At 36.7% G+C, this 144,179-nt stretch overlaps 3 protein-coding genes across 5 annotated transcripts in view; 2 read left to right on the top strand and 1 right to left on the bottom strand.

Moving 5' to 3' along the window:
- Positions 1-16,154: 16,154 nt before the first annotated feature.
- On the bottom strand, positions 16,155-56,526 carry LOC127787254 (uncharacterized). Of its 2 annotated transcripts, XR_008020132.1 has the most exons (14): positions 56,346-56,526; positions 55,928-56,261; positions 48,812-48,989; positions 48,695-48,744; positions 47,916-48,008; positions 47,751-47,839; positions 41,960-42,038; positions 41,671-41,753; positions 40,357-40,435; positions 39,591-40,275; positions 17,668-17,745; positions 16,900-17,533; positions 16,480-16,733; positions 16,155-16,327 (listed from the first exon to the last, which is right to left on the bottom strand). XR_008020132.1 is itself a non-coding variant. In XM_052315215.1 (13 exons), the coding sequence occupies exons 1-13, from the start codon at positions 56,375-56,377 to the stop codon at positions 16,592-16,594; spliced, it is 2,556 nt and encodes an 851-aa protein (XP_052171175.1). In that variant the 5' UTR covers positions 56,378-56,526; the 3' UTR covers positions 16,155-16,591. The 2 variants fall into 2 exon arrangements, 1 of the variants encoding a protein (XP_052171175.1); XM_052315215.1 differs by having other exon boundaries at positions 16,155-16,733.
- Positions 56,527-73,543: 17,017 nt separating this feature from the next.
- On the top strand, positions 73,544-131,423 carry LOC127787165 (protein SEMI-ROLLED LEAF 2-like). The gene is made up of 19 exons (XM_052315068.1): positions 73,544-74,055; positions 84,147-84,221; positions 85,621-85,736; positions 94,269-94,383; positions 94,522-94,650; positions 119,686-119,733; positions 120,081-120,271; positions 120,374-120,570; positions 120,665-120,957; positions 121,064-121,213; positions 121,325-121,729; positions 121,832-121,981; positions 126,218-126,293; positions 128,746-128,873; positions 129,124-129,324; positions 129,404-129,541; positions 129,616-129,744; positions 130,581-130,778; positions 130,909-131,423. Exons 1-19 carry the CDS (start codon positions 73,921-73,923, stop codon positions 131,047-131,049), a joined length of 3,015 nt encoding a protein of 1,004 aa, XP_052171028.1. The 5' UTR covers positions 73,544-73,920; the 3' UTR covers positions 131,050-131,423.
- Positions 131,424-143,575: 12,152 nt separating this feature from the next.
- The window catches only part of LOC127786657 (protein OBERON 4), an 11,264-nt gene continuing 10,660 nt past the window's right edge, over positions 143,576-144,179 (top strand). The window contains exons 1-2 of one of the 2 annotated variants that reach the window (XM_052314195.1): positions 143,588-143,752; positions 143,835-144,179. The exon at positions 143,835-144,179 is cut by the window's right edge and continues 3,210 nt beyond it. The gene's annotated coding sequence lies outside the window, so the exon portion shown is untranslated. The other variant, XM_052314196.1, reaches the window with a different exon arrangement.

Below are 144,179 nucleotides of genomic sequence, written 5' to 3'. Positions count from 1 at the left end.
GCGGCTACGACCATAATGAAGGAAAGGATATCCTACCAAGCCGACATCACTTGCCTACTATGGGAGCTTCAGCTCATAAGGCACGTCTGGTGTAAGACTAGTGCGTGGGTGGACAATGGTCCACAATGCGATGATATAATATTATTATTATTATTGCATTAGCATATGGTATGGGTAATGGTGAGGCATGATGAAATGAAGTGTAAGTGGTGAATATATATGAATTGTTGTGAGAAAGCTCTATTCCATTTTGTCGTACTTGTTATATATTTATATACTTACGAATCTTGTAGCTCACACTTTGCTTCTTCTGTCATCATTCTAGATAATGGCAAGGCCAAGGAAGGGGCCAGATCGAGCGGGGCTTGAGTACAGGCGTGTACAGGGCTCTTCCAACCAAAAGGTCTAAGTGTTTTGAGGGAAAAGATAGAATAGCTTATGATGTATTTTTAATTTTTGCCCTTTTATTTTTTAATATACGGGCGATTCAACCCTAAAGAGATGTTAAAAGAATGATATATTTATGAGAAATATATACATACTTTTGTGTTTATGTTCTTTATAACATTCAGAGTGGATGGTTTTAAATTGAGTTTACATCTATACCTATACTTTTAATGACTTCCTTTCAGACATCCTCTGCTAGCGGGATCTCTGGGAAAGGACCGTTTCAGAGAGAGAAAGAGAGAGATATGAAAACATATTAGGGTTTGGACTTTAAATGAAATGGATTTGAGATGGGAGACAAGGATAATCAACTTCTTCTATTGGGTTTGAGCATTTGAGATGGGTTGTCAATCTCTTCTAATTATTTATGTTTATTATTATTTATATTTTTTATGCTTAGTATAAATAATATATTATATATTTAATTTGAAATAGGTTCGTATCCGAATAGAATTGAAGCTAATAAATACATATTCAAATTATTTATTACATCTATAATTGAACTCGAAATCGAGTTCGAGTAATCAAATTTAAATATAATTGTAATGACCTAGTATTTTGAGAAAGAGAATAAATGTAAAGGAATAGGTTCATTAGATTTTGTGGATTTAATTGAGGTTCGTTAGCTATTTGTTGGCTAGGAGGAGGATTGCATGTGGAATTGAGGATTGAAGTAGTTCAATGTGGTATAGGAAGTTCAAAGGTGAAGGAGAAATGAAATATAGAAAGGCCAAGCAAAAGGAGTCATGAAAGAATGGGATGTTGTGTAATCAAAGTCAAGATTTAGGGTAGTTGGAAGAAAGGTAGCTAAGTATATAGGGTATGTGAGTGTATGCATGTGGAAATATGGTATATGGGATTGAGGGATGGAAAGTTGAGGTGAAAGGTAGCAATTGAGAGGAAGAGGCTATTGGTTGTCGATAGATAGAGGTAAGTTGTCGACAAAATTGGAGCAGATGAGGAAATTGCCGACAGATGGTGTGAATCTGTCGACAGATTGCTGAAAAAAGAAGGAATTTGTTGACATATTAGGAATGCAGCCTTTTGGTAGTCAACAGATGCCTTCAAAACTGTCGACTGATGGTGGTTGGGTTCGATTTTCTAGGCCAATTGGTATATAAGTCGGTGGGGGAGAAGTTTGGGGAAGCTTGTAGAATGAGGGAGAAAGACGAGAGGCAGTGAGTCTTTTTCTTCTTCTCTTTTTCTTTCTTTCTTCTTCTTCCTCTAATCTCGTTCTCTCTTTCTTCCTTGTGTTGTTTATGGTTTTCGAACTTCTAGATAAGGGTGGTGCAAGTCCAACAGGTTATTTTCTCCTCCTTGGTTCGGCTAAGCTCAAACTGAAGGAAGAAATCAAGGCAAACTCCCTTCTCCATTTCTCCTTAAGTGAGCAAGTTATGCATTTGGATGGTCCATGGTATGTTCTTCCTCCTAGAGGTCAAGACTCTTCAATTTATACCTCTTTAATGGCTACAAGTTCTTCTCTTGATATTTTGCAAGCTCTATTTCCCTTTCTTTTTTAAACTGTTGATCTTGGTGTATGGAGGATTTAAGCAAGAAAACCCCTCATATTTTCAAAGGCTTGTTCTTATTGAAGTCTATGTCAAAAGCTTTGTAAATCTTCCTCATCTTTGGGTTGATCTTGCTAGTTCCTTTTAAGTTCCAAAATAGGTTTGTTCTACCCTATACACCTTTGGGAATTATGTGTTTTATGTTAAGATGTGGTTTATGCAAGCAATTTGATGGAGCTTGCATGTTTTGTGTCCCCTACTTTAAGCCAAAGCTTTCAGTCTATCGACAGATTGCTTCCCATATGTCGATAAAATGCCCCCAAAAAGGCATTGTCTGTCATGAGATGGCCTTGCATTTGTTGACTAACTGTCCCTTAAGAGAGAATATGTCAACAGTTTTTTGCCAACTGTCGACAGATTCTACAAATTCTTCTAAGTTGTGTTCTTATCAACCTTTGGGTGGCTTCTTCTTGGTTCCAAAGCAAGTCTATAGTCTCTTAGGGGATCAATTAGGCATTTATGGGCATGTTTGGAGTATGGTTAAGAGTCATTGATGGGCTATGTATTGTCTTTTCTGATATCGAACTCCTTAGGAAGTTAAATGGGTTTAATGAGCATCTTGATGCATCTTGTATTCAACAGCCAAGTAGGGCTTGTTTCTCCCTACATTTCTTTGTGGACTGATGTCGTATCTTATTGGAATAGGTTCTAAATGGTTGCTATTGGGTTGATGTTGTATTTCAACTTATTATTGTGTGGCATTGCACTGTGATGTTGGGCCATAGGTTGCATTCATTGGGGGGTCATGCTTTGTATTTGTTAGGAGTGTGAGCATTGGCATAACACGGTTGGCTTGTTGAGTGCTGACTCGTGTATGATAGGTGAGCATATGCATGTAGAGCATTCGCATGTGTGAATTATTATGTGGGCGTAGCATAGCCTAATACTTGACTTATGGGGGTCTTGTCATCACGTTTATGCTACAAGAGCTATTATATTTCTCATGTGTTGCGTTGCATGGTAAGGATATAAGTAGTTGACTTGAGGGAAAGGAAGCGCAACTTCCATAATCTTGATATACGAGTAAAGACTCGATGTGATGTTATTACAAGTGCTTTGGCACATGTTGATGATGATGGCAGGAGTTTATTGTGATGTGGTGATGTTGTGGAATTGATTTGGCAGCCAGTTCATGGCTACTAGCAGGTTTGTATATAGGGTCTATGGTGCTAGTGTGTGTATTTTATGTGAGCCCCAAGTGCCATTATGTGCATATTTATTTATGTGTTTGTTGCATAGCTAAGATTCATGGATTGGATGTGTATATGATATGCATGAGATGTGCAGGTGGCTTGAGTTATTTTACTCCATGTACTTATGTATATGCAGGGTTGATCTATGATTTCATCCATAGCTTGTCTGCGTAATGTTCCGGGGAGGTTCAGTCTTTAACGATTTCCCGTTCTTTCTTTATGTTTGTTGAGTCTTGTGACTCACCCTTACTTTCCATCATTCCAAGTAAAGGTGAAGTGATCGTCAAGGATGGGTCCAGCTATAGCTAATTCCTTATGGATAGATGCCGTGTCCAAAGATCCCCTAACCGAAAGATGCCTGGGTGGTTTTGTGTATTTTGTGTCCAAGGAGGGCACTATCATGTAATTTTAAATTATATTATTTTGCATCTCACAGGAAGATGAGCCCGAATGTTATGTAAAAGGATTGGCTACATGTGATGTCATGCTTCCGTTGCATATAATGAATTAGGGTGAATTTTTGGGTCTTTACAATAATACTAGACCATAAATAAATGGATTGGAACTAGCTCTGGTCTCAGGTACCTGGTCCATTCACAAGCCTGGGTTGGTTAAGATTAGGGTATTTCCAATCATCTTTCCCAAATAGAGTTGGTGCGTCATTCAAAGTTCCTCTATCTCAAAGAGTTCAAATTAGTTTGTGTTAATTTCGCCTTTCTTGGAGAAATCATCCTCAATGACATCCACATTTGTGAATTACATCTCAATCAATCCAACATTAGTGTGTTCACCAATAAACACACAACCCTTTTAGGCTTTGAAATAACAAATAAAGATACATGTATTCGCTCCAACAATTTGCCATATATATATAAGAAGAATCGTGGATACATGCAATCGATTTTTAAAAAGTACAAATTTTCAAGATTGAGTTTCTTCCAAGTCCACAATTTATACGAAGTGAAGGTGACTGATGCGCACACAATTAAGTATATAAGTTACAATTATTAGCACATCACCCTAATAAAATACTAAGAGATTCATTTGTGCCATCCTTAACCTAAATTAAAGAATGTTTTATTCATTCTCTACTTTAGATCATTTTATTATGAGTTTTTGACATAGTTAATTGGCTTACTATTTCTTTTTTATCACAAATATATTTTGAACCAACATGATAAATATTCACCACAATCCCTTTCGAGAGTCTTACTCCCAAATTCAACTTATTCACAACCAAACTTTAGAAATTGTCTAAAGCAACCAAGTATTTGGGGCTTTTGGAAGGTCAACTAGATTAGTCAACGATATGTATTATTATTGATAAAATGCTGAAATAAAAACTGCCATTTCATGCTATAAGTTCCATTGGTCTAAAATTTAAAAACAAATCAGCTTCAAGGGGTAGGACTCAATGCCCTTTCCAAGGACATCTTAAATGACTTACCCATTAAGCAAAGTTTACATGTCAATGACTTTACTTATGAAGCATGCCTTATAAGGTTTCTTTAACTAATTTTTTCATGCAATCATGTCCAATGCGACCCAATCTAACATGCTATTTGATAATTTCATTCACAATATCAACATTTGAAGTCAAATATGAAACAATTTAATAAAAAAAATTATAAAATGAGCATCCACCATTAATGAAACATTAAAAATAAAAACAACACCCAAGAATAAATATTAAATATATACATATATACAAACATTAATGTTAGACAAAGGCACAAAACAGGGCATGTGCCCCAATATACTTGGCAAAAGCCCTAAACTTTTTGAATTTTTAATATTTTTAAAATAAATATATAATACAAAATATAGAAAATTACTAAAAACTTAACAAAATGTGGAAAAAATAAATATAATTTAATAAGATATTGATTTTGTAGTAAAAATATAAAAAACAATTTAGTAAAAATCCATTATTGAAGTATTTAAAAAAGGTAAATCATTTAATGATTAATAATTGATCAAATATATATTTTAACTCTTGTACTTGCATATTTTTTTATTTAGACACTCAAACTTTTTGTTATTTCAATTACACCACCACTAAACTATGTAATTTTTAGTTAATTACATACCTCAACAGATTTGTTGAAAATAATAAATTTAACAATATAATTGAAATACCAAAAGTTAAAGAATACAATTGACTCGAAATTGCATAGTTTATGTGTGTTTTTAAAACAACAAAAAGTTCAAGTGTCTAAATTAAGAAAAGGAAAAAATCAAAAACCACCCCTGAGGTTTTAAGAAACTACCAAGACACCCTTGCACTATTGAAAACTCATGTTTTCCACCCTATCAAAAAATTACTAACATTAAGTGTAACGACGTGATGGCAGTTTGATGGAAAAATTATCTTTTTGTACCTCTGGCACATCCGAACCACAAGTGTACTTAGCGCCAAATGCTACTCTTCATCTGCATCATCTTCTTCTTCCGTTTTCATCTTCTTCACCTTCCTCGTACCCATCTGGAAATTATCTTCATCTTCCTTGTACTCGTTTGGAAATCATCATCATCATCTTCTTCTTCTTCGCATGCATCATCTTTCTCATACCCGTCTGCAAATCTCTCACTCCCCGTCATTGTTTTGTTCTCAAACACCGCCTGCTGCTCATTACCGTCACCGCCTTCACTTTCGCCTTCGCCTTCACCGCTACTTCTTCGACGATCAACATCTTTTCTGGTGGCCTAGGTTTGTGCAGTTTCTCTTCTTTTTTGTTCCTGTGATTTGTTGTTTTTTTTATGAAAGTTTATGTTTCATTCATTTATTTTGCTTCTTACTGTGTTTTATGTTGTGTTATGTTTTTATGTTGCTTTTCCGGTGGCCTAGGTTTAGAAAGCTTCTTTTTTTTTTTTGTTCTTGTGATTGTTGTTTCTTACTGTGTTTTTATGTTGTACTGTGCTTATGTTCTTACTGTGAGACCAAAAAGAAAAATTGATTTATCAATAATATTCTGTTTTTATTCATTTTTCATATTTGTCTTTTGGTATGGGTCATGATCTTGCTCTTCAGATACAGCCATAGCTGGGTTGTATTTACTGGTAATGAATTCAGATTTTCTCAAGGGAAGGAAAATGAGATTTTTAGGAAATTTTGTTAGGGAAATACAAGGTTTTATCATTCTTTTACGAGATAATGGCACCTAGTTTGGATGTTAGGTATATACTATTCTGAATTTTTATGTATACTTATACAGGACAATATGGGGTCATTACGATTGAAAGTGACTTTCTAAGGTGAATTATATGAAATGCCCCTATTAAATTCTAAATGTATTAGTTTGATTGTGTTAATTAGACATGTTGTAACACCCCAAATTTCTTGAGCGTGTTATAACTTAGGATTTCGGGAATATAAAAAGTTTTCATATCACAATAGCTGTCATACATCACACAATATCCCAAAAATCCAAATTTACACCTTCTCAGCTTAACAAACCCAATAATTGAATAGCTAAAACAGGCGTTAAAATCTCTAATGCGGAAGCTAGATCGAACCTGATATGATTCACAACCATAATACTTTATTTATCATAAAATTGTTCAAGACGTCTATATTACATGGACATCATCAAGTGATAACCGAACATCTTAAACATATCCAAAATTACATAGGTTTGCACATAAACATAGATATGTTAAACATGCTGCAGGCAGTAAAGTAAGCTTATCCTTCAGCTACCTCCTTTCCCTTAGAGCTACTCGTCAAACCTGGAACGTTTGAATATTCCAGGGACATAGTCCAATTAGAAGATGAATCTTCTAGTGAGAAACTCCAAAAACAGTTTATATCGATGCATGATCAGGTATAAAATGTATGAGAAGACAACGAGAACTACTCCGAAGTGCCTCGTGAACACGTTAGCCTCCTCCAACGAGAGCTTTCTCAATGGCGCACGCATAGCGCCTCTCGGGAGGTCCCTAAGGATGTCACTTCAGCCCGACCTCATAGTACTCATGCAAGCACCACATCCGTTGTCCCTTAGGCTCACGGTCTTCCCCACGAGAGCTTTCTTGATAGCGCACGCATAGCGCATCTCGGGGGATATCCGACTTTTGCCCTTGGCCAACAAATATTTTTCAGAAAAGTATAAATGCAATGAGAAATGCAACAGTTAAAAAAAAAAACCAACAGCATATATTTTTCAGAAAAGTACAGTTCATATATGCAACATGATTTCACGTAAGAGAATAACAAGCGTTTATGTGTAAGAACATCACGAAACATGTCTCATGCAATAGAAGTCTCTCATAAGAGAATAAAAAATAGGATTTGGAGTATAGGAGTCTCACCTTGTTGGTTTATCTCTTAAACGGTATGGTTTCACTGCAAACGGCCTAGGTTTCTGCATAAAACATGCATTTCGGTAAATCTAAACTTAAATATTTTTACATAGGGTTGAAGAGTATTAAATAAGGGGCATAACTGGAACATTTCATGGAAAAAGGACACCTCATGCGCTCTCACGCGCCCCAAGAACGCTGGCCACGCTCCCTCACGCGTAGCTATTATCCGGCGCGTGTAATTCACGCGCTGCCCAGCAGTTTCGGACAACAACGCCTCGGTTTGGTATTTCGGCCATATCTCCCTTGTTTTAACTCCAATTCGACCCCCGTTTGAACCTACTCGACCCTCTCTTCCCCCTCTACAGGATTATCAAAAAAAATAGACTTACCTCACTTTTTTGCTAACTGATTTTGGCAAATTCCGGCGAAAACCCACAACTCCGACGAGGCTCGTTCTCCGCCGCTTCTTCACCGCTTTCTTCCCGCCTTCTTGCCGAACTCCCTTCTCTCTCTCTCTAGAGCAAGCTCCTCCTCTTAGAGTGCTTCACTCCTCAAACTTGGCTGCAATGATCTGTGAAGAACCCATGGTGCCTTTTTATAGATTTCTCCAACCAATCACATTATGCCACTTGTCAAAATCTTAGCCATGGACTCCAAAGACTCAAAGCCATAATTGAGTGGCTTTTGAAATCCAAAACTAGAATGAATTGAACTTTTAGAATCCAAGCTAAAACCCCAAAATTCTTTCAAATAACACTTTGGCTCTTATTTCAAGTCCTCAACTTCAATCTTTTACCACATAAGCTCTTAATTTCATCCTTATTTTGTTTGGAAAATTTTTTAATTACAATTACACCATCAAACATCAAATTTATTGAGATACTTAAAATCCCAAAATTAATAACTCAATATATACAATTTTTCGGAAGCCCCTTACCATCATTTGGTCTTTTTAGGCTACAACTTAGCTTAACCGAAAACCATTTCTGATTTGATTTCTTTCAACGTCATAAATCTCGCCTCGAGACGCTCATCAAAAATATACCTTTAACCTTAGGTATCTAAGCTCTAGGATACTCCCTACGACTGATTCGGTCACTCATTGCCAATTCAAACATATTTTCGATATTTTAAACTCACTTAAAATACGTGGCATCTTCACAAAAATATGGGCTATTATACATATGAAGAACCTAGCTCTTGGTGATGGATTAGATGGGGATGATATGTGTAAAGTATTTGTCAAATTGCCTTGGGAAGATGATAAAGTGAAGGTTGTGACAGATATGCAATTTTTGAGGATTTTTAATGAGCACGGAGAATGTGGTTTCAAAATTGTGGAGGCTAACATAGAATGGACACCTATTCAAGTTGAAAAATCCATCCCTCTACTACCATTTACAGAATTCAGTGATCATGTCGAGGAAGAATATACTGATGGGAACAATGACACTGATAACGAAGGTGGTGAAAGTGAAGAATCAGTTGAGGAATGTAGTGATAAAAAAGATGGTGACACTAAAGTCTTTCAGGAAGAAGAATCTCAAAATGTCCATCAACGTGAGGATTGGGACTATGATCCCGATGAAGAATTAGAGTGGAGCGATAATGAGGGTAGTCAGTAGAATAGTGATGATACCGAAGCTAGTAAAGAGGCAGCAACATTCAAAATGAGGAAGCTTCAGTTAATAGTAAAAATGAGGTTTTATCGAACTGCAATGATGACTCTGAGGCTGAATTTGAAACTGATGTGGAAGATTCAATTTACATAAGAGTTGAGAGACATATAAAAGGAAGAAAATGGCAGTTAAGTACAAATGGGAAAGTCAAGTTAAAGGAAGAAGATACATTTAGTGATGTCTACATGTTCAGAAATGTCCTCAAAGATTATGTCATACAGGAAGGATTTAATATCAAAAGGGTAAAAAATGAGAAAGTAAGGTTGACATTTGTGTGTGCTGCACAGGGATGCAAATGGAGGATTCATGCATCCCAACTTAAAGATAGATGCACATTTCAAGTTAAAAAGTATAGAAGCAAACACTCATGTGTCAAGGCAAACCAATGTCCTGAAGCAAGTAATACATGGATTGCTCAAAAGTACCTGTCAGTATTGAAAAACAATCCTAATATGCCAACAGATGTTTTGTAACGCCTCGCTTTCTCGAGCGCGTTATAACTTGGGATAATTCTGGAATAATAATTTTTTTTCTTTCAAACTTAAAGCTAAATCATATCATTCCTCCTATCTATCCCACAATTTTCATTCATTTATCTTGAAAGAGAATCATCATACACATCTAATGCGGAAGGTAGAATCGAACCTAACATCTTAACATTAATCATAAATCAATTCTTACATCCTCATTAACTATAAATAAGGTTATACATCATCATTTCTCAAAATATTCAGAATTCAAAATAGCAAAACTTAAATACAGGGCTACATAACAAACATTCAATTCATCATGCACTTTGCTAAGTGCCATTTCATACCTCATTCATCCTCGTTTCTACTACAATCTCCATCTGGAACGTTTGAATATTCTAGGGATAAAGCCCAAGTTAGATAATGAATCATCTAAGTAAGGGAATAATAAACTTATTTTGTGCATGAATGCAAAATGCAAAATGTCATTTTCATATCATTTTGGTTTTAGTCGACCGCACCCAACTACTGCTTCTCATTTTTACAGCCTCTTTACCAGGCCAAGGTGTATGGGTGCACCCTTGGCAGAGCAACGGTGCCAGTCCATAATCTCAAACCCTTATGCGATACATGATCAATAATATCATCGCGAACATATGCACATTTCATCATCAATATATGTAAATGCAATCTCATGGTATATTCATACCAAGGCATGACAACATAATAAAATCATTTACTTAAAATCAAGTTTTTGGATTTAACCACTTACAAACCAAGCATTTTCCATAAAATTAAATCCAATTGAAAAGTACCACTTAATTTCTCAAGCCTATCGGGCTCCCTCGATATTCGTGCCTTGTCTCGAAATTCATGCATCATCTAGATTTACATGTCAACCTCAAAATTCTCACATATCACTTCGACTTTAAGGCTTAAAGCATCCTAATCACCATATTTATTTAAATAAGCATTCAAACCTATTTTTTCATAATTTCTTGCATTTTCTTTATTTTTCTCTCTATTTCTTCCTATTTTCCTTAATAAATCAAAACTAAATATTTCATTATAACAATTCATAAAATAATATTCCCGAATTTCTAAAATTTTCTTGAGAATTTTACTTACCTTAACTTAGCCTCTCTAGCTTCCTCGGCATGCGTGTCATATCCTTAAAATGCGTTCCCAAATCATTTTTTTCTCACCAAAATATCTGAAATATTACTAAATCTCTAAATCCTATTTTTCAGGATTTTTCTATAAGTTTTCTCTATTTTTTTTCCATTTATTTTCCTTTTCTTTCTTTTCTTTTCTTTTTCTTTTTCTTTTTTTTCTTCTTCTTTTTCTTCTTCTCTTCTTCTTCTTCCTCCCGCCTTTACTCCTACGCACACAGCCATGCGGTCGCCGCCGCTTGGCCCTCCGTCGGCCTCCATCCGGCCCTCCGCCAGACGCCTCAACTTCGTCGAACCACCACCTCCTCTCTAGTAGCTGCACGCAGCCGCCATCAGCCACGGTTGGTTGTTACCTCGCTGCAACCGGTTGCCGCCATGACTGCCATGGCCACGCCTGCTTCCCTAGGCCTTTTCCCGGGCCCCCACCGAGCTACCCGCACCTTGCTGCCATCACCAGTTGCACCTCCCTACTACTACTCCTTCTTCCTTATCTACCATGGTTGCGCCTTCATCGCTCGAGCTTGCGGCCATGGCTGTTTGAAGCTTGCGGCTATGGTCGCTTGCTGCTTTGGCCCGCCACCGATCGGTCTCTCTCTCTCTCTCAATCTCACGGCTTCTCCCTTTCTCGGTCATGCTTAGCCCAAGCTCCCTCTCTCAATCTCTCTTCCATTTCCTCCCCTTCTCTCAACCAAGATCTCTCTATTTCCCTCTTTCCCATTTTGCTTCATCTCTTGGCTTGCTATTTATAGGCAACTCACTGCCCCAAATCAACCTTGTCATCACCTATTGCATGAAAATCACTCTATTAGTAGCTATGATTTGACAAAGGGATGGCTTAAAGATGCAGGGAATGGCTGGGACCACATACGCGTGGACATATTTTATATATATTACATATATATATTACACTATAATAATAAAGAAATACATATTTAAATACCCAATTCCGTCTCTATATCATTTGGGCAACTCCCTAATTGCAAATACATCCTTAATCATCAAATTAATTTACATTATGATATCGAAAATCCAAAATTAATAACTCAGAGTTACTCGATAATGACGATTTTGCCCCAGTGTCCTCACCGAGCTGTTGTTTCATCCCGAAACTACTGAAGGGTTGTTCATTATGAAAAATCAAAGTCCCTCAAGCTTCCGTTGATTTTTCGGAAGTCTCCTACGACAATTCAATTTTGCAGTCTAATTGGCAACTGCATTTTAGCAATACCAAAAATCATTCTCGATCCAATTTCTTTCAATACTATAAATCTTATCTCGAAATGCTCATCAAGATCATATCATTTTCCTTAGACAATTTCACTCCGAGGCATTCCCTGCAGTCGATTCGGTACTAATAACTGTTATCCAACCAATTTTTTGGTATTCTAAACTTGCTTAAATTACGTGGCAACCTCACAAAAATATGGGTTTTTACATGTCTTGAGGGATCTATTGAAGGGAAATTATGGTGTTGTAGTGTCAATGCTAAAGGTACAAAGGGCCAAACAAAAAGCAGCAGTACTAAGTGGTGGTGATCATATCCGGTGATATAAAAAGTTGCATCAATACTATCACATTCTAAAGACTAAGAATCCTGGTTCAATAGTAGTGTGCAAGGGTTACAAGCCACATGTTGAGAAGTTACCTCACTTTCAAAGAATTTTAATATCTTTACAGGCACAACAACAAGGTTATTTAACAGGGTGTAAACCTTTCATAGGCATTAATGGTTGTTTTTTGAAAGGGCCATATGGAGGGGTGCAACTTGTTGCTGTATCCATTGATGCCAACAATGGAGTTTTCCCACTTGCAATTGTTGTATGTAAAGAAGAGAATTCAGAAAGTTGGGGGTGGTTTCTGGAGCTACTAATGGATAATGTGGGTGAGATAAAATCAAGGCTGATCACATTTATGATTGATAGGCAAAGGGGGATACTAAATGCCTTGCCAAGATATGGCCAAACTCGCATGTCAAATATTGTGGTCAATATGTATATGCAAATATGACAAGCAAGTTCCCTGGTTTGTTGTTGAGGTCTTTATTTTAGTCAGCTGCAAGAGCAACCAATATTGTCGATTTTAAGCAAGCAATGGAGCAAATTAAACAGTTGGATTCCAAGGCATGGGAATGGCTGAACAACATTCCTACTAAGCATTGGTCACAACATGCTTTTGACATGGAATGCAAAGTGAACCATGTCACTAACAACTACATTGAGTCCTTTAACTCATGGATTGAGTGTATTAAAGGAAAACCCACTCTTCAAATGTTAGAGAACCTAAGAAGAATGATCATGAACAAGATTAGTAGTAAAAAACATAAAGTTGAGATGTGGGAAAGTGATATTCCACCACGAGTGCAAAAGAGGCTGGATGACAATGCTACCAAAGGTAGACTTATGAGAGTGATATTTGGTGGGGCAAATGAGTATGAGCTACTAGAGGAGACAACGATTGTAGTTGTCAACTTGTACACTAAAGGTTGTGATTGTGGGATGTGGTAGTGCTCTGATGTTCCTTGTAGCTATGCTATGGTTGTGATAATGAACATTAGAGAGAAGCTTGAAAAGTTTATAGATATGTAGTTGAAGAAACACATGTACATCAACACTTATAGTGTGATTATCCATCCTACACCAAGAGAGTCATCATGGACTGCTATAGACTTAGAAAATTTTCAGCCACCAGAGAAGAAAATGAAACCTGGCAAACCAAAGAAAGCTAGGACAAAAGCTACAACTAAGCCACAGAAGTCGAAAAGGTCTTTCACCTTATAATGTGGTATTTGCAATGGATTGGGACACAATAAGAAGAAATGTCCCAATGCTGTTGCGAAGAAGAGAAAGAAGTGAATGTCCTTTGTCATGCAAGTCTTTTTGGTGAGATTCCTAAACTCTTCTTTCGTACATCACATGTGATTTTTTTTTTGTGATACATTTTGTATTGTTTACTGCAAACAACAATGATGCTTTGCCGCATTGTAATTTTTTGGAAGGAAATTCTAATTGTATATGTAATGGTATAATGTATACAATCAGAATTTCCCAATGATGTGAAGTTTCATATTAGCCACAGGAAATAAGTGATAGCACTTGGGTGAAATGGACAGTTTAACCAAATGTAATGACTTATATGACTTATTTTATGCAAAAGCAATGATGAGGAATCCCTTTTAAGTGTGCTGCTATTTTATAGAGTGTAAATTCTATTTTTTTTATGTGTTTTCGTGTTAGTTATACTATATTGACTATTTTTACTGTCAAAACATTACATATGCATATCATTCTTTTGATTTCATTCATACACATGCGTATGATTCACCTCCATCTAGATACATTGCATTTTGGATTATTTTCAGTCTTTAACATTATCACTATAACAAAAACCAACATAAATACTCCAAAAAATAGCACCAGTAGGATAAAAATCATCCTAAATCCTCTCTGCATAATTTATTCCAGCTTCCCCAATGATGCATCAAAAATTAAATTAGGATTTGTATCAATAAATAGTCCCATGATACATGTCAAATGATTGGACTACAATAAATTAGGATTTGTATTAATATGTTGTAGATTTGATTCCTTACTCTGTGTAGTAAAATAAAGTTTTCACTTACGATTTATCTCCTCTGTCAAAATTGAGGGCACAAACAATGAGAGACCAAGCAAGAACAGTAATCTCAAATACTAGTTAAATAACATAATCCTCCTATATTTAGATCGAGTTAAAACTTAAAAATTAAAAGACCATTTCTAAATTAGGTAGCACAAAAATAAAAACATAAAACATTTTTGATAAGAAATAAAAATAAAAAAATATTTTTTTTAAAAAGTAAGAAATAGAAAAATAGAGTAAAGTATAAACTAAAAAAAATATAAGTTTTTTTGTAAATAAATTTTTAATATAAAAAATAATTATTTAAGAGATTTCAAATAAAAATACTTAATGCACAATTTTATTTTAGTAATACATGTATAATTAATATTATGATGAATGTTCTCATGTAATTAATTTTGTATAATATTTTATATATAATTATTATATATATTATTAAAATTAATCAATTATTAAAAAAGAGGTGATGGGTTTAAAAAGAAGAAAAATCAATTGAGGAGATGGGCTACGCAGGTGCACCATTGCGCCGGCAAAGTGAACCCATGCTGTGGATGCATTAGATATATATATATATATATTATTATAAAAAAGGCCAAAGTGGCTGCCCCTCTCTCCTTCGCCTGATTTTGAGTGCCTTCTGTTTTCTTCCTCCTTTATTCTTTCCATCCAAAACACGCAATAGCCTCTCCTTCCCGATTAAACTCCCTCTCGGCCCTCTCACATACAAACAAACAAACAAATATATACATATGTGTGTGAGATACATATATAAATTAAGGGAAATCCTGAAAAGAGATAGAGTGCATCAGGTAACTTGTTCTTTATATGAATTATTCTACATTGCACAACGCGCTTCCATACGGTCTTATCGAATGGGATCAAAAAAATCCAAATGTCCTCGCCCAACCTTCGTTTCTCTCCTCTCTCCCTTCTCCCATGGTCGTGCGCAGAGCTCTCGCTCCCTCCTCTCTCCCTTCTCCCATGGCTACACAATCGCCATGTCTCGCCTCACCTCGTCACCTCGCTAACCATCGCTGCATCCAACGACGGTTGGCGATGTGAGGCGTGGCGGTCGAGCATGGGAGAAAGGAAAAAGGATGAAGGCGAGGGCTTTGAGCGCGGTTATGGGAGAAGGGAGAGAGGAGAGAGGCAAAGGCTGAGTTGTACAATGACATCCTTACAAATTTGTATTTTAGGCGACAGTATTTTCGTCATTTCGATCCTATTCTGTAAACCTCTCGGTGAACCTTTCTAGCCTTGTAGTAGAATCCACTTAAAATTATCGCTCTTGTACGATCTCGTGTCCTCAATTTTGACAAATAAGATAAATCACAAGTAAAAACTTTATCTCACCAAACAAGGTGAAAATTCGAACTCATAACCTATTGATGCAAATCCCAACTTATTATGACCCAACTACTTGATTTGTGCCCTAAAAACATCAAACAACTTATTCTTCCTTCGTTTTGTTGTCGTATACATATATATATACAATATATAATATATTTTGCATCTTCATAGATTTTTTTTTTATCAGTTACTGGAAATACGTTACAGGCCATTTTCTATAATTTGCAAAATACCCCCAAAATGTTGCACAAATTACAAAAGCAACCTAAAAAACGTTTCAGACCATCTTTCCATTTCCGTGCTTCAATGTTTCTAAACTAGCACTGCTTATAGATAACTGCAGAAAAAAAAATAGAAACAAAAGAAAAGAGTACCTCTTAACAGCTTTTATAGGACTTCAATGTCAATATCCGGACATACTTCCAATGTCAATATCCAAATATACTAACGCATAAACAAAGGGTGCCGCTGCATTTACAGAACCCAGATAGCCCCCGGGATTTTGAGCAAAAATCTTTATGCTACCTGCCTGCCCCAGAACATTGCCCTAAATTGATAAACCCAAAGTACAGTTTCCAGAAGATAAAGCTAACTGCAATTTTGCAAGAGAGAGAGAGAGAGAGAGGCTGCAGAACTAGCAGCAATTTGAGCAAAAAGTGGAAAAAAGGCTCTAATACCTTGCAATGAAACACCAAGCCCCTGGCAGGAAATGCTTGTGCTGCTTCTTACGGTATGCCATGTATAAAATGGAAGGTCTCTGAATTTCCCATGAAAGGACTGAGTTCTGGTTTAGGCAAATCGGCGCTTTTGCTTCTGAGAAACGAATCGAATCCCTTGCTTGCCGAGTTCTAAGTTCCTGGTACTCCCGTCATCTAGAGTGACAGATATGATTGAGGCGCCTTCACTGACGTCTTTTACCATTCCCTTGTGCCTGGTAGAAAATAATTTCATCTTTCAATCCACAGATAGTGCCATCAAGCATAAGCATTTTCTACTACATTAGCACAATTTTCTACTAATTACTGGAAAAAAATAAATGCATGGTATAAGCACTTTAATATACTTCTCCATTGAGACTTTTCAAATTGGAAACTCACCAGGAATTATCAGATGGCTGATGAACTTCCACTCTCTTTCCAATTGCATCTTTCCCTAACTTCTGCAGTATCCAATTAGCGTCCATGATTTCATCCATAGTATTGTCTTTGTACCGCTGTGAGGTATCTTGATCCTCTCTGGTATCTTGATCCTCTCTGGCTGCTGCAGCATTTTCCACCGAGGATCCCGGTCTCTTTCTTTTGGACCTTTGGCCCTTAACAGAACTCTTCTCGTCTTCACCCTGAGAAGTCCAAGAACTATGATTCTCATGGTAAGGATTCTTGAACTTGAGCTTAAGCAAAGGTTTAGAATCCCTTTGTAAAGGAGGTGAGCCCAGAGGCATGCAACCCGTATCACCACTGCCATCAGTAAATACTTCTGGCCTAGCTTTCACGTTATTCCTTAGAGACGGCTGACCACCGCTTCTTCCACGGCCTTCAGTTGCAGTCCCCACAGCAACTGTACTGTCTTCAAAGGTTCTTTTACCCAGTGAAACACGTGGCTTCACTGGAGAAACAGATTCATATCCATTGGCCACATTCCCTTCGCCAACTTTAGGGTTCATGTCAGAGTTATCTGAGTTAATTTTTCTGATCTTTACCAACTTTCCTTCTCTTCCTTTGAGCTTTGCATCTTTTAGTTCATCATTGCAAACATTAATGAAATTCCAGTAATATGAGTCATACGAAGGTATTTATTACCATCTAAGTTGACAAAATTACAATATGATTAATGAAATATGCAATTTCCACAAGTGAACTCAATACCTTTACTGTCACCAAATTTAGCATGCTTGTCCATCAACTGCCTGTTGATCATATGCTCTTGAACTGCATCTTCACTGCCTGTTCATGTACATGAACCAGATTAAGCAACAGAGACCCTCTGAGGACATACAGGCATACCAAAGAATAATTGTTTCTATACACAAGTCTTTTAGGTGTTTGATGGTACATCTATGATTTTTTATTACACTTCAAATGGCTAAAGCATTGAGTAGTAAGCATAAAAGTATCAGAGACATATAAAAAGAAAGCGCCCCCCCACCCCATATTGCAGTAAGAAGTTTACTTTTTGTTATCTTTCCTTCATTCTTCTTCTTCTTCTTATTTAGTTTATTTGTTGAAGGAGGTGAGGTGGATAGGCATTTATGACCTTTGATTTTGCTCTAATAGCTACATAAATGACTACCATGCAATAAAAGTGTCTCAGATAGACATAAAAAACAGATAATGCACCCCCAACGTCATTAAAAGCAAATGATAAACTATATTAAAACCAAAAATCCACAAAGACATCAGCCAAGAATGTGGTATAAGGGTGCCATGGGGTCCCTTCTTGTCAGTAATTGCTAAGAAGTGGAAGTTTGGCGGGCCCATCCATATGTGGTTTCTATTCAACTCTGCTTATGCCATCTGAATTTCCCCTTCCCCATTATCATTGGCAAAAATAGAATGACTAGGTCATCCCACATCGGCCAAGAGTCGGGGACTTCTGTATGCATACAAAGGTGTTATGGGCTCCCTTTGGTAAGCAACTGACTGGAAGTGGGCGTTCAGTGTATCCATCCATACGTGCTTATGTAGTGTCTACTTGGCTCGACCTATGCCATGTGCTTTTTCCAATGCCCCATTATCTTCACTACTTCACGACAAAAAGAGATTGGCTAAAGCATCCCACATCAGTCAAGAGCAAGGACTGATACACGCATACAAGGATGCCACGAGCTCTCTTCTAGTTAGCAATTTCCCGGAAGAGGAAGTTTAGTGGACCCACCCTTGTGTGCTTGTGTTGTCTCTACTTAGCTCCACCCATGCCATACAGATTCCCCCAATAAAAGCTAAGTAAACCCTTGCTTTCAAATTGATCACATGAAGAGCAGGGGGGAAAAAAGCAGCAAGACTTATTCAATGCAATTTTCCAGCTATTGAAGGTTTAGAAAGACACTAAGTTGAGGTTCCAGAACAGGAAGGAGAAGTGAGTACACATGAAGACTATGAGTTCATTGGTATAGCATTGAAACATTTTGCCCTCATAATACACAGAAGTAAGCAGAAGAGCAGCACAGTATTATCCTATCTTCTTGGGAAGTTAAAATCATCTGAGCCATTAATGCAATCACAGATAAAATTCCAGTTAATGAACAAATGTTCTTGCAGCTTGGAGGCATAGTTTCTGGCAAATTCAAAAGCTAACATTAAATTTTGCAACATAGATTATTCAAATGAAGATTTAAATTTAAGACATCTACAAGATTCATGTGATGTTTACTTCAACCATTTTGGCTAGTAACGTGTACAGGGAACAGTGTGTGCAAGATAATTCACTACTACTCACAAAGAAAATTGGTATAAAGTTTCAGCAACTCTTTGAATTTTACCTTTTGAGATGAAAAAAGTTAGAAACTATGATATCAATCTCACAATAAATGAATTGAATTTCAGTTAAAAGTTCACCATTTCAATACCATTCTTATGGAACCAAGTCACATTATGCACAGTAAAATGAAGAAAATGAAACAATAAATCACAACCCATGTTTAAACCAGCAATGCAACAGCCCATAAAATCATCACCAAGAAGCATGTCCTAAATATCTGTCAAACCATGTCCCAAAATTTCATATATTACCACTGACCTTTTACTTGTCAAACACAAAGCTGTTACCCATAGGGGACACGACTAGTTCCTGCTTCTCAAAAAAACAGAATAGAATCTAAAACAGATTATCCCTTAGAACTAATCTAGAAATAGGATATATGATTTATAAATGTCAAAAGTGACAAAAACCAAGGAAACAGAAAAGAAAGGATGGCGTCCACAGGAGAGAGAACAAGGAAATGGCTGGTTCAGAGGAAGCAAATTGTGGGCAAACACTTTGATTTCAAGACAGGAAGAGGTCGAGACCCATTATTGTCACGTTGTGCACACCATTACATTTGATTGTGAGTATTTCTAGCAATCTACCAGTCTTCTCCAATTCTTGCAGTAGTTAAAAAAAGGGACCAAAACTAAGAAAATTTACATGTATCTAAAAGTCTGTACAAAGATGAGTTACTCTTTTAATTAAAACTGGAATGTTTTAGTGAAAAGTTGGTGTTGATTTCAGCAGAGGAAAATTGAACAATTTAGACACTTAGATAGAAATGATCTAAGTGAAATGGGGGCGAGTAGAAATGAATTCAATCACACCTTTGCAATTGATCGTCTACTGAATATATATACATGAGCAACACTCAGCTTTCTCCTAGAATCTAGGAATTCAAAAAACAAATTTAAAAATACAGTGCAACATATAAGATAGGATTTAAAGTTGAAAAGTAGTTTTCCCCCTATCTTTATGGAACATCTGTAACTTCTTGTCTCCTTTTAATTTCAACCTCTTCTTATCACATATTCAACCAAGTGCTCTTATCATAATTTAATCCACAATCCCAATCTGCTTTTTTTCAACCATAATTTCTTTCTCAACACTCCCTCTCAAACTGATGAATATATATTTGTCATTCCCAACTTACTTCTTATTAGTTCAACCCCTTGTTTAGTCATGGCCTTAGTAAGAATATCATCTTCTTGTAAACTAGTAGGAATATATGTAAGGTTGACTCCACCATCTTCAATTTCCTATTTAATGAAATGTCAATCAATTCTTGCATATTTCATCCGATCATGTTGGATTGGGTTATTCACTATATTTATGGTTGATTTACTATACTTATGGCTGATTTACTATCACAATATAACTTATAGGAATAGTTATAGGCATCTATAGATCTTCCATTAGCTTCCTGAGCCATATTATCTCACATATACCTTGAGCTATAGATTGGTATTCTACTTCAGCACTACTTCTAGCCACCACACTTTGTTTCTTGCTTCTTTATGTAACAAGATTACCCCATACTTTAGTGCAATATCCGAATGTAGATCTACTATCCTCTATAGATCTAGCCCAATCAGCATCCACAAAGCCCTTTATTCCTCAATCTTCATTCTTTCTAAACATCAACCCTTTTCCAGGAGTTCCCTTAAGGTACCTCAGAATATGACAAAAAGCCTTAAGATGTTTGCTAGTGGGTGAATGCATAAATTAGCTCGCTACACTTACTGCATATGTTATGTCAGGTCGTGTGAGAGATAAATAGATTAATTTTCCCACTAACCTTTGGTATCTTCCTTTTTCTAATGGATTTTTTGTGCCATCATCTTTAGCCTTCCAGTTGGGTTCCAATGGTGTGCTAGTTGGCACACAGCCAAGCTTGCATGTCTCTTTCAGTAGATCCAATGTATATTTGCTCTGGGAGATAAAAATTCCCTCCTTACTTTTTACTACTTCTTCCTAGAGAATACCTTAGTTATCCTAAGTCTTTGACTTCAAATACTGTCATGACCCTAGGGGTTAGCTAGGGTCTAGGAAGGAATTTGGATAAGAATTAACAGGAAGGAAGAGCAGAAAGGGAGGGAAAGGAAGAACATAACAGAATTGAGGGAGAGAGAGAGAGAGAAAAGCTGTGGGAGAGTATTGAGAGAGCGAATTGAGATTCAAATCATTCATTAAGCCCCTTTCTCTAACTACTCAAGCCTATTTATAGGCTTACAAGTGAAGATGCTAACAACAACATAAAATGCAACTATTGTAACTAATAAGGAAAATACATGACATGTATTACTAATATATCCTTGGGGTTTCTTGGGGTCATGACAACCCCCACCCCTTCAAACAATTCTTGTCCCCAAGAATTGATAGTTGTTGACCCCATTCCTCAGCCGATTCCAACCTTAGCAATCTGGTTTCTTCTTCACCTTTTCTTGTGCTTATCTCATATCTTCCTTTTCTTTTGCCTTTTTGTGTCTTTTTCTTACAAAACATCAGTACTATGACTTGCTGCAACAGCAAGTCCAGCCATCCCCCTCATTCTGATTTCCATTGAGAATGGTTCCAATTGATCCGTTATAGCTGCAACCATATCATTTCCAATCATAGAAAGGAATTCCAACTTTGTTAATTTGATTCGACATTGCAATGCTCCAATTGAAAGAGGAATAAACAAAACAGCAAGAGTTATGTTCCCCTCAACAAAATTTTCATTGTAATCTTCAAACTCCGAGGTTGGTGTAGTCATATCCTCTCCCTTCTTCACAACCTCTTCTCCTTCCTTATCTTCAATAGAGACTTCCTAGTCCTCCATGTCAACTTTCCCTTCTCCAATATCCGAACTTCTAAACCGTGTGACAGCAGCCTTCTTTTCCCTCATCTTTTGAACCACATGGTTGTTCTCAACAATTGCAGTATTGTACAAGTCCTCAGCCTCCTGCTTTTTCCTTTGGTCTAAGTCTTCATCGATTGCATTTTTTCCTTCAACAACTTCAGTATCAGCTTCCTTAGAACTGTCATTAAGTAGTTCCAACCCAGATTTTTCCGTCAAAGCTCCTTTAGCTACATATGGTCCTTTACAAACTTGCGAGCTGCTCTTACGATAACTTTCCGGTGGCAGTCCATACTTTCTACAAATGGCTTCTAGTGCCAATTCTTGCAGCCTTGCTTTCTTCGCAGCTTGTTCCACCTTGTTCCACCGTAGTAGGGCAAAACATTTTCACACTGAGCCTTTAAAGCATCATCAAGACCATTAATGAATCTTGATACAAAGTAATGTTCTGATAAGGCTAGCTGAAAGCTCCACATCAATGCCCTTAATTTTTCAAAACTCTCTTGATATTCAGTCACTGATCCTTCCTGCTTAAGCTTGTTGAACTCCTCAATCACACCAATCATGTTCTTCTCCCCAAATTGGTCACACAGATCTTTAGCAAAGTCAGTCCACCTGACCTCCCCTTTCCTTGTTGCAGCACATAGTCCATCAGCCACCTCCTCCATTCAAATTCAGCAACCTTGGATTCCAAAAGGCTAGATCTGAATCCGCCCTTAGTTGTTGCTGATGGCGTCCAAATCAATTACCCTTCAAACAACCTATTAGCTCTGGATAATTTCAGGAGACAACCTCTTCTAATCAGTTTCGGGAATCTGTCCGCAACTTCTGAAACCAACGCTTCCGTTGTACAACTCTACAACCACAACTTCTGTTGCACAATTACTTCCGAAGCTTGATTGAATCTGTTCGGCCTCCAGATTCACCGGAATTCATTCACTGAAAATCCAGTCACTGAAATTGCTTCGATAAATTGCCAAGACCTACTAATAATCGATCACTTCCAAATCCGCAACCTTAGCAGCTTCAAGTTTGGCCAACCTAATTCCACCTCAAACGAAATGCACTGAGATATGGATCTGGATCTGCTTGATTAACTCAAACAAGAATCAGCGGCCAAGGAGCTGCTCGATTAATTCGATCAATTCGATCAAATCAGCTGATAATTTCTTCGAATTGAATCACACTCCGAGGTGCAGCGATTACTCAATATTCACTTCTGACCTAAGCTTCCTTCTCGCCTCAATCTTACTTCAACAATCGAGGATCGAATTTGTGTTTGGCCTTCAATTTCGCCTACTCACAGCTTCCAACTTCACCAGAATTCAGTCATTGGAACCTCACAAATTTGCCTCGATCAGCCTTATCCTGATTCGCTTACTCCCAAGTAGCCACCGAGATGCAGCTGATTGATTGCACCTTCAACAATTCCAAGTCTCACCGCGAAGAGCAGCCGGAATTACAATTGAATCGCAGCTATCCATACAGCTGAGTTCCCATCCACGAGGCTACCACCTACTTCGTCTTCAGCTTCTGGATTACCTGAATTGCCTAGCCTTGTTTCGCTCCTAGCAACTGATCTGCAATCAACAGCCTTCCTTACTCCCACCTTGGTCACATGCAGTGACCTAGACTGGTTCCGAGAGTCGTTCGCCTTGCGTTACCTGCAATTCCGACCCTCACTGATCTACCGAGGACTATCGGATCTATTGCAGCTAAATTGTCACGATCCCGCTTTGCGGTAGTCTTTCTAAGGAATCGATTGGTTTCTGTGGCTGCCAGAAACCAATCAGAATTCGTTGATCACTGTTGGAACTCTCCCGACCTACGTCATCTTCAATTCCGAGCGGAAATTGCTTTGCTCGACTTCGCCTTCCAAATCTGAGTTCAACTCCGGCTTGCAACTGGTCGCTATCTACTTACAACCAACGCCAATCAAGATCCGCAGTGGATTCGCCACCCAATCACTGTCCACTTCAAGCTTGCATCGTCGGAAATCGCTACTTATTCCCAAACTTTGCTTCCGATCGCAACAGCCTTCAAATTCCGAAAATCAACCTTCAAAATTTGCTGCACGGAATCGCCTTGGTCAATGGCTAAACTTCCGGATCACAGCCGAGTATAATCTAGTTTGCTTCTGCTTCAAAAGTCAAACCAAAATGGCCAGAATTCACCGTCGATAGTCGTCGGAATTTCTCACAAAGAAAATCGCCGAGGAACGATAGCTCTGATACCAAATGTCATGACCCTAGGGTTTAGCTAGGGTCTGGGAAGGAATTTGGATAAGAATTAACAGGAAGGAAGAGCAGAAAGGGAGGCAAAGGAAGAACATAACAGAATTGAGGGAGAGAGAGAGAGAAAAGCCGTGGGAGAGTATTGAGAGAGGGAATTGAGATTCAAATCATTCATTAAGCCCTTTTCTCTAACTACTCAAGCCTATTTATAGGCTTACAAGTGAAGATGCTAACAACAACATAAAATGCAACTAATGTAACTAGTAAGGAAAATACATGACATGTATTACTAATATATCCTTGGGGTTCCTTGGGGTCGTGACAAATACTTCTTGTAACTTTCATTTAAGTGCCTTTATTTCTTGCATATTGTCACCGATAATGATAATATCATCCACATACACTAATAGGATAGTTTTCTAGCCATTAACTACATGTTTAGTAAATAAAGTATGATCAGTCTGTCCCGACTTATACCTTAGCTAATTTAAAGTTGTACTAAACCATTTAAACCATGCTCTAGGGGATTGTTCAAGTCCATACAAGGACTTCTTTAACCTGCAAACTTTTCCTTTCCTACCTTCTATCTCAAATCCAGGAAGAACTCTCGTGTAGATTTCTTCTTCTAGATCACCATTGAGGAATGCATTTTTAATGTCTACGTGGTATAATTCTCAATCCAAATTAGTTGCGAGGGATAGCAAGACACGTTTAGAATTAGGTTTTGCAACTAGTGCAAAAGTCTATTCATAATCCAATCCATGTGTTTGGGTGAAGCCTTGGGCCACCAATCTTACCTTACCTTGTATCTATCAATATTTCAATTAAATTTATACTTAACAATAAACACCCATTTGCTGCCTACCACCTTCTTGTCTTTAGGCAATCTCACCAATTCCCAAGTGCCATTCTTCTCCAGTGCATTCATTTCCTCCATTACAATAGTTCTTTAGTGTGGTGTTTGTAATGCCTCATAGATATCTTTAGGAATTTGCATTTCATCAACCTCTGTAGTGAATGCACTGAACTATGAAGACAATCAAGAATATACCAAATATTAGATATCGGATATTTCGTGCATGATCTCCTCCCTTTTCTCCAAGATATTGGAATTTCAAAATCACAGGTTTTTGCATTTTATGTCCCTGCAATCCCTGTCCTTTGTTCCTCCTCAATTGGCACTGTTATCATTTTAGCTCCTTCAGGCTCCAGTCTTCCATCCTCATCAAGTACCGGCCCTTCCTCCGAAGACAATGGATGGCCTTACTTAGGGTCATAAGCCTTCGAGAATAAACCAAAGGTGATGATTTTTGAGGAACTTGGACTAGTTGTTCTCCCCCTTGATCAGTTACATAACTAGGAGTAGGAGTAAGAGTAGGAGTAATCAAGCTAACTGCCTCAGGACAAAAAAAAAAAATCCTTGCCTTGCTCTGCACTAGAAATCCCCCCTGCAGAGGTATGGTAGAATAAAAATAGTGATCCTCGAGAAAGGAGACATCACAAGACACAATAAATTTCCCAGTGTTAGGACAATAACACTTATAGCCTTATTGTGTTGGGGAGTATCCCACAAACACACACTTTAAGGATTTGGCTTCTAATTTGGAGTGATAATTATGCACAAACGTTGTACACCCAAAGACATTTGGAAACAATGAATTAAGCATTCGAGTAAGGAGAGGATAGGTAGCCAGAAGAGTGCTCAAGGGAGTTTTGAAATTGAGAACTCGGGTAGGAAGTCTATTGATGAAATAGGCAACAATAAGTATAGCTTCTCCCCAATAGGAAGTAGGGACTGAGCTGGTAAACATCAAAGTTCGAGCAGTTTCAAGAAAGTGTTTATTCTTTCTCTTAGCCACTCCATTCTGTTGTGGGTTATAGAGACAAGTATTTTGGTGGACAATCCCATTCTCACTAAGATAGTTTTCAAACTCATTTGAGAAATATTCTCTTCCATTATCCGACCGAAGGATATGGATTGATGTTTGAAAAAATTGAGTATCATTTGATGGAATTATCTAAACATTGCATACACTTCAAATTTTTCCTTTAGTAAAAACACCCAACAAACCCTGATATGATCATCTATAAAGGTGACAAACCGACGAGTGTTAGTCAAGTTTGGAGTTCTTGTTGGTCCCCATACATCACCATGTACTAAATATAATGGTTTAGTGGGCTAATAAGAGCGAATAGGATGTGAAACTTTTGTTTGTTTGGCAAGAATACATTGCTCACAACTGAAACACTCATTCTCTTTATTGATAACCAAATGAGGGTACAAGATCTTTAGGTATCTAAAACTTGGATGGCCTAAATGTTTGTGCCATAACTGAATATTAGACTCAGAGACGGTAGAAAATGAGGATGTATTATGTAACTTAGATAAAGTGGGAGTACCAGCAACTCCATTAACATAATACATGCCTTCTTTTCCCTCAGCATTGCCAATCATCTTCTCCGAAATTAGGTCCTGAAACACACAATGAGTTGAAGAAAATATCACTTTACAGTTTATATCCTTTGTGATCTTGTTGATTGACAATAGATTACATTTCAATTTAAGCACATATAAGACAGATTTCAAATGTAAACCAGCTATATATATTGATCCCTCTCCTTTAGCATAAGAGATAGTACCATCTACCATAGTCACAGTTATAGTTTTATCACACCTTTTATAGTCAGATAATCCTTGCAATGAACCAGTCATATGCTTTGAGGCTCCTATATCCACAATTCAAACATTTGTAGATAATATTTTAGAATAGCACTAATGGAAAATACCTTGTTTAGCAAGTGAAACGGTTAGTTTTGGGGATTCAACCAAATCAGGTGATTTAGTAATCCTTGTCTGGTTCAGTACTTTGTAGGAGCTCCAATTGATCCGCTATTAAGGTAAACTTAGTCATTTTACCTTCTTTAACATCTACTGCATAGGCTGTTTGAGTTTTCTTTTGACTCTTTCCTTTCCAATTTGCTAGTTTCCCATGAATTTTCCAACAAGTGTCTCTAGTGTGATAAGGCTTATGACAGTGATCACACCATTGTTTCTCTTTTAGTGGGTCTCCTCGTGTTGGTGATGTCCTTAGTTTTGAAACAACAAGGGTTGAACCTTGAGTGTTATTTTCATGTATGGGCAATGACTTAAGCATTACCTTCTCTCGACTTTCCTCTCTTCTCACTTCTGTAAATGCTTCCCGGATGGATGGGAATGGCTTGGTTCCCAACTACCTCCCTCTGACTTCATCCAAGTCAGAATTAAGGTCATGAAGAAAATCAAATACCCGTTCTTTTTCCACCATCTTAGTGTATTTAACTTCATCTGCAGTACACTTCCAATTAACATATTATAGTAATCGGTTATTGAGTGCTTACCTTGGCGAGTGTAGCTGATCTAACTTCAAAGCATTGAGTCGTGTTCTCCATATCTAAGTAGAGAACATAACATAATAGATAGGTTCCCATGCTTCTTTGGCTATCTTACAGAACAAATAGGTTCTCCCTATTTTTGGCTCCATGAAATTGATGAGCCAAGCCCAAAAAGGCCTAACAATTTGGTATCAAAGCCGAACGTTCCTCGATTTGGAATTCCAACGTACTCGATTTTCTCAGAGAAGCAAGTCGGTGAACTCTGCTTTTGTTGTACTACGATTGACGTTGTTCAAGTCGCCAGCAATTATGAATGTAGACGAACGTTTGGGTCAAACCTAAGTGACAGACTCAAGATGTTCCTTGTGAGATATAGCCATGGCTGATGGTATGCAGATGAAGCAGATGGAGTCGCAATTGTTGCAAGTGAACACCTCTGTGTCAGAATTGCAGAATTTAGTCGAGTCAATGGATGGTGCGATTGGCCAGATGCATGCAGATATCAGCAGCCAAATTCGTGCAGAGGTCGAGTAAATGGAAGAAGCGATGGACAAGAAGTTCAACAATGCAATCAGACATATGCGGGCGGACATCAACGATCAAATTAGCACAGAAGTTGGGGTACTAATACTATGCACTGAGTTCGGCAACCAATTTCGCGCAAACAGGGGGTTTACATGCTAAAATAGGCAGTTTATATGACGAAGTCGGGAACCAAATTCAAAAACAGATACAAAATTTCACGGTAATGTTTACGGGGTAGAATCCAATCAAGATATCTCTAGACTTTCCCCCCATGGAAAGGTCTGACCCAATCCTTCCTACATTTGAACCAGCCCTAGAGCAGCAAAGTCTCTAGATTTTGAAGTAGAGTCTGTTGCCAGTGGAGAGATATTTCAAGAGCGAGCTATGGGAAAAGACCAAGGATACAGGCTACGTCAACTCAGCCTCAATTCCCTATGCTTAAGCTCGATCTCCCGATGTTTGAGGGCCAAAATCCACGACGGTGGATAAGGGGTTGTGAGAGGTTGTTTTCGTTGTATCATGTATAGAAGCAATAGAAAGTGGTGCTAGCTTCGGCATATTTGAATGATGTGGCAGAGTCTTGGTTTCAAGGTTGGAGTAGGTTACGAACAAATAGCAAATGGATGGATTTTGTGCTAGATTTGGTGATCGAAACTTGGTTGATGCAATGGAGGAATTTAATAAGTTAAGAAAATAGGGCACTATCCAACAATATCAAGTAAAATTTGAGGAACTCAAGTCCTTAATGATCAATTTAAATCCTAGATTAAGCAAGGCTTACTTTGTTTCAAGTTCATCAGCGGCTTGAACGAAGAATTGAGTTCAACTGTCAAAATGTTACAGCCAAGATCAGTCGATGAATAGAGAAGTAGGGAAGGACATGGTGACGATGGGCCAAAACTATAGGGTACCTACTATACAATCTATGGTAAACTCGAATCAGCCCATAGGAGGAAAATCTGGAATTATGGAGCAGAGGAGACAAGCAGGCCAATGTTTTACCTTTGGAGAAAAATATGCATCGGGACATCAGTGCCAGAAGCAATTGTTAATGTTGGAAGGGAATGAAGAAACAGAGGAAATAGAAGAAATTCAAGAAGAAGAAGAAGTGGATGGATCGAGTAATGGTGTGATTTCATTGCATGCCTTGCAAGGATTGGTTAATAGGAGGACCATAAAAGTGGAAGGGAAGGTTCAAAGTCATAGACTTACGCTGATAATTGACAATGGAAGCACCCACAGTTTTTAGATGAGAAGCTGGCCAAAAGGGTGCAAGGTGATCAGCACACAACCATTGACAGTGACTGGCAAATGGAGAGAAGATTTTTTATTTTTTTTTGAAAACTTGTTTTAAATGGGGAGAAGATGATTAGTAGGTCTGCTTGTGAAACTTTTCGATGGGAGATGCAAGGAGAAATGTTTGTGACTGATTTGAGATTGCTTAAGTTGGGGATATGATGATGTGTTGGGAGTTGATTGGATGCAGACTATTAGTACAATCAGCTTTGATTTCAACAAGCTAGAGGTTACCATTACTAAGGATGGGAAGTCAATAACACTGGTTGGAAGCCTAGAAGCAGGCTCTTGCAAGATGATGACAGGAAAAAGGCTGCAGAGGTTGCTGAAATATAAACTGGAGCAAATGGCACATCTTTCATTGCTGCAGGCCACTGATGACAGGGAAGATATGCAGCAGCAGCTTTTGGAGAAGATAGTGACTGATGTCAAGCCTCAAATCTGAGAGAGAATTGTAGAACAGGGAAGAAAATGGAGGGAGAATTTGAAATAGGAGGGAGAATTAGAGAGAGAAAAGAGAGGGAAAGAACCAATCTCTTCATTCATGATTCCCGTCCTCCTTACAAGGCCTTTTATAGGCTATTACCCTCGGTTTGTTAGGTGTAATAGAATAGGTACAAGTAGCTAAAGTGGTAACCGCTTAGTACAATGACTAATGCACCTATAGGATTTATTACAGAAATGCCCTCAGGCTCATGACAATCCCCTCCCCTTAAAATCTTCCTTGTCCCCAAGGAAGGTAAGTATTTGGGCAGCTCATGGGAATTGCTTCAGCAGCTGTGGTAGATATTCCCATGTTGTGTTATCTGGGTGCAAGTGGCTCCACTGCACCAGGACTTGAGCGAGGGGAAGGGGCCTCGGATGAATCACCCTTTTATACACAATGGCTTGTGGTTCTACTTCCACTTCGACATCTTCATCCACTAGCAGTAGGTCAGGGCTGATGATAGCAATAGGCTCCACAGACTTCTTTAGGAGAGATACATGGAACACGGTGGCTCTCTACTCCTGCAGGTAATTGTAGTTTGTAGGCCACCTTGCCCACCTTTTCCATTATGGGGAAGGGTCCCAAATATTTTGGACTCAGCTTAGATGGGGGTGTTGCAAAGAAGGAATGTTGCAGGAACCTTTTTACCTTCAAAAACACCTGATCTCCCACATTGAAACTCTGGTCACTTCTCCTATGGTTTGCATTCTGCTTCATTATGTTCCAAGCTGTAGTCAGATCTTTCTTGAGTAGGGTTAGCATCTCCTATCTACTTTTTAGATAGTCCCCTGCAGTTGTCTGAGCTTCAGGGTAGTCCATCACTACTGGCAGTGTGGGAGTTCTATACCCGAACAAGGCTTCAAATAGAGTCTTCTTGATTGAGCTAGGGACAACCATCTATTCCAGCACTTGGGCCTTGCAAAACACATACATCACAAATAGGATTCCAACCACTAGTTTACCCTCTCGGTCTACCCATCTGTCTCCGGGTGATATGCGGTTGACATATGTAACCATACCCCTAGGTTCCTGAATAGTTCCTACAAAAAATGACTGGTGAATTGTCACGGCTTGGCCTAACAATATGCTTTCTCCCAATTCCAATATGAATTAGGAGAGCTTAACACGCGAACAAGAAGCGGTAACAGAGAGAAGAGAAGAATGGGAGCAATCCAGAAAGAAGAACAGAAGGGAGAATATAGAGAAAGAGAGAGAACTGAGAATTTGGAGGGGAGAACAATAAGAAGTCTGATTTTCCATTCATGCCTTTCTCTTGTTGAGGGTAGGCAAATATATTCTCAGCGCCTGGGAGGAAAGATTCCCCTGCCAGGTGAGGCCTGCTCTCATAACAAACTTGAGATTCTCTGCCCCTTTCTACACATGACAGAACCACCTCCTTCTAGAACTTACAACAGAAAATAAAGGTTATTCTACATAAGGAATTACAGCAACAAACAGTAACTAGCAACAACAATAACAAAGCAGAAAACTTAAATTTTAGGCACTGGTTTACCCTCTCGGTCTACCCATCTGTCTCCGGGTGATATGCCATACCCCTAGGTTCCTAAATAGTTCCTACAAAAAATGACTGGTGAATACCTTATCTCGATCTGATACAATGGATTTAGGAATTCCATGTATCTTGGCCACCAAATCTAGGAATACCCAACCTACCTCCTGAGCTGTAAAAAGGTGGGTGAGGCTAATAAAGTGAGCAAACTTTGTCAACGTGTCAACCACTACCAAGATTACATCTCTACCTTCTGACTTTGGAAGTCCCTCAATGAAATCCATGGAGATTTCCTCCCAAGCCTGTTTAGGAATAGCAAGTGGTTGGAACAATCCAGGATATGCCACTTGCTCATGCTTGCAACGTTGGCAAGTCATGCAAGCTAAAACAAAGTCTATCACCTCCCTTTTTAGCCCTGGCCAGTAAAACAGCTGCCTTGCCCTGTAATTAGTTGCTCTGATGCCTGAATGGCCTCCCGAGAGGGAGCTATGAAGTGCCTGTAGGATCTTAGATTTCAATTCTTTATCATTCCCCACAACCAATCTTCCTTTAAATCTAATCAAGCCATTGGAAATAAGGTATCCCTATGCACTATTTGATCTGGCTGCCAATTGAGCCTACAAGGACTTGATCCATTCTGATTTCTCATAACTATCAGTTAGGTTTTTTACCCAATCAAGCACCACGGCTGTGATAGCTTGGCAAGCCCCCACTTCTTCCCTTCTTGAGAGGGCATCTGCTACTACATTTTTTTTTTGCCCTTCCTATATTGTATTATGTAATCAAGGCCCAACAATTTGGACACCCATTTCCTCCACTTATCGATAGCCACTATCATGGCTAGAAGCTCCTTCTCATATGCACTCATTCCCAAATGCCTAGTAGCCAATGCTTGACTGATATAGGCTATAGGCCTTCCCTCCTACAACAATACCGCTCATACCTCATTGTCACAGGCATCTATTTCAATCATAAAGGGTTTAGAAAAATCAAGTAAGGCCAAAACCGAGGCTTGTGTCATAGCCTGCTTAAGTGTAAGGAAGGTTGCATCTGCTTGGGGGTTCCACCTAAAGTTATCCTTCTTAAGTAACTCAATCAAAGGCTTATTGATTATCCCATAGTGTTGTATGAACCTTCTATAGTGTCCGGACAGTCTTACGAATCCCCTTAATTTCTTGATAGATGAGGGCCTAGGCCATTCCAACATGGCTAATATTTTCTTCGGGCCTATGCTAACTCCTTTACCCAAAATTATATGCCCTAAATATTCCACCTCTTCCGTTGGAAAGGTAACTTGGAGAGCTTCACATATAACTGATTGGTTTTAAGGATCTCAAAGGTAAGGTGGGATAGGTGTTGTTACAAATCAGGGCTATAAACCAAAATGTCATCAAAGAAAACAAATAGGAATTTCCTTAGATAAGGGGCAAACAAGTGGTTCATAAGGGCCTAGAAAGTGGCTGGAGTATTGGTGAGCTCAAAGGGCATCACCTTAAACTCATATAAGCCCTTATGGGTTATAAAGGCTATCTTTGGAATATCTACAGGGTTCATTCTAATTTGGTGGTACCATGCACGTAGGTTTAGCTTGGAGAACATGGAAGCCCCTTTAAGTTCATCTAATAGGTCCTCAATCAAAGGTATAGGGAATTTGTTTTCACGGTAAGGGCATTAAGTTTTCGGTAGTCAATGCAAAAACATCAGGAGCCATCTTTCTTTTTAACAAGAAGGATAGGGGACGCAAAGGGGCTTTGGCTAGGTGTCACATTCCAATGGTAGTATTTGTAATTTTGGTTTTCTGTTTTTTTGAATTTCTATTTATGTTAGGGTTATTTTTCCCCTTTTGTCCTATAGTTAAGGCAATTACAATGCCTTGTCTTGTAGCTAAGGAGGTTGCAAATGTGAGCTTATATATTGAAGCCACAGCCTGCGTTAAGGGCATGAATGGAGTTAATGAATATTCTGTAATTCCCTCTTATCTTCTTCTCCTCTTTGTGATCTCCTTTCTCTCAAATACTCTCATTTTCTTGCTATTGTTCTCTCTCTCTCTCTCTCTCTCTCTCTCTCTCTCTCTCTCACAGTTATCTTCTCTTCCGTATCTGTTGTTTCTCTCCCTCCCATCTAATTTCTTCCCCAAATTCTTCTCTTAATCTTCCAAATCCCCTTTCACACCCTAGCTCAACCCTAAGGGTGTGACACTTGGCTAAACTATTGAAGCATTAAGCATGCTTTTCACTTGTTTTTCGATTTCAACCTTTTGGATAGGTGGGTATTGATAGGCACGGATATTAACTGGTTCTAAGTTCAGTTTCAGTGGAATGGAATGGTTAAAGGGTCTATTTGGGGGTAGGGATAGTGGTTCAACAAACAAATCTTTAAATTCCAATAGTAAGGACTGTAAAGCAGTAGGGTGTGTTACCTTTGCAAAGAGGTCATTGGCAGTAGGGCACCCCTATTCTTCTGCATCCACCTCAACAACTCGGGTGGAAAACATTTGGGATATTTGTCCCTTCCCTTTAGATAGAAGCTTTTGTAGCCTTTTACCAGTGATCACTTTACATTCCCCTGCTTCTAAGCTGCCACTCAATGTCAGCTTCTTCCCTTTAATATCTAAAGTAACTTCCAATTTGTTAAAGTCAACGGTCAAAGGTCTCATTGTCCTTATCCAATCCACCCAAGGACCACATCACAACCTCCTAATTCCAATATTCTTAGATCAGCAGAGAACTCTTGCTCCTACATCATCCATTTGAAGCTCACACACTTATAGTGGCTATACATCTTACTACCATTAGCCACTGTTACTAATAGAGGAGTGGTGGATGTAAGTTTGCACCCTAATTCAGCGGCAGTTGCTTCATTCAAGAAGTTGTGGGTGCTGCCACTATTGATCGACACCATAATCTTCCTATTTCTTGCCTATCCCTTCACTTTGATGATTTTCCCAATAGGTCTCCCCTTGAGTGTGTGAAATGAGATTTCTCCCCCTTCATCCCCCCATGGTCCTCCTCAGGGGTTTCCTCCACAACTGCAAAAGTCGGAGTGGGAAAGACAGAAGTTCAAACTGAGAACTCAAGTTGCAATGGGCAGTGGTGTTCCTACTACAAGAAACCACGACACACAAGGGATACTTGCTTTAAACTGCATGAGAAGGATGGAGTTTTAAATAAGATAAGAGGGTTTAGGGGCATGAAGCACCAAGCCTACATCTCCAACAAGGAGCAGGAGGAAGTCACTGATAAAGGAGAGGCATCTGGAACTGATCTAAATCAATTAAATGCAGAGGAGATTAACAAGTTGAAGTTGTTTCTAAGGACTATCCACGATGGAGCAGCATCCTGTCTCTTGCACAGCAAGGTAAATCCCTAGGCATTAGTTCTTTTTCAGCCTCCAAAACTGATAGGAATAACATGTGGATCCTGGATTCGGGAACCAGTGATCACATGACCTCTAATCTTCATGTTTTTGAGACATATGAGCCTATTGAAAACACTAAACATATCAATATTGCCAATGGCACTTCTATTCCTATTATCGAACAGGGCAAGATCAACCTTAGCCCTTATTTATCTATTAATCAAGTACTTCATGTACCTAATTTGGCTACCAATTTCATTTTCATTCATCAACTTACTTTCATCAACTTACTAAAGAGTAAAGACCTACCTTGCAATGCTATTTTTTCTCCACATATGCGTAAATTTCAGGCCAGAGACACGGGGAAGATGATTGGTGTGGATAAGGAACAACACGGGTTGTATGTTTTACAAGGGAAGAGTACTTGTCCACAAAGTAGACAGCTAAGGATTGCTTGTTCATCTCAATCAGCCTCAAACCTTTCCGCCATTTAGCTCTATCACTTTAGACTATGACATCCTCCCTTTATTCTATTAAAAAGCATGTTTCCAATCTTGCTCAAGACCTTAGACCCTAGTAATTTTCAATGTGATGTGTGTGTAATGGCTAAACACCATAGAGTGTCCTATCCTATTAGCAATAAACTTTCATCAAAACCATTTTATTTAATCCATTCTAATGTTTGGGGTCCATCCAAGATACCAAACTATTATGGGGCAAAATGGTTTATTTCTTTTATGGATGATTGTACCTGCATGTGTTGGATTTTCCTTTTAAAAGATAAGGCTACAATTGGGATTGTCTTGCCCTATTTTTACAAAATGATATCCACTTAATTTGGCACCTCTATCCAAAAATTTAGGACTGATAATACAAGAGATTATTTCAACAATCACTTACATCAGTTTTTCCAACAAGAAGGGATAATCCATGAATCTTCCTGCATAGATACTCCACAACAAAATGGAGCAGCTAAACGGAAGATGAGATATCTCGTCAATGTGGAAAGATCTCTTCTCCACCATCACCATGTCTCTAAACATTTTTTGGGGGAAGCAGTTTTGACAGCAACATATGTGATTAATAGGGTTCCCACCAGGGTCCTCAACACCCAAAGTCATTTCCAATGCCTAGCTTCCTTTTTTCCATATTTGAGTTTGCATTCTCCTCTACCTCTTAAGGTGTTCGGTTGTGTGTGTTTTGTTCACATTCCTAAAGTCAATCAAGACAAACTTGATACTAAAGCTCATAGATGTGTCTTCCTTGGGTACTCTCCTACCCAAAACCCTATATTGCGGAAGTTTTGTCTCCAAAGATGTCACCTTTGTTGAGTCTCAACCATATTTCAATTCTCCCCATGTTAGACCTCAAGGGGAGATTGTAGGAGGTGATGATCATGACCCTCGGCATTTCTTTCCATCCCTAGAATCAGCAACCTCAAGCTCCACTGATACAAGTCCTAACCTCATTTTTGTTCCCTCTCCTCATCATATCTCTTTACATAATTCCTCTCCTCAAAGTGAAGGCTGCAATGAATAAGCAGATCTGAGGTTGTCATCCTCGATGAGATTTAAAGGCTCTCCCTACGTATTTAAAACAAGACAAGACAGCCTGGTGATGTACCTCAACCAGCCTCACCATCAGCTCCTGACTCGGGAATAGAATTACCACAATACCACCTCAAATGGATGTCATTCCAACAATGCCTACCCTGAGCCTAGTGATCTGGACCTACCCACTGCAATACGGAAAGGGGTCAGAACCTACACCAAACACCCTCTAGCCAATTACATATCTTACCATTGCCTTTCCCGCAGCCATAAAAGTTTCCTCTCATCCTTGGATACTATTGTTATTCCCAAATCCGTGGAGGATGCTCTAAATGATCCAAAATAGAAGAAGGCTATGTTGGAGGAGATGAAAGCCTTAAATAAAAATCAAACATGGGAAGTAGTGCCTAGACCAAAAAGAGTCAAACCAATGGGTTGCAGGTGGATCTTCAATCTCAAATACAAAGCTGACGGCACCTTAGAGAGGTACAAGGCACGACTGGTCGCCAAGGGTTATATTCAGTCTTATGGCATACACTATTTGGAAACCTTAGCCCTTGTGGCAAAGATGACAATAGTTCGCATCCTTATATCCCTAACAGCTACGTTCAGATGGTAGCTGCAGCAACTAGAAGTAAAAAGCGCCTTCTTACATGGAGATTTGGAGGAGGAGGTCTTCATAGAATTACCTCCAGGATTGCAACAAGGAGCAAGGAAAATCTGCAGACTCAAGAAGGCTTTGTATGGACTCAAGCAGTACCCTCAAGCCTGGTTTGGCTGATTCTCTAAGGCTATGAGATCTATGGGGTACCATCAGAGTAAAGGGGATAATACCCTTTTTATCAAACACTTGGGAGAAAAGGTAATAGCCCTACTAGTTTATGTTGATGATATTGTGGTGATAGGAAATAATGAAGAAGAACAACACCTACTTAAGGAGAATTTAGCCAAGGAATTTGAAATTAAGGATCTTGGTATGCTGAAATATTTTTTAGGCATCGAAGTAGCATACTCTAAGACAGGGATTTTCTTGTCTCAACGAAAGTATGTACTTGATTTACTAGCTAAAACAGGTATGATAGGGGGCAAGGGTGTTGGCACACCAGTGGATCCAAACACTAAGTTGATGGAGAACCATACCGAAGAGGCAGTGAATAAGGGCAGATTTCAAAGGTTAGTAAGGAGGTTGATATACCTCTCTCACACTAGGCTTGACATAGCCTTTGTTGTCAGCCTAGTGAGTCAATTCATGCATAATCCCACAGAGGTACACGTGCATGTTGTGCGAAAGATCCTACATTATCTAAAGGCTACACCGAGCAAAGGTATTCTCTTCATGGGTATACAAATGCTGATTATGGAGGGTCCCTAGTTGATAGGAGATCCACAACAAGTTATTGTGTATTCTTAGGAGGTAACTTGGTGTCTTGGAGAAACAAGAAGCATGGAGTAGTGGCTCGATCAAGTGCTGAGGCAAAATTCAGGGCTATGGCCCTTGGGTTGTGTGAGCTCTTATGGCTAAAAATCATCCTAGAAGACTTAAAGGTACAAGTGTAGAGACATATTTGAATTGTTGTGTGATAATCAATCAGCTCTTAGTATTGCCCAAAATCCTGTTTAACATGACAAGACCAAGCATGTAGAGATTAATCGTCATTTTATCAAGAAAAAGTTGGATTCATGACTCATTCAGCTATCCTATGTAACATCCAAACAGCAAGTGGTCAATATTCTTACCAAAGGCTTGGCACTCAATCAGTTTGACGATCTAATTGGCATGCTGGGAATAATCAACATTCATTCGAGGGAGAATATTAATATTGTTAGAAAGATCCCACAATCTATGGGTGATTATCAATCTCAATGATCCCACTATCTATGGGATTGATTATAATCAATCTTATCCCACAATCCATGGGATTGATTATAATCAACCTTAATTGTTGAGATTGATTGATTGATGTAAATTAGTAATTGATATAATTAAGATTGATTGATTGATGTAAATTAATAGTTGATGTAATTAGGATTCCTTCCTTTTTTCCTTAGTTATAGGGATTTGAATTTTTTTTTTCTCCTATATATATTGTAATCAGTCCTAGTCAAGAGTAAATGAGAAATATACCAAGTTTTCAGTCTTGTTCTACATTTTTTAGTTTTGTTCTACACTACCAAAACCCCAAGTAAACCCTAGGTACATGACAAGTTCTAGTAGCCAAGCAATTTGAGGATGGATTGATACAATTCTGTCTTGGTATGATGCCTACGGATGTTGAGACATTGTTAGAATCTTTATGCTTGTTTCTTTATCTTCCACACCATACAAGAGTCAAAATCACACAATTATACTTAAAACAAGTCTACTATTGAGACCCTACCCCTACTACTATTCATCACTAGCAAGCGCTCATAGAGCTGTAGTGATACAATCAGAAATAGTTACTAATGGGGAACAGTCCAGACATTTGCTTCTCCATAATTAAGACCAAAAAGCTATTACCTCCCTTGCACTACTATTGAGACCCTACCCCTACTTCAACTCCTCATCACAGCAAGTGCTTATAGAGTTGTAGTGATGCAATCAGAAATAGTTACTAATGGGAAACAGTCCAGACATTTGCTCCTCCTTAATTAAGACCAAACACCTGTTACCTCCCTCGCACATTTTGAAAAAAAAAAAAAAATCTCAGTATCATTTGCCACAATTATCTGCACTACCATGAATCATGGCCGAAATCACTTTTTTTTTTCTTCATATTTAGGGTGGAGACAGATGCTCTACGAGGTACAGAGAAGAAAATAATTCTTCAAGATGGCAGATGAAATATCAAAAATGTCCATGGTGTGTGGAAGACTGCAAACAATGAACCTGTAATGTTACAGTGAATATGCATAAGGACCCAGATTCATACCAAAACTAAGAACTTACACAGTTTTTAACTCTCAATAAACGCCAAAGCTCTGACAAATGTAACCAAGCAAAAAAAGGTATAAAAAAAGAAGAAAAAAGAAAACTTAATGGAAAAGTTCTACTACACTTCCTTAAAGTTTAACTCAACAGTAACAAGTCTAAACAAATTTTCCATCAACAAGGCAGGCAGTTCAAAACTTTTCCAGTTTGTAGTAAACAACAAATAACATCCAGGCTCATACCATTGGAAGCTGTCAATTCTTGCTCTCTTTGATAGCTAGAAGCATCTGACTTAGGAGAGGTAGTTGCATTTCTATTGCGTCCACCTAAATGTATAACAAGCTTTGGTCCTTTTGAGGTTGTGTTCTTAGATTTGGTGGTATCCATTCCAGTGTCATCTCCAATGCCCATACCATGAGTTTTAGTACCCTTAATTTGGATTCTTTTTGATTTCATACTTTCACTACCAGCTCTGACCTCATCAATTAACTTATGTTTCAGGACCCCGGTATGATTGATGGAGCATACCCCTTCACTCAAACTTCCAGCAACAGGAGAAGAAAAAGGTTCTCCACTTTTATGGGACTGCGTATCGCCGTTCTTGTCATCATCCCCACTGTACCCAACTGATGAGGGATCAATGTATCCCTTCTTCTTAATATATTTCTTGTTTGAAGATTTCTTTCCATATTCTTTGGTCTTCTTTGGTGATTTATCTACCAGCGCTTTGAGAGAAAACTTCAAGGATCGACTGTACTCATTCTTTAATATAGGACCACTGTCTTCATCATCTGAATAAGGTGAAATAGAAAATATTTCTTCTTGAGTAGGCAATCCAGCGTCTGCCCTCAAGCTTGCAATCAAATCACTTTCAGCTTTGTCTCTTCTCCTCCAAAGCTCCTGAACAGCATCCTCAAGATCCCTCACCTGGAAATTCAGTAAGCAGAAGGAAAGGTTATATTCATAAACCAACAAATAATGTTCATCAAACTGTAACATTATACATGCCTGGTAGCACTCTCCACGGCACGTTGCACATACATACTGAAGATTTCCATCAACTTGAAACTGTAAATATTTTTCATCACTGCAAGATATTTAACAGCTGTAAGCAATATTAAGTCTCAATATGATGCACAAAATGATTCTGAACAAGTTTTGTCTATCATCAAAAAGTGGGTCACACAAATCAGAAAAAGGAAAAACAAGGAAACATTTATGAAAATGCAATGTGAAAGGCTTAATAAAATACAAACAGAAAGCAAGTGCCTTAGGCTAGGTAATGAGGAAACAAATACAGACGCAGAATACAGCAAATTGGGATAAATAAAAATATGGGCATGGAAAAAAGGGTTTTTTTTTTTTTTTTTTTTTTGGGGGGGGGGGTCTCATTCATGACCGTAAAAACCAAAACACGATGCAAAAATTGTAACAAAATACCACTAATCCAATATGAAGATACTATTCGACATGTGACAATGACGACATACAAAAATATTAAAAGAACATCTTCAATCTGTGATATTGAGAGTACACAAAATATTAAAAGAATACCAATAATCTAACATAATACCACTAATCCACAATAATTGTAGCATATACATCATTCGGCCAAAAAACAAATTCGTGGAGTTGTAACTACGCTCAAAGGGAAGGGATCTGTATACACATGGTGTAAGCATTGTTGTCCTAACATACTTGCATAACTTCTATGAGTATCACCTCATCTAATGCCACCATCATTTATATGCTCCTGTTAAGCAGGTTGCCAAATTTCAAGCTGACTGGAGATTGAGTATTATGTTATCACTAGAGTTGGTTGTTGTTAAAGCATTTGCCTTAGATTAGCATTAAGGCCCAGGAGAGAAGAGAATCAGAGAAGCATTCGGATATAAAAGGAATTCACATCATGCGTGTACTGTTTATGCATAAGACACAGACATGCATATAGATAAGAAAACTGAAGTTCAACAAAGAACATTAAATTGAACTGTATAATACACATTACAAAATTTGTCCATGTTATCCTCCCCAAAAACACCCATTTAAATCTAACAATCTAATTGTAATCTCATTACATACCTGATGTACACAGTATTTGATTATTATAAAAATATTTGGTGCCTCCCAAACTCATTTGGCATTGGGTATTTTCATGCTGAAGTTATACCAAATTTTCCAAGGGAATGTTGCATTAAGCATGCAATTTATAAGATATCATAATTACTAACAATAAATCAGACTTAACGAATATATGATGGAACAAAATATAAAATATCAGTACTATTTATAGATGTAGTTCAGGAGAAAAACAATAGAAACCTGATCCCATCACATTGACAATGAACCCAACGCTGGCAAACATCACAGCAAACCATAGGAGTTGATTCAGAATCTCTGTAAACCTACAAAGAAAAAGTAAAATGGTAATCAACTTTTGTGCAACCATCAAGCACAAATGATGTCAACGTTCATAGTGCAGATAGATAAATAGAGATCCTGCAAGTACATCTTAGAATCCTTGACTTCTCAAAATTTGCAACTGTTAATAGTTCAACAAAATGATTGATCAGATATGCAAGTATGAAGAACATAAAAAACCAAAGGCTACCTTCAAACAAACAGGGCAGTAGTTTCCTTTCACAAACAACCTTCCACAAGCATCACAGCAAGTATAACCTAGAAACCACCTGCATTTATAATGGCAACAACTAATCAATCTACTTTTACAAGAAGATGCATCCTTTCCAGATAAGAACAAACCCAACAAATTATCTCAGGTAATCGAAACATCAGTGAATTGATCAGTTTGCTATACCAAGTTCAACAGCGAAAACAACATACACTGCCCCAAGCATTGGGAAATTGCACCATTAAAGGGGAGGGGGGTGGAGACACATCAAACCCCTTATCCAGTCAATGCAATAACAGTTCTTTAGATGGACACCATCAAATTCTCTAAGTTCTAAAGAATATGTATTAAATCAACAGAGGTCAATTATAAAGGGATCGCTTTCTCACATATGAAAATTTCATCAACAATTTCTCTGCTTAATTAGCCTTCTTAAAGATCCTTTAGATGCATGCTTCAATAAAAATAAATGAAGTTCGTGTTAGTGGGTTATATTCAAGTAGGCTATTTGATCCAGTTTAGGATGTAGAACCTAAAGACAAATAGAAGCATGTGGAAGCACTTGCTGTGGAAATGTGCAATATTTAAAAACAATTACATCTTCGCAGCCGTAATCTTAGTAGGTGTTGTCAGCTACATGAATTATAGCTCTCCAGTCATCTTTGGCCATGAAAACAAAAAAAAAGAATCTTAAGTGATTGAAGTGTTTGAAGACCAGTTAGAGTGCTGATCCTGGCAAAAAAAGATTATGACAACGTTGTCTGCAGAGTCCTGTTAGAAGGCATGACAGCACTTAACAAAAGAAGAACATTTTAAGAAAAATAGTTCTTTACATCCCTGCTGAAAGATTCATTTATTTAAGGAAATAAATAAATGTATCAGATCCCTGTAGATATAGCCCAGCACTGCAGGCGCACCACATCCTCAGAAGCACAGGGTACAACTTACAATATGTTGTTATATATTATAGATATAAGGTCGCATTCAATATAATGGAAGAAAAAGAAGTTGAAGAATGGCCCTACAAAGCCGGCACAAAATAAAGCTCTTCCAAGATGCCTGAGTGTCAGCCACTTGTCAGGGATCAGGACCTGACTTAGGGTTTTTTAGTAAATTTGGAAGAAACTGAGGAAGGGAGAATCGAAAGGGAGAGAGAAATCAGGAAGAACAGAGAGAAAGATGAGGGAAGAAACAGAGAGAAATCAGGGAAAGAATTGAAGAGAGAGAAGCATTCAATCAGTCATTACTCAATATCCTCCAAAAGATCATCTCGAGTAGCTTATATAGCCATTCTTACAGAATTCTTTCAGTTACAATTTGTAACTGAAAGAATTACAGCTATCCATTCTAAAACAGAACAGAAATGCAACTGAAAAAATACAAGCTGTAACAGAAAAATATAATGCAGTAATTGCAGCAAGCTTTAGTGACCATTATACCCTAGGATTGTGACACCACTCAGCATTTATTCTCCACTACTTCTCAATCTTAGCTATGAAATTTCTTTCCATTCAGCTCCAACAACATCCCATACGTATTTGGTATGCTTAAGTATCTCCTGCCATCTATCCAATAAACTTTAATTAAATACCTAACCATATTACCAAACCAGTTATTGCGAAAGTGTCGTGACCCCAAGGAACCCCAAGGATATATTAGTAATACATGTCATGTGTTTTCCTTATTAATTGCATTAGTTGCATTTTATGTTGTTGTTGTTAGCATCTTCAATTGTAAGCCTATAAATAGGCTTGAGTAGTTAGAGAAAGGACTTAATGAATGAATGATTTGAATCTCAATTCCCTCTCTCAATACTCTCCCATGGCTTTTCTCTCTCTCTCCCTCAATTCTATTCTATTCTTCCTTCCCTCCCTTTCGGCTCTCCCTTCCTCTTAATTCTTATCCAAATTCCTTCCTAAACCCTAGGGTCATGACATTTGGTATCAGAGCCGTCGTTCCTCGGTTGTGATTTCAATCAATCAAGACACTAGGCTGCAGAATCTGCTCTAGGCTGCTTCATGAGTCCCAGTGACGAAACTAGGGTGAAGTGGAAGAGGAAATAACGATTGCTGAACATCAGAGTGCGGTTCAGTCTAGGGGAAATTTTCGGCTTACTTGATTGAGTTAATCAAGTCCAAAATTGGAGGCGAAGCAGATCCAAATCTCGATGGATCTAAGTGAAGTAGATTTCAGCGATTGTGAGCCAAGACAGAGATAAGTGAAATTTCGGTGATTACGAATCCCGGTGATTGGCGAGTGGTTAAGGCACGGCGTGGAAGTAAGTCCAGCGGTCTTGAATTTGTAGTGATGACAAGAAGACGCAAGCGAGTTTGACAATCAGAAAAACCGTAGCGTTAGGTTCGGAAATTAAAGGCTGTCTTGGCTACGAACACAAAGCAGGAGGGTGACTGTGAGAAACAAGTTCTTGCGAACTATAGGCTCTGATCGGCAATTCAATTGCGGATTAGAGGTACTGAATTCGGAAGAATAGGAAGCCGAGCCGCAACGAATTTGATACAGAACAGGAGGATCGGATCTACATGCGCGGCCATATGCAATTGATTTCAGTGACAAACTCAGACTGGATAGGAAGAGGAGTTACGCAGCGGAAGTGCTTCAGAAGCGAGATAGTGGACGGTGATTGGGTGGCGATCAAGAATTACTTAGATCCGGTGAGTAGTGAAGGCGCCACAATCCTTGGCAGTAGGTTTGGGAGTTGAGCAGTGAATTCCGACAATATACAGTAAGTTTTTACAGAGATTGGCATCATTCTGGGACTCGTTCCTACTAGTCTTGTTCGACATTTTGTATTTCCATGCACGGTGGCCAAGCGATTCCGACTCCGCTGGGGCTAGCCTTAAATCAGTTTGATTTCAGCAAACTCATTGCATGTGATTGAGGTGAAAGGCAGGAGCGGTCGGGTTCAAAAATAGTAGATGAAGCAAATTATTAGAAGGCAAAATTGCAGCAGCTGATTCTCAGCTACTGCATCGTTACTCAAGCTTTGCGGCTTGGAATTGGGATGGTCAAACCGCAGCAGGTGACGAAATGGATTGGGCAGTGATTCTTGAAATTCCGGCAAATTCAAGAAGTTCAACGAAGAAGAATCGGACCTGAAGATTGTTCTTGGTGGCAACTAAGATCAAGTGATTATCGAAGGCAGCAACAACAGCTGAATTTTGGAGCTAGGGAATATAAGGTCACGCAGAAGGCAATGACCCACAACTAGGAGGATAATGCAGCCAGCAAAGCAAACATGCGTTGGGGACTAGCTACCTCTCAAGAAAGAGTGTAGAGAGACTTGGAGAGGCATCAGAAGATGATGAAGCAACATGTCCAGCGGATCAACATGTTCAACATGTTGTCACCCGATTTTCGTCCCCGGGCTGCTGATCCAAGTTTGCCCAAACATGGCACCCTTCCTATGACCCATGGCTTGCAAGAGGCAAGGGAACTACAGGCCTTGAAATCGGAAATTCAAGTAAGATGTTCATCTTCCCACACTTCCAATCATACTCCAATGTCTAGGGAAGGGGAGATCAAGTGGACTGATCTCGCTGGAAATTTACATGACCAATTTGGGATGAAGAAGAACATGATTAAGGTGACTAAGGAGTTTAACAAATTAATTCAGGAGGGATCGATGACAGATTATTGGGATAGATTTGAGGAGTTAAGGTCCCTATTGTGGAGTGCTCAGCCAACTCTAACGGAGCACTATTTTGTATCAAGATTTATTAGTGGTTTGAAGGACAAACTAAGGTCAATGGTCAAAATGATGATGCCGACAACTGTGAAAGAGGCAGCCAAGAGAGCAAGGTTGCAGGAACTCGCTTTGGAAGCCATTTTTAGAAAGCAAGAGTTGCAGCCTAACAGTTATATTAAGGGCAGCCAACTGATTGAGGGAGCTTCTAAGACTGCAAATTATGACCAGCAGGAATCTGAGGAAAATTTGGAGCTGGACTGGCCAATTAAAACTGAAAACTCCAGCAATAAAGAGAGATCGGACATGGATATTAGCGAAAATTACAGCTTATATTTGCAGGAAACGGATGGAGTAACTTCGGAATATGAGGATGACATTGCTGATAGGTTCCATGCCAATGATGAAAGACAGCCACGTAACGAGGACTTGGACCAAAGGAAGAAGCAGGAGGTTGAGGACTTGCACAATCCTGCAGTTGCTGTGAGTGATAGTCTTGCTGTTACTTCAAAGGGTGCTTTAATTAAAGTTAATGGCCATTGGAGTACAATTCAAGGTTGGTTAGAGATTAACGAAGGCTGCTTGTGCTTGGAAGAAATTTCTGTTGGGGGGAACAAAATTCTTGCTGTTTTGTTTATTCCTCTTTCAGTTGGAGAGCTGCAACGCCGATTCAAATTTTGGCTTGCAACGAAGTTGGAGTTCCTTTCTATGATTGGAAATGATATGGTTGCAGCTATAACGGATCAATTGGAAGCATTCTCCATGGAAATCAGGATGAGGGGGATGGCTGGACTTGCTGTTGCAGCAAGTCATAGTACTAATGTTTTTAAAGGAAAAGACACAAAAAGGCAAAAGAAAAAGAAGATACGAGATAAGCACAAGAAAAGGCGAAGAAGAAACCAGTTTGCTAGGGCTGGAATCGGTTGAGGAATGGGGTCAACAACTATCAATTCTTGGGGACAAGAATTGTTTGAAGGGGTGGGGATTGTCGTGACCCCAAGGAACCCCAAGGATATATTAGTAATACATGTCATGTGTTTTCCTTATTAGTTGCATTTTATGTTGTTGTTGTTAGCATCTTCAATTGTAAGCCTATAAATAAGCTTGAGTAGTTAGAGAAAGGACTTAATGAATGAATGATTTGAATCTCAATTCCCTCTCTCAATACTCTCCCATGGCTTTTCTCTCTCCCTCAATTCTGTTCTATTCTTCCTTCCCTCCCTTTCTGCTCTCCCTTCCTCTTAATTCTTATCCAAATTCCTTCCTAAACCCTAGCTAAACCCTAGGGTCATGACAGAAAGGTACCTCACATTTACTTCATTTCCCTTTTTTCATTTCTTTTTCTTTAGGGGGCAGAAGGTGCCTCCTGTACAATACTACCTAGCCTTACATCCATGAGGTCATTGACAATAGGTAAGAAGAACAAAATAGAATATGAATGCAGCAGCTAAACCTTCTGCTGTTCTCCCCAATCCCACCCCCTCCCCACCAATCAAAACATATATATTTATATATATATAATTTTGAATATTTATTTTTAGTTCCTGTTTTCTAATTCAAGTTTTGCACAATCTGCATGGCTATCATTGATGGGAGGTGCTTGACAAGCCAAATAGAACTTCAAGAAAAGCCTAACAATTACTCAGAATCACTGAGCTGAAGTTCAGGCAACAAATTCGTTTCCCTAGTAAAAACAGAGAGAAGAAATCCTTCCAAAGATAAATACTACACTGTTGACTAAATATCTTTGGATAAATATCAAGAGATGGCAGCCCAAAAATGAACAGTCAAACAGCACAGGTAGATACAAATAGAAGTGGTGTATTCACTATAATTATTCATGATAACAACACATACAATAAGTATATTCAGTTATTAAAGTGACTACTAAAACCATTAATAAGCCAGAGAAAACGACTCGAACAAGTGACCCTTAAAGGACCTTCATCACATCCAGAAAGGGAAGCAATCATTCAACTATCAACCAGCTAGTTAGATTGCAAACATAAAGACTCTATACAATCCTAATATAAAATACCTTCTGCTTAACTTAGCCAAAGATAATACCTTGTGCTTAGACCATTTCCAGGGACAGTAGATCCACAGCTGTGACACCTTGTGTGTTTAGGGCACAAATAAGGTCCACTGCTTACATTCTGCATGACCCCATAACAAGATAAAGCTGACTATCTAAATCACAAGATAAAACACAAGAAGGAATGGAAGCCCCACCTTGTGAGGAGGATGCTGGCAGTAACAATGATATGCTCCATCACACCTCTTACAGAACATGAATTTTGTCTGATCCCCAGTTCTACGGCAGACCTGGAGTAAACAGAAAGCAATAAAGTTGAAAAAGGAATACAGAACTAACTATAAACCAGCTGTAAGCCGGTAAAAATAAATTGATTGGTTGCATGGCATAAAAAAAGGACAACTTCAGCTAGACCATCCAGAATGTCAATTGATTAGGTAGCATCACTCAGAAAATCTTAAAAGACAAAATCTGGACAGTTGAATAAATAGGCTGACAGCCAGATATTATTACATATTCTGATATCATTGACTTCATGACCAAAAAAACAGCATGAACGTGACAACTATTTAGAAGCATATGCCCTACTTAGCATAAATTGTAGTGCTTGATAATTATCATAATGCGCATAAACCATCTCAATCATGCTAATTTTTACAAAATTAAGAATTTAAAAGTTTTTCACTAGCATACAGAATTCCTAGCTACACCAAAATCAAAGGTATTATATTGAAATCTTAATTTAAGCCAGAAATGGAAAAATAATAGAACACTAGGAGCTGATAACAATTACTAACTGCTAATGCTTAAAACAATCAAATAGCCATTCCTGTAGTGCTTAGTAGAAAGGAGATGTATAAGACCATTTCTGACAAACAAGGCAGTTAACATCATGTTGAAACAGTATAATATATGATTCGTTTTCCTTAACTATTAACTTCCACTTATATGTTAAAAAGGGCACATCAATATTTACCTCACAAATACGGCATGAGGGACAGGTCCATGAGCTCCAATGGAATAAATCTGTCATCAACATGTCAGAAAAGGTAGAATTTGGAATAATATCAAAGCTCCATATGAAAAAAAATACCTCTATGCTGGGACCAAGCTTTCAGACAACTCCTATGATACTTCTTGCCACAACTTTTACAAGAAAGCATCTTCCTTGCTCTCTCACTTCCTTCATTTTCACCAAAATAGCAAAGTCGGCACATTACTTTGACATTAGACTGACCTTGATCTTCTCCAGGAAGATCTCCAGAGGCATCCTGCACACATAGAAGGATAGTCTAATATTGACAAAGCAACAATTGGGCATATAAGATAGATGCCTACAAAAGAGGATTAAGGTTCCAATCAAGAAAAAATATATCAAAAAACTCCAGAGGCCATAGTTGGTAATACAATTTTGAACCACCCAGTACTGGATGCCATAGTTGTCAAAGGCGTGCCTCATCACCACTGAGGCGAAGTGCCAAGCTTGAGGCACTGCCAAGGTACACGAGGTGCCCACCTCGTGCAAGGTACAATGCACATGCCTTGTATGTATAAGTGTATTAAAACCCTATTTCTTGTCCATTTTCCATCTTAGATCTTATTTGTTGTTGATTTAGTTGCATATTATTGTACATCAATGAGAGGCGAACCTTGTGGTGTAAGTTGATGGTCTGCCAAATCTCCCACACACCATTAGGGTCCTTTTGGCAGTGATGTTCGCATGCTGGAGAACTATTCAGGTCTGTGTTCTGTTTCATTTTTCTTTCTTTCTTCTAATTTCTTTTGCAATTTAGAAGAAACTAATTCTTTGTTGTAATTGTTTTTTGCTGTGTTCCACTCTATTTTTTTCCTTCCAATTTCTTCCTAAGAAACAACTGTTTTCTTTGTGTGCTCTACTATCTGTTTCTCTCTCTTTTCTAATTTCTTTTGTAATTTAAAAGAAACTATTTGTTTGTCTGTAACTGTTTTAGCTGTGTTCTGCTACAATTTTTTTTCTTTCTTCTAACTGCAAGAAACTAATAGTTTTATTGTAATTGTTTTTTGCAGGGTGTTCTAATATAATTTTTCCTTCCCTCTAATCTCTTTTGCAGTTAGAAGAAACTAATTTCAAAACTAACTAATTGTTTTTCTACAATAATATTAGTTGTTACTAGAGAGTTGGTCATTTGTCATTTATGATTTTATGAGTTTGCATCTACCTCCTTATAGGTACATATTGAAACCAATAGTGTATATGTATTTTGTAAGCATTTTGAATAAATGTGTGCCTCATGAGCTTAAGGCCCGCGCTTCCTCTTGCACGTTGTTCCTAGGCCCCAAGCACTAATTTGCACCTCAATGCGCCTTGCACCTTAGACAACTATGCTGGATATCAACCGGAACTCAGTGATACTGGTGCTTTATCCAGTACACTTCTGCCCTTGTTACATATATCCTTCTTCTCACATCTATTTCATAGTTGTTCCCTTAATACAGTATCAATGTTCTCACTCTCTCGCTCCAGAAGCCCAGATTTCTCACTCCCTCACTTTCACCCCCTCACTCTCTTGGCAGCTGTCAACCAGATTCATATCTGGTAAGTTCTATTTTTGTATACTTTTTATTTTCTTAAAACCTCATTGACCGAAATCTCTGATAACCAGAGACCAGATCTGATATTTGTTGTGAACAGGAGACCACGATCTCTGGTCGAACCGAAGATTTCTTCTTGCACCAGATATCGTCATTCTGTTTTTTTTTTTTTTTTTTTTTTTGGTGGGGGGTGGGGGGGGGGGGGGGGGTTCTTTCATTCTTTATTCTAAGTACAAAGAAAAACTACACTAGTTTTGTGTAAAATATGGATATTCTTGATAGATTGGATAAAATATGAATTATTAGTTTAAAAATGGAGAGAGATAAGGATCAGAGGATGTTCACTTCTCTAGGTTACAGAGAAGGGTAACTTCTCTAAACTACAGGGGTTTATTTTTTAAATTATTTTATTCAATAGCTTTAAGATGGTTTCATTTAAAAAGAAAACCAATATAGCAGTCGGTAGAAGACAAATAAAAACTTGGTAGAAGACACGTAAGTATGATGTTAATTATAATAAAGAAGATAATACCTTAGATAGAAATGACTGGAGAGCTAGAAATCGTGTAGCTGCTGCCAAATAGTTGGTATAAAGGCTTGGTATGTTGTTGGATGATTTTATTCAAGAGTTTAAATTTTTTTTACATGTAATTTAACGAGATTTATTGTGTTATTTCAGATGTTATGTATGCTTATATGGATTTTGATCTTCTTTTTTTTTTTTTTTTTTTGATAATTGACAGAGGATATTTTGAATATTAGACAAGTTGTTAAGTTGGAAATATTGTTCTATGGTTATCTTCTCTGTTTTTCTTTTTCCCTAAATAACAAATTGGAAAAGGTAGGACTTGATCCCACAAAGTAGTTGCGAGGGTGCTTAAAGGCGTGTCTAGGTGCAAGGTGCATCTAGGCACACCTGTTGCACTTGGAATGGTCCCAAGCAGGCGCAAGCAAGCAAGGCACACCCAAGTGCACCTAGGCCCTCAAGTAGGGGTGTCAAAAAATATCTAAAAAACGGTGAACCGGACCAAACCGTGCCTTTTGGATTAGTTATATGATTCAATGGTTAGGTTCTGGTTCTAAAAAATAAAGAACCGATATATTTGATTTGGTTACTGATTTTTTTTTCAAACCGTGATTTGAACCGAATTGGAACCGATATTATACTTATATATATATTATAATTTTTTTTGTATATATATATACGCATACGCATAAATAGTATCACTTCCTAGGAAACTAGAGGGATTCATAAACTCTTTTATTTCCAGACTTTTATGCGTTATTACTATACTAAATGGTCGATATAATCTCATTTGATGAGGTAGTCTATGAATTATTTTGTTCTACTTTTACTTCAAGACTTGAAGCATTAATGAAGTTATGGGATTATTTTAATTAACAAATTTGTTTGTAATTTCATATTTTGCGAAAATGTTTAGAAGCTAAATGTTAATTGGATAGAACCGAAACCGGTCCGGTGTGATGGATTGGTCATGATTTGGTTTTATACATGTAATGGTTCGATTACGGTTCTTATTTTTTCAAAACCGTTAAAAATAGTTCGGTTACTAGATTCTTATAGAACCGGACCAATCTGAACCGTTCACACCCCTACCCTCAAGTGCAACCTTGGGCTTAGGTGCGCCTAGCTGTTTTGTTAAAAGTATTTTTACTATTTTAACTTTTAAGTGTTTATTGCTGTAATTTTTAATGGAATCCTATTAGAAAAAGTAAATTTTTTAGATTCCAATTCCAATTATAACTAAATACTAATTAGAACTGGTATTTACTTAGGTATTGTTTATTAACCAAGATATAGACCAAAAAAAGTGGGATACAAAAAGCATCTCGAACAAGAGTATTTTCCATTGTGTTTGTTAAATTTATCTGAAAAGAAGTCATGTGACTTCTTATCTTGAACTTTCCAAAAAGAATTATCTCTTCCCTCTCTTCGAATAAGTTATCTTAGACCTTACAGATAAGTTATCCTGATGTAACCTTATCTTACTCATATTAACAAATACTACCTTATTGGAATTGGTATTTTATTTATTGTTGTGATTTTTAATAGAATCCAATCTTAATAGGAAAAGAAAATTTCAAATTCCAATTCCAACTATAACTAAATACTAATTGGAATTAGTATTTTGTTTATTGCTATGATTTTTAATAATATCCAATCCTAATAGGAAAATGAGACTTTTCATATTCCAATTCCAATTATAACTAAATACTAATTGGAATAGGTATTTATTTATTAGAATTGGTATTTTGTTTATTACTGTGATTTTTAACATAATCCAATCCTAATAGGAAAAAAAATAAAAACTTTTCAGATTCCAATTCCAATTAGTATTTACTTATTAGAATTGGTATTTTATTTATTACTGTAATTTTTAATAGAATCCAATCCTAATAGGAAAATGAAACTTTTTAAATTCTAATTCTAATTCCAATTATAACTAAATACTAATTGAAATTAGTATTTTGTATATTACTGTGATTTTTAATATAATCAAATCCTAATAGGAAAAGAAAATTTTTCGTATCCTAATTCCAATTATAACTAAATACTAAATAAACAATAAATCAAAAAAGAGACTCAAACCTAAGAGATTAATGCTTCTAATGATGAAAATATGGAAATGTTTGATCTTGATGATGAGGATGATTTTTAGATTATTTAAAATTCATAATTAGTTAATCTTAATTAGGAGTTAAGACCTACAAATTGTTTTAAGATTTAATTTAAGTTGACTTAAAGACTTTTTTTATAAGTTTTTTTAACTTTTGTGATGTTTATATGCCGATTGTTGAGATATAATGGGATGTATGTAACTTGTTTTAATATTTTTTTTAGTTAGTATATGTCGAATCTTTTAATTTTCTTGAAAACATGCTTGTGAATATATTATTAGGAGTTAGGACCTATTTTATACCTTATTCTTCAACTAGGACATATATTTTTCTTTTTTTGTTTAGTTAGCATGCGCCTAGTTCCACCAGGTGCACGCATCACCTTGCACATCAGGCTCCAACACCCTTGTGCGCCTTGGAACTTTAATAACACTGTAGAGAGAGGCTATATGGACACAGAGGGCTGGCCCACTAACTATAGAGACATGGAGCCCTATATGCCACTGCCACATAAACCACACTCCAACACCAAGGTGGGACTCGCAAGCACGAAGGCCAACAAGTTGTCAAACCCAAGTTTGTTGTTTTTATTTTTTATTTTTTTTTACATGTTATGTTATTTAGGGCACATTCTAGGTAATAATGGTAGTATTTATGCTTCTATAAGTCTCTTTTCTATTAAAAAATGCATTATATTTGTATGTATTCTTTATCCTATATAGTTATATATTATTAAATTGTATAGAGCTATATATCAAAAACGATAGCCCTACTACATCCGAGACCAATACCATACTATACCAATAACAAATCCAATACTTTGTCTAGTATAGTATTTACAACTATGCTAGATGTCAATTGGAACCAAAATAAAGGCTCAATCACTACTCAATCCCTCCACCCCCCCCCCCCCCCCCAAAAAAAGAAGGGGTATAACTGTATAAGCAAGAAGGACAAAGAATTCTATCATAACAGTGTTTAAAGGAAATGACTAGGGTATCGAATCGAAAGAGAAGAGGTTCAAGGGTCAATGGTTAGGCTAGGGTTGAACTAGGATGTATTTTAGAAAATAAATACATATAATAGTTGAAACTATGACATACAAATTTTTAAAAATAAAATCCATCCTATAATACTGATTAGTTTTTAAAATATATTAAATAACAATGTGCAAAAATTAGAAAAATTGTATAAAACAATATTAACACAAATATTTGATGAAAATAAAATAAAATACAACAACAACATATCCAGCCATTATCCCACTATGTGGGGTTGGCTAGATAAATTCTAGATTTCCATGTATTTCAATAAAATAAAATACTTAAATTAAAAATAAAAAAATTATAAAAATTTACAAAATGGTGGATGGTACCTAAATAGTAGGCATCAACTCATTTCATATATCTAACAAATTTTATATTTAAAATAGGGTAAAATACACTGACCATCTGTGGGCTTTAGCCTAGAAGCATCCCCCACATCTTCGAAATAAAATCAACTTTCTCAAGTTTAAAAACATTTAGCAATTTGCCCCCATCATTAGTTAACTTCAATTATTTTTTTTTAAATGCCCAAAATACTTTCACATTCTCTCTCCCCTTCTCTAAGAAAGATGAGTTCCCATTCCTCTTTCTCCCCCCTCTCTCTTCCTTTAGCTCTCCCTCCCCCCTCTCCTTTTCCCCCAAGGACACCACACCTCATCGTGGGATTTGACAATGGCATTCAATATCACTACACCCCTATGGGGTTCATCCCCTTCCTCTCTCTTACTCCCCCCCCCCCCCCCCCAAGGAGCCAACCTAGGTTCCAATAAACCCAAAATGAAAGACCCATTATATGGTGGTCACCTAGCACCACCAATAATTTTTCTTTTTTTATTATTTTATAAATAGTCATTTCATATTACCCAATTTTCTAACAACATGAGAGGTCTCCATCATTTCCAAAATGTGAGGGGTAGTTTCTACAATGAGGGCAACCCCTCACAGGATTGTTATCATAACCTAATCTTAAATATAAAAAAAAGCAAAAAAAAAAAAAAGTAATAAAACACCCCGCCCATTTCAGCTGGTTGAATTTGGCTAGTTAAACCAACTGGTTTAGTGGCTAGTTTTCGCTACCAGCATAACCAATTTGTTGATTGGTTATTGATTTAGCCGACTGGATCGGTTGATCCAGTCCGAATTTCAAAACAATGATTATTATCAATATAATCAGTCGAAGCAAGAACAAAGGAAGCTCTACTCTATATCTCCAAGGGAGAACAACACAACTGCTTCAATTCCCAACATCTGAATTTACAGAGCCAGTTATATTCAAAATCAAAACAATTACACAATTAAAACTCATAGGTTGCTGGCAAGTTGGTGTCTAATAATCGCATGGGATGCGTGAGATAGTTATTTCCACTCTTATGGAGCACCCATACAATCCCAGCCACTACCTATGAGGCCAACAGACTGCAAGCCCAATGCCAACCAATCATGTCGACTATTTTGAACATCACCTCAGAAAGGAGTGCACCCAATAGGGGGTATTTGAACAGTTGAACCACCAGAAGGGCTTAGAAGCCAATTATTCTTAATATTTTTTTCTCAAATGCCATGAGCATACTGAATGCCTCTACATCGCTGTCCTGTGGATTCCTCACACACCTACTTAACAGATGAAGAAAAGTTGAGCGTCAAATTCCCCAGCTAAAAGTTCAGAAAACAAATATTCGTCATTCTACAGAATTCGTCATTCCGCAAATTCAGGCCTCGGAAACTCCACGGATGACACGTAGAAAATATGACAGCAGTGATATGACTCAAATCCAAGGGCGTGAAACAGAAATTTGATCAGCAGCAAAAGAGGAGAACAACTCATCAGCACATGATAAAGCACTCAAGAAACCGACAATGACGTACTCCCGCATTCAATGCTCCCAACCCTAAACCCCCAAATTCAAAGAAACAACACAAAAACCAATGAACCGATAGCGTAAGAACCTCACCGGCATAGCACCGGACTCGAACCGCCGGGCGTAATCCTCGGCGACCATGGAAGCGACGGCTGCCTTCCTCTGCATGGCGGCGCGCTTGGTCCGCGCCGACAGCAACACCTCGTCTCCATCGCCGAGGGCGGCCTCGGCCGGCAGGGGGGGCGGCGGCGGGGGCGGGACGACCTTGGGAACGAGGACCTGGACGGTGCCGGAGTCGCGAGGCCTATGGAGGCTGGGATCGGCGCGCAAGGCCTCGATTGTGGCCACCGTCTCCAGGAACTCATTCCGGCTCTTCTCGTTCCGCAAGCCGGGGGGAAACCCTAGGGAGCAGAAGCAGATTCGCTGGCTGAAAAAGAAAGAGAGGGTTTCACAGAGAGAGCAAGAGGAGGAGCAGCGAACTTATAGAGAGAAAGAGAGAGAGAGAGAATACCATGTAATTGGGCAAGCGACATGAAAGGCCATGCCCCTCTACTACTACTACTGCCGCTGCTGCTACCAGATTTGAATTTTCGGTTGATCCGAGTTTAAGCCAAGCCAGCCACCGGCAGATTGATAACTGATTTGAATTGGTTTCCCCTAAAAATTAAAATCAGAACAATAGTGAAATTGAATTGGGGGGGGGGGTTTCTCCAAATATAACATTCCTAATAAAATAAATAAATAAATAAAATGTCACTTATGATGGAGACTCTATGTGAAGTGTTTGAACCTTTCTTTGGGTGCAAAAAAGGTTAAATTTCCCGGCTTAAGAGCCCTCACACGAGTTAATATATCTTAATTAATAAATTAAATTAAAACTAAATTATATGACAATAGAAATAAATAAATAATGACCTATTTAGATAATTGACATAATTTTTTTTTGTGGTTATTTTTTTTTCTTTTAAAATAAATTGTCTCTAAAGACCGTTCCAATTTAGAAATGGTTTTACAAATTCTTCTAACATTTCTTCACAAATCCTAATTAATAAATTAAATTAAAACTAAATTCTATGACAATAGATGTCAGGGGTGAATAAATAATTAGTTATTTGGTTAAATCATGTTATTTTATTTCTCTGTGGCTATTTATTTTCTTTTTTTGCTTATTTATTTTTTTAGGGTAAATTGCCTTCAAATACTGTTCCAATTTATAAATGATTCTACAAATTTTTGTAACACTTTTTCACAAACCCTAATTAATAAGTTAAATTATAGGCTAATAGATAATAGTAGTGAATAAAATAATGAGATATTTGATTAAATAACGTCATTTTCTTTTTTCATGGCTATTTATTTTATTTTTTGTTTCTATTTTTATTTTAAGATAAATTGTTTCCAAACACCGTCCTAACTTAAAAATAGTTCTACAAAACTTTATGACACTCATTCGCAAACCTTAATTAATAAGTTAAATTTTAGGGTAATTGATGACAAGAATGAATAAATAATGAGTTATTTGTTCAAATGACATCGTTTTCTTCTTCCATTGCTATTTCTTTCCTTTTTTGTTTATACTTTTTTAGGGTAAATTGTCTAAAAACATTGTACGAGTTTACAAATGATTTTGCAAATATTTATAACATTTCTTCGCAAACCCCAATTAATAAGTTAAGTTAAAGCTAAATTCTAGGGTCATATATAACAAAGGTAAATAAATAATGAGTTATTTGGTTAAATGATATCGTTTTCTTTCTCTATGACTATTTTTTTTTTTTCTTTTTAGGGTAAATTGGCTCTAAACATCGTCCTAGTTTTAAAATAGTTCTACAAATCTTTGTGACACTCATTTGTAAACCTTGAATAATAACTTAAATTAAAACTAAATTGTAGGGCAATAGATGACTAGGGTGAATAAATAATGAGTTATTTGCTTAAATGATATTGCTTCTTTTACTATGGTTATTTATTTTCTATTTTTCTTTTAGGGTAAATTGTCATCAAACACTATGTTAGTTTATAAATTGTTATGCAAATCTTTGTGGTGTGGATGCACCGGGTTCGTCCCACCTCAATCACCCAAATGGCGACTGCCTAGAGGGTAACTGAGAGGCTCACAAGTGTGGTGAGACTCTTGGTCGTCGAAGGGCGATAGTTATGAGCTAACTCGTGATTGTGGGCCCATGATGACACGATGTGTGTAAAACCCCAAGAGCCCAAAAGATGGTAGTATATATCGAGAAAAAGTAAGGAATGAAATAACACCAACTAGATACCTTTTAAGCTAAATGTAGGTAAAAAAACTCTCAAATTAAGCATGCTTGACCTGGGGTAATCCAATTATGAGTGACCCCCCTGGGAAGTTTGTGTAAGTCCATCACGGTAAATTGTTTCAATCATTCCTATTGCTCGATGCGAGATGTTACAAAAAATGTATGTCAACAATTTGCAACACTTATTTGAAAACCATAATTAATAAGTTAAATTTAATTTAATTTATAGGGCAATAGATAACATGGTTGAATAAAGAATGAGTTATTTGGTTAAATGATATTGTTTTATTTTTTCATGGCTATTTCTAGACATGGCCAAAATTGAACCGGACTGGCGGTTCGAACCGGAACCGGACCGGCCGGAACCGGACCCGGAACCGGCCGAACCGGAACCGGACCGAACCGGCGAAATTCGGTCCGGTTCCGGTTCAAGGTTCCGGAGAACCGGAACCGCCGGTTCCGGTTCCGCGGAACCGGCCCCCCCTCCCCCCCCCAACCCCCCCCCCCCCCGTGCGCGTGCACGGCGGTTCCCCGGAACCGGCCCCCCCCCGTGCGCGTGCGGCCGTGCACCCCCCCTCCCCCAACGGTCCAATTTGGACCGTTGGACACCCCCCCTCCCCCCCAACGGTCCAAATTGGACCGTTGGACACCCCCCAACTTTTTTTTTTTTTTTTCAATTTTATAATTCCTATCTATATATACCCCTCCCTCCCCCACTCATTTTTCACACTTTCTCTCTCTCTCTCTCTCTCTCTCTCTCTCAAGTCTCAAGCTATTATTCTCTCAATTTTGTCTCTCATTTAATATTTTAATTTCAATTTCTTCAATCTTCTCATTTTGTTATTTATCAATTTATTCAATTATATTGTTAATTATTTATTACTTGTTACTATATTATTTTATCATTATTATATTTTTTTATTATCATACTTTTTTCAAAAAAATGGCAAGTGAAGGTAGAAATGTTGAAAATGTTGAGTTTGAAGCTCAAAATTTTCAAACACAAGAGAGTGAAACTCAACAAAAGGGAGGTGGAAAAATTTATACTTCTGATATTTTTAATATTCATTTCAAGAAAACACCAAAAGGAGATGGTAAATTTGATGTATCTTGTAATTATTGTAATCAGGTATACAAATTCAAGCAAGGAGGTGGATATGGTACTTTCGCCCGACATTTGCAAACAAAGCACCCGCTCAAGGTTGGATTGAGCCGCGATCAAACACAAATATCCGGGTTTGCTACCTCTTCAAACTCTCCTCAATTATTTCATTATAATGAAGCTAATTGTAGGTCTGGTTTAGCTGAAATGGTAGCAATTGATCATTTATCTTTTAGTTTTGGTGAAAAATTAGGTTTTACTCGATTTTGTCAAAACTTTGTTAATCCTAGTTTTAAATCAATTCCTAGAAATACTTTGAAAAGGAATTTGTTAAAATTGTTTAAAAACTCAAAAATTGAATTGATAACATATTTTCAAAACAATAATATTAATGTTTCTATTTGTAGTGATATTTGGAGTGATCATTGGCAAACTCATTCATATATGGGTATTACTTGTCATTAGGTTGATGAAAATTATGTTTTACAAAAAAGAATTCTTGCGTATCGATGTTTTGATGAAAGTCATAATGCTGAAAATATTTATAGATTAATTCAACAAATTTTACAAGAATATAGATTAGTTAATAGAATTTTTTCAATTTCTTTTGATAATGCATCGGCTAATACTGCTTCTATTAATGAATTGAAAATAATTTGCCAACCAAATTTTGGTGGAAGATTTTTTCATGTTAGATGTGCATGTCATGTTTTAAATTTATGTGTTCAAGATGGTATTAAGTCACTTAATTCTTATTTAGATCCAATTAGAAATGTTATTTCTTATATTTGGGTACACCCTCGAACTGCAAAAGCATGGGCACATTTTTGCACCTCCAATGGTCAAACCCCAAAACGTTTTTCAAAAGATGTCCCTACTCGTTGGAACTCAACTTTTAAATTACTTAATCAATCTTTTGAATATAAAGATTTATTGTGTTCTTTTGCAGCAAATTATATTCCACAATATCCTATTTTTCCAACTATGTGGAATGTTTGTAGTTCAATTTTGAATATTTTACGAATTTTTAATGATGCTACTCATACACTTAGTAGTGTTTATAAACCAACTTCACATCAATTTTTAATAGAAGCAATGAATGTGGCCGGTGTATTAATGGAAAGAATTAATGTTGAAGAAATTTGTCATGCTGTTTTAGAAATGAGAGAAAAATAGTTACGTTATTATCAATTTATTCCTGAAATTTTTCTTGTTACTATGGTATTTGATCCTAGGTGTAAATTTGATGGTTTAATTGAGTGTTTGTCTAACTATTATTCGTTGTTAGGATTAGAAAATAATGAAGAAATTGATGTGAATATTATAATTTCTAAGGTTAGAACTTTATGCAATCAATTATATGAAGCATATGTTATTGCTCCTAGTAGTGAAGAATCATTTCCATCCATGGCTCCGCATTCCTCTTCCTCCCAACCAATGAAATGGGGTCATAAATTTTTAGATCAAAGGAGGAAAAAACCTAGATCGAGCTCACATTCGGAGCTCGAAACTTATCTAACCACAGTTTTTGAGTTTGGTGATGATACAGGTTTAAATTTTGAAATTTTGGAGTGGTGGAAAAGGCACAAGGAGACATTTCCAACTCTTGCAATTATTGCAAGTCAACTTCTTGCAGTTCTAGCTTCAACTGTAGCCGTTGAACAAACATTCAGTAGTGGAGGCAACATTTTGGACGAAAGAAGATCAAGATTGGCTCCAGAATCATTGGAAGCTCAAGTTTGCCTCGATGATTGGGAAAGAGCTAACATGCGACGTCAAGAAGAACTTATCCATTCATCATCATCTGATGAATGGGTTAATGATGGTTCAACAACGGCGACTTCCGACTCCAATGAAGATGCGTAGGATCCAAGTCCATATTTTATTTTTTTTCACATTTGTAAAAATTAATTACTTGTATTACATTTTTGTTGTAATTATTTTTTAATGAAATTAAGTCTAATTCTATTTTTTATTTTTTATTTTTCACATTTGTAAAAATTAATTACTTGTATTACATACTTGTTTAGTTGTTTTAATTATTTTTAATGAAATTATTACTTATATTTCTTCAATTTTTAGTAGTGTTTTTTTATTAAAAATATGGTTGAGAATATTTATATTTACAATTACATTTAACAATTAAAAATCGAAACCAAACCGAACCGAACAACGGAACAAGGACCAAAATTGAATACAACAATATTTAAAAAAAATTAAAAAAATTCGGTTTGAACCGGAACCGGAACCGTTGACCGAACCGGCTCAAACCGTTGACCGAACCGGTCCAAACCGTTGACCGAACCGGCACGAACCGGAACCGAACCGTCCCAAACCGCCCTTGGGCGGTTCGGTTCAGGTTCAAAGATTTCTTGAACCGGAACCGGCGGTTCATGAACCGGAACCGGCGGTTCATGAACCGTGGCCATGTCTAGCTATTTCTTTCCTTTTTTTGTTTCTATTTTTTCTTTTAGGTTAAATTGCCTCCAAATGCAGTCCTATTTTAGAAATGGTTCTATAAATCTTTGTGACATTCATTTGCAAACCCTAATTAATAAGTTAAATTAGATTATAGGGCAATAAATGACAGTTATAAATAAATAACAAGTTATTTGGTTAAATGGCGTCATTTTATTTTTCCATGGTTATTTATTTTCTTTTTGTTTCTATTTTTCTTTTAGGGTAAATTGCCTCCAAATAGCGTCTTAGTTTAGAAATAGTTCTACAAATCTTTGTGACACTCATTTGCAAACCCTAATTAATAAGTTATCTTAAAAATAAATTGTAGGGAAATAGATAATAGGGGTAAATAAATAATGAACTATTTGGTTAAATGACACCATATTCTTTCTCCATGACTATTTCTTTTTTTCTTTCCCTATTTTTCTTTGTAGGTAAATTGTCTCCAAATATGGTCCCAATTTAGAAATAGTTCTACAAATCTTTGTGATACTCTTTCGCAAACCCTAATTAATAAGTTAAATTAAACCTAAATTCTATGTCAATAAATGACATAGGTGAATAAATAATGAGCTATTTGGTTAAATGACATCATTTTCTTTCTCCATGGCTATTTATTTCCTATTTTGTGTCAATTTTTCTTTTAGGGTAAATTGTCTCCAAACATTGTCCTAGTTTAGAAATTGTTTTACAAATATTTGTGACACTCATTTGCAAACCCTAATTAATAAGTTAAATTAAAGCTAAATTCAAAACCAATAGATGACATAAGTGAATAAATAATGAGATATTTGATTAAATGACGTTGTTTTCTTTTTTCATGGCTATTTTTTTTCTTTTTTGTTTCTATTTTTCTTTTAAATTAAATTGCCTACAAACACATTCCCATTCTATAAATAGTTCTACAAATCTTTATAAAAATCATTTGCAAACCCTAATTAATAACTTAAATTAAAGCTAAATTCAACTAAAATAAAATAGAAAAAAAAAATCATCTCTAGCTAAAACTTAGTGCAAACATTAAAGACCCTAATGTTTCTCATGTTTTATTTTTCTTTCTCACCCTTCATATCTAATCACAACTCAAGCCTATCTTTCTTGACTTTCTTAACTTGGTAGGTCAAACATCCATTAATCTTCAGCTTATGGGGTTTAATTAATTTGGTAGAGTTGGGTTTAATCAGAGTGGGTGATGTAAGATTGAAGGATTGTGCTTTAGTGTTATTTGGGATTCGTGTTTCGGTTGTGTTGATTTCTTTGATCTATTATATTTTGATCGTGTTTTTGGGTGTTATGGGATATTTTCAATTGACTCGGTCACATTTTTTGAGATGATTTGGTAAAATATATGAATTGATAAAGCTTATCATTGTTTGAGCTTTTTTTCTTCCCATTTCCTCTCATCCCTCAATTTCTATCTATCTATATCTCTATCTCAATTAGTCATTTCACAAAAATAAAAGGCTATTTCTCCTATGACTCACATCGCTATAATGAGTTGGTGTCGTCTTGATTTTTTTAATGTTGCAACTTCATCGTTGTTTAGGTTACAACAACAATAATGGCATCGAAAAATGATCAATCTCAATCGAGGACAATAACTAACGTCTATTGAGCACCTCTGATCTTTTATTCCCATTGCTAACTAATTGAGTCCAATCTCATTTTCCTATTGTTTTGCATAGTCAACAATGACAATAGGTAATAGTCCCTATACAATATGTCAAGCTCAAACGTCGCATGAATTACAACTTTTTTAGCTTGCCTCTGTAATGCCTAGATTTTTAAGATAATTTGGGAAATAAAAATTATTGTTTAACAAAAAAAATGGGCTTAAATGGCAATTCCTTATGATTTAAGGGAATTTGGATAATATTGCAAGGGTTGAGACCGTTGAGTCAATAATATTTTTGTAATTTGCCAAGAGATTTTATTTGATGTAATTTTTCAAAGTGTTGGGCCTCAGTGTTATTTTTTAAAGATTGTTACTGGGTTGTAGCATAATTCTCAAAAAAATTCAAAGTTTTGGTGAAAGCTTAAGTTGTTGTGGTTCTTGGTATAATTTACAATGTAATAACATATAAAAAAACAAAAGGTTCAAACTAAATGGGTAAATTGGAATCAAACAAACTTTAGGGGTAAAAGTGTAATTTTATTAAAATTTACAACTTGTAGTGCAACTTGCTAATGACTTACCACTGACACAAAATCTCTAGGTTTCGACCACTAGATGAAGAAGGAAGGGAAGAATGACCAAGATTGAGGCATTTGGGCAATCAACTATGTACATTTGATTGGCAAACTAGATTTAAAGAGAAAATTAATGCTTTGATATTGGAACCCTTTAGTTAGAATTGATCGACCCGTTCAACTACATTTGGTTAACTAGACAGAGAAACATCTTACTAATAATTCGAATACATGTTTACTACTTGGAATTGGTCTACCATTCAAAGTGATTAGTTGACTATGCAGAGATTATTTTTGACAAAATCCATCTTTTATGAATTTCTCGTTTCATATAAACATCTTACAATGTTGTTAAAAATTGTTTTTAATTGAAGTAATGATGGGATTTGTTATCATCAAAAGTTTATTTGCTTATATCCTTGAGGCTAATAATCTCTCCCATTTTGATGTTAAGAAAACAATCGTACACAAAAATGGTTTGTCAGTTTCTTCATCTAAGAAAAATCTTAAGGCATAATGTTCATCATGGAGCATTAATATTATAGGCATTTATAAGTCATCAATCAATAACATACTGAAAGGCAAGTTAATAGTAAAAATTCATAACGTTGGTCATATAAACTAAAGGGATAAAACATGTACAAAGCATTTTACACCTAGTTAACAAGGGCATCTTCTATATAAGTAAGTAAAAACACAAAACAATAAAGATAACTTGCTTACACACCTCAAAAGCTTTTATCTATCTATCATATTTTGTTATTCATCAAAGAAGTCAGGGATTCGTAAAAGGAAAACAATGCTCAAGATGTGAGATCTAATAACCTAAGTCCTGAATATGAATCAAGGGATTACCAATTTGAGTCAAGAGATCGTGAATTGTTCCCAAAATGTCATGGATAGAAAGCTCCCATTGAATTTGAGTAGGAAGAGCTAAAGGTGATTGTCACGCTAGCTTAATAGAATTTTTGGAATGTTGGAATCAACAGAGCAGATGCTTAACACAATGAGATACCTTTTATCTTTGAACTTACTACTCATACACTCTAGAATGACCAATACGTACGATGATGGTTTTGTTGATGTTATTAATGGATTTCAGCATGATAAATGACTCATTTTGAAGATTAGGTTGTAGCGACCCTCTCCCGAATAATCTCACTTGCATAGGACATCCGAAATGAGGCCGTCACAAAAATTGATATAGAACAATAGCTTAATTAGATTCGAATAAAAACTTCTTTTAATTGTCACCTGAACGACAAGAGTAAAAAATATGACAACTTCTACAATTTGACTCATATGCTCTATTGACTCACAACAATACAAAATATAATTACAAGGTCATTATTGGAATTCACAAAATACAAATATGTTCCTTAAGATCTTCCCCAAAACACCCCCAAATACCTTATGGTTGGGATGTTTCTATACACAACTAAACAGGAGCTCTCGCCTCGTTGGACTCACATCTTTTAATAGACTTTCCCTTATCTAGAATGATAAAAAAAATAAGGTGAGTCATAAGGCTCAGCAAATATATAGGTGCAATAACGTAAGCAAGTATGGAGACATAAAAGACCAAAGTAAAGTACCCTAACTCCATAGATACATACGCGAATCAATACATAAAATTAGATACTCTTACTTTTCCAAATCATAACCATCATGCCTTTAAGACACCAATCCATGCTCATACATTATTTATATAATGATAGAAATACATGCGCCACACTAACCCTCTAGGCCTCCACATCTAAGTGACTATATGTATATATATATATCAAAATTCATTAGCCACCAACGGTAGCGAGAGCATCACCTACCGGGTTTATGGCGACCTCACCTGCGTTAGGCGCTCAATGAGATATACCGTGTCATACTTGCGGAACTTAACTGCTCCGCTAAAATAATAATAAGAGGCGCAAAAATAATGGTAGTAATGTATCACATATGAGATTCCATGGACATGCCAACCAAAAATATTTTTACCTCATGAATCCCATTTATATACATATATATATATTCAATCACATCCTATAATTTTAGAGGATTGAGTGATGTCAGATGAAGCATTTAATAACAACTTATTTTAACAATCGTGCTTAATTTAGATTGAGGAAAGCCTCAACTAACTCAAATCATTATTAAAGTATATGATATTATGTATCAAATCAAATCCATCAAAGTCTAGTTTATGATGTTTCAAACAGATCTCAATTTAGACTTTTGTATCAAAAGTTGTGATCAAAAAAATATAAAGTACGCATTCTAAAAAAAAGGGCTTAGTTGACTAAGGAAATGCTTAGTCGACTAAGGAAATGCTTAATCGACTAAGTCGAGGGCTGGCACAAAAATCTAAGAAAATTGGCTTATGCTGAGTTGACTAAATCCAAAGATTAGTTGACTCGATGTTCACAGAAAGTACGAAATTGACCCGAAACACTCCAAAATGACCACCACTAGCTTTCTAACCCACAAATGTCATTCCTTAAAGTAAAAATAGGATAAATAAACCCAACGAAACACCGACAAAACCTAACATCATGCCTACGAGAAGACCTACCAAGATACAAAAATGGAAACAACCAAGCATTTTCATGAAGAATATTATAATATTTACAATGGAAGCTTTTTTTTAATGAAATGAAGGAAATACTTACACAACCTATGAAAAGAAATTGAAAGAGAACTTGCCTTAAATAGTGCAATTCCAAAGAGATGAAGAAAACCCTCAAAATATGCAAATCTCCAAGGAAAGAGGGAAGAAGATTGCTAAAGAAACAATAAGAGATGGGGGGTGATGGGATGTCGTCCCACTCCAACCACCCCATTCTCTGACAAATTCTAATTGTGCCCTCCATCACAATTCATACATACAACACTTATCAAGCCCATTTTAGATTTTGCCCTTTTTTTTCTTTTTCCATTTATTTAATCCAACCCACTTAAATACATGGGCTCAAGCCCAACTAAACAGTCTCTATCAATTAGGCCCCATCTAAATTAAGGCCCAATGGACTTTTCTTTTAACTTACATTTATATTTAACTTTACCCTATTTGCCCAACTCACTTCATTACAAAAACACAATTATATATGCCATCCCACACATGGGCTTAGGCCAAATTTAATAGCCCAATTCAATTGGACTTTTCCCACACAAAATAATATTTTCGACCTCTAATTAATAAAAGTAAAAATTTAATGCCCACATTAAAATACAAATAAAAGTTTGGACCCACTAACGGGTCGTTACATAGATAATGAGAGAATAGTAGATATGGTTTTCTCATAAGACAAATGAGTACGTGTGTTCGAGTTGTAGTGAGCTATATGTGTAAGTTAAAATCATAATATTGTATGATAAACATGACATATAATTAATCATTATGCCCATAATCGTAAAACTCTTGTAAATCACATAATGCTGTAATTAAATGCGTACCTGAATCCATAATAGGAAATACCGTAATGAGAAATACCAACTGATGACGAAATACCAGAATCTGGTTTCTCCCCATTGACCTCAACCGTAATGATAGAATAATATAACTGTAATGCTTTTGATTGTGTTGGGTAGGGAAATGACCAAACCCCTATTTATAATAGTAGAAGTAGTCTCCCATCAAGACTCTTAGGAGTTATCATCATTATCTTCTAAACCAATTAGAATTAAGATTAACCATTATCTTATTAAATCCTTATATTTATCTCATCAAATTAACACAATTATATCTGATATTTGATTCGATTATTTTATCAGATAAATACCATAATATCTTATAAATATCAATTATTGTAATATACCAGATAATGTTACTGATTTATCTGATGAGATAAATTTTTAATTATCATGTAAGTCATAGGAAGATAATTCTTACAATATACGATATGAAACTATCAATTGGAATGTGATTTACTAAGCACGACATGATTTCAAGGTCATGGTTTGAACCATGATCGAACGGCCTGCTCATAGTGATAATACAATAAGCAATAACTACATGGAGTATGCAAGTGAGAATGTAAAATTCCTTTACTTTAGGAAGCTTATTTGGGTGAGAGTTTGAATGACTTATATGGGCTGGAAATTTGGAATTTTATTTGACTAGCTAGGATATTGATCCAAAAATGACTCAAAAAGAATATAACATGGTAATATTGCTAAGTTTTGATCTAAACACTTTAAATGTGCTAAAACTTTAATTATCACTCTTAATCATAATTTTATAATAAATGATTACATTTTTAAATTGATTAAGAGTAAGAATCTAATGATCAATAATACAAACTTGCTTAACTAAATGAAAATAGGCTAAGGAATTTACTAGACAAGTAGAGAGAGAAGGAATTAATTTAACAATGCAAATTAATTTAATTATTTATTTAAACAAATATTCTCCAATTTTCAATTCAATAACACACCCAAAAGCAAGATGTTCATCCAATTTACATTAGATAGAAATGAAACAAGTTTTCAAAATTCCAAACCAGATACTTTGAAGGAGGATTGAACCAAACTGAATAAATTCAATTTAATGTTTGATTTATTTGCTATCAAATTATTGTTAAATTATTTAAACTAACAAATATAAATCTGGTAGTATAAAATATATCGAGTATACAAGTACAAAATATACTGAGTGTCATCTCAAGGAAAATAATATCGGTGGTGGTCAGCAATATTTGTTTTTTTTTTTTTTTGTTCGACAAGTTAATCTAGATTCCAATAGCTTAAAAAGAAGTATAAAAAGTTAATGATTAATATATTTTCTCGATCTCCGGCTAGCATTTCATATAATTTTTGTCGTTGTTTCTTTCTTTTTTTTTTCATTTAAAATGTTTATATTTTGTGTTGCATTATGGAATTTTTATCTTGAGCACTATAGTAAAGTATAACATGTGATTGCTTAATTGATGTGCTTTACCCCCTATGACCTATTATATGGATGGCCTTGAAATTTTTACTTTATAACTTGATTCTTAATCTTTCTCTATTTAAAAAATTGAGATAAATGGTCATGTCTATATGAAGATTTAATGCAATTAACACAACTTTTAAACCAAATAATTTTGAAACTAGAAAGATTATTTAATGAACTCCACATACTTTATGCAAATTTGATAGACTTTACAGGTTAGACAGAGTGGTTGTGTGTTTGTGAACTTGTAGGGTGCATGGATGTTATTCTTTTGACTTGCCACAAGTTACCAAAAGATGCAAATAAATATAAAATTTATGCCAAAGTAATTGAAGTTACAACAATTTTATAGGAGGTAAAATGTAAAATTTGTGAGGATTCCTCCAGAAATAAATCAATTTAATTTAGTTGGTAATATTGGTAATATTTTGATATTTTATCATTTTTTTTAATTTTTTTTACTTACCCAAAATATAATTTTTATAAGTCATTAATTAAGTCTAGATTTGTGAAAAATATGTAATTCTTGGAACATGTAAATGGTTTTTTTCATGGTGGAATAGTGTTTGGAGAGTGTGTAAGCATGCTGATATATAAATAGTCAATATCTAATTCATATTATTAATTTTTAAATATTAACATAAAATTTTAATTAAAATAAATTACAGAAAAATAAAACTTTTTTAAATAGGGAGAAATTTTGAGATATCAAGTAATACCGTCGAATATAGACTGCAAAGTAAATTTTTTATTTTATTTTTATTTTATATATAGTTTAATTAATTTAAATTTATTTTTTTATAATTTTAAATGTTATCATTTTATATATAACTTAACTGTTATAATTTTATTTTTTAAATTTATTTTTTTTGTTGCTTTCTTAAAAATGTGACTTATCTTAAATGTGATAATTGATTGCTATAAAGAATATGTAAAGTCACGTATGGATAATCAATTTTAAAATTTTGATTATTATTATTTATATAATTAATTGATTATTTAAATTATCTTTATTTTATATATAGTTTAATTATTTTAAATATTATAATTTTATATATAACTTAAATGTTATAATTTTATATATAATCAATGTAAAAATGTGACATGTCTTAAATGTGGTAATTTTGAAATTTTGATTATTATCATTTATATAATTAATTAATTATTTAAATTATCTCTATTTTATATAGTTTAATTAATTCAAATTTATTTTCTTATAATTTTAAATGTTATAATTTTATATATAACTTAAATGTTATAATTTTATTTCTTAACTTTATTTTTTTTGTTGCTTTCTTAAAAACTTGATATGTGTTAAATATGGTAATTGATTATCAAGAGAAATATGTAAAGTCATGTATGGATAATTAATTTTGAAATTTTGATTATTATCATTTATATAATTAATTGATTATTTAAATTATCTTTATTTTATATTTAGTTTAATTAATTTAAATTTATTTTCTTATAATTTTATATATAACTTAAATGTTATAATTTTATTTTTTAACTTTTTTTTTTTTGCTTTTTTAAAAATTTGACGTATTTTAAATGTGGTAATTAATTGTTAGAAGAAATATGTAAAATCATATATGAATAATCAATTTTGAAAATTTAATTATTATTATTTATATAATTAATTGATTATTTAAATTATCTTTATTTTACATACAATTTAATTAATTTAAATTTATTTTTTATAATTTTAAATGTCATAATTTTATTTTTCAACTTAATTGATTATTGTCATTTATTTAATTCTCCTTTTTCCCATTAATCTACTCCAAAGATGTGCTATATGTTGGACTTGGAGAAATTAAATGTAAATTAAATTTGTGTTTTGAAAATTATGTTAAGTGAGTAAGATTCGAATTGTGTGGCAAAGCAGGGAGAAGAAAGAGAAACTTAATGGTGATATGTGATTTGATAAATTGAGATAAATAGGAAAATTTGAAAAAAGAAAAATTAATAAAAGAAAGCAAATATCTCTCTCTTTTCTTCCTCTCTATTCCCGTTTGACCCTTCCATTTTCTCTCTTTTCATTTCTCGATTCTTCTTCTCAAATTTTCACTTCTTCTTTACTTTTATTTAGTAAATTTAACCGTATTTTTTTACCCAGTTTGATCTTCTGGTGTAACATAGCACCGCTATTCTGTCAAGTGAGTGATATGAATGCAACTAAGAAAAATGAGGCCTTTAGGGTTCTTGTGATACGCACATATGAGACAAATACACGTGAAAATTTAAAAAAAAACTGTCTACCCTTGAATGCATATTTCAGAATAAAGATGTTAGTTATCGTTTATTCTTTTTTTTTTCTCCTATTATTGTGTAATTTTTGTATTTTTTTACGCATTACTTATTGTATTACATGTTAATTTAGGTTTATTTTTTACATAATTTCGGGATAGAGTTGTGTGCTTTTAATTGTTCGTCTACCCTTAAATGCATATAAAGAAATATTTCAAAATCTGTAATTCTTTTGTTGTATTTTCATGATTATAATACGATTATTTTTTTTTTACTTCTTTATTATGATTTTCATTTATTGTAACTATTAAATTATATAACTTTCACTTTAATATATATATATTTTTACGATATCCATGCATTGCACGGGTGATCCACTAGTCATCTTCATAGCAAAAAAAAAAATCTCTATTTAATGTTTCTTCCAATATATTAAAGAAAACAAAAACAACCTATATGTTACCAAAATGGTAATGAAACTCATGTTCATTCTGGTCGTACACTTGGTCTTGAATGTTTTTCAATATTCCTTTACATTGGTTATGGAATTCATCAAGGGTATGTTGCTTGATTGGCTATTCTTTTATTTTATTTGAGTTTTTAAAATATTAAAAAAAAACACGACATACCTTATACAATATTAGGAACTTTCACAATAACGATTTCTGTTAAATCTACTTCATTTTGTATGTGACTTTAATTAGAACTTGTTTTGTTTTTGAAATTATTAATAAATAATAGTGATGGCTTAATAAAAAATATAACTTCTTATTTTATATTTTGAATTCGTAACTTTTATATCCAACATATCAATTGTACACATTGTCAAGATATAACTTCTTGTTAACATTTCTCAAAACCATAATTTATGTGGTTACTATATATCCTCCGAGTCGTTTTACAAAGCCCGATAGGCTTATCGAGTTGCTTATAGAAAGAGGGCAAAAATATAATTTTGCCCCCACCCATTGTTGCTCTTTCCTTACTCGTTCGTCTCCCTTCCATGGTCGTCGACGGTCAATAAGGTGGCGGATGAGGCGCGAGGGTAGCAAGGCTAGGGGTGACAATTCGTGTTGGTGAGTCATAATCGTGTCGTATCGAGACACACGTATAACACGTATCAGGCTAATCTGAACACGACCCGTTTAATAATCGTGTCAAATTCCTTAAACCCGAACACGACACGACTCGTTTAACTAAACGTGTCGTGTCGTGTCAACTGTTAACCTGTTTAACCCGTTTAATTTAAACGGGTTGTATTGTGTCACATGTTAAATGTGTTATTTCGTGTATAATCGTGTTAACATGTTCAGATCAACCCACTAACTCTGTAATGCCCCAATCGAGCGATAGGAAGGACCAGAACAACTCACCCTGATGGGCCTACGCGAACTTCCCAGGGGGGTCACCCATCCCTGGATTACCCCAAGTTAAGCACGCTTAACTTGGGAGTTCTTTGCCAACATTCAACCCAAAAGGTATCCAGTTGGTGTTGTTTCCTTCCTTACACTATCCTCGATATATACTAACTTCTCTGGGCTCTCGGGGTATTACATTCTCCCCCCTTGAGCACATGACGTCCTCGTCATGCGACCTTACAACCGGTCCCAGATCTCCTCCCCTTGGGGGCTGCCATCCTAGAAGCCTGCCAGAAGCCGCTCCTTGTACAGGCCCTCAAGCCCCGGCGCCACTCCCCGCCCTCATCGGACCGCTTTCGCCAAGGGTCGGCTCTGATACCACCTGTAACATCCCGATCGAGCGATAGGAAGGATCGGAACAACTTACCCTGATGGGCCTACACGAACTTCCCAGGGGGGTCACCCATCCTTGGATTGCCCCAGGTCAAGCACGCTTAACTTGGGAGTTCTTTGCCAACATTCAGCCCAAAAGGTATCCAGCTGGTATTGTTTCCTTTCTTACACTATCCTCGATATATTCTAACTTCTCTGGGCCCTCGGGGTATTACAAACTCTTTTAATTAAACGTGTCATTTCGTATGTAATCGTGGTAACGTGTTTGGGTCAACCCGTTAACACGTTTAATTAAACGTGTCATTTTATGTCTAAACGGGTTAGACAGGTTGACTTGTATAAGATACGAAAATAATCGCGTCATATCCGAACTCGATTAATTTCAACCCTAACCCGCTTGTCGTGTCCAAAATTGCCAGCCCTAAGCAAGGTGATAAGGCGAGACGACGAGACGAGGGCGACAACTATGTAGCAACGGCCCATTTTGCAAATTTGCAAAGTAGATAAGGACATAATCGTCATTTTACCCTCTTTCAATAGAGCGGTCAGTGAGCCTGTCAAGCTCTCTAGAGTTTTCCATATCCTCTGCGTTGCCATCCTAACAATGCAAAGGCATAATTTAGTATGTACATGTAGTAAAAGCGGGGGTGGAAAGTGCGATAATGTTATAGTTTGGGGACATTCAGTACAAGGAAAGAGTATAAATAAGCGGGACATGCTATTAATAGAGAACAAACTCAAAACAGGGGGATTTGCCAATAATCATTCTCGTTCCTCTCCTTCTCTCCCTCCTTCCCTCTCTCTTTCTCTGCCACTGGACGATATGTCTAAGATCCGGTGGTCTCGCTCTTAAAGTTTTTGTATTCCTCTCCCTCCCCTCAAACGTCAATTCCCCAACCTAGAAATCTCTCTTCCATTTCAAAAATCCAATCAAACCCTCAATTTCTTCCTCTATCTTCAACAACCCAACCCATTGTAAATCTCTCTTTTTTTATTTTTCATTTTGTTTGGTTCTAACAATGTTGTTTGAATTTTAGGGTGTTTTCCTTTGTGGGTTTGGTAATAGAATCAGGGAAGACATAGTGGAGGAGGGAGAAATTGAACGGGGCAAATTTTTTGTGTTATTAGTTTGAAAAATGGGTGTCATCTCAAGGAGAGTAATGCCAGTGGTCGGCAACCTCTGTTTCTTTTGTCCGGCGATTCGACCTAGGTCTCGACAGCCTATAAAGCGGTACAAGAAGTTGATGACCGATATATTTCCCCGGTCTCCGGTTAGCTTTTCGTTTAATTGTTGTCATTGTTTCTTTCCTTTTTTCCATTTAAAATGTTTATACTCGTGTTGCATTTTGGAATTTTTATGTTGAGCATTACAGTGAAGTACAATGCGTGATTGCTTAATTTATGATTTTTTACCCCCATGACCTATTGTATGGCTTGGCCTTGAAACCTATATCTATATGATTTGGTTCTCAATCTTCCCCCATTTCAAAAAATGAGACAAATGGTTATGTCTCTGCATACAAGGCTTCAATGCAATTAACACAACCTTTTAACCAAATAATTTTAAAACATAAAACTAGAAAGGCTATTTAATGAACTCCGCATATTTTATGTAATTGTGATAAGACTTTTTAGATTGGACATAGTGGTTGTGTTTTATGAACTTGTAGGGTGCATGGTTGTTATTCTTTCGACTTGCTACAAACTACCAGAAGATGCAGATAAATGCAAACAAGTTAGTGAAGATATTTTAATTTTTTTTTTAATAGGTCACTTGTTTATACAAAAGTAATTGAAGTTATTATGGATCTTATAGGAGATAAAATGTAAAACTCCTTCAAAAAAAGATCAATTTGATTTAGTTGGTAATATTGATATCCCACAAGACATCGATTTTGGAGCATTAGTTTTAGAATTCTTTGTGGTTAAATGATTGAAAGGGTACTTGGTTATGAAAATAGCAGCAAGTGAGCTAGGGTCGCTGCATCGGCGCCCGGATGTAGTGACAAATGAGCAAGGGTTCCCGCATTTGGTTGGACGGATGTGGGTAAAGAAGTTAGTCCAACATCAAAATCAAACCAAAAACAAAATCAAAATCAAAACCAAAATCAAATTCAAAGTCAAAGCCAAAAACAAAATCATAGATTAAGGATTGGGTCATGGAACATAGGAACATTAACAGGCAAAGCTATAGAAGTGGTAGATGTGATGATTAGGAGAAATATTAATATTATGTGCCTTCAAGAGACGAGATGGGTAGGAAAAAAAGCAAAAACTTTGTCAGAAAATGGATATAAAATATGGTACACAGGAAATGATCGAGCAAAAAATGGAGTGAGGATCATTATGGATAAAAGCTTAGTAGATGAGGTAGTGGATGTAAAGAGAATAGGGGATAGGATTATTATGGTGAAGGTTATTCTAGGAAGAATGACTATGAATATCTTTAGTACATATGCACCACAGGCGGGGTTAGGTGAGGAGATAAAAGCAAAATTCTGGGAGGACCTAGAGGGACTCATACAAATGATACCAAGAGGAGAGAAAGTGATTATAGGAGGTGACTTAAATGGTCACGTGGGTAGAGACGAAAACGGCTATAGAGAGGTACATGGAGGGTATGGATTCGGGGAAATTAATAATGAGGGTAAGTCTATTCTAGATTTTGCAATGGCATATGGGCTCATCATAACCAATACTAGGTTCAAAAAACGGGACGAACACTTAATCACGTATAAAAATGTCACATCAAGCACCCAAATAGATTATTTCCTCATGAGACAAGAGGACCGGGTATATTGTAGGGATTGTAAGGTGATACCAGGAGAGTGTTTGACTATTCAACATAGACTTCTAGTACTTGACGTCCAAGTAAGAAATTAGAAGAGAAAAAATCACATAAAACAAAATCCAAGAATCAGGTGGTGGGATTTAAAAGGGGAGAAACAACTAATCTTCAAAGAAAAATTAAGGGGTAGAAGAGAATGGAATGGAGAAGGACAGACAAATCAAATGTGGAGAGAAATGGCTAATGCCCTGAGAAACACAACAAAGGTAGTGCTTGGAGAGACAAATGGTAGAGCCCCTAACCTTAAGGAGTCTTGGTGGTGGAATGAAGAAGTGCAATTGAAAATTAAAAATAAGAAAAATTGCTATAAGGCTGTATATCAGTGCAACAATGAAGAAAATCAAAAAAATTATAAAGAATCAAAAAAGGCAGTAAAAAAAGCTGTTAGTGAAGCAAGGTTAAAAGCATACGAGAATCTATATAAACGACTTGATACAAAAGATGGAGAAAGGGATATATATAAATTAGCTAAAGCAAGAGAAAGAAAAACAAGGGATTTAAATAAAGTGAAATGCATAAAAGATGAAAATCAAAATGTATTAGTGAATGAGGGAGCGATTAAGGAGAGATGGAAGGAGTATTTCACAAAATTATTCAATGATGATAGCGACACAAGAGTTAGGTTGGGACATCTTAGTAACTCCGAAGGGAACGTAAGCTATACATTTTATCGACGCATAAGTCCAAATGAAATAAGGCAAGCATTAAAAAAGATGAAGAATCATAAGGCGGTGGGACCGGATAATATACCAATAGAAGCATGGAAATGCATGGGAGAAGAGGGTATCTCTTGGCTAACGAAATTATTTAAAGCGATTCTTAAATCAAAAAAGATGCCAGATGAGTGGAGGAAGAGTACTTTGGTACCTATATATAAGAACAAATGAGATGTTCAAAATTGTGAAAATTACAGAGGAATTAAGTTAATGAGCCATACCATGAAACTTTGGGAGAGAGTAATAGAGCAGAGGCTCAGAAAAGAAATAGAGGTCTCAGAAAATCAGTTTGGTTTCATGCCCGATAGGTCAACAATGGAAGCTATATATCTACTAAGACGCCTAATGGAAAGGTATCGGGATCATCAGAAGGACCTACATATGGTGTTTATAGATCTAGAAAAGGCCTATGATAGGGTCCCTAGAGAAGTATTATGGAGGGTTTTAGAGAAGAAAGGAGTCCGAATAGCCTATATACAAGCCCTTAAGGACATGTATCATGGTGTAGAGACAAGGGTCAGAACATGCGGAGGGGATACTGAACCGTTTAAAATTACAATAGGATTGCATCAAGGTTCTGCACTAAGTCCATACTTATTTGCTTTAGTAATGGATGAACTCACTAAAGATATTCAGACAGATGTGCCATGGTGTATGCTATTTGCAGACGACATAGTGTTGGTGGATGAAACAAAAGAAGGAGTGAACACTAAGCTTGAGTTATGGAGAAACAATTTAGAATCTAAGGGATTTAAATTAAGCAGAAAGAAAACAAAATATATGGAATGTAAATTTAGTAAGAATGCAAGAGTGGAGGATGTTATAATAAAATTGGAAGACCAAATCTTACAAAGAAAAGACAATTTTCGATATTTGGGATCAGTGATTCAAAAAGATGGAGAAATTCACAAGGATGTCACACATAGAATTAAGGCAGGTTGGCTAAAATGGAGAAATGCATCGGGGGTGTTATGTGATGATAAAATCCCATTAAAATTGAAAGGAAAATTCTATAGGGCAACTATAAGACCAGTTTTGTTGTACAGCTCAGAATGTTAGGCAGTCAAATACCAACATGAGCAAAAGACGAGTGTAGCGGAGATGAGGATATTAAGATGGATATGCGGCCATACAAGAAAAGATAAAATTAAAAATGAAGTTATTCGTAATAAGATAGGAGTAGTGCCAATAGAGGAGAAGATGAGAGAGACTAGACTAAGATGGTTTGGTCATGTGAGAAGGAGACCAAGAGATGCTCCTGTGAGGAGAGTTGATGAAATGGAACAATTAATCAAAAAAAGAGGTAGAGGCAGACCTAAGAAGACTTTGAGGGAGACATTAAAGTTTGATATGAAGTGTATGGATCTCAATGAAGATATGACAAAAGATAGAAATACATGGAAGTCTAGAATTCATGTAGCTGACCCCACATAGTGGGATAAAGGCTAGATATGTTGTTGTTGTTTAATGTTCTTGCTAGTACACTGGAAAAAACAAAGCAACCTAAATGCCACTGAAATGGCGATGAAACTTGTGTTTCTTCAAGTGGTACCCTTGGTTTTGAATGATTTTCAATATTTTCCTACATTAGCCATGGAATTTGTTAACTCTTGTTGATATCCCATTAACCAAGAGGTTATGTTGGCTATTCTAGGAACTCTTTTGCAGAGTTCCGTTTTAATTTGAGCCTTTAAAATACTAAAAGGCACATGACATACCATATGGGATGCTGGGAACATTTGTAATAATTGTAAAATATCAGAAACCCTAGAAGAGGAGATCGATTAAAGAGAAAAGAGATAATCAAACAAGAGAAAAGAAAATAGAACTAACTTCGTAATTCAGATTTCAAAATGAATCAATCTTACAAACAAATAGATAGCTTTGCTGTTTATATAGAGAACAACTAAAGCTTTATAGCAACACACTAATAAACACGTTAAGGCAGCTTAAAGACAAACAGTAAACAACAGCTACCAAGCTACAATATAAACCACTGCCACTGAATACAAAATGCTTTAACATTCCCCCTCAATTAGGACTCTTCTAAACTGCCACCCTTGTGTACTGGAGAAAATGTTAAGCCAAGTTTATTACACAAAAACTGAAAACGAGCTTGAGAGAGCCCTTTTTGTAAAAACATCAGCAATCTGATGTTCGGTAGGAACATAAATGATCTTTATTTCATTCTTTTCAACCTTTTCTTGGATGAAATGAATATCAAGCTCTATGTGCTTAGTTCTCCCATGAAAAACTGGATTTTCAACCATACTCTTAGCAACCAAATTATCAGTCCACACAATGGGTTTAGAAGAAATAGAATCTAAAAATCCCAGCTCAGAAAATAATGACTTCAGCCATAATAATTTTGTGACACCTTGAGCAATGGCACGGTATTCAGCCTCACCAACTGATCGAGCAACCACTGTTTGTTTTCTAGAACCCCAAACAATTAGATTATAGCCAAGAAAAGCACAAAAACCACTAGTGGAGCGCCTTGTGACCTTGCACTCTGCATGATCTGCATTGGTGTATACTGAAAGAGCGAAATTACTAGGTGAGGGAGAGAAGAAAAGACCATAACCCACCATGCCTTTCAAATATCTAAGCAGCTGTTTGCAAGCAACCCAGTGCTGCACTTTAGGAGATGCCAAAAACTGGCTTAATCCATTTACCACAAAGGCAATATCCGGCCGAGTGTATGTCAAGTATTGAAGGGAGCCAATAAGAGTTCGATACAAAGATGGATTAGAAAAGACTTCACCTTCATTTGTAAGAGAAAATGCAGAAGTGGTAGGAGTGGCACAAGGCTTACAGTCATACATATCAGCTTTCTTCAACAAATCCATAATGTACTTGGCTTGAGTTAAGTAAATTACAGCAGAATTTCTAAAAGCTTCAAACCCTAAGAAGTAATTGACTGAGCCTAGTGTTTTTAAAGCAAAAGTGCTGTCCAAATCTTTAATACAAAGCTGTAGAGCAGCGGAATCTGATCTAATGATCAGAATATCATCAACATAAACCAAAGCAAATAAAACATAAGAGGCAGTCTGTTTAATGAAGAGAGAAGCATCAGAGGTTGCTCGTGTGAAGCCCCAATTCTGAAACGTAGATTTCATCTTTACATACCAAGCACGTGGTGCTTGTTTTAAACCGTAGAGGGACTTCTTTAATTTGCAAACATGAGAGGGATATCTAGAATTCACAAAACTCTCAGGTTGAGTCATGTAAACAGTTTCTTCCAAGTCACCATTGAGAAAAGCATTATTAATATCAACTTGTTGTATATCCCAACCAAAATTGGCTGCTAAGGAAAACAATACTCTGATTGTTGGAGCCTTTACAACAGGGCTAAAGGTCTCAGCATAATCCACACCAGGTGTTTGTAGAAAACCCTTAGCAACCAGCCTTGCTTTATACTTAAGAACAAAACCATCTGACTTATATTTGACCCTAAAAACCCATTTACTGCCAATGATATTCATATCTGCTGAAAAGGGAACAAGATCCCAAGTTTTATTTCTCTGCAATGCTGCAAATTCTTCTTGCATGGCCTGCAACCAGCGAGAATCTAGCAAAGCCTCATGAACTGAATAAGGTTCTAGACAACTTACTAAGGCATGAGGGGAGGCAGTAACAAGTCTTTGAGTTTTAGAGCGGGTCATCATAGGATGGATAGAAGGAGCAACAGGTGGTTTGGATTTGGGAATTGAAACGGGCTGAATAGAGGGAGAAGAAAAAGATTGAACAGATGATGGAGCACAAGGAGAAGGGAGAGCAGGAGAAGTTACTGAAACGCGCGGACAAACCACTGAATTTGATAAGGAAGGAGATAATACAGGTGCTACTTTCGATAATTTGGAATAGGAAGGAAGAGACTGAAAATGAGAAGTAGATAACCCAACATTTTTAGTAGATGATGAAAAAGAAGGAGAAACAAACAGTGAGGGATAGGGAAAATCATTAGGATTAAATTGAACATGCCTAGATACATAAATCCTTCCAGATGGATGCAAACATTTATACCCTGCTTGAGAATGACTATATCCTAGAAATACACATTTGGATGTATGAAAAGCAAATTTGTGCTTGTTATAGGGTCTAAGAAAAGGAAAGCAAGCACAACCAAATGGCTGAAGAAGCAAATAGTTGGGAGGTTTCTCAAGCAACAACTGAAATGGACTAGAAAATTTAATAGGTGATGCTGGCAGCAAATTTATGACATGAACTGTAGTTTGAAAAGCTTCTACCCAATACTTAAGAGGCATATGAGAATGAGCTAATAGAGTTAACCTCATTTCAGCTATATGTCGATGTTTTCTCTCGGCCACCCCATTTTGTTGAGGAAAATGCTATTGGTACACCCATTTTGTACATCTTGGGCTACATAAGGGGGTATTATGACAAAAAAATCCCTCATGAGGCGCATAGAGACGCGTGAGGCGCAAGGTATTTTGGTCATAATACCCCCTTATGTAGCCTAAGATGTACAAAATGGATGTACATCTAGCATGATTCTTTTGTTGATGTGTGTAGGGACATGAAAACCGAGCTTGAATACCAAAGCTTCTAAGATAAGGCAAAAATGCCTTAAACTCTCCCCCATTGTCAGTTTGTAAAGCTTTGAATTTGTGGTGATATTGCAGTTCAACAAATTTATGAAAGGCTATAAAGGTAGGTAGAGCATCAGATTTGAGTTTCAAAGGATACAGCCAGGTATATCGGGTATATGCATCCACAAAGATGATATAGTATCTGTAACCCTCAATGGAAAGAACAGGGGAAGGTCCCCATAAATTGGAGTAGACAAGTTCTAAAGGTTTAGTTGCTTTAATCTCAGAATGATTAAATGGCAGCTGACTTAATTTCCCAAGCTTGCAAGAATCACAAAAAGGAATAGGAGAAAAAGGAACTTGAATTTTATTGAATATAAGCTGCAATACATGAGTTGATGGATGCCCTAAACGAGCATGCCATTGTTTACAAACATCAGAACTAGTGTGAACTACACTGAAACAATGATGCGGCAACTCATGACATAATGAGTGCTTATTATTACAGACATTAATGTACTGCTTTCTACATGTAGAAGAAGAATTAGATGAAACAACATTAACAGGCTCAATAGAATGAACAGAGGGACTGATTGCAGCTGGAACAAAAGCTGAATTCAGCTGGTAGAGTCCATTCCTAAGTTGGCCTTGAAGTAGCACCTGTTTGGAATCCTTGTCCTTGACAATACATGAATGAGAATCAAATTCAGTAACAACATTATTATCTCGAGTTAATTGAGAAACACTAATCAGATTTTTCTTCATGTGAGGAACATGAAGAACATGAGATAAAGAGATAAAGGATTGAGGAGATAAGACAGAGGAAAGTTGTGTAGCACCAATAGCTGAGATAGGTAAAGACTTACCATTACCAATTGTGACTTTATCATTGCCATGATAGGGTGAATGATTGGAAAGATTGTGAACATTAGAGGTAATGTGATTTGTGGCACTAGAATCCACAAACCATGCAGGATCAGACTGATCATAAGGTAAGAATGAAGGTTTAGAAGGTTGAGGGATAGTGCCATGAGCATTGCCATGATAGGAACCTAAATCATTCATGTAGCCTTCGCTAGAGTCCCGAACTAAAGCTAGGTATGCCTGAGAATCACGAAAATTAGGTGGACCACCGGAATTTCCTTTTCCAAAATTAGGACCAGAATTTCAATAAAAATTCTTATCAAATCTGTGGTAGCACTTATCCACAAAATGTCCTGGTTTTCCACAAAGCTAACAGTAAATTCTTTTGCCATTCGATCTACCTCTCCCTCGACCTCCTCTAGTACTAAATTGACCTCCTCGATTATTATAACCCCCTCTTGTATTCAAAACGGATCCATTTCCATTTCCATTTTGTGCTGAATAAGAAGTAACATTAACAGACATTGAAGAGGACATATGTGAATCAAAAGCAGTTGTCAAAGGTGACACATTCTGTGTGACTAACTGTTGTTCATGCATTATTATTAATAGAAGATATTGCACCTTTTCTAAATCTATTTCATCCATATGATATGTTATAAGACTTACAACAGTCTCATAGTCATGATCTAATCCATTTAGAATAGCTAATAATAGCTCCTTATCAGGAAGAGGTTCTCCTATGGCTGCCAGTGCATGACCGATTGTTTTGATCTTTAAAATGTAGTCATTGACAGATAGAGACTCCTTCTTGATTGAACGCAATTGATGCTTTAATTGAAAAGATTTTGCAACAGTTTGTCTAGAATAAAGTTGGAGTTTCTCCAAGGTAGACCATACCTCAGCAGATGATTCACAATGAATCACCTGCGCTAGGACATCTTTATCAATGGTCGAGAAGAGCCAGCCAAGAAGAAGCTAGTTTGATCGCAGCCAATCCATATAGTCATCATTCACCTTCGTAGCTTCAGCATCACCATTATTTGGATCTGTAATAAACTTTGGAGGAGGTGTCGAATTGTTCAGAAATTGAATCAGATCAAATGCTCGAATAGTAGCTAGAACTTGAGCTTTCCAGAAAATATAGTTCCCGTTATCGAGCTTTTGATTGGAACGTAGTTCAAAGCTTTCGCAACTGCACCAAAGCCAGTATGTGAAGTCGAGGAAAGAGAAAAGGACGAACAAGGAGGAATCGAAGAGGAGGTATAGTGATTCGAATCGGACGCCATGACTTACGTAGATGGCTCTAATACCATGTAAAATATCAGAAACCCTAGAAGAGGAGATCAATTAAAGAGAAAAGAGATAATCGAACAAGAGAAAAGAAAATAGAACTAACTTCGTAATTCAGATTTCAAAATGAATCAATCTTACAAACAAATAGATAGCTTTGCTGTTTATATAGAGAACAGCTAAAGCTTTACAGCAACACACTAATAAACACGCTAAGGCAGCTTAAAGACAAACAACAAACAACAAGCTACCAAGCTACAATATAAACCACTGCCATTGAATACAAAATGCTTTAACAATAATGATTCCTATGGAACCTACTTCATTTTTTACATGCCTTCAATTTGAACCTTCATCTTTGAAGTTGTTAGTGAAGGAATAATGGTGGCTCAATAAGGGATATAGTTTCTTGTTTTATGCCCCAAAACAATAAGTTATGTGTCTACATATCAATTGAAAACATTGTCAGGATATAGCTTCTTGTTGATATGTCCCAAAGCCATAATTTATGCAGCCACTATATCAACCGTACACATCTTATTAGAACGAAGCAAGCTTTGATCTTTTCTTTTTTCAATCCTGCACACTTACCAAAATTAGCATAGTCTTACTTAGAGTTCTTTAGGTGAAAAAATTAAACACGTATAATCTAACATTCATTTGTTTGTAACAACACCTCTTTTAGCTTGTTCATTTATTTTTGATTTTTATGCTTTTTTTATCAACTAATAATTTATCCTCTTTATGAAGAGGCTATTACATCATCAACATCACCTAATTGTTTACTTTTGAAATGTGAGATCCATGTTTGGCTTCATAGTTTCAAGGAGTCTTATTTAATTCCTTTTCTTCTTTAAAGAGAACTTTTAGTCTGAGTCTAGAAACCGATTTTGTGACTTATTGGTGGGTTTGCCCTGTCTTATGAAAATTTATTGCACTTGGAGCATCATGTCCAATAAGTGATATGTTGAAATGAATATTTACTTATTGTTTTTACTAGTTTAGAAATGTAATTTTTCATTTTTTGCAACACATATGGAACATTATCCTTGTTTTATTATTGACATTTTCCTCTAATATCTTGGCAGGATGAAGAACCCAATGATCGAAGAATTGGCAAACTTTGTGAATATGCTTCAAAGAATCCTCACCGCATACCAAAGGCATGGGCTTTTTTGGCTTAGTCAGAAGATTTAAACTGCAGATCTCTTCTTGCACATAATGTGAATCTAACCTTTTCACACAAGTCCAAGAAGGTTCATTGTTGTTCATTGAAGTTGAAATATATGTGTCAAAAAACTTAGGATATGTGGATGCCTAGGTTAAAATTCCATTCAAATCGATCAACCTATTGCTTCGAGAAACTTGTGAGTGTTGTATGTCATTTGCTTTCTTCCCAGTCCCTTTTGAAAAAGGTCACTCAACCTCGGTCCACTTGCTTTCATCCTTCTCCCCCCTTGATTAAGTGAATGACTAGGCTTACTTAGTCAATTAGGCCTCTTGCTTGATCTACTTGTTTTTATCCTTAATTTGTCCCCCATATTGGGCAAATGAAATCATGGTTAATTGGGCACTTGGAATCCTTGAGGAGTGGCTCCAAATTATTGTCCCTCCTTTGGGCTAAATGGGGTCTTGTGATTTGGTGGCCACAAATTAAAGGTTTGTCACAATTGCTGTACCTGCACTTGGAGGACTTTGGTTTTAACCAATTTGAGAGAGAGATCAGGGGCACCTAACTAACTACCTTGTGTGGGGACCAATCAACTAGATTGCCACCTGGTATCCCGCATCCTTCTCCATCCCCTTCCCTAATTTTATGGGGTATTTTACTAAAATAATTTTATTTTTAAATAATATTACCTAAATAGTATTGGGGCAAACTTATTTACCAAAAGAGCAGGGAGGCTTCCACCTAGTATGCCATGGGAGCAAAGTGGGCCGCGTGGAATGGGGAGAAAAATGCCCTTAGGAAGAGCATTTTTCATTGTCTAAAATTCTAATTATGTGAAGAAACACCCAACCCAACCTACACTTTTACAAGAAGGTTGTTAAGACACCTCTCTATCATTTATAAACGAGTAAATAGATCAATAGAGAGGTCAACAAACAATTAACCTATTATCTCTCTGCATAATTCTCTTTCAACCTTCTCTAGATTCTTCGGTCTTTATCCATCCCTTTACCCTCAGCCCTTAGTCTCCCCCGTCCCCCCTGGCTAATAAGAACTACTGCTCCTGAATTTTCTCGTTCAAAAAATATCTTGTTTCTTTTCTTTCCCTTTTCTTAGGAATTTACGTTCTCATATGGCTTATAACTTTTTATTTGAGACATATGCTAGATAGAGAAGAATTTGATAGAGTTGTAAGCTGAGTGCTGACAAAGTTCATAGTTTGTTAGGAATTGTTTTCCTTCTGGTTGGTGGTTGTTTCAAGCGTCATCATTTTGTTTTGTAAACTATCTATTGTCATTTATTTGAGCATTTAGATTACTTCAATGAAGTGTATACATCTTTAATTTTTTTTTATTGCTATATTGATGCAAGTTTGATATTCTTTTCATCAGATCACAAGTTCTCTTGAGCAAAGGTGTTACAGGGACTTGAGAAATGAGAACTTTCATTCTGTAAAAGTTGTCCTCTGTATCTACAGGAAGTTGTTAGTAGCTTGTAAGGAGCAAGTGTGAGTTCTTTCTTTTGGTAATCAAACAAACGTGCTTGCTTAAGCTTTATTTTGGGGTTGTTCTCTTTATAGTTTTCCTAGAATGTTGCAATTATTGTGTGCTTCATGCTTCCTTCATATATTTGTTGTCTTAAAAATTGAAAACTAGCTTTTTAGGAGATAGATAAATATATTTTTTATGCTATTGAATACTTTCTCCTTCAAAAATGTCTTTAACTGTGTAAGAGGTCTTGAAGCAAAGACTCAAAATACAATTTACACTATCTAAAACATTCCCATGAAAATCATTTCCAGATAATTTAAATGATTCAATTTAGTTTGTGATTTTACAATTGACCTGCTATGCCAGAATCCAAGTTCATAGACCCCATCTGGTAGCTAAAAGTTGGATTTTAGCCACAACCAAATGTAAGACATTCTTTGCTTAAGCTGAATTTCCACTTCTTCTAACCAACCCCATCCAATCTGAATTCCTTATATCTGCTTGGGCTGCTACAATTGAGTCATGCTTAATTGGATTGACATGGCTGGGGTGGAGTTGAGGCCATCTAGGTCCATTTATCTTCTCCATTGGATTTTACATAATTTTGAACTATAGATTCAATTGGAATTTGACTCCAATCACGTAGACCATGATTACCTACGTGCACAAAAAAGTGCAAGTTGAGTTTTCTTTGGTTACTTGGGAGTGTTAATTTGTTATAGACAAGAGATGTCTACTAGGATTTAGTGGAAGCATGCACCTAGATGAAGAACAACAACACCAATCACAAGTCTTAATCCCATTAGGTGGCTACATGAATTCTAGACTTCCATCCATCTTTATCCTTGGTCATATTTTTTTGTAAAATTGTTATATGTTATGTCATGTTAAGGGTTTTCCACTAAATTTTCTTTGGTTTTCCACTACCTCTTTTGCTAGAAACTTCTTCCATTCATCCACTTGCCTAATGTGTGCATCTCTCAGTCTTCTTCTCACATGTCGAAATCATTTTAATTGCATTTCCTACATCTTATCTTTATTAGGTGACACTCTTTAACTTTGTTCGAAACAATTTTATTTTTATTTTTCGTTTCCTTGTGTGGTGGTTGCACATTCATCTCATTGTCATGTCCCTAGGAGGATTAGAAGGATAATATTGTGATAGGGATATAATAAAGGGGTAATATTGTAATAGGTTTATATTAGTTTGTTAGGAGATATTTGGTTGTTTGTTAGGAGCACATGGGTGCTGTTAGAAATTAGTTAAGGAGCTATCTATGCCTATAAAAAGGCCCATTGTAAGAGGAGATGATTATGTTTAAATTGATTAATGAAACTCTCATTTTCCTCTCTAAATTTCTCTCCATTCTCCCTCTCATTTCTCTTAACTTTCTCCCTAATTCTGATCAATCTCCCCTTCATTTCTTCTTTGTTCTTCCCCAAATTCCTTCCAATTCCTTCTAAGACCCTAGCTAAATCCTAGGGTCATGACAAATGGTATAAGAGCCAATCTTTCCTTGGCTGTGATTCCAGCGAACTCATAGCAATTTGGTTGAATGATTGCATCCCGATGATGGTCAAAACTGGGGGTTCTTAGCTCTTGATAGGTGAGTGCAAGCAACAATTCCGATCAGATTCCGAGGAATCAAAGGACGAGTCATAACCGAGAGAACAAAACAACTCTCGGTACGAAATTGAGAAGCTAAGCGCAAGACGGTTTTAGAGGTCGGACATCATTCCAGCAAATTCAAGTAGCACCGGAGGCGACGTGAACAGTGGAGCATTTGCGATTGGAGTGGGTTAATAGGTGAGCTAACCTGAGTCGATGCAAACAAACAACGTTCGCGATTGGTGTGGGAGTTCGTTGAAGGTGGTGACACAGATAGCCAGGAGGGTCGCGACTGGGGCAAACAATTGGAGCAGTGAATTCCGCGGGTGGATTTGATTAGCAATTCAGTTGTAGATCAGAGACACTCATGTCCGAATTTTGAAGACAAAGATGACCATTGAATCTCGGAATTGATTTCGAGGCATGAGGAGGTAAGATGCGGCCACGATTCTCGGCAACCCAAGCAAATTCAAGGAGCTGCCATCTGCTAGTGATCCTCGGCCCAGAAGGTCGTGACTGGAGTGGGTGACGCGGGTTGGTCGGACGATTGGAATGGGTGACCAGAGGTTAATGCGAATGGCCAGGAGGTCGCGACTGGCGCATGAGTTCCAAGCGATCGCGGTTGTGCAGCAGGTTTTGGGCGATTGTGGTTTGGTCGGTGATTGTGCAGAACCTGAGGAAGGAAGTGTTGATGCATCATTGATTGGGTGCAAAGCTTTCCATTAGAGAGCACAAGTCTGTCCGAACCTAAGGAACAATTGCTGAACATCGACGAGTGCGATTCAGTCCAGAGAAATTTCCAATTGTGTTAATCGAGTAGAGTCTTGGCCGCCAACTCTTTCTGCTTGATTTAATTGAGTCCAGAATTGAAGGCGAAGTAGACCTAGCCCTTGGGGGGTTCCGTTTGAGGCGGATTAAGTCTGGGCGACTTCTTGAAGCAGTGGGTGAGGTGGCGCTCATTAGCAGTAAGCCGCAGCTTCCGTGTGAGAAGTGGATGCTTCTAGCTCATCCAGCTCGTTGATTGTTGGTGCTTGAGGTTGTGAGCAAAGGGAAACAAAGGTTAATTTCAGCTTTGAATTTTGGTCGAAGAAGAACGGTATGTATAGAACCCCTATGTCATGACCTTAGGAATTACCCAAGGATATATTAGTAAATATAATAATAGGAGTTGGCATACAATATACAATAATTGTAATTTCTTTTCTTTCTTTCTGTTATAGTGTTTTGTCCTATTCTATAAGCAGTTAGACTAGTTGTTATATTGCACATAGGAGTATGTGGGAGGATGTTAGGCTATATATAAGCCTCAGCTGTGGTTAGATGGATATGCTTGAATTGATTAAATGAATATCTGATTCTCTCTACAATTTCTCTCCATTCTCCCTCTCATTTCCCTAATTCTGTTCAATCCCCCTCTTCATTTATTCTCTATTCTTCCCGAAATTCCTTCCAATTCCTTCTAAGACCCCAGCTAAATCCTAGGGTCATGACACCCTATCCCTTGGTCTTCCAAGTGTCATGTTCGTGAGATGTCGACCATGGGAAGCAGGGCACACATGAAACAAAAGGGGTCTCAATTGCAAGCGAATGATGTTGCATTCTCAGTGGTTAATTTTCAAGCAAGTGAGCAGCCTCAATTGCAGCGGAACAGTGCTGCATTTTTAGTGGGATGTCCTACTCGGGAGGTTTTGGGAAGCAGGGCCCACATCAGACAATTAGATCCTCAATGGCAGCAGAAAAATGCTGCATTTTTAGTTGACTAGAAGCATCAAACATGGGGAAAGAATTTTGAGAAGGAGATCAGCCAAGGGGACAAGGAAAAAAGAAGTGGGATTGATGAAGAGTGCGAGGAATTTGGCCGTATGTTTCGCGAGAAGCTGTGGGAGTTTGCGATGATACTAATCAAGAAGTATCATTACAACTTCCCCGCTGAATACTTCGATGATTATCGTGAGAGTTTTAATAAAGACGAATTCCTTAAAATAGAGCCGCTGAAGGAGAAATTGAGGAGGCGGGAAGCAGATTCATTGCTCACCTCCAATGTTGAGCAGAAGAAGTATATCGGTTTAGGCGAAATTGACAAGGAAGATGCCAACTCATTGCCCTCGTTGGCTAGTGCATGGGCTGAAGGATTTGAGGGTGTTTCGGATAAGAAGCTTGTGGGAAATGGAATAGCATTGGATCAAGAAAATCTGACTGAAGGACCCTCAATCTACACAGATATTGGGGCTGGAATCCTTCCTCCTATTTTGGACCTACCAAAAGCTAAGGATTCTTTGGCTTGGGGTAAAATGGGCAGCGAGAAGGTGGAGAGGGCTGAGGAGTACATGGAAGAAGAGGGTGAGGATGAGGAATCGGAGAATGGCAGTCTCTCAAGCACTCTTACTAGTGCTGAGACACTTGATGCTATTGATTTCTGGAAGCAGTAGAAGAAGGAGCCAGAAAAGCCTAGTCACCAAGTACTTGAGGAGAAGGAACAAGGGATTGCATTGGGCACCTTGCTTGGAACATCTTACATATATGTCATTGGCATGGGCACACAAGACAAAGCAAAGGTAACATTGCAGCAAGAAGAGTTGGAGGTAATGTACAGATTTTTACCTGCAGAGAGGATTGGAATTCTGTCAATAATTGAAAAGGATGGGGTTGTAGGGTTGACGGCACATTTGGAACCATTTTTAATGGCCCTAAGAAGAGGTGGATGGCTGAAATTGTTGTGGCAGCAAGACATAATGTTGTTGCTGCTGAGGAGAAAGAAAAGAGAAGGTAAAAGAAAAGGGAAAAACAAGATAAGAAGAAGGAAAAGCGAAGAAGAACCACTGGGTGAAGATGGGCATTGGATAAAGAAGCAACGGCTAGGTGGTAATAAGTTTCTTGGGGACAAGAAACATTTCAATGGGGGGAAAATTGTCATGTCCCTAGGAGGATTAGAAGGGTAATATTATGATAGGGATATAATAAAAGGGTAATGTGGTAATAGGCTTATATTAGTTTGTTAGGAGATATTTGGTTGTTTGTTAGGAGCACATGAGTGCTGTTAGAAATTAGTTAAGGAGCTACCTATGCCTATAAAAAGGCCCATTGTAAGAGGAGATGATTATGCTTAAATTGATTAATGAAACTCTCATTTTCCTCTCTAAATTTCTCTCCATTCTCCCTCTCATTTCTCTTAACTTTTTCCCTAATTCTATTCAATCCCCCCCTTCATTTCTTCTTTGTTCTTCCCCAAATTCCTTCCAATTCCTTCTAAGACCCTAGCTAAATCCTAGGGTTATGACACTCAGTTATGCTCACATTCTCCACATGTTGGCATTTAATTGTCAAACATTTTGAGCCATACAACGAAGATGGTATTGTAGATTTTCGATAAAATTTCTTTTTAGCTTTGAAGTGATTTTACAATCTCATACAAAGCTAGCACATTTCTCCACTTTAACCATCTTGCTTGATTCTATGCATAACATCTTTAATGATCTTCTTTTTTTAATAACAATTGATCCAATATATCTAAATTGGTCCTTTTCTTTTTCTTGAATAAATTAATTTCCATGTTTAGCCATGACATCGCTTACTCTTCTATTTTACTGAACATATAATCCATATATGCAATTTTTTACCTACTCAACTAAGAATATTTTGATTTTAAGGTGGTTTCCATAATTCAAGTTTATTATTGACTCCTTTTTTTGTCTAATCTATCAAGGCAATATCGTCTTTAAATAGCACACACCAAGGCACTTCTTGTTGGATGTGCTTTGTGGATTCATCCATCACACGAGCAAAGAGGTAAGGGCTTTATGTATATCCTTGATGTAATTCAATTATAATTGGAGAAGTCTTAGTATCTCCTCCATAAGTCCTAAAGCACATTTCTGCGTGATGATATATGTCCTTAATATGTACATAAGCAATTGGGACTCGTTTCTTCTCTAACAACTTTCACAAGACTTCTAGTGACTCTATAGGCCTTTTTCAAGTCTATAAATCCCATTTGCAAAATCTTTTTGTTTATCAGTGGATATTTCCATTAGACACCTTAGCAAGTATATACTTTCCAATGTTGACCTATTAGGCATAAATCCAAATTGGTTTTTTGAGGCTTTGCTTCTTTCCTTAGCCGTTGCTCATTTACCCTTTCCTAGAGTTGAATAATGTGACTATCGCTATATAATTTTCAGAAAAGTGGAGAAGGAGCAGTTTTTCTAGCATCTTTTTCTAATCAAGGATCACATTAATAATTTTGTTAACCAAAAAATACTCTCTTTTCCTAATCATTTCCATGCTTTTATTGGGATATTACTTGGTCCAACTGCTTTTACCATTCTTTGTCTTTTTTAACGCTTACTTTTTTCCACTAAGACAAATATATCTATAAAACATGTAATTCTTATCTTCTTTGGAGTTACTAAGATGACCTCAATTGAATAATTTCTAAATTACTCCTTCAATCTCTTCTTAGTCACCTCCTTACTTACACATTTTCATTTTCATATTTTATGCACTTCACATGGCTCAAATAACTTGTTTTTCTTCACCAAAGTTATAAACTCAGGCTGTATTTCCTTTCCATGAATATTTGTTGAGTACTTCATCCCATATCTGCTTTGCAATATAATATGTAGGAAGAGAAACCTTGACTAGTCATTGGTTGCATAGAATTCAATAACCATGATACAATATTGGAATTAGAGAGGCCACCACTTGACTCTCTGCCCTTCTATTCGTTCCCTTTCCTGACATGATTCCAAGAACACAACAATTGGGCACAAGATTATGAGGCTAAGCAAAACATAAATCAATCATCAACATATATAATCCATTCCAGAGAATCAAAACAACCCCCACCCTAGGCATTAGCTCACTTGTTTTTTGAGAAGGAAGCAGTTTATTTAAGGTGGGGGACTAAAATGAGATGTAGATTGCAAGGTAGGAATTGAAGAGAGCTCTGCCGAAGTCATTTCCTACACAGATTGCTACCTACTCTAACAATGGCACTCTCACAGCCCCCAAGAATGAAGTGAGTGCTGACTATTGAGCTTTTAGATTGCTCTTCCAAGATGTACCTCCTCAAGTCCTACATGAGGAGTTCCATCACAAAAGTAGTGCCTCTTCCATACCACTCAGGTTGTCCTTCAGTGAGTGTTTCATCCCCTTCGTGTGCATGGAGAGGATCTTCTTCTCCCAATGGCCTTAACATCAAGCACCTTATTTCCGTCTTCTCCTATCTCTCCCCCCCCCTGCTCTCTCTCTCTCTCTCAATACATTGCTCTCGGGATAAAAAAAAAATCAAATACCATCTTCTATAATAAGAAGAGAATCGAATGTTTTATTAGATTGGCTCGATGGCCTTTCACATATTCATAGGTGGATTTAAAATGGAAAGGATGAATCACATTAAATCATGGAAATTGATCACAATTAAGGACCTACACTTGTGATATATATATGCCAATAAGAATGTTATGGGCTATGGTGAAGTATAGAGCTTTGTACTTCCAATCATTATTTCTTTATTTGTTCATGGTATAGGTTAAGTTGTACACGTATTTAGCCCATGTTACAAAGATGATTCTAAATATACAAGCACCCATGCTTGACATCAATACATGGGTAAGGTTATTGGATATGCGTCCAATATGCCAAATGGTCATGGGATGAATAAGCTTGTGTTGTATTTACTTGTGGTATATATCTGCCAACAAGAATGCTATGAGCTATGGTGCTGTATAGAGTTTTGTACTTGCAATCATTGTTTCTTTATTTGTTCATGGTATTAGGTTGTACATGTATTTAGCCTGTGGACATGGCTACTTGATAATTAGTAAAACACCTAGGCTTAATGCTCTCAAGTTAAATAAACACAAGATTTTATCCTTAAAAATATGAGAAGTGCATTTAGAAATATGAAAACGTCTTTATGCCCTAGTTTTTTTGGTTTAGGACTAGAAGTTTGGCATGAGGCATGTACCAGCATCCAATATCAATAGGGATACTAAATATATATTATATGAACAAATAAATTCAATTGTTTTTCAATCTTGTGGTCCACATAATGTGGGTTTTCATTGTTTGAATTTTGGTCTCTAATCTACACTAAAATGTAAGTGACTTACTTGCATAACACAATAGAGAAGCCACATTAAAACACGGCTATATGAGGCAAAAATAGGGAACCCTTTGATCATTACTTGATTTCATATGAGGCTGTTGTTGGAGTTACTTTGCCTGTACTAGTGGAATGGGGAAAACAATGACTGCCATTGGATTGTATGGCTCCAATTCATCCATCTAGTAGCAACTTGGTTGCCAATTGTTTCTATTTTTCCACTATTGGAGAATCAATCAAGACAGGAAAATATCACATGTGAATCATTTATAGCAACATTGACCACTTGACGTTTGCTGCAATGTTAGAGCTTTATGGAATTCACTGGCAACTATGCTTTGGGAATGCAGCTGGGAATTTATTAATTGAAAATATTATCATGTGGTCACTTATTTGATCATGAAGGTTTGAGAATTCCATTCCATCATATGAGCTAATTGGGGATATTTATTTACTGTTCATATTGTTCATTGCGTAAGAAATTGATCTTTGCAAAAAAGCTGTATGATTACACTCCAATTTCCTTGTTAATTTTTTTTTTTTCCTTTTCTCAGTCATGCTATCAGTATTTTGTTCTTTTCATCAATGAAATTTCCTAGTAAAAACTCTGAGATGGACACTGCTGCAGGATTTATTCTTTTTCTATAGTCTGATGAGCCATGGATACGTGTGCTCTCACCAATAAAATAGAATCTGACAATGGATTATTTTTGGATCTTAGGAACTTGGAAACTCAGGAATCCTTTTACTTAATGAAGTAGTTTTGGTGCATTTTCTACACAACTAAATTATTCATTTCATTTTATAGTCCTGAACAGTGAGAATATGTGCCAGGCCATTGTTTTCAACCAGCTTGCTCAGCATCATACAGATTGTGTTAGATCAAATGAGACACGATAAGTTGTGCATTATTGGATGCGAGATTCTTTTCGATTTCATCATTAATCAGGTTTTGAAACTATTTGTCTATTTTCTCATTTTTGACTCATCACGTTTACGTAATGCCTTAGACTAGGGAATGTCAAGATTGCATGATTCTTCATGAATGAACCCGCAATGTTATTTAGTGCTCACACATATTTTGCAGTGGGATGGTACTTACATGTTCAACTTAGAAGGGTTAATTCCAAAACTTTGTCTTCTTGCTCAAGAAATTGGGGATGATGATAGGGCGAAGCATTTGCGCGCTGCCGGACTTCAAGCACTTTCCTCAATGGTGATGTGCCTTCATAGCTCTTGTCTCTTGCTGCAATTCTCAAGTATTTTTTTGACTCTAGGGGCAGTTGACATGCTTGTGGATATTGATGTGGTCCTTTAATTGCATTTTATTATTTTCTACCTCCTTTGTTTAGAAGCAACATGATCTGTACCTAATTAATGTTCTTAATAAATTTGATCAATGTAGAGTTCCTTCTATTGGATATGTGTAGTTAAACTACTACTACTACTACAATTTAAAAATCACTATGAAATTCATATGTTCTTCTTCTCTTAATGACATTAAAAATCACTATGAAGTTCAGATGGAGGGAACTTGCAGAGATTTGTGTTTGGGCAAAATTGGAATAGGAAGGTTGTGGTAGATGGAGCATCAAGTCTAGCCATCAGACACCTGAGAGTGCAATTAGTAGTCTTGCAAATGAAACAAGTATAGGGATCGATATTCATTCAAGTCTCTAGTGTATGGGCCTAGAAACACATTATTACAATCCTCATCCTCAGATAGGGTGAATATGCCATTTCTAACAATGCTTAATTCTTGGTAGAGTGATATTTTCTATGATACTACTGACTTATCTGATCACTCTGGTTGAGTTAGCTTCCATACTATGGAATAGCCATGGCAACCAAAATGAAGTGATCCTCTGGAAAATTAGGGTAGAACTTTTTTGTATTTTATTCATTGAATCAAAAGGGATATATAGACAATAAGATATTTACACAAATATGGAAACAAATCTCCTAATTAGGGTAAACTTCTTTATACAGAAAAATAGACATAATTAAAGCCAAGGTTGTTAAACTCAAGATTTTACAGTGGGATCAAAGGATAGTCCATAAAAACGAATATTAAAATCGTAAGATTTTAGAAATAATTAAAAATATCCTTTAATGCATGTAAATATATATTTAGAAGAATCATGCTACATGTACACCATCTTTGTACATCTTGGGCTACACAAGGGGTATTATGACCAAAATACCTTGCGCCTCTCCATGAGCCTCACGCGTCTCTATGCGCCTCATGAGGGATATTTTTGTCATTGATACACCTTTGTGTAGCCCAAGGTGTACACAAAGGTGTACCAATAGCATTATTCTATTTAGAATGACATAATTTTATAAAAAATGAATTAATATTACTTAATAGCATGATTATTACAATTTACAACCTTATTCCTTATGAATGAAATACATGTATGTACCTATTTTTAAAATAACTTCATCTATTAATTTCAAAAAAATTCTAAAAATTAAGTCCATTTGTCATCATTCATCCATGATCCATCCGTAATCAAAATTCTAAATATTAGTTTATATATAATGTAAATTCTCATAAGATAGTCATAACCTAATATAAATAAAAATAACACACATTGTTAAAAATCTACATTACAAGAACAAAATACAAACTAAAACAAATTATTAGCAGAAATATTTAAATTTTCATGACCACCTCCACCATCACCATCATCATCAGCTGCATCTTCTAAATCAGTATCATCTTCTAGTAACCTCAAAGGAACACAATTTGGATGTTCCTTTTTTCTATCCTACTGCTGTATTTGCATATGTGAATGTTGTTTCAGTTATACTGCTAATTTTCATTCAAATGTCTGGTGAGAACCTTGCAAGTTTAGACATGGTGTGAGCAAAATCATCTTTAGTTCTTCTTGAAGGGATTTTATTCAAGGCACCATAAAGATGGTTGAACCATTAGACCTTATATACATTTATAACTTAATTAGAAGCTTACAATCTATGAATAGGTCTCAAGTGCTTCTCCCTTATTAAAAATGTAATTGAAGTTGTTAAACGATATGTCCCTTTGGAATTCTCTTGCTATCTTGCATGCTGTTTTTAAATTAAGATATTTATAGTTTTATGAAGGAGTTGAAACTTGGAAGCATGCAATCAAAGTCAAAAAGTGCAAGTCAAATAGAAGTTAACCCATAATCTTGGACAACTGTGTAAGCACCAAATTTAACTAGTCCTATCCTATTTGTGTTGTGTTCTCACTTCTCATAAAAAAGTTGCATATGCACGCAACTTACCATCTGCTTATTTCGCCCTTGAGGGCAAACTTCCCCATGTAATCCTCATTGCCTTCACACAAAGAAGATAATTAAATAGAAAAAGTTTCGATTATACCTGAATCTAATAATTAAATAGAAAAAGTTTCAATTATACCTGAATCTAATAATTAAATAGAAAAAGTTTCGATTATACCTGAATCTGATACTGAACGAAGAAGGAAATAGAGAAATCAAAGGTGAACGAAGAAGGAAACAAAACAATCGAAGGTGAATGAAGAAGGAATCATTGATTCGTCAACACTTGACAACACCGATTCGTCGACGGCGACACCGAGCACAGAGCACCAATCAACCATGCAGTGGCAAGGGGGAACATCGAATCACCAATAATTGAAGGGTTTAGGGTTTGCAGAGGCACTAAAATGACAATCAATCAATTTATATATATATATATATATGCTGGTTAGAGACGGAAGAATTCCATCTCTAACCTGAAAATTGGCTCAAAGTTAAACTTGGTCCAAGTTTATAATATTGAATCGCGAGTCAACTCTAATTCTATGAAAATCTGAGTTTATAAGCAAGTTGACTCGTTTAAAGCTCCGTGACTGATAAACTCGTATGAGTTGACTCGCAAGTTTACAACAATGATTAAAGCCTTAATTCCTGACACTTTAGTTCTAGCCTTAATTCTTGACACCTTAGTTCCAGCCTTAATTCCCAACACTCCTCAAGCTAGTGAGTAGACATTGTCTATTCCCAACTTGGCTACAATCTTATGAAAGAATGGACTATTGAGTCCCTTGGTTAAGTCATCTGCCATTTGTGATTCACTTGGTACATAAGGTGTACAAATGATACCACTGTCAAGATTCTCCTTAATAAATTGTTTGTTAACTTCAATGTGTTTTGTTCGATTATGTTGCACAGGATTGTGTGCAATGCTAATTGCAGACTTGTTGTCAAAATAGAGCTTCATAGGACCATCCCACTTGAGTCTCAGATATTTTTAAATAATCTTCAAAGATAGTAGCTCACATATGCCTTCTTCCATTGCTCGAAATTCTGATTCTACATTTGATCTTGCCACGACATTTTGCTTTTTGCTCCTCCAAGTAACTAAGTTTCCTCCTAAGAAAGTGGAGTATCCCGTGGTGAATCTTTAATGCTTGCATAGTCTGCATCGATGTAGGCCTCCAGAGTGAGTTTGTCACTTTTCTTGAATTAATTCCCCTTTCTTAGAGTTCCCTTGAGGTGGTGCAGTATTATGTAAACTGCTTGCAAATGGAGTTCCTTGGGGTTGTGCATGAATTGGCTCATCGCGCTAACTATATATAGGTGATGTCAGGTCGTGTGTGGGATAAATAGATTAGTTTGCCAACCAGTCTTTGATATGCTTCTTTATCTGTGGCCCTATCTCCTTCTGCTTCACCAAGTTTATGATTGGGATCAATTGGGATGTTGGATGGTTTGCAAGCCAATTTTACTATGTCTTTCAAGAGATCAAGGACATACTTATGTTGGGATATAAAGATCCTTTGTCTTGACTATGCCACTTCAATACCCATGAAATATTTCAAGTTCCCTAGTTCCTTAATCTCAAATTCCTTGGCTAAACACCTTCCCAAGTTTTGCCTTTCCTCTTCATCATTTTTCGTCACTATGATGTCATCAACATAAACAATGAGAGCAGTAACTCCCTATCATAACCCTAGGAGTAATAAATGGGCATTATTGTAATAGGTTATAATAGTTAGTTAGAGATATTTTACAAGTTGTTAGAAGCACATGGGTGCTGTTAGAAATTAGTTAAGCATCTAGCTATGCCTATAAAAAGGCCAATTGTAAGTGGAGAGATTTTATGCTTGAATTGATTAATGAAACTCTCATTCTCTCTCTAAGAATTCTCTCAAATCTCCATCTCATTTCTCTTTATTGCTCTCCCTCAATTCTCTCTAATTTCTTCCCCATTTCCCTCTTGAATAATTTTGTTTCAGTCCTATTCAATCGGATTATTCCGATTGCCAATCCAACCCTGTTATGAACCCTAGGTTCATGACAAATGGTATTAAAGCAGTCGTTCCTGGCTGTGGTTTCGGAACATCAATAGTCTCCGATCAGATTTGAAGTAAGCAAGCCAGATTCGAAGCGGAGCAAGTCGATCATTGAAAGCGAATTCAAGCGACTCTTAACGGAAGCAGATGAGTTGCAGAATTCGGCGATTTCGGCAGATACGAGTGAGCAAGTAATTCTTGCTCGAGTCTTGAAGGCTAAGCCGACAGTAACTTCAGTTGTGACTTTAGTGAGCATTGGTTAAAAATTGCAAACGAGCAGGCCGAGCGATTCCGAATTGGAAGGCGACTTAGCCAGACGGATTAGATTGTGATTCTGACAAATTCTTAACGGTTGGGCTCTAATTTTGGAGGCGCAATTGGGTAGCTGGAATAGGCGAGTATTGGAGACAAGCGTGATAACAGCGACTCCTAGGGGAGTTCCAGTTGATTGAAATTCCTAGGTGAGCAAGGCCTTCCCATCCTCAGAGCTGTTTGCAAGATAATTTTGAAGAAACTGCAGCCATTGATTCTCAATTTTGGAGAATTTCGCTGGTTGCATCACAATCGCTCAAGGAGGGCGAGCAACCCAGACAATTCCAGTGGAGAATTCCAGGATATCCGCTGAAGTTGGCTACGCGGACAACACCAGAGGCGACGCGAACTGAGGAGCATTTGCGATTGGTGTGGGAGTCTGTCGAAGGTGGTGACGCAGACAGCCAGGAGGGTCGCGACTGGAGCGATCGACTGGTACGGGAGAACCGCTGAAGTTAGCGACGCGGGCAGACAAGGAATCTTCAGACTGGTGCATTGCTGGCGATTTTGACCCAGACAGTGAGGAGCAAATCTGGGCGACTTATTGAATCCATCGCAGTTGCTATCAAATTTTGGATATACCAAGTGAGAGCAAATCCGAGGCCGTCGACTCCTTCTGCTTGAGTTAATCGAGTGGCCCTTCTTCGGTTGCTTCGCCCTTCTTCCTCCATTCCCAAAGCAAAAGCAAAGCACTCAAAAACGAGCTTCCCTACTAGAGCTACTTCAGCAAGGAGTGTTGTTGTGATGCTTTAGCATTGAAGGCTGCAATAGAGCTGATCAAACTCATAGGAAGTACCCTGGGCTTCTGGTTCTACTTGTGGAGGAGAAGCGAAAGGTTCGACTGCGAAGGTGGAGCATCAGTTTGATTTATTGTTGTGTCCAAGCTACTGCAGTCGCGGTTTGGGAAGATCGCTAAACCATTTCAATTTCGGTGAGCAGTGAAGGTGAGAAGTTGATTCTTCCAGCTTATCCAGCTTGTTGATTGGTGGTGCTTGAGGCTGTGAGCAAAGGAAACAAGAGGTAGATTTTGGCTGTAAATTTTTGGCTTACTTGGGTCAAATTGGAAAGGCAAAGAAGAGCGGGTGCCCCAACTCTTGAGTTGCAATTGAGGCGAGTATAGGAACTGCTATAATAGGCAAAACATAAGCATGTATAGAACTCCCACTCCTTGGCCGTCGAAGTACGCTGTTGGTGAAAATGCGGCCATGGGTAGCAATGCATTTATGAGATCATTGGAGTCTCAATTGCAGCAGAAGAATTCTTCATTTTTAGTTGGAATGGAGCCTCAATGGCAGCCAAAGAAGGCTGCATTTTCAGTGGGGTGTCTTACTCGTGAAGTTAGGGGCGACAATGCATACATGAAGTGACGCAGCGTGCAGCGCGAGTGTGAAGAAAACACACCAAAATAAACCCTTGAAAGAGCAAACTTCAATGGCCGAAGCTTGGCTTTCAAAAAGACGCAAAAACAATACTATTTTGCTAAGAAAATCCAAATAGGTTGCTGAAATTTGATTGATTAAAACTTGATTACAAACTCTAGATTCTAGGCATATTTATAGTATTTGGCTAATCCAAATCCATCTAATATTTGGAAAACAAAATCCAACTAGAATTCTAATAGAAATAAATCCTAAATAAAAGTCAACTAGAATCCTAATAGAAATAAAACTCTAATCAAACATGAATTAGAATCCTAAATCAAGTAGAACATGAGATAGAATCCTAAATCAAGTAGAAATATAAAGTAGAATCCTAAATCAAGTAGAATTCTAAAACTTAAGAAGTATTAAAATAACATTATGGCACTACTATTTTGGTGATACTGTTCTGATTTGGTTGGGTCGGCCTTGGGTTGAGTCTTGATTGGTGACCGCATCATTCACCTTCACTTGAGAAAAAATTCGGCCTCGAATTTTGATCCTGTTTGGATAAATCCACATCCGATAAGTACGAAGAGAGATTAGCCACTTTGAATGTTTAGAAATACCCATATGATTAGGCAAATCCACAACGTAAGTATTGTCATTGGTCTTCTTTGGAATCTTGTAAGGACCATACTTCTTTGGCTTGAACTTGTTTTGCTTTTCTGCTGGAATCCGTTCCTTCTTCAAGAATATCATGACTTCATCTCCAACCTCAAATACCTTGTGCTTCATATGCTTGTCAGTTGTCGCCTTGTACTTCTTATTTGTGCAACTTTTGTTTGACATCTTCTTGAATTGCTTGAACTTTTCTGCTAAGGGAACATAAGCAAAGACATTCCTTCCCCTTTTAGCCCTATCTTCGTTGGCATGGGTCCAACCATCACCATGTTTGTTACCCTCCGCCTCCATTGTATTATTACTATTAGATTGAAGACGTTGAACCTTCCATCTTGAGCGCTTCTCTAATCTGGTAGATCTTATTGCCTTCGATTCAACCATGCCAGAGCTTGAATAAACTGTAGAAGGATTTGCTACCATGACCTCCATCTCCTTTACAGTCGCAAGTTGATCAAAAGAAACACCACCATCCTTGGGTTGCGAAGCAATGCTTGAGCCATCGGGATTGGAAAATATCCCAGTATGAGTCAATAACCTTGAAGTTTCTGTCATGTTAGCCGCATAAATCAGACCTGAGTTTGCAAATGTTGAGGTTGCTGGGACAACATAATCTTCGAAATCAAGCTCCACTTTAGAAGTTTTGGTTTGATTCTTTTCCACTATGGGTAACAAAGTATAACGCACACCTTCTTTCTCAAGCTGATATGTGTTCTTCCTACTCGAGTGCGTAGCATCCACATCAAATTGCCAAGGCCTCCCAAATAAAATATGGCAAGCATCCATATCAACAATATCACAATAGACTTCGTCGGAGTACTTACCAATAGAGAAAAGCACCCTGCAACGTTCATCCACATGTATGCCACCAATTTCTTTGATCCATCCAATCATGTAAGGGCTTGGATGTTTTTCAGGAGTTAATTGCATCTTTGCCATCACGTCTCTTCGTATGATGTTCTCCTGACTTCCACTATCAATAATCAACTCAAAGATTTTTCCTTTCACCGTACACCTCGTGTGAAAAAGTTTATGCCGTTGAGTAGTATCTTCATTCTTTTGAGATAGCATTAACTTCCTCACTACACAGGTATATTGCCCATGTCCATAATCTTCTTCGTCATCCTCCCCATCAGGCCCGCAATATACTTCCTCTTCAACAACATCTTCCTCTTCCTTTTCTACAATGTTAACTGTTTTCCTCCTTGGACAATCACTAGATCGATGCCCAACCTCATTGCACTTGAAACATTTTAAAAGAATAGGCTTTGCAAAAGGATTAGGGGATTTTGGAAGATTAGAAGTAGTACCTCGAATGTTTCCCCCCATTGTAGCCTTATTAGGGTTGACTGTATGGGGTGGATTGGAGGGTTGCGCTCCTTGAACCGACTTGCCTTTATCAAAAACTGGTTGTTTATTTTCATTCCCACTATACCGACGATAGTTGTCATTACGAGATCTCTCGCTCAACATTAACTCAGCCTTTAAAGCTAAATTCCTTGCTTCTTGCATACTCAGAACCATTTGAACCCCAATTTTATCACGAATAGCAAGCTTCAATCCATTCAAGTAACGAGCTGCTTGTTGATTGTCACTTTCTGATAATTGGTTTCTCTCCGCCAATCGCAGAAACTCAGAGGTATATTCATTCACACTCTTCATTCCCTGTGCACATCTTTGATAAGCTTCAAACATATATTGTTCATAGTCAGGGGGCAAAAACCTACCTCTTAACAGCTGCTTCATTCGTCTCCATGTCTGAACTGGCTGTCGGCTTTCTCTCAATCTCGTCTCTCTTAATCGCTCCCACCAAACAGATGCACTGCCCTTCAATCTGTAAGCCACTAATTTTACTTGTCGTTCATCTGGGATCTCCATGTATTCGAAAAAACGGTCAACCTCAGTTATCCAATCTAGGAACCCCTCAATATCAAGATCTCCACTAAAAGTAGGAATATCAACTTTTAGTTTATACTCATCGTTGCCCCAGTGGTTGTGCTGAAGTGCATTCCTCCTAACCCCTCTACCACCAGGGTTAGCTATTGCTCGACCAAAATCATCCTCTTCATCGCTATCTTCAATCACTAGTCTTCTAGGATTAACAAGGACATGATTAATGGGTGGTCTTCCCGCTCCGGCTTGATTCACCCCATTATTCAGGTTCCTGTCATTATCAACTCGTAGTAAGGTGCCCAATTGGTTGCTATGTTGCTCCAATCGCTGCTAGATAGTACGAGTTACTTCTCGCTGTTCTTTGATTGCTCTCCAAACTGCGGACAACTCCTGATCACCGTCACGAGGCTGGTTGCTACCGTTACCTTCAAGATTGGCCATCTGATTGATTGATTAACCGCTCTGATACCACCTGACGCAGTGTGTAGCACGAGTGTGAAGAAAACACACCAAAATAAACTCTTGAAAGAGCAAACTTCAATGGCCGAATGTTGGCTTTAAAAAAGATGCAAAAACAAGACTGTTTTGCTAAGAAAATCCAAATAGGTTGCTGAAATTTGATTGATTAAAACTTGATTACAAACTCTAGATCCTAGGCATATTTATAGTATTTGGCTAATCCAAATCCATCTAATATTTGGAAAACAAAATCCAACTAGAATTCTAATAGAAATAAATCCTAAATAAAAGTCAACTAGAATCCTAATAAAAATAAAACTTTAATCAAACATGAAGTAGAATCCTAAATCAAGTAAAAACATGAAATAGAATCCTAAATCAAGTAGAAATATAAAGTAGAATCCTAAATCAAGTAGAATTCTAAAACTTAAGAAGTATTAAAATAACATTATGGCACTACTATTTTGGTGATACTGTTCTGATTTGGTTGGGTCGGCCTTGGGCTGAGTCTTGATTGGTGACCGCATCATGAAGCAGAATGCTTCATTTTCAGTTGGAATGGAGCCTCTATGGCAGCCAAAGAAGGCTGCATTTTCAGTTGGCTAGAAGCAACAAATAGGAGAAAAGAAGTTTGAGAATGAGATCAACCAATGGGACAAGAGAGCAAGCAGTGGGGTACATGATACGAGCAAAGAATGTGGCCTTATGATATGCGAGAAGCTGCAAGAGTTTGTGATGATACTTATTAAGAAGTATCATTACAACTTTTCAGTGGAATATTTCGATGACTATTGAGGAAGTTTTAACAAGAAGGAATTCCTTAAAGTGGAGCAATCGAAGGAGGACAACCTTGCTGAAAGTAAATCCTTGGTGTACTCCAGCTACCAGCAAGTAAAAGTATTTCCACTTGAGGAAGCCCCTACTGAAGATATGGAAAGGTCTAAACATACTGCTCCCTTGGTTTGGGCTGTGGAGAGGGTTGAGGAGTACATGGAAGAAGGGATTGAAGAATTGGGGGATGGCAGTCTAACGGTTGGCAGCACCTCACGCACCCCCACTGGTACTGAGAATGTAGTTGCTAAAACCCTCAATATGACACCGTTGGAGGAGGTAACTGTTGAGGATGAAGTTGAGATGTTCGCTAGCAATCTGGGAGCCAAAGATCTTGGAATGGAAACGACCACAACAACCTTAGATTGTGGAGATCTTAAATCTATTTCTCTTGAAAGAATAGGAATGGAAGGAGTTGCTGAATTTCCTACTATGGATCATTATGTTTCTGATCTGGAGCAATGGAGGACGCAAAAAGATAAAGCGAAACAAGATGAAAGGAAGAAAGGGAAGAGATTCTTTGTTGAAGGGACCGTGATCCTTGTTGTTTTGCTTATTCATGTTTCCATTGGTGTGGCAGCAAGACGTAATGTTGTTGCTGCTGAGGAGAAAGAAAAGAGAGAGCAAAAGAATAGGAAAAAACAAGATAAGAAGAAGGAAAAGCGAAGAAGAAACTAATGGGTGAAGTTGGGCATTGGATGAAGAAATAGTGGCTTGGTTGTAATAGGTTTCTTGGGGACAAGAAACCTTTCAAGGTGGGGAAATTGTCATAACCTTAGGAGTAATAAATAGGCATTATTGTAATAGGGTATAATAGTTAGTTAGAGATATTTTACAAGTTGTTAGAAACACATGGGTGCTGTTAGGATGCTGTTAGAAATTAGTTAAGCATCTAGCTATACCTATAAAAATGCCAATTGTAAGTGAAGAGATTTTATGCTTGAATTGATTAATGAAACTCCTTTTTCTCTCTAAGAATTCTCTCAAATCTCCATCTTATTTCTCTTTACTGCTCTCCCTCAATTCTCTCTAATTTCTTCCCCATTTCCCTCTTGAATCATTCTGTTTCAGTCCTATTCAACCGGATTATTTCGATTGCCAATCCAACCCTGTTATGAACCCTAGGTTCATGACACTCCCTCTAAACCCGAGTGTTTTATGAATAGGGTGTGATCCCCTTAGCTTTGCTTGTATCCCATGGAATGCATTACCTTGGAAAATCCCCCAAACTAGGCTCTTGGTGACTGTTTTAGACCATATAGTGCCATCTTGAGCTTGCAAACCTTATTCGCAGCTATGTTTCTGTTGAACCCTAGGGGTATTACCATGTAGATTTCCTCCTTATGATCTCCATGCAAGAATGCATGTTTTACATCAAATTGTTGCGAAGGCTAGCCAAAGTTAACTGCTAGAGATAGAAGGATTCTCACCATGTTTATCTTGGCAACTGGGGTAAAGGTTTCTTGGTAATCTATCCCATATGTCTAAGTGTACCCTTTAGCCACCAGTTTAGCTTTATACCTCTCAAGTGTCCCATATACTCTATACTTGACTGTGAAGATCCACTTACATCCCAATGATTTCTTTCCTTTTAGCAAATCCACAATCTCCCAAGTATTGTTCTTTTCTAGGGCCTACATTTCAACATTCATGGCATTCTTCCAATTTTCACAGTTTAAAGCCTTTGATAATGTTATGGGAATGGATGTTGTGTTTATGTTTGTAAGGAAACTTCTATGAGATCAAGAGCATCTTTTAAAGGACACAAAGTGAGATATTGGGTATAATGGATGTTTTGTGCATTCTCTGGTTCATTTCCTAAGTGCTATGGACAAATCAATGTCAAATAAGAGATCATTTCTAGGAGGAGAGCTAAAAGATATTACCTTATTTCCAGAAGTTGGGTCTAATGATTGGTTTGACTTTCGTTCGGGCTTTGGATTTGTCCTTCTTGAGTAAACCTGTGAGAATCAATTGTCAGTAGTGATCTTTCCCCCCTTTGTTTGTGAATTAGGTTGTAAGGAGGGCTCACTTTAGATTTGTGAAGGAGGCTTAGGTTCAGGTGGAGGAGTCTATGAGAAATGATAAATACCCAAGGGGGGGGGGGGGGTGAATGTTTTTTAATTTTTTTTAGATTTAAAGGCTTTTGAGCAGAGAAAATTGTTTGGCCTTTTGGAATCTTTGAAAGATGAATATAAGAGATTTTATTGAAAGTTTAAATTCTTGGTGTTTTAAGAAAGAAAGATGCAAATATGACTTGAATAACAATGAGCTTTGCAAAATCAAATATATTGTTGTAATTGCAACCTTTGAATACTGGAAACAAAAAATTAACTTGCTGAAATGAAAGGAATAAATAAAAAATGTAGCACACACAAATTTTATAGTGGTTCGGCTCAACTAGTCTACTCCTCTCCCTTGGCTCCTCACCAAGGATTTAACAATCCACTATAGCTTTTGCAAGCTCAGCTATAACCTTAGTTTTTGACAGGTGCAGTTCTAACCTTTGCTTTTCAATGGCTCAGCAATAATCGAAAACAAACACTGCTTTTACAAGGAGCAGCTGGAACATCTTACACTATGCTTTTTAAGGGATATCTCTAAAACCTAGGAGAATTTTTGGGAGAATTTTTAGGAAACTCTTGTATAAATACTTTTCATTCATATCAATAAAATACACGAGAATACCGCTTCCCTTCATCCTTTTCTACATGGTATCAGAGCCTCGTTAATAGGCTGATACAGTAAACCCTAGTGCCTTCATTGCATAGCTTCAAGTGCCTTCATTGCACCGTCACTGTTCAGTCACTGTTCACGTAGAAACGCCTTTGTCCGACCACCGCCTTCCAGCACCGCCACCACTATTGGGTTTGCCATCATCAGATCGGTCGACCATCGGAGAACCACTGCCATCGGAGTCCACACGCACCCCCATGCGCCTCCCCGCACGCCGCTGTCAGTTCGCTTCCAACTCCACGCGCCGGCGCGTGAAGGAGCCTCTGCAGCCCTTTCGTCTCTGGCTACTCCAAATCTGATCTCCAGCGTCTCTCTAGCCCATCCCTGGTGTCAAAATCTTCCGTTGCTGAGTGCTTCTTCCTTCCATTGCTATCTCAAACCGCTGATACTGTTGCTGTCTTATTTTTTCTTTCTGCCGATACTGTTCCTGAGTCTTCACCATGACAGACACTTTTGAGACAAAGAACCGGTGCTTCATCTGACATGCCAATGGGGAGTTTCTCTAACAGCGACCTTCCAGGGTTACATCAGTCTTATAGGCTTGATGGAAGGAACTACTCACAATGGGCGCAGCTTGTGCAGACTTTCTTGAAAGGAAGAGGAAAGATGGCCCATCTGACCGAGCCCAGTCCAGATGCTAAAGACCCTAATTTTGCTGCATTGGAAGTAGAGGATTCCTTGATAATGTCTTGGCTGTGAGGCTCAATACACCCTGAGGTAAGTAAAAATTGCATGTTCTTGTCTACAACTAAGGAAATTTGGGATATTGCAAAGCGTACTTATTCTAAAGTGCAAGATGCCTTGGTTATTTTTGATATCAAGATGAAAATAAGTGGTGCTAAACAGGGTTCTCTAACTGTCACCGAATACTATAATAAAATGAATGGATATTGGTTGGAGTTGGATCATTATCAAGATATCAAGATGAAATGTAGTGAAGATGCAGCCACCATAATTGCAATATTTGAAAGAGATAGGGTAGTTGAATTTTTAGTAGGCCTTAATGCTGATTTTGATCAAGTTAGGGTGCAGGTCCTAGGGAAAGACAAAATTCCTTCTTTAAATGAAGTCTTTGCTATTGTTCGTAGTGAGGAGTATAGGAGAATAGCTATGCTAAATGAGACTTCTCTTGAGGGATCTGCAATGGCAACTAACAAGAAAGATGCTTCTCGGTTTAGGTCACAACAAGGTGGGAATGTTTTTAATCCTAAAGCTCAAAATAAAGATGGTTTATGGTGTTCTTTTTGTAAGAAACCCAGGCATACCAAGGAGACCTGTTTTAGACTCCATGGGAAAGAAGCGGTACTGAATAAGGTAGGAGGAATGAAGGATCTTCAGAATTTTCAACCCCGACAGCAAGTTCAAGCCTATCAAGCTGCCAAAGAGGAAGAGACTACATTGGAGAAGACATATTCAATTACAACTGATTCATCTATCATGACCGAACAGCTTAATGCTAAAGAAATCAGCAAGCTTAAAAGCTTCCTAAAGACTATTCAAGGTGGTTCTTGTTCCATGGCCCAAACAGGTATTTGCTTGAATTCTGAATCTAGTATTGCCTCACATACTATTAGGAAGAATCTATGGATTCTGGATTTGGGGGCTACAAATCATATGGCCTTTGATATAAATGTCTTCGATTCCTATACCCACTAAGTAGCTCCAAAAAGATAACGGTGACCAATGGTAATACAATTTCTATAGCTGGACATGGTAATGTAAATCTTAATTTCTCATTGCCTATGCAACAAGTTCTTCATGTCCCAAATCTTTCTAGCAACTTGATTTCTGTTCATAAGCTAACCAAGGATCTAAATTGTTGTGTTGTCTTTTTCCCAAACAAATGTGAATTTCAAGCACTGGACACGGGGAAGAAGATTGGAGTTGGTGAGGAATGGAATGGGTTGTATTTTCTGAAGACATGCAATGCTGATCTTAAGGGGGAGAAACCTTCAACTTACTCTTCTCAGTCAGCTTCAGCTTCTTGATTCCTATTCAACCAGCTGTTTCGATTCATGATTTTTGGCTTCAACATTGTCGTATAGGGCACCCTACCATTAGTACTATGCAGTCTATGTTTCCAACTATGCTTAGAAATTTGGACATTTCTAATCTTCATTGTGATGTGTGTGAACTTTCTAAATATCATAGAGTTTGAACTTTCTAAATATCATAGAGTTTCATATCCCGTGAGTAACAATTTATCTTCTCTTCCATTTACTTTGATTCATTCGGATGTGTGGGGACCATCTAAAATTCCTAATTGTTCTGGGGCTAGGTGGTTTGTTACCTTTATTGATGATTGTACAAGAACAACTTGGGTTTATCTCTTAAAGAATAAGGCTGCTATTAGTTCTATCTTGCCTATTTTCTATAAGATGATAACTACTCAATTTGGGTCTCAAATTAAAAAATTCCGAACTGATAATGCAAGAGACTACTTCAATCATCACTTGCATAACTTCTTCCAGCAAGAAGGTATAATTCATGAGTCTTCATGTGTTGATACTCCTCAACAGAATGGTGTAGCAGAAAGAAAAATGAGACATTTGCTCAATGTTACTAGAGCTCTCTTACTACATCATTTTGTCCCTAAGTCTTTCCGGGGGGAGGCAGTTTTGACTGCTGTCTACCTAATTAACCGAGTTCCTTCTACTCTTCTAAAATACCAAAGCCCAATTCAATGCTTGTCCTCCTATTTTCCAACGGTGTTTTTCTCATACTCCTCTTCCTTTGAGAGTCTTTGGTTGTGTTGTTTTTGTCCATGTATCCAAACATCATAGGGATAAACTGGATCCTCAAGCCCTCAAATGTGTGTTTCTAGGTTATTCGCCCACTCAAAAAGGGTACAGGTGTTATCACCCTGCTATTAGAAAATTTTATGTGACCAAAGATGTTACATTTGTTGAAAATCAGTCATTCTTTGGTCCTCCTAGTGCTGATATTCAAGATACACATATTCTTGGGCTGATATAAATAATGATCTTCCCATTTTGGAAGCCTCTCATGATTTGTAGATTCATGCTCCATCTAAATCTTCCTTAGATGAACAGAACCAACCGGAACCTCCAGAAGAACAGCTGCCATCCACTCCAATTCGATTCAAAGGATCTCTCCATGTATTTAAGAGGAGAACACAGCTACATCAGCCCATTCCAGAACCTCTTCCAACACCAGTTTCCTCTCCTAATCCAGGTAATGAAACCTCACGTTGTTGTCCCTCTGATTCTCAACCCAATTCTGCCACATCTAATTCATTGCCTACATCAATTACTAATGATCTTGATCTACTAATTGCCCTTCACAAAGGGAGCGAAAGCTACACCCAACACCCTTTGGCCAATTATATGTCCTATCACCGCTTATCTCCAAATCACAAGGCTTTTCTAACTTCCTTAGACACAATTCCTATTCCTAAGACAGTTAATGAGGCTTTCCAAGATCAGAATTGGGTTCAAGCAATGTAGGAGGAGATGAGGGCCTTAGAAAAAAATCAGACATGGGACATTGTCCCTAAGCCAAAGGGAGTCAAGCCCATAGGCTGTCGGTGGGTTTTTAACCTCAAATATAATGCAGATGGGTCCCTAGAAAGGTATAAGGCAAGATTAGTTGCTAAAGGATACACACAAACTTATGGCATTGATTACCTAGAAACTTTTACTCCGGTAGCCAAAATGTCAACTATACGTATCCTATTAGCCCTGGCAGCGCACTATGGTTGGAAGTTGCACCAATTTGATGTAAAGAATGCTTTCTTGCATGGAGATTTAGAGGAAGATGTGTTCATGGAACCCCCTCCCGGCTTTGATAAAGGGTTGTCCAGACAGGTATGCAAATTAAGAAAAGCTCTTTATGGCCTTAAACAATCTCCTCGGGCTTGATTTGATCGTTTTTCTAAAGCCATGAGGCATATGGGTTATTCTTAAAGTAGGGGTGATCATACTCTTTTCTTTAAGCATTCATGTGGGGGAAGGGTAACAACTCTTTTGGTTTATGTGGATGATATTATTGTCATTGGAAATGACTGTGAGGAGCAGGTACAACTTAAGGATAATCTGTCCAAGACTTTTGAAATTAAAGATCTTGGCATTTTGAAGTATTTTTTGGGTATAGAGGTAGCTTATTCTAAAGCAGGTATCTTCTTATCCCAAAGAAAATATATTCTTGATCTATTGCATGAGACAGGTTTGCTAGGTGGCAAAGGTGCAAGTACTCCGGTGGAATTTAATGTTAAACTATGTGATCAAGGTCAATCGGTAGATAAAGGGAGGTATCAACGATTGGTCGGCAGACTAATCTACTTATCTTACACCAAACCATATATTGCCTTCGTAGTAAGTTTGGTTAGTCAATTCATACATTGTCTTACAGAAGATCATATGTAAGTTGTACGACGAATTCTGTGCTATTTAAAGACAACTCCAGGTAAAGGAATCTTATTTAAAGCTGGGACAGATTTGGATATCATAGGATACACTGATGCAGACTATGGAGGGTCTTTGGTTGATAGACGTTCTACCACAGGTTATTGTGTCTTCTTAGGTGGAAATTTGGTTTCTTGGAGGAGTAAAAAGCAAGGGATAGTAGCGCGATCAAGTGTTGAAGCTGAATTTCGGGCACTAGCAATAGGCCTATGTGAGTTGCTGTGGTTGCGAATTATTTTGGAAGATTTGAGGATTTTCAGCCATGGGCCAATCAAATTGTGTTGCGATAATAAGTCAGCTATAAGTATAGCACATAATCCTGTGCAACATGATCGGACCAAACATGTGGAGATAGATAAACATTTTATTAAGGAAAAATTAGAAGCCAGATTGATTTGCATTCCGTATGTGTCTTCGGAAGAACAGCTGGCTGATTGTTTGACCAAAGGGTTGCCTCCTAAACGGTTTGAAGACTTGGTGTGCAAGCTAGGGATGGTTGATATCCATTCCCCAGCTTGAGAGGGAGTGATAAAATATATTCTCTATTCTCCTTATTTATCTTGTATTTTATTTATCTTGTACTTTATCTTTATCTTATTTCTTTCTTGATTAGGTTTATTTATATTTTTCTTTATTGTAATCTAGTCCTATAAAATAGGAATGTAATCTTTAAAATCTAGGAGAATTCTTAGGAAACTCTTGTATAAATATTTTTCATTCGTATCAATAAAATACATGGGAATACCGCTTGCCTTCCTCATTTTCTACACTTAATGATTCTAAGGGGTTCACCTGACTCTGGGAGGAAGAAAGGTAATAAAATAATAATAATGATTCTAATTTCCTTTATATAAAAATATACGTGTACTGACCTGACCCACTCGTCCGATCGACCAGACGGATGGTGGCAGCGCACGAGGGCTAAGGGGTTCGCCTGCTCACAAAATCTGGGTGCCCCTTAGGGCCCAAGCCCAAGTGAGAGGGAGGAGTATAAATACCTACTCCCATCTCTTTACACAACCAATGTGGGACAAACACCCACACCCATACTTACACTCACACGCTATTATACACAACAATCCCCCACATGAGTGTAAGTGTGTTAAACCAAATACACCAACACAACGCCACAGAGAGCAAATAGATAAGTTATGCAATTCTCAATGTGTCTTTTGGACTTGAACCTTCCTTAGTGAATATCTATTGAACTTATCGAATAAATAGTGAGGCCAGTTCTTGAACTATCCTCCTGATGGTAAATCGAGACAACAGATATCACACACAACTTGCCTTATACTTTTGAGTTCTATACGATTGTGTCCATTTTGGTCCTGGACAGCATCCTGAATTCATGAGAGCTATAGAGAACCCAAGCCCTTGGGAATAGTTCTCATAGAAGCAACCCACTTCTACTCTCATATAGCTAATCATTAATTAAGAGTATTTTGTCACTACTCCTCTTATAATAAGATATTAATATTACCTGTATCACTGACATAACCCATATTCTCTTTCCGACCTACCAGGAATTGGGGAAGAAATTGTAAGTTCCTTAGTGTGTAGACTATGAATTGATCCAGCCAGTTTGCCTATTTAACCCAGATCTTGGGATCTCCAGTCAACTAGGTTAGGTTGCCACCGGAAAATTCATTTTGCAGGCTTTAGCCCCATTCCCTTCGATGTATAAGTGACTTACTTCCTTGTCACTCCTTTTGTCAAAGGATTTGCCAAATTTTTCTTAGACTTGACATAGTCGATGGAAATTATTCCATTGGTAAGCAATTGCCTTATAGTGTTATGCCTGCGCCTAATATGTTTTGACTTCCCATTGTAAACACTATTTTTAGCTCACATTGAAGCAACTAAATTGTCACAATAGATACATATGGCGCTTACAGGCTTCGGCCACAACGGAATGTCTTCAAGGAAATTTCGAAACCACTCAGCTTCTTCTCCTACTTTATCTAGAGCAATAAACTCTGACTCCATAGTAGATCGTGTTATGCACGTTTGTTTTGAAGACTTCCACGACACAGCAACCCCACCTAGAGTAAACACATACCCACTGGTTGATTTAGTCTCCATGCTATCAGTGATCCAATTAGCATAACTAAATCCTTCCAATACAGGTGGATACCTCATATAATGCAATCCATACTCAGACGTGTACTTCAAGTACCTGAGAACCCTAACAAGGGCATCCCAATGGTCACGTCCAGGATTGCTCGTGTACCTTGCTAATTTGCTTACCGCGTAGGTAATATCGGGCCTTGTACAATTCATAATGTACATTAGACTCTTGATCACCCTAGAATATTCCAGGGGAGATACACCTTCACCATTATTTTTCTTTAATCTGGAATTTGGGTCAAACGAAGTAACCGCCGGGCTTACTCTCAAAATGACCAAACCTGCACAACACTTTCTTGATATAGTGTGATTGAGAAAGTATATACCCTTCGGCATTCTTTGGTATCCGAATTCCAAGAATGACATTAGCAAGACCGAGGTCTTTCATGTCAAAGTTGGAATTCAACATCTTCTTTGTGGATTCTATGACACTTCTATTAGTGCTCATAATCATCATATCATCCACATACAAGCACACAATGACACACTCATGATCTATGGTTTTAACATAAACACATTTATCACACTCATTTATTTTGAACCCATTTGCTAGCATAGTGTGATCAAATTTCTCGTGTCATTGCTTTGGTGCTTGTTTCAGTCCATAAAGAGACTTTACAAGCTTGCACACTTTCTTTTCATGTCCCTTTACGACAAACCCTTCAGGCTATTCTATATACACTTCTTCCTCCAAATTTCCATTCAGGAATGCAGTCTTTACATCCATTTGGTGGATTTCCAATTTGTGTAATGCTGCAACCGCAATCAACATCTTTGTAGGTGTGATTCTCGTCACAGGAGAATAGGTATCAAAGAAGTCTTACCCTTCCTTTTGACGATGTCCTTTAGCCACTAGACGGGCCTTGAATTTATCAATAGTGCCATCAGCTTTTAGTTTCTTCTTAAATATCCATTTGCAACCAATGGGCTTACTTCCAAGAGGTAAGTTAACTAATACCCATGTCTGGTTTTGCATAATGGATTCCATTTCACTATTGATAGCTTCCTTCCAATATAGAGAATTAGGAGATGCCATAGCCTCATTAAAAGTTTGAGGCTCATCTTCTACCATGTATGTTAAGAAATCTAGTCCAAAGGAAGTAGTTTTCTTAGCTCTTTTGCTTCTTCTAATTTCAACCTCAGTCTCCTGGCCAACTTAACCCTTAGAAGAGCTCGCCTCATACTTCCTCTTGGAGCCACCGTCATTTTGTCTCTCTCCCTTAAAAGGGAATATGTTCTCAAAGAACTCAACTTGAATAGACTCCATAATGATGTTGTTGTTAATATTAGGTATTTCTAATTTTACCGCTAGGAACCTATAGGCCGTACTATGCAGCGCATAGCCGATAAAGACACAATCTATCGTCTTTGGTCCAAGTTTGGTCCTTTTTGGTAAAGGGACTTGCACCTTAGCCAAACACCCCCACACTTTCAAGATTTTGTACGAGGGTTGCTTCCCATTCCACACTTCATAAGGAGACTTGTTAATCTGCTTATGTGGAATTCTATTCAATATTAAGTTTGTTGTAAGCAACGCTTCCCCCCACAAGTTGTGGGGTAGACCAGAACTATTGAGCATGTAGTTAACCATGTCCTTCAAAGTTTGGTTTTTCCTTTCAGCCACACCATTTTGTTGTGGTGTGTAAGGTGCTGTGGTTTGATGGATTATACCATTAACCTCACAGAATTCAGTGAGAGATGATGATTCATATGCACCACCTCTATCTGATCTCAACACCTTTACCTTTTTTTCGAGTTGATTTTCAACTTCTGCCTTATAGGCCTTGAAGACATCTAAGGTCTCGTCTTTATTGTTCAGTAGATATACATAGGAATACTTGCTACAATCATTTATGATTGTGACAAAATATTTTTTCCCACCTCTAGTAGGTGTACTCTTCATGTCACACACGTCACTGTGAATAAGATCAAGTAGTTCACTGTTTCTTTCCATTGACGAAAATGGCTTCCTTGTGAACTTTGACTCGACACAAACTTCACATTTGTGCCCTTTGTCAATGCTAAAGTTAGGAAACAATCCTAAGTTTACCATTCTTTGAAGAGAACAATAATTGACGTGCCCTAACCTAGAGTGTCACACATCACACAAATCAACAGTATAAGCGTAAGTCTTGTTCTTATTATCATTATTTTTTGGAACCTGGGCTAGTACATTAAGCTTAAACATGCCATCAAGTAAATAGCCTCGTCCCACATACATACCCCCCTTAGTCAGAGTAAATTTGTCTTACTCAAATACAAGTTTGAACCCATTCTTATTCAGTAGGGTTCCAGACATCAAGTTTTTCCGAATTTCCAGCACATGGCACACATCGTTGAGGGTAAGTATCTTCCCGAAGGTCCATCTCAGCAGGACCTTGCCTTTTCCTACTGGAGAAGAAGAAGCATTCCCCATGTATAGCTTCTCAGAGCCGTCATTCTTCTCATAAGTGGTGAACAGAGCCCTGTCTCCGTAGATGTGTCTCGTAGCCCCAATGTCTACCCGCCAACCCTTGGTGTTTGACACCATGCAAACATCTATGACAACTGCAATCAAGTCGACATCCTCCTCCATCATGTTGGCCTGACTGTTCTTGCACTAGTTGTTGCTAGAGCTCTGTCCCTTCTTGTGACCGCAGTTAATAGCTCTGTGACCCGTCTTGCCACACACCCAATAGCTCCCCTGGATGCGCTTGGTGAGGGTCTTATTCTTGGGGCCCATGTTCCCATTCTTCTTCTTGCCTTGATGTTTCTTGGGTTAAGGCTTTGACCCTTCAACCACGTTAGCCTTAGTTTCCAGCCTAAGAGGGACTTTATCTCCCTTCCTGTTGTCCTCTTTGATACGAAGTCTGACAGCCAGATCCTCCATGGATAACTTTTTCCGCTTGTGCTTGAAGTAGTTCTTAAAGTCTTTCCACGAAGGTGGTAACTTCTCGATTATAGTGGCAACTTGGAACGGACCATTTATGACCAATCCCTCACTCAACAAGTCACTGAAAAGGACCTATAGTTCTTCCAACTGGTTGACCACCAGCTTGGTGTCAACCATCTTATAGTTGAGGAACTTCTCGACTAGGAACTTTTTGGTGCCCACTTCTTCTAGCTTGTACTTCTTGTCCAATGTCTCCCAGAGCTGCTTAAACGTTAGATAAGCCATGCAATAGACATTGTAGAGAGAGTTTGTCAGCCCGCTCAGTATGTAGTTCCGGCAAAGGAAATCAGAATGTTGCCATGCCTCCTTGGCAGCTGGTGTTTCCACCGTTACATCTCCTTCAGGAGTGATTGGACAATTCTCCTTGAGGATGTGGGCCAGATTCAGGGTGGTCAAGTAGAAGATCATCTTCTGTTGCCATCTCTTAAAATCCTCGTCGTTAAATTGTTGTGGGTTCTCGACATGTGGTGTTGCTTTGGTGATAGTCAGTCCAACGGTAGCAGTCAGAATGGCGACAGCAGCAGAGGCCGACACGGCGGCAGTAGGGACATTGTTGTTGGGGGCAGCCATTTCCAATTAGAGAATATTATTTTCAATTTTTTTTTTCCTTACTGTCTTTAGACTGTTGGAACAACAATATAGTTTTGTAACAAGAATTACACAATTATACCAAAACCCCAAAACATCCAATAGCAATAGTGTGAACAGAATTTGCAACCGCAGCAAAGAAATTCCACCGGTTGCAATAAGCTTCACACAACAAATAACCACAACAATATAATATAAAAGTAGTAGAGTAGTGTAAGGGAGAATAGTAAACCCAGATTCCGGTGAGACAACAACAATCGGAAAAATGGAAACACCACCGGAATTGCACATAGGAAGAGTCAAGAGGAAACAACGGACCGAGGCACGTTGACAGCGCTGTCTTGAAGACAGTAACACCCTGCTCCGGTCACTGCAGGCACCGGCATCTATCTAAGTAGGATACAACGGTCTTGCTCCGGCAAATGGCAACCTTGATCGGCCGGATTTGGCAGAATTGGGAAGGCACTTGCTCTCTGTATGACAGACTGAACACGCGAAAAACCAAGGCTCTGAACTCAATGGTTAGAAATCGAGGCTCGACCAGTCTTTTATAGGTTGTGTCGAGGGCACCGAGGCGACTCACCATTCAAGTCAGCATTGAATGCCAACTTTAATTCCGTCACTTGATGCAAATGAAGCGCCAAAAAGTTAACGGGTCGCTTGCTCAATAACCCACTCAGAAAGCAGATCGACTCTGGGCGGAAGAAAGGAAATAAAAATAATAATAATAATGATGATTTTAATTTCTTTTATATAAAATATATATACATACATATACCGACTCGACGGACGGCGACGACAGCACGCGGGATGGCTAATGGGTTTGCCCGCTCACAAAATCTGGGTGCCCCTTAGGGTCCAAATCCAAGTGAGTGGGAGGAGTATAAATACCCACCCCTATCTCTTTACACAACCAATGTGGGACAAACACCCACACTTACACTCACACTATTATACACAACAGGGGGAGGAGAGATGGGAGCGGGTGGTGAGAAGGCAGAATGAAGAATGGGGATGACGATGGCTTGACAAGGAGATTAAATCTCTCTTGTTGAGTGCAGCCTTAATGGGCCATTAGTGGTGGGCCCCCCTTAGGTCTTATTATAAGGCCCAAGGTCGATGGGCCTTACAGACAGGATTCATGGAAAGGATTGCAAACATTTTGATTTTTGCCCCCAGACAACTTCTTTAGGAAATTTCTAGGAAATAACTGTTTTTTTTAAAAAAAATAACAAAGTTAAAAATAATAATTATTACTTAATGTTGTTTATTACCCCTTCATAAATTGGATTTCTACCCAAGGATAAGTGAATTTCAATTCTCATGTATAATAGTTATCCAAACTATTAAATTTCAAATACTGTTATTTCAAATGTTAGATATTGAAATACAAGCATTTCACATTCTAAATCTAAAATTTTTGAAAAAGAAAGTACAAACTGATCTATCCTAGTTGACCATACTAGGTAGGTACTTTCTTTTCTTTTTAATCTTTGATTGAAGTCTGGTCAAACTTTGATGCTAAAAGTTGAACTTGAGATAAAAAATAAATAAATAAATAAAATAAGAAAGATTGCAGGAAGAAAAGAGAGAAAAGAACAAAATGTATGGCCAATGAAAGAAAATTAAGATTAGGGTTAGGTCAATTGAACAATATAGGTGGCTAATGAGAGAATGACCTAAGATAAGGGTTATTCCCTTAATGTAATGTACTTATGCTAATATGGCACAAAGCACAAAAATGCTCTAGTACCAAAATACAAACAGCATATGCCTTTGTAGTTGTTGTATTGGGAGCATTGGAATGCACACAATCTTGGTCAAATGGAATCACACACACACACGGATTGAATCGATACAACAACATAATACAATAAAGAATTTAAATGAATAAGAAACTGAAACACAAACCACAAGAAGAACACCAGATATATCCTGGTTCAGATCATATGTTAGGATGATCCTACATCCAGCCTTCAATCCCTCCAGGGCAATCTTTATATCAATCTTGAAACAATCAGTACAAACACAGTCTCTCACGAGTACATGGAATTTCCGAGATTACAAAGAACTGCCACACTAGTCTTTCCTCTCAACACATGCACTCGTTCATCATACCCCTTAAGAGACTACCCAGCCCCCTATTTATAAACAATAGGGGCAGACAATACAATGGCAATAACCGGGTATGACAATACCGGTTATACCCTCAACTAATTAGTTATCATTAAATTAAACCTAACCAACTACCGGTCGCTTGAGGCTGACTGGACTTCACTGATTCCTTTATCAGGGTAACTTGATGCAAACTAATAACAGTAGTGAAACAAACTTTCAGTCTTTAGATTAATGAAAGAAATACAATACTTACCATCCTTTTGCTTTTACTTTTTTCTCCCTCTCTACTGGTCCTAAGACATTACATATCTTTTGTCATACATGCTTATCCTAGTATGCAAGCTTACACTCTTCATACTTTGCTTCAGTTTTAGATGGTTAGACATGCATGGTGTGTAGTTTAAGTTATGTTATTCTCAATGCATCACTTTTATTTCATCAAATTCTAATTCTTATATAGTTTAGTTTTGATGCGCAGATCTGGTTCATGGGCGAATTCTCTCATTTGTCAGCTGAATTCGATAAAGTAAGCTAATTTTTGATAGTTTTTTTCTTCGTCTTTCGGATGAGTTAACAGCATTTGCTTAATTTTACCATTTTTAAGAGATTTATTATCTTTCATTTCTTAAAGCAGTGATATGCAGAGATGTAATAAGGGTCATAGTTTCCAACCTAGTCAGATACTAGAGGGGGAGTCTGGGGTCTGGGTCAGACTTAGCTCCCATATGGGCCATGCCATGCCAAATGGGGTCAAGCTTAGAAAGTAATTGACAATTAATTATCTTGCCCTGTAGACAACCATACCTACTTGGCAATAGGTGCACTATTACATTCTATTTCTATTTGATATTTTTATCTTTTCTAATAAACCAGGTTATTTCAGTGGTAATGGAAAATTGTGGAGATCATAAAGAGAAGGGGGACGGTATTCATCAATCTAGCAAGGATGGTTGCATTGAAGAAGAGTCAAAAGTTGAAGATGTGAATTCAACACCTCATCGTGTCATTACAAGGGTTGTGTCTTGGAAGACAATTGTGAATGAGGCAGGCAAAAATATGTCCTTGTAATTTCTCTTGCCATAGTACTAGCTAGCTACAGTATTTGACAAGTAGTGTAGTCAGTCATACTCTTCTCAAGTCTAATATATACTTCATTGCATAAACAGGGATGAAGCCAGGAACCCTGAATTTTGGTCTAGGGTTTGCCTACATAACATGGCCAAGTTAGCTAAGGAGGCTACAACTGTACGGCGTGTATTGGAGTCCTTATTCCGCTACTTTGACAATGCTGACCTCTGGTCCACTGAACATGGGCTTGCACTTTCTGTATTGCTGGACATGCAATCAGTAATGGAGAGTTCTGGTACTCAATTATCTTTTTTCTGGTTTACTTACCTAGTTAAGCAGTTTATTTTGTTGATTATCCATTGATTTACATGTTTTTATTCAATTTGCAGGGCAGAATACACATTTCTTGCTGTCCACATTAATCAAGCATCTGGATCACAAGAATGTCTTAAAGAGCCCTGACATGCAAGTACATATTGTTGACATTTCCACCTGCCTTGCTCAAGCAACAAAGGCTCAAAATTCTGTGACAATACTTGGTGCATTTAGTGATATGATGAGACATTTGCGTAAAAGCATACACTGCTCTCTGGATGACTCAAACCTAGGGACAGAGATAATCGAATGGAACAGGAAATTTGGAGAAGTTGTGGATCGGTGCCTTGTGCAATTATCACGTAAGGTGACCTTGTTCTCCTTCAATCTTTTCTCAACTAAATTCAAATCATCCATAGTTTCTATCTTCTAAAAATAAATAATAAGCCAACTACCAATCCTTTGAAAGACAGGTTGGAGATGCTGGCCCTATTCTTGATGTTATGGCTGTGATGTTAGAGAGCATACCAAATGTTACAGTGATGGCCAGAACCACAATTGTTGCTGTTTACCGAACTGCTCAAATTATAGCATCTATACCAAATTTTTCATGCAAAAATAAGGCAAGGGCACATTTTAACTCTTTTAGTACTTGGTCTAAACTTTCTTCATACCAGTTCTAAATATTCTCAATCCCCTGCCCCATCCAACTGAACAGGCTTCTGTTGATGCAGGCTTTTCCTGAAGCATTGTTTTATCAATTACTTCTAGCAATGGCCTGTGCAGATGTTACAACAAGGGTGGGTGCACATCGTGTCTTTTCTGTTGTTCTTGTCCCATCTTCTGTTTCCCCTCGTCGTAACTCAATGACTCCCAGCTCAGCTAAGTCTGCTGATTTTCAAAGGACACTTTCAAGAAATGCATCCGTCTTTTCTTCTTCAGCTGCACTCTTTGAGAAAATAGTAAAGGAGCAATGTTCTCCTCCGCAAGGAAATATATCTCAAGAAAGAATAGACGAAATTCCAGATGAGAAGAAAGAACAAAACAATCCACCCATACTGAGCCGATTGAAGTCAACTTACAGTCGAGTTTATAGTGTGAAAAGGCAGCCATTACCTCCTGCAAACACAGATGAAGAGGTGGGATAAGTTTTCCTTCATTACAATTAATTTTCTCTTTAACTTCAATCATTATTTCATAACCATCATTCATCTTTTATAAAATATTTGATGGAACCACAGGAGGGAATTTCTCTGAAATTGAGCACTAGACAGATCAACTTGTTGTTATCATCACTTTGGGCACAGGCCATATCTCCTCTCAACACACCTGAAAACTTTGAAGCAATTGCTCATACATATAGCCTGGCAATATTATTTTCACGAAGCAAGGTAATTCTGTTGTTTTTGTAAGACTACTCATACATTTGCTTCTTAATTAAGGACAAAGTTCAATTTTTTTTCTATATATATTTGTTTCTTTCTTATTCTTTATTTGGGGCATTGGATGATCGTAAAGGATTAGTCCTGTCCTTTAGATAGAAACTTGTTTTAGCAAAGGATGGCCATCTACCTGCTTGGGCTGCAAGTGATAACTAAGTCTATGGGTGATTTTGTCTAATCAATTCATGAGCATGAAGAGTTTTCTTGGATTTTACATGAAAACTCTTGCAAGTGAAAGACCATGGGACCAAAGTCTAACCAAGTAATCACTATCCTGTGAACAAAATACGCGATTGCAACTTATAGTTTGTGTTAAGGGTAATCCTAGTTCTTGTTGTATATGAATAAGAGAAGGACAAAAGAGAAGATGGTGTAGGTTTGTTATTGGTAGTAAACAGCTTTATTCTTAGTTGCTTATGCGGCTAGTTAGTTTTGTTCTTGTTGTGTCCAAGAAAGTGGGCTCAAGCCCAAGGTAGGCCCAAGAGGAAGAAGCCTGAGAAGCCTTCCCGACAAAATTGTCCCTAGGAGACTCTTTGGAGACCTCTCCCAAGTACACCCAGGGGCCTCTCCAGGGTACCTTTGGGAGACCCTCCCGAAGGCCTCTCTTGGGTCCAAAAATGTATCAAACCTGTCTCTACTTGGGAATCTGGAACAAAGGATTCGAAAGACATGGATCCTCCTCCACTTGTCAACTTTAACCTCTATAAATAAGAGGTGATTCCTCCAATTGAGGTAGGACAGAAACTCTGCTCAGACTACAATCTTCTTGTTCATCTACACTTTTTTGCAAAGACTAACTTAGGCATTGAAGGGCTGGCATGGGAGACACCCCATTTCCCTAACTGCTTCTTCTTTTGCTGGTCTCCTGGAGATTGGAGGCTTGAGAAGGACAATCACCCACAGCTACAAATTTATTGTTGCATCTAGGCAACAATAGTTCTGTTTTGACAAAAAGTAGTTATCTGCTCAGTTTGATGTTGCCAGTTGTTAGTAACAGTTTGTAAGAGATTCCATTGAGTAGTATATAAACTCAACTAGTCTCATTGTATCATTTGAGATCCTAATTAAGAATTTGAGTTCAATTCTTTCTTGTCAGTTTTCTCTTAATTTTTCTTTCTTTTCTTCTTTCACATGGTATCAAAGCCAACGATTCACGTCAATGGCGAGAAACCATGAACAATCCTTGAGTTCAATGTCTCAAGATCTTCATTCAAATTCTATTATTTCTCAGTCACAATATGATTTCTGCTCAATCGTGAAAGCTTTGAACTATAATCTGTTAAAATTGGAGATAGATAACTATCTCTTTTGGAAGGCTCAAATTCTTGTCACAAATAGAGGCCCTTTACCTAGTTCAATTTATCATAAAATCAAAGACATCTCCTACAAAGTTTGTTTATGTTCAAGATCCTGATTCTAGTGATGATCCAGATGAATGAAGAATTTATTGCATAGCTCAGATCAGATCAATTACTTTTAGGCTAGTTATTCTCAACAATCAGCAAAGAAAAGTTAGCTCTGGTTGTTCATTATGAGTCTTCATCAGAACTAGAGTATGTTCTTGAAAATCTATACTCAACAAACTATAGTCATGTCTTTTCAACTAAAGCAACAACTTAGGTCAACTAAGGAAGGTTTTATGTCAGTAAATAAATATATCCTGAATACTAAGACAATTGGGCATGCTCTTACTGTAATTGATGAACCTGTGTCTGATAAAGATTTACTTTTGGTTGTAATCAGTGGTTTAGATTCAAATTATGAGACTGCTATCTCTCTCATCACATATCAAATGGATTAGATAAATCTTGAAAAGGTTTAATACCTGCTACTCATGCATGAACAGAGATTTAAGTATGCAGAATTTGGTCAATTCCTTTTATGGAAATATTTTAGTCAATGTTGCTTCCAATTGGTCACAAAATGTGAATAATAATATAAGAGGTGGATTTAACAATAGAGGAGGTTAGAGGAAGAGGTAGATCTGGCTCAAAAAAGTTTTATTATTGGTTGTGTGGTAAACCAGGTCATTTTGCTAGTAGATGTTTTTATCATTTTAATAGAAACTTTCAACGTCCAAATTTTACTAGCTTTGGTTAATTGGTTGTTCAGATAGATCAGAAAGCATATTTAGCAGCTACTAGTGGTTCTACTAAAGTGTCTTTACCTAAGATAAATTCATTCTAACATTAACACTTTTTTGACACACCTGAAGCCTACTTGAGACTACTCAACATAGACTTTTTTGAGCCAGATCTACCTCTTCCTCTACCTCCTCAAATTGCAGCAATTTTACTCTTCATTCTCAGTATCAAGGCCCTAAGGAAGTTGCAGTTGGAAATGATAAGAAGCTACCTATTAAACATGTTAGTTTCAGTCACTTATCTACTCAGACTAAACCAGTTTCTACTCTTCCTCTACCTAATGTCTTGCTTGTTCTAGCAATGACTAAGAATCTAATTAGTGTTTTTAAACTTGCAAAAGAAAATAATGTTATTATTGAGTTTCATGCTGATTCTTGTTTGATTAGATATGGACTTTATCAATTTGCACCTGCTTTTTCCAGAATCCATCCTTACCTACAAGTTCTGTTCCAGTTTCTCATTCCAGTTTAGCCTCAGTTTCTACCACTAAAAATTCCCTTTTGTTTTCATAATTATGTTCAGACTTACAGCCTTTTTCTACACAGTTGAATTCTAGCTTAAAGCCTTGTAATGTCAGTTCTTTCACTGCAAGTACAGTTCAAAACAAAACTGTTTGTGATCTTTTGCATACAAAGCTAGGTCATCCAAATTTTTCTGTACTTCAAATGATATTGAATAAAATGAATGTTTCTTGTTCACATTCATCTCTTTCTTTTTGTGATTCATGTAAGTTTGGAAAATTGCATCAGTTACCATTTAATGATTGTGAAATTCAAGTCAAACAGCCTCTTGAACTTGTCTATTCTGATCTTTGGGGACCAGATCCTCATCTTTCTACTAAAGGATATAGATACTGTATTATCTTTATTGATGCCTATGCTAGGTGTACCTGGCTATATTATTTGAAATTAGAGTTTGAAGCCCTTGCTACTTTTATTAGACTTCATAAACTTGTTGAACTGTATAACACCAAACTCAAATCCTTTCAGTCTGGTAATGGTGGTGAATTTAAGTTACTTCTTCCTTATTTTCAGCAACATGGTATTCAACCTAGGCTTTCTTGTCCTCATACTCACCAACATTTTCAATAAAAAAATTTGCTGATGTACACCCTTGTATTAACCAAGAGCATTGATCAATAATACCAACCATTCTTAAATAATTAGTAGAATTCAAATAACGTTGTGTCATGACCCCAAGTGAATTAGGCAGTCCAGTGTTTTCCTATGAAATTCTTTCCTCAATTTCTAGTTTCTATCTTTCTTGTATGAGTGATTAATAAGTACTGATGATGATACGAGCAAAATAACATTAAAACGTCAGTACAAGGGATCATCTACACTTAAGGAACAATTTTACTTTTGTAAACTGTCAAAATCACAATTGTTACAGGTTTTAATAAGCTTTATATACATTTAAGCTCGTATACCTGCCTGATAAGATGATTTTTGCTGGATATCACTGCTTATTTTCTATTGAATTAACTGTGGAGTTGATTACTTCTGCCTTTATGTATTTGAAAAACATAAAAAAATAAAAATATAGATAGGCTTGAAGATGATTGAAACAATCTTTTTCAAAACATATTTATGAAGATAGTAAACATATTTCACGTAGCCAACCTCATATAGTGGGTTAATGTTTGATATATGTTGTTGTGGTAGTAACCATTTATCGTGACCTCTCTGGCTGACTCATTAAAAGGTTAAAAGCTATTATAGGTTCTAGTATGTCTTTGTTTGAGAAGCTCTGACAATATTAGTTCCTGGACATGTCAGAAATTGTCTTTTATACTCGTCTTGTTTGATCTGAGCCGTGATTCATCGGTTCTAAGTTTGCTCAACCATAATGAACCTGGAAGACCAGATTAATGTCGTTGCTTCTCTTCAAAAGTTTTTATTTGTATGAATAATTGTAATATTAATTAGCATATCCGTTGATTGTGTTTATATTTCTTGCTAATGATAAATCATTTAGTAATTCATGATAAGACGCTTTGTTGTCGTACTTTTTGTTTCTTACAGTCCATTGTGTGATGTAGAACTCCAGTCAAGAGGCTATGATCAGAAGTTTTCAACTAGCATTTTCCTTGAGGAGCATTTCTCTTGATGGAGGAGGTATATACATATATATATGCCTATTTTTAGTGGATGGCATGTCTTCTGAAATTTGTCCACACATCTGCTATTTAAATTGCATTCTGATAACCACTTGAATCTTTATTATCAAAGTTCAGGTGAGGATATATATTCATCCATGCTTCATTTTTCATTGTCCTTTTGTCTTGTTAAGCAAGTGAAGGAGAACTTATCTTAAAAGATTGCCTCTATATAGCATGCTATTTTCTACAAGAGAAGCATGGAGTAGTAACCATTCCTTCTAAATGGCCAATGTGTACTTCCTATTTGCAAGCAATTCGATCTCCCCACAGAGTGGGGCATCACAGAGAGAGTCACAGATTGACCAATGGCTGAAACAAACCACAAACCAGAGGAAAGACTGTTGCTCGGCACTTCATCTTCTTCAAATTTTTTTCAAACCCACACCAAGGGCAAGGTTTCTTGGCCATCTCAGGCAAATCAATTTCAGATTAAAGAAGGAAACTCAGTTAAACAAACAATTAAAAATGACAACTAAAAATGGAAAACCTAAGATAGCCTCATGAGTGGCTGCTGCTGTCCCCCCAGAAACCAGAAACAGCCTCTCAGATGGTCATCAGATGCCTTTCCGTGTAAGACTCCCTTCTTTACATATTATTTTCTGACAGAAAAACTTTAACATATTATAAAGAATGCTTGATTGCAACCAAAATCAAAATACATTGGCTTCTGCCAAAAAGAAAAGGAAAAGAAAGGAAAGAAAAAGCCTTATGCAGCATCGTCCCAAACTGCAATCTCCATGCTGGCCTCTGAGTTGATAAAAACAATCAACCCTTTACTGATGCTTCCTCTCTCAAGCAATCCCTTAAAGATCTGGAGAAAAATCTCCTTCAAAGGTTGATGCCTGCCCAAATCATAGTACCAAAATCAAGCTCTTTGTTTATTTCTTGCATCAAAAGAAGCCAAGTAGTAAACCGTTTCCCAGATCATAACATGTTTCTGGAATAGGTCAAGAGTTGACAATGAAATAAGATGCAGTCCTAGATTTCAGAAATAAGCTAATTCTACCTTTTCATTTTATGTCCATAATCAATCCCTCTTTTTGTGCCAACATGCAATCGGGGACCAGTTTAAGGAGGAATGTTTGATGGAACCTAAATGTCATGATAGTGGTTCAAAATAGGGAATTTTAAGATTAACATCAAAATTCTTAGAATCAGTATTTTGACTTCTGAGTCCTTATTTTTCACAAGTTGCTACTCGGGTAGAATTAGTATTTTGACTTCTTCTGAGTACTTATTTTAAAATGTCTTAAAGTTTTTGATATTATTATAATGGCATCTATAAGCTAGATGATACTCTATAAATTTCAATTGATATGGATGGTTCTTGCTAGGTATTTATAGAAGCTTACTAAAATGGATATTTGAACATCAAGGTGAAACAAGGTTAACTGCAACTGTTTTCATGGTGGGTTTAGGACAAGAAATACTTGTAGCTTTAGCATTTGAAAAGCCAGAAGAAAGGTTATGGGATTGGAGATGAAAGAGGGCTTTTATTTATTTATTTATTTTTGTTTCTATGTGTCTGTTTATTTCCAGTTCCATTTGCAGATAACTAAGGCTGAAAATTCTCGTAGCAGAGATTATCTTATGGTTTCAAGACTAATTTTGGAATCCAAAACCGTAAAATATGCAATAAAGTTATTCTTGAAGAGTAAGCTGACTGTTCTTCAAAGAACAAGGTGAGAAGGAGAGTAATATCAACTCCTTTGGCTTCAATTTTACAAGCATAATTCCTTCTTAACAACATAACAAATCTTCAAATTCTCTAAAACTGGAGTCTACATACTAGAGAGATTGCTTATATATTGCAAACTTATGAGGCAATTCTTCTCCAACTAGGACATCTTAGTAGGAAATTTTACTTCTCCACTTGTAATACACTTCTATACATATTAGTGGCCTTCTGTCCCATGGATAACTTTGACACGAAGACCTCCCAGAACATTGCTACAGCCAATCCTCAGCAAATTGGGAACTGCCAAATATCAGACTTCTAGTAGACTAGAACTTATAAATTTGAAATTGCTCGTCCCAAGGTGTTTCATGTTTGAACTTGAAATGAGAACAAATAAGAATTGAAAACAATTATGGATGATTTCCTTGGATGAAGATCTTGTTCATCATTTGGCCTGCATTCTGTCTTTGGCTCCCAAAACCTTCCATATATGTTTAGCAGTTGACTCATATGACATCACTGAATCATTTAGTGTTCAACCTAACAGAAGAATTGGCTCCTTTTTATTTTTTGATAATTTCTCCATGCTAACATCATGAAATTTTTTATCTAGAGATGGTGTCCAATATTTTATTTCATAAGCATGTAGTTTTCTGATCATTTTTGCAATGGGTATGAAATAAATGGATGATAGTTACCTGGCAATAAATGCATCTTCTGACTTTTGCAGGCCCATTGCGACCATCACGAAGGCGATCTCTCTTCACCTTGGCTACATCTATGATAATTTTCTCAGCAAAGGCGTACAATGTTCTTCCTCTAGTTCCTCGTGCCAAGACTTCCATGACGAGTAATATGGTATGCTCAAGAGTACACCATCTATTCTGTGTTCACATTAGTCTGATGTGTAAAATTTTGTATAATAATGATATCTGTTTGTAAAAGTCTTATTTGTTTGTTCTTGTTAAATTTTGGGTTGGTTTAACTTGTTTCTGGAACAAATATATGGGGGATTTTACTGAAGCTATGACAATAAACACAAATTAGATGAGGTTTCAAAGTTCAAGTTCACATATTGCTGACCTCTTTATCGATCGAGCTTGTACAGGTTGATCCGTTTCTCCAGTTGGTTAATGAATGCAAGTTGCAAGCCGTTAATACTGGATTAGACAGTGTGGGTAAAGTTTACGGATCAAAAGAAGATGATGATGAAGCCTTGAAGTTGCTTTCATCAGTGGTTCTAGCTGAGGACCAATCCAAAGAATCCTTTGTTTCCATGATAGTAAAGTTTTTTGGGAATTCATCAATGGTAAACCTCATATGATCTTTTACCTTAAAGTTCATATGATGTATATTGAATAGAAAACAAAATATTTATCTTTATGTAGCCAGAGACTTCCGTCAAGGAGAAGTTGCTTAGAGATTTTGCCCCCGATGAAGCATGTCCCATGGGGGCATTGTTATCAGTGGAGACACCCGATCTGATGGACCAGGCTGATTCAAAAGACAATGGGTCTCTGAATGAAGTATTTGCCAGAAAACCTTCCACGTTCTGGTTTTCAAAATTTCTTCTCCGTATGCTTATATTCTTGCTGTGCAGGTTAATGAGCCTATGATTGCAATAGATGATGACATGCCACCTGATCCATTTGAAAGCCAACCAGACACTGATGTTCCGCTGAAGATGGAAAATCCCAGCCTTCTGAGCGTCAACCAACTTCTTGATTTGGTATATTTGGCGATTCATTGATTGGCTATGCATTTTGTTTCTCAAAACATATATTCAGTCGACCTCAATACAGAGTCAAATAGCTTGCCGTGTATCTGTTTTGGATAGTTCTAAAGCGATTTTTCTTTTGGTTCGGGGTCATTTTGATGCTTACAGTAAAACTGATTTAGGAACAGAAAGAGAAAGGGAGAAAGAGGACAAGCTCTGGTAACCAAAAGTGATGAAACACCAGAAGAAGAGGGAAAGAGAAGTTCAGTAGGGGAGAGAAGAAGAGAAGAGAATTAGGAGAATTAAGAGATCAGATAGACTAGGGAAGTCGGGGTGGGCAAAAGAGAAACTGAGAGAGAGAAGATTAATACTCAATTTTCATTCAACACCTTCATGAATGCAGAGAAACTCAAAAAGTTTTGATCTCCTAATGTCCACACCTCTCTCTATTTCTCCTCAAATATCTCATCCTCTCCTCGGATTTGCTTCCCCTACTCTTCCTTTTTCTGCAACCTCTCCGTTCTTCTTTCTACTTTAATTTCTCATCCTGTCCTACGCCAATTCATACTGAATATGAACAAGTTGTTAACAAGGTCTTTCCTCATTTATTGGTGTCAACTTCCAAAGAATACAGAGAGATGGTACTACAGAATGGAGGGATACCCCTCCTGAAAATATTAATTCAAGCATATATAAACAAGAGCTGCAGGACAGGCCTAGCCGGATCAGAATTGCCCGGACATGTGAACTGTGTCAAACAATAAAATCAGAGAAATAAGTAATCTCATCATGATCTCAAGTGGCTTTCAACTAGGTACGGATTCGTTAATGTAAGTGAATTTATGCAGGTTTTGGAGACAACTGGTCAAGTTGGAAGGTTCTCGACATCTACTCCATCTGACATGCCTTACAAGGAAATGGCTAGCCAGTGTGAAGCCCTTCAAACCGGAAAGCAGGAGAAAATGTCAGGTTTCATGAGCACACAACAGTTGAGAGAAAGTGTAATGAGCCACCCACCTCATCATGACCTCAACCAGCCAAAGAATGTAAAGCTACCTTCTTCTTAAAGCCTTGATTGATTTAGCATTATATGTACATCATATATATATATATATATATGTCTTTCTTTGGCTGGTGATCTAACCTTGGAATTATATATTATTATATGGATTGCAGATCGGGAATCCATTCCTTGACCAGAACCCCTTCATACCTTCCCCCCCAAGTTTGTGTGCAACCCAGCATCAATCTCACGAATTCTATAGATTACCATTAGCAAGCCCCTACGATAACTTTCTCAAGGCTGCAGGTGGTTGAAGACTGAGGGGATGCATCTGCCATGAACATTGGAAGAGAAATTTATGGTTTTTGCTAATTCATCTATATATCTGTTGTTCCCTTGATTATTTTCTTCTTTTTTTTTTTCCTTTTTCTTGTCTATAGTGTTTGGGAGAGGGATTTCTTGTAATTAAATTCCTCCCGGCATGGTCATATATATATATATAATCAATTTGATTAAATTGTAAAAGATGCCCGGTTTCATACTTGATTTTGGGTCTGTATATTGATGATTTTATTCTTTATATCTTAATTACGAGTGGGCTACATTGTGCATGCCTTACAAAATGGGATTAGTGTTCTTCTTACTTTGTTGGCAGCCCAAGTTTATGGTCCAAATTCATAGTGATCACATTGTATATTTTTGCAGTTGGGTTTCCAGTTTGGATGAGAATATCTTGTAACGCAAGCCTTTGTGTTTTTTTTTTTTTGGACAAATTTTGAAAAATATTATAACTTTTTAAAAGAATTTAACAAAATACTATAATTTTTTTAACTAATTTGCAAATTACAATGTTTTTTCCATCATAGTCTGTACTAAAAGTAAAGTGGGGGTAAGAAAGAATGAAAATTTTGATCGAATACACTAACTCTTAAGAAAAATAAGTTAAAAGTAGAATTTACTCGTAAAAGCAAATTTTATTTATTTTGCCTTATATTTGACTATGTGAAATTTGTTAATAGTCGTGAGGGTTACTTTGTATAAAAAGAGTGAGTTTTACAAAAAAATTGTTCTTCTTAAAAGTATGTTAATTCGGTTAAAATTTTTGTTTTAGCCCCACTTGTAGTATGAATTCTCCTAATAGAAAGAAGTGTAGTATTTTGTTAATTAATTTAAAATTTTAGTATTTTTTTCAAGTTATAATAGTTTTAAATTTTCTTGTCAACTATTTGTTCATCAGATGGAATATGTTTGAAGTATCTTTTATTTCTTTAATACCCATTATACCCTTGTGTCCATTTACACTTTCACCTCCTTTTAATTTTGTTAGAAGTATTTTTTTTTTTTTTTTCTAACAATGATAACTTGGTAAATTCACTCAGCTAACTCAACATCATATTATAATTTTTATCATGTTATATCTCAAATTATTAATAGTTAAAATTATCATTTCACATTTCTCCATCAGTTTATTCATGTCAATATTTAAATTTCAATTTTTTTAAAGTAAAAAAACAGTAAAAGGATGGCCAATGTTAATTTACTTGGGAATAAGAAACATTAAGAAATATTGTATTTTATTCTTTAAGCACTAATTATTCCCGTAATTTATCAAGATCGGGTAAGCAATTTTCTCATAGTATGGACCATATTATTAGTATTCTTTGAGCTACATAATGTATGTAAAATGACAAAAATATTTCTCACACTTCATCGCGCCTCACCACCTTAAGTAAGAAATATTTTATTCATGCGCCTTATTGCTTTAAATGAGGGATATTTTTATCATTTTACACATATTGTGTAGTTTGAGATATAGCCCAAGAGATACTAATATTATTTTTTTTTAAAAAAAATAGTAATATATTTATTGAATCCATCGCCTGGATTGTTCACATCAGCAAAGCACAAAACTTGATGCATGGACAAATCTATATTTTTGCTTTTTGGGCTAAAGAAATTGGAACACTAATTAATTTGTTTAAAAAATCATTATTATACTTGTAATTAAGCAATACAGGTTCAATTTTTATCATTTGTAGTACTTTCTCTAACTTATTATCAATCTCGTTCATTTGTCCTTTATTTAATTGGGTATGTATTTGATTTAGAATGTTGGTTTGTAATTTGATATTTTCATATAATAGATTGTTGATTTAAGCTCAAACCGACAAAAGATGAATGGATAAAATTGTAATTTGAACAAAATTGTTGACAAATATTAAGAAGAGTTAATATAATTTATGGGACTAATATTTGTGAGATCTCAAATTTGTAGATACACAATGATCAAAATCAAACTTCGATACTAAATTCAAAACCTTAATATTAACTAACAATCATTTATCACTAAATAGAAGAGTATGTAAGACTCAATGTATTGATGAGCATCTTGTTGTGAAAAGATATTGATTATGCCTTTGTTGTATATGACCTTGAAAGTCGTGTAAATTGGATTATAACATATGAGGTCTCTATATATGGTAAGAATCATATATGATTCCTCGTCATTTTTAATCCAAATAATGGTAAATAGTTATTGGCTACAAATTGTAAGCAAATAGAGTATGATGTTGCAAAGATATCAAGATTAATGTGATATTTTATAAACCATCCCAAATAATCTCTCTCCATCTCAAAAACATTGAATTTATTGGTCTTGTTGTATATGTCAATGATGAGGGAATATTTACAGGGGGCAATTTTACTGTACTACCCCTGGGAGGTTACCATTAACTCGGAGCCATGTGTGCCAGTAAAGACCAATATGCGATCGCCACGTGTCAAGACTTAGGAGCTTCGCTTATCTTTATAATCTTTATTATGATTTTGAACTGGAAAGAGATAAAGAAGAAGTCAACCAATGATATCTTTAAATATCCCAAGAATTATCTCTATTAGGGAAGATTATCTTTTCTCCCCATGGAAAGGGGATCAACCTCTTCTTTTGAAATATATCTTATCTCCTAAGGGAAAGGCCACGGGACATCTATAAATAGAGGGCAACCTCTACAGGTATGGGGATCTGATCTGACTCCTAAGGGACTCTTTTACTATCTTCCATTACTATTATACTCCTCAAAAACCCTATGAACTGACTTGAGCGTCGGAGGGATCACGGGGAGCGAGTCCCCACCCTTTTTGCAGGTACTTGGTCCGAGACAGAAGAAGGTGATCGGCTCCGCATCATCAATTGGCGCCCACCGTGGGGCCCTCGTTTTTCTTTTTGTCTGCCAAGTATAATCTCAAGCCACTCGAAGCACAATCAGATTGAGTGGGAAAGAAAAGGTTTCACGTATGTGGCCTCATTAACGGTATGCTCCCTGGTTTAATATTTATACATCGATTACTGTTACATAAAAAGGAAAAAAATAGCTGGAGGCACTATGCGTATCAACTATTAATTTATGTGTGTAAAGATCAATTTTTGTATGTGTCAATTTTCGCTGTTTTCCCATAAGCTTGGCTCTTATGTGACCTCATTAATGGCTTCCAAAAAAATGGAAGAAGAAATTGGGAGCGGTAATCCAGGAGAAATAAGATGTTCATCTTATTTTATAGATCCTATGAGGCTTGATTTTGCCATCCTATGCGGCTTTACGTTAAAATAAAACCTTTTAGAGGCTAGGAAAAAAAGACAAGCAGAATCGATGGATGAAGTTTCACGGCAGCAAGGTACTGCTAATTTTTCTAATCCATTGAGTCTACGTGTTTGTTTACCATCGTTGCTTATTAATTCCACTTGTTGAGGTCAAAAACCTCAAGATGATGAAGCTTGATTTTGTTCATGCTGTATACATTATATTTTTCTGGCCTATCTTTTGGGCTACAACGTCAATAAAGGGCTTTTCCAATAAGCATAGCATCTTTTTCTACCCATGGGGGTTTTATTCCATGATGGCAGCAAGGGCCAAATTGGGCTAGCTCCGAACCCTCAAAGAGATGGCCAATGGTTAGTAGGATGCATCTTTGCATGACAAGGCGGTAGAGATGGCTATCGCGGACGTAGGCATTTCGCCGAACCGCGAAAATAAAATGTGAATATTATTTTGGATTGCGGACGTAGGCATTTCGCCGAACCGCGAAAACAAAATACGAGCATTATTTTGGAATATGGACATAGGCATCAAGACCGAACTGCGAAGGCGAAATATGAACATTATCTCTGATTGCGGACGTAGGCATCAAGCCGAACCGTGAAAACAAAATATGGATGTTATTTCGGATTATGGAAGTAGGCATTTCGCCGAAAATAAAATATGGATATTCTTTAAAATCTCGTCATCAACTACAATCCAAGCCAGCATGTGCACATGAAGATCGAGAGTCTGAAATGCCTCGACAACGCAAAAACAAAGGATCAGATATGATTCTCGGGGGGCCTCGAACCCCCGAACACTCAAAAACAAAGGATCAGATATGATCCTCGGGGGGCCTCGAACCCCCGAACGCTCAAAAACAAAGGATCAGATATGATCCTCGGGGGGCCCCGAACCCCCGAACACTCAAAAACAAATGATCACTTATGATCCTCGAACTCTTGACAACTCAAAATCAAAGGGGACCACCCCTAATAATTAAGGAACGACTTCGAGGCTTTGAACCTCGACCAGCGAAGACTAAAGGGGACCACCCCTACTAATTAAGGTACCAGTTCGGAGGCTACGAACCTCCGCCAAATGAAGATCAAAAGGCATCAGTTCGGAGGTTACGAACCTCCGCTAAATGAAGACCAAAGGGGACCACCCCTACTAATTAAGGCACCAGTTCGGAGGCTACGAACCTCCGCCAAATGAAGACCAAAGGGGACCACCCCTACTAATTAAGGCACCAGTTCGGAGGCTACGAACCTCCGCCAAATGAAGACCAAAGGGGACCGCCCCTACTAATTAAGGCGCCAGTTCGGAGGCTACGAACCTCTGCCAGATGAAGACCAAAAGGCATCAGTTCGAAGGCTACGAACCTTCGCCAAACGAAGACTAAAAGGCACGCAGCCTCGGCCACTGCAGCTTCGGCCAAACGGCCCCGAAGATAAGGCAAGCGGCCTCGGCCCCTACAGCCTCAGCCAACAGCCTCCGAAGACGAGGCACGCAGCCTCGGCCAGCGGCCCCCAAAGATCAGGCACGCGGCCTCGGCTACTATAGCCTCGGCCAGTGGCCCCCGAAGATAAGGCACACAGCCTCGGCCAGCGGCCTCGAAGATAAGGAAAATTCTCGAACGTCACTATCACCTCGAGCGACCTAATCACCCTTTGCATGGGAAGACTGAAAAGGCACCGGGAGACTTAAGAAGCGAATTCAACATCCGAGACTGCTAACCCAAATTTTTAGCAGAATTTTTTTACAGAGGCTTAGAAAAACAGTGACAACTACTCCTTCAGCTGCCCAACCTCCTTACTCGATCAACTCAAGGAGTGGGGGGCAAGTGATGAGGGAATATTTACAGGGGGCAATTTTACTGTACTACCCCTGGGAGGTTACCATTAACTCGGAGCCATGTGTGCCAGTAAAGACCAATATGCGATCGCCACGTGTCAAGACTTAGGAGCTTCGCTTATCTTTATAATCTTTATTATGATTTTGAACTGGAAAGAGATAAAGAAGAAGTCAACCAATGATATCTTTAAATATCCCAAGAATTATCTCTATTAGGGAAGATTATCTTTTCTCCCCATGGAAAGGGGATCAACCTCTTCTTTTGAAATATATCTTATCTCCTAAGGGAAAGGCCACGGGACATCTATAAATAGAGGGCAACCTCTACAGGTATGGGGATCTGATCTGACTCCTAAGGGACTCTTTTACTATCTTCCATTACTATTATACTCCTCAAAAACCCTATGAACTGACTTGAGCGTCGGAGGGATCACGGGGAGCGAGTCCCCACCCTTTTTGCAGGTACTTGGTCCGAGACAGAAGAAGGTGATCGGCTCCGCATCATCAGTCAACAATATGCAAATGGTCACGATATTCCATTTGGTGCCTTACAATCCACTCATATTGAGATTCTTCTTTATGTAATGGAGGGCAATGACATATTTTGAAGTTCTTTTTTTCACATCAAAGTACAATACATCTCTTCAATTTGAATTCTAATGAATGGCACCGTTTTAGTAGACCCTTGTTTTAAACTTCATAATATTAGCACTAACAAAAATTTCATTAGAAACTCGTCAAAAACTAATTTCTAATGAGTATATTCCAATCTATAGGTTTTGGAGACACACAGAACACCAAACAATGACAACTTTGTATTGAGAAAATCTTGATGGGTCAAAGGCTAAATTCAAGCCTTCGACGCCAAAGCTATCCAAATGTGGTTTAGAAAGTGATTTAATTTGCTTTGTGGTAGGATTAAGGAGATAATAACCACTTTTACATTCAATCTCCTCACATGCATGGCAAAGTAAAGTCCATGGCATGAACTCCAAATTCTTATTTTTGATGGAGTTGGAGTGAATGTAATATTATAATTGTCATCTAGGATTTTATCATTAGAGACGGACGAATTCAAGTTTCAAATATAATTAGGGTTACTTGCATGATACAAATAGCTCAATAATAGTCTAGAAACGTTTATAGGGTCAACTTTTAGACAAAGAAAAAATAAAGAATCAATGATTAAAGAGAGCCAAGCTTTGGATGTAGATTTAAAACGAAAAAGTAATCTTTTAAGTAAACAACCCAAGATTTCAAATAACAAGTCTTTACAAGGAAAAACTTTATTAATTGCTAAAGAATTGTTTTGAGCCATAGCAAACTAACAATTTTGTTCTTGGAGGTAGATTGATGGGAAGCCTATTGTTCACCTATCATACATATATAATAAATCCAATTCAAAGTAGAGTTTAGAATGAATTTCTATATTCTTCTATATATATATAGTTTTGATTTATGAAATAATATTTTTTAATTTATACTAAATAATATTAGTGTGACAAATCAAATATAATAATTATATGAAGTTCACTCATTTATATTTAAGTTGATAGGATAAATCTTATATAATCATTATAGTATAAACTCTACATATTATATATTTAAATCTATTATATATTTAAGAAATTAAAACTCTATATATATAATTAATCAAATCCAAAAATATAGAATAGATTCCATATCCAAAGGGGACATGGCTTGCCTGGGCAACAAGCTGTTACCAAACAAAGCACGAAAAAGAGCTTCTTCTTTTCTTTTCTTTTTTTAATTTCTACATTCCTTCCGGCACTAAAATTGGGATTAGATTGATCAGATCACCCATGATGTTGATGGGCTTCTAATAATAATGATTATTAATTAATTAACTTAATGAGTTAAATACTTTGGATTTACGTCTCCTCGCGAACATCTCACACTATCGAGTCTCAACGGATGATGTAAGAAGTAAATCAGGGAATTTGATAGTTCTCGATTTTGATCCTAGAATAACACTCTAATCATAACGGAATAGATTTCAATATGAATTGTCAGAACTATCAGGATATGCCTTTGAGATAGCTTAATGAGTTAAATACTTCACTAATCAATAAGTTAAGCATTCTAAAAGAAAACAATGTGATTAGTATGCAAATACAATCTTATCATTATAATTATTAGTGTTTTAAAAGTTAAAGTTGCGACGAACACTAAAGTTAGAAGGGACAATTACGTAAAACACAATCTAAGTTTTCTTAAAAAATTATAATAAATGGCAGTTTTAAAGACTTTTAGGGTCCATTCTCTTTGCGTTTTAATTTTGAATTTTGAATTTTGAATTTATTTTATTTTTTTATTTTGATAATCTATTTTTAAAAAACTAAAAACACATTTTATTTATCATTTTAAAAAATTATTTCTCAAAATAAAAAATTAGACAACGTGTTCTGTTTAAAATTTTGAGAATAATTTTTTAATAATATTTAATTCAATGAATTTGATTATCATGCATTTCAGAACTTTGAAGAGCCAACAATATTATATCTTTTATATCTCTTTTTTGCTAATCATATTTAGCAATATTATCTCAAAAAACTTATGAATAAACTCTCACATAATCTCAAGCATCAAGAAGTCTAATCAAATCAATTGAAAAATAAGACATTATACATACATGATATTCATTAATACTATGATAATTTGTTTAATATTTTTGTACCTATCATCATTTTTTTTGTTATTACTTTACTTAAAAAAAATAAAATCATGAAACATATATATATATATATATTATATAATGAATAGCTTCTCGTGGAAGTTGAGTGGAAGCTTCTCCAATGAAAAAAGACAAACAACAAATAGATGTCACATTGAAGAAATTCATGATAAAACGTCATGCAAAAGCAACCAAAGGCGGTGAGTGACAGCCGCGAAAGTCCAACAACCACGAAGCAACATCATGGGAGATCGGTGGTGAAGGGCAAAGCGATGGCAGTGAAAGTCCGAACGACGATGACGACGAATCTAAGTCACAAAAGATTGACGAAGAAGGAAGGAGATGCCACTTATTTTCCAAGGAAGCCTCCCTCAGTGACTTGCTTTGAGAATGGAAAAGGAAGAGAAAGTGGCAAAGACTCATTTTCTGTGTTTTGAGTTTTTCACTTGTTTTAAGTTTTATTTACAAAATTTTTTCTTGTTTTTGAAAATAACAAAATAAACGAGTTTTCAATATTTAAAAAAATTAAAAACTCAAAACAAGCTAAAAGTAACAAAGAGAACGCAAGTATAAATCTAGAAATCCGAGTCATGTTATGTGTGGAGTGTCATTATTTAGTTATTTGTCTTATTTCTTGTTGATTTGATTATGACTTGTTATTCACTTTGAAAAATTATATTTTATTTGTGTTGGATGATTATAATTTAATAATTATATTTAAAATATTTTTGTTTTGGGATTTCTTTTCCTTATAATTATATTATCTAAGAATTGAAAAAAGCAGCTAGAAACAAAGTATTTTCAACTTTACTATCATTTTGAAGTCCAGAGTGAAAGAAAATACTCTCTAAATTATATGGGAAATTGATATAATATGAAATTAAAATTAAGAAAAAAAAAAATTTAAGAGAAAATTAGAAAAAAAGAGTAAATGTATATATTTATAAATATATTTTTTAATATAAAAAATTATAAAAAAAATATTCAATCAAATATAAACATAAATTTAATTATTCATTCAATTAATATATAAACATAAGTTATTTTTATCTCTAACTTAGTCGTTGGAATAACAGAGTCGGAATTGTTTCTATCTCTAATACGATAATGGAATAGGAACGCATTTTTCATATTTTTTAATATTGTAAAATGATTCTAATTTTTTTTAATATTACAAAAATAACATTTTTTTAAATATTTCTTAACGTTTCAAGGTATATAATATTTTGAAAACACTAAAATGATATTATTTAGGGATTGTTCTTTACGTATTTCAATTTTCAGTTTTGAATTTTGAATTTATTTTTATTTTTATGTTTTAAGTGTGATGAGATCGTTGAAAATGTATTTTTTTGTCTGTAATATTTTTCGTATTTTATAAATTTTGAACATATTTGTGATGAAAATAGTAAAATATATATATATTTTTTGAGTTTTATTTATAATTTTTTTATTTTTAAAAATATAAAAATAAATATATTTTTACTATTTTTAAAAAATTAAAAACTAAGATTAAACTAAAAATAAAAAGAAAACGGGGGAGTGTTTCCCCGCATCAAAGCCCTCTACTTGGTTTAGTGCTTTAATAATTTCGGAACTTTTTTCAAATAGTAGTATATATTATTATTATTATTATTATTGTTGGGAAAATAAATCCAAAAACCCAGGGGCAAATTTGTCATTTCGAATGACTTGATATTGCCAATCAGTGACGATAACGTGGGCGCATCAAAGGGTCTTTCAAATTGTCAGACAAAGAAATGAATAATATATTCGCCAAAAAGAAAAGTTGTTCAAAGAGTCAAACTTCGTCCTGACCTTTCTGACCAACCCAACCCATCCCCCCGGGTGACTTTAACATCTCCACTCGCCACAACAGCCAATTCAGGCTCTCCTGTTTCGACGCGTGCACAGTTCTTGTGGCGAGTACGCCCGTTAACGCTGCGCGGTGGTATGGTAATCCTTACCTTCGGGTGACGCTAGCTCGCCCGGGCTGACCCGTGGCCAGTCCTCATCGGAAGGTGTCGCCTGTTAATGTCCGATCGGGCAGAGAGAGCGGCCGAGGGGTAAGAAGTATCATATGCTGTGCCCCTCGCGACTGACACACCTGGCCAATCGTCTTCCTACACGTTTCAGTTGACTGTCACACCTGGCCAATCGTCTTCCTACACGTTTCAGTTGACTGTTGCACGTGTCAACACTTACTATGTGTATAAATTTTAAAACAAATACACATCACCCCCTTGAGGTTTGGTGAATAGCCAGTAACCATTTATGTATTTTTAAACATAATAAAAATATTTGTAACTTTATTAATTTTGTGATATTTTTTCTCCCTTATAAATGTTAAGATTTTTAATATAATTAAAATATTTCTAATTTTCCCCCTTTACGCATCCTCAAAAAGTGTTTGACGTTATTTTTTTATTTTTGTCTTCAAATTTTTTTCGTTAAAATGAATTTCATTTTCTTCATTTCTTTTTTTATGGGATACAATATGTTATTAAATTAACATGAGAAGATTCATTCGTTCTTATTGGATGCTTCATCGATCTCTCTAATGTTTTTATGATAGCTATCAATAGAATGAACGATTATAATTTTTAATTTATAAAATTATAATCTAAAAATGAAATAATGATTTAACCATGGAGTTTTTGTAACGAGTCATACCATTGAGCAACCTAATAACTTGCGAATTTTCTACACTTTTTCGTATCATATATAATTAAATATTAAGATAAACTTAGATCCAAACAATTGATTTAAACGAACTTTATCAATCTCATCAACTATTTTTTCATGACTCAAAATTTTAATTAGTGATAGCCATTTATAAACAAAAATTAACATCTTTCTCCTCTTTTACCGAGGTTTGGCAACTAATTATGTGGCTTTAAGGAAACCTCATTGCAACAATTGAGTAAAAATTCTATTATAATCGATAGGGTTCTAAAAACCCTTATTGATTATTTAGGGTCTTTGTCTATTCCCTGTAAATGCAAATGAGTTAAGACAACTCGAGTTTAATTTTATTCAAGTGTGATTTTTTTAAGAGTCAAGCTTTATAAAGGGTGTTTGAACTCAAATCTTGAACAAGTTTCTATTTTTGGATTATGCTCGTTTATATGCTAAATTCAAACTTATTAACAAGTTTGTTCTTAACACAATAAATTACGGAGTTCATTAACGATCAAATTATTAAGCTTGTTCATGAATAAGTTATTGCACTCATTCATGAATAACAATATATTTTTAAGAGAAAATTTTAATTTTAAACAACAATATATTCTTAATTAATAAACAAACAAATTTTAAATAAATTATAAACTAGTTTGTTCATAAATATATACGAGTTGAATAGACTTATGTTTGAGGTTAATTTGTTTATTAAATGAGTTTTGAGTTTTTTGTGTGAATTTATTTATTTACTTAATATATAAGCTCAAACAGAGCTGCTTTACAAGTTGTTTATTAAGATAATATTTGTTAACTAATATATATATATCGAAAAATGTAAGATATTAAAAGTATTCAAGATTTTTATCATCTTCAATGTGTTTGTTAAATTTGTTTGGTAATAATTACAAAAAAAGTCATATAACTTCTTATATGAGTTTTTTTAACATATGTTTATTTTTTTCTATTCAAGATAAACATATATTTGTTTTTACAGATAAGAAAAAATGACACTTGTGTTTTGTAGTGCATTTTAAAAAATTTAACAAATGGTTTGATAAAAATATTAAAATATTTCATAACCTTATATTAATTATTCAATATCTTGATCTGAAAAATATTATAATTTTATTTTGATATAAGCTAGTCTTACTGATTTTAATAAACGTTATCTAAACGTATTAGTTTGCTTACACCTCTATCCATCCCCCTAGATGAGTTCATAAGACTTGGGTGAGTGTTTCGCCAATTATCGCCTATGAGTTTCAGAAACTAAGTTTAAACAACACAACAACAATCAATTTGATAGATAGTAAAATAGGTTTAAGCATAGCTAATAAATAGAGAAAAAAGATTAAAAATCCCATTATCTCCCTCGTTCAATCTTCTTGGGGTTTAGTAGACGAAACTTAACGATGTTTGGATTTGAGTGGCCATCGACAACAATCGACCACCACCAATTTATTCATTTGTTATTTTTATTTTATTTTATTTTCTTTTCCTTTTTTTTCTCATAAAAAATATGGCTAACCATCATAATTGTTTCAAATAGAAAGTACTTCAAATTAAAGATTTTTTTTTTAATTTAAAAATAATACTTTTAATATTTTTTTATGTTGATAATTGTTCAGGGATAAGTGTGTGGGTGCCAAAACGAAGAAAATATATAAAACAGTAGTTAAGAGAAGATATATGTAATGTAGAATGTATTAATAATCAGACAATTTGAATTTTGCAACTCAAATTTGAATTTTCTTCGGGAAGCCAAAGGCAGTAGAACGCATCACAGCCCACCACCAATTAAACAAATTCAAATGGCTGACGTGGAAAGCAGGGGTCGCATTCAGGCAACTCAGTTTTGACGTTTCTGGCTCACGCTAACTTGCGCCCTCGGCGCACTACCCCCCCCCCCGCCACTTTTTCCCTTCTCGTCTTTCGCTCTTCCCCAAACCGCCCTTGAATTGAGTTACTGTGCGCTGTACGCACTTTGCGTATTCGACTGTCTCTCTCTCTCTCTCTCTCTCGTAGTTAAAACTGCGTTGACTGAATAATAATTAAACGAAAAATGCTTTTTCCCTAAAAATTCTCTCTCCCTTCTCTCTTCTCTGTCTGGATGAACGATAAGTGAAGCCTCTAGAAGGCAACGCCGTCTCCCAACAACCTGTCGCCGGAAATTAGCCGCCGGGCTGTTTCCGTTCAACTCCGCCTCTGGTAACTAGTTGCTCATCTTTAACTCTGATTTCTCATCTTGGTTCGAGCTCTCGTTCCATTTCACCTAAATTGCTGGAACTAGGGTTTTCGGCGCTCCAACCTTTGTGCGATGCCGTGCACGTACCTCGTACGACTTCACTCTGTGAACTATGTTCGGAGTTGTTGAGATCTGTGGCGAATGATGCTGTTCTTGTATCTGCGGAAAAGAAACTAGGGTTCCGAGCTGTATCGGGTTTGCTTCGTGGAGAAATTGGAGTATTATTGGTACTGGGTTTTAGTAGATCTTGATGTAGCTGGAGAGGGGTGTGCGCGGAGATTTGGGATGAGGATTAGAGGCTTTGAAGTTTTTCTTGCCCATGTTTGATTCTCTGATTTTTGATGTGTATGGTTGTTGTCATTTGGGTTCGATGGAGTAGGTGATGTTTCT

The sequence above is a fragment of the Diospyros lotus genome, chromosome 12 (assembly GCF_014633365.1).
Source record: "Diospyros lotus cultivar Yz01 chromosome 12, ASM1463336v1, whole genome shotgun sequence".
Taxonomy (NCBI): Eukaryota; Viridiplantae; Streptophyta; class Magnoliopsida; order Ericales; family Ebenaceae; genus Diospyros; species Diospyros lotus.
This window is presented reverse-complemented; position numbering and strand designations above follow the sequence as displayed.

Coding starts and splice junctions, on each gene's coding strand:
- LOC127787165 (XM_052315068.1), top strand. CDS start 73,921: ATGGGTGTCATCTCAAGGAGAGTAATGCCAGTGGTCGGCAACCTCTGT. Junction 85,737..94,268: donor GTAGCTTGTAAGGAGCAAGT/GTGAGTTCTTTC, acceptor AATATGTGCCAG/GCCATTGTTTTCAACCAGCT. Junction 119,734..120,080: donor TGTCAGCTGAATTCGATAAA/GTAAGCTAATTT, acceptor CTAATAAACCAG/GTTATTTCAGTGGTAATGGA.
- LOC127787254 (XM_052315215.1), bottom strand. CDS start 56,377: ATGGCCTTTCATGTCGCTTGCCCAATTACATG. Junction 48,009..48,694: donor CCTCATGCCGTATTTGTGAG/GTAAATATTGAT, acceptor TGTTTACTCCAG/GTCTGCCGTAGAACTGGGGA. Junction 41,754..41,959: donor ACTGCCCTGTTTGTTTGAAG/GTAGCCTTTGGT, acceptor TTTTCTTTGTAG/GTTTACAGAGATTCTGAATC.